Raw genomic sequence first — 144179 nt, 5'->3', positions numbered from 1 at the left:
CAGAAATAAACAATATAGAATCTAAAAAACTATAGAGCAGATCAACAAAACCAAGAGTTGGTTTTTTGAAAAAAATAAACAAAATTGATAAACCTCTAGCCAGTGTTCTCAAAAAGAAAAGGGAGATGACCCAAATAGATAAAATCATGAATGAAAATGGAATTATTACAACCAATCCCTCAGAGATACAAGCAATTATCAGGGAATACTATGAAAAATTATATGCCAACAAACTGGACAACCTGGAAGATATGGACAAATTCCTAAACACCCACATGCTTCCAGAACTCAATCAGGAGGAAATAGAAAGCTTGAACAGACCCATAACCAGAGAAGAAATTGAATCAGTTATCAAAAATCTCCCAACAAATAAGAGTCCAGGACCAAATGGCTTCCCAGGGGAGTTCTACCAGATGTTTAAAGCAGAGATAATACCTATCCTTCTCGAGCTATTCCAAAAAATAGAAAGGGAAGGAAAACTTCCAGACTCATTCTATGAAGCCAGTATTACTTTGATTCCTAAACCAGACAGAGACCCAGTAAAAAAAAGAGAACTACAGGCCAATATCCCTGATGAATATGGATGCAAAAATTCTCAATAAGATACTAGCAAATCAAATTCAACAGCATATAAAAAGAATTATTCACCATGATCAAGTGGGATTCATTCCTGGGATGCAGGGCTGGTTCAACATTCGCAAATCAATCAACGTGATACATCACGTTAATAAAAGAAAAGATAAGAACCATATGATCCTGTCAATCGATGCAGAAAAGGCCTTTGACAAAATTCAGCAACTTTCTTAATACAAACCCTTCAGAAAGTCAGGATAGAAGGAACATACTTAAACATCATAAAAGCCATTTATGAAAAGCCCACAGCTAACATCATCCTCAATGGGGAAAAACTGAGAGCTTTTTCCCTGAGATCAGGAACACGACAGGGATGTCCACTCTCACTGCTGTTGTTTAACATAGTGTTGGAAGTTCTAGCATCAGCAATCAGACAACAAAAGGAAATCAAAGGCATCAAAATTGGCAAAGATGAAGTCAAGCTTTCACTTTTTGCAGATGACATGATATTATACATGGAAAATCCGATAGACTCCACCAAAAGTCTGCTAGAACTGATACATGAATTCAGCAAAGTTGCAGGATACAAAATCAATGTACAGAAATCAGTTGCATTCTTATACACTAATAATGAAGCAACAGAAAGACAAATAAAGAAACTGATCCCATTCACAATTGCACCAAGAAGCATAAAATACCTAGGGATAAATCTAACCAAAGATGTAAAAGATCTGTATGCTGAAAACTATAGAAAGCTTATGAAGAAAATTGAAGAAGATATAAAGAAATGGAAAAACATTCCGTGCTCATGGATTGGAAGAATAAATATTGTCAAAATGTCAATACTACCCAAAGCTATCTACACATTCAATGCAATCCCAATCAAAATTGCACCAGCATTCTTCTCGAAACTATAACAAGCAATCCTAAAATTCATATGAAACCACAAAAGGCCCCAAATAGCCAAAATAATTTTGAAGAAGAAGACCAAAGCGGGAGGCATCACAATCCCAGACTTTAGCCTCTACTACAAAGCTGTAATCATCAAGACAGCATGGTATTGGCTCAAAAACAGACACATAGACCAATGGAATAGAATAGAAACCCCAGAACTAGACCCACAAACGTATGGCCAACTAATCTTTGACAAAGCAGGAAAGAATATCCAATGGAAAAAAGACAGCCTCTTTAACAAATGGTGCTGGGAGAACTGGACAGCAACATGCAGAAGATTGAAACTAGACCACTTTCTCACACCATTCACAAAAATAAACTCAAAATGGATAAAGGACCTGAATGTGAGACAGGAAACCATCAAAACTCTAGAGGAGAAAGCAGGAAAAGACCTCTCTGACCTCAGCTGTAGCAATTTCTTACTTGACACATCCCCAAAGGCAAGGGAATTAAAAGCAAAAATGAACTACTGGGACCTTATAAAGATAAAAAGCTTCTGCACAGCAAAGGAAACAACCAACAAAACTCAAAGGCAACCAACAGAATGGGAAAAGATATTTGCAAATGACATATTGGACAAAGGGCTAGTATCCAAAATCTATAAAGAGCTCACCAAACTCCACACCCGAAAAACAAATAACCCAGTGAAGAAATGGGCAGAAAACATGAATAGACACTTCTCTAAAGACATCCGGATGGCCAACAGGCACATGAAAAGATGCTCAACGTCGCTCCTCATCAGGGAAATACAAATCAAAACCATACTCAGATATCACCTCACACCAGTCAGAGTGGCCAAAATGAACAAATCAGGAGACTACAGATGCTGGAGAGGATATGGAGAAACGGGAACCCTCTTGCACTGTTGGTGGGAATGCAAATTGGTGTAGCCACTCTGGAAAACAGTGTAGAGGTTCCTCAAAAAATTAAAAATAGACCTACCCTATGACCCAGCAATAGCACTGCTAGGAATTTACCCAAGGGATACAGGAGTACTGATGCATAGGGGCACTTGTACCCCAATGTTTATAGCAGCACTCTCAACAATAGCCAAATTATGGAAAGAGCCTAAATGTCCATCAACGGATGAATGGATAAAGAAATTGTGGTTTATATACACAATGGAGTACTATGTGGCAATGAGAAAGAATGAAATATGGCCCTTTGTAGCAACGTGGATGGAACTGGAGAGTGTTAGGCTGAGTGAAATAAGCCATACAGAGAAAGACAGATACCATATGTTTTCACTCTTATGTGGATCCTGAGAAACTTAACAGAAACCCATGGGGGAGAGGTAGGAAAAAAAAAAAAAAAAAAGAGGTTAGAGTGGGAGAGAGCCAAAGCATAAGAGACTCTTAAAAACTGAGAACAGGGGCGCCTGGGTGGCTCAGTCGGTTGAGCGTCCGTCTTCGGCTCAGGTCATGATCTCACAGTCTGTGGGTTCGAGCCCCGCATCGGGCTCTGTGCTGACAGCTCAGAGCCTGGAGCCTGCTTCGGATTCTGTGTCCCCCTCTCTCTCTGACCCTCCCCCGTTCATTCTCTGTCTCTGTCTCAAAAATAAACATTAAAAAAATTAAAAAAAAAAAAAACCTGAGAACAAACTGAGGGTTGATGGGGGGTGGGAGGGAGGGGAGGTTGGGTGATGGGTATTGAGGAGGGCACCTTTTGGGATGAGCACTGGGTATTGTATGGAAACCAATTTTACAATAAATTTCATATATTGATAAAAATAAAACATATACAAAGTTGAAAAAAAAAACACAAAAAAACAACAACGAAAAAACCTTCCAGGAAATCTTCTAGGCCTGGCACCCAGCATGGCCGCATGTAGCCGTGTGGCCAAAAGACCCTTTCTTTTACTCATAAAACAAGTTGGGACAGGGAAAGCTGGCGTGTTTTGACACTTCAGGAGATCCTGGTTATCTTTGAGACTAAAGTTCTGAGGACAGGAAAATAGCGTGTGGTTAATACCCAGTATACGTCACCAACTTTTTATACATGTTCTCATTAAATCCTGACAATGACCTTGTGACATAGGGATCATTACCCTGATTTGCAAATGAAGACACTAGAACTCACAAGCTAATCTATCCTCCCTTGGGTCACATCGCCAGTGAATGTCAAAGCTGAGGTCAACCCAAAAACGCATCCTTCTTCCTTATCTACCCACTTGCACACGACTTGTTTCACAGGGTTCTTGTCCTAGCTGAGGAGGGACACTGGGCATCAGACCCCAGGAGGGAGGTGTGAGATGCCTTCTCTGCTCCTCTCTCTATTTCCCAGGCTGGGGAGTGAGTGGATGGAAGTTCACAGCAGTCTGATGGTCAAAGGGGGGGGGGCCTTGTTGAGAGGGGAGTCCGGGAAGGGAATCGGTGCACTATATTTCTTACAAATGGGGAACTCAATCACCTCGTGGTAACTCTGTTCCCCTCCGAATGCATCTCTCCTTTTTTCCCTGTTTCCAATATTTTAAATGCACTTAAATGAAGTGATTATTTAAGGATTTCTGCGGGTTTTCTGGTATTTGTTTGAGGGCTTTTTTCCTTTTTAATTTTGTTTTTGTTTGCCAGTGTTGAGTCATCAAAATATCGTGAAGCTCTTTTCTGGCTCACTAATTGATGCACTCCTGCCTAATTGCCTGATGTTTCATTTCTTCTTCATTAAAATGACACAAGGTTTTCGGCTTTGTTGCTTCACTACCCCTCCATCTGCACCTCCTCCAGGATGACAGCACACACCCCACAGATCATTGGTCCTGGGCAGGAGGTGGGAAGCAGGAGCGGGGAAGGGTCGGGGCAGGGGACAGTGGACTGCCAAGAAAGCTCCCCGCCTTCCCGAAGCTCCTTCCCCAGCACCCCTGCCTGACATCATCTAGCAGATCTTCTGACATCATTAGCAGACCTGGCTTGTCTATATGCCCTGAACACCAAAGGATTTTTAAAGCCTCCAGCCAGAAACTGCAGCCTTAAACCAATTGGCCTCATGCATGCCATAGTACTATGCTCTGCAGGCACCCAGCACAGATGAGAGACCCGCCTGATGCTAGAGGCATGGACCCTTCCCAACAATACGTTTCTGATCTCTAGCTTTCACCTCACTTCTGGTTCCATGAGCTTACCTTGGAATCACAGGACTGATTGTTCTTCCAGCCCCACACATGGCTTAGCGTGCATGCTGGCCACTGACTGTCTGCCTGGGGGTGCCCCAGGCCAACCTTGTCTGGCTGTGACCATGGGCTTGTCCAGGAGGCCCTGCCTCTTCCAGGTTCACCCAGGTCCCAGGATAGGAAAGCAAACCCCAGTAAGTACTTGGCGACATTAGAACTTCAAAGGGGTACATTTTTCTGAGCACACCTCGGCGGTTTCCATAGAATCTTGCCAAAACCAGAGGTTGATTGGGAGCTGATATGATGATCCCGAACTCCCGTACTATAGAAGAGAAAATACTGAGGCCCAGTGAGAGGAAAGTAGAGTCCAAGGCCACAGTGTGAGTCAGGGGCAGAGCTGGGACCAGACCAGGAGCCAGACTTCTAACCTGGTGCTGTGCTAAGTCCAGACCTGACTTCTCTCCACCCCACCCAGCATACCCATCTCCTAGCTCTCTGTCTGCGGGCCACTTTATTGCGTTCTCCAGAGTCTTACGCTCATGAGTTTACAGTTTATTCTGCAGTTTTCTCAAGTTTTCTTGAGCTTAAGAATTATCTGGGGTGCTTATCAAAGCAATGGATTGCTGGGGCCTAACCTAGGCATCCTGGTTTAGAATTTCTGGGGGACGGGTGCCTGGGTGCCTCAGTTGGTTAAGCATCTGACTCTCAGTTTTGGCTCAGGTCATTATCTCACAGTTTCATGAGTTCGAGCCCCCCATCGGGCTCTGCACTGACAGCTTAGGATTCTCTCTCTCTCCCTCTCTCTCTGCCCCTCCCCCACTCATGCTGTCTCTCTCTCTCTCAAAATAAATAAACTTAGAAAAAAAAAAAGAACTTCCAGGGGAGAGTCCTGATATTCCAATAATTATTTTTTTTTTCATGTTTATTTATTTTGAGAGACAGGGAGGCAGAGAGACAGGGAGAGAGGGAGAATCCCAAGCAGGTTCCATGCTGTCAGCACAGAGCCCAGCACAGGGCTCGATCTCACGTACTGCAAGATCATGGCCTGAACCAAAATCAAGAGTCTGACGCTTAACTTACCGAGTCACTCAGGGACCCCTCCAGTAATTCTTGTCATCGAGGAAGTTTGAAAAACGTTGCAGAGGCAATTGGGAGTCATTGAAGGTTTTGGAGCAGGGTCATAACATAAATAGTCATGCTTCTGCAAGATTAATTGGGTGGCTCTGTGGAAATCAGACTGTCCGCATCAAGCTGTAAAGAGCTCTGATAAGGGGTACCTGGGAAGGTATCTCTAAGATCTGACTGGAGGGGTGAGACGTGTAGGTCCTGCAGCCATTTCTGCCTCTCATGATGCCTCCTTCCTGTCCCCAGTTGAGAGGAACGGCATGCACATATGACACAGCAGGGGGACAACTGGGTTGTCCCTCTAGGGATTTAGCACTGGTGTCTGAAAGAGTCTCTGCCTCATCTCCCTGGTCTACCCTTGCCCAAATCAAAGCCCACCCCTACCCTGATGTCCTGAGCAGAGCACATCTCCTCCTCCTTTGAGTACTCGTGTCACCTGTCCTTGACCTCTCCTCCAACCCTAGTTACTTCCTTCCATCCTAAATCAGGGAGGTATGTGTCTACTTCACCACTAGACTATAAAGTCTGTTAGGAATTGAGACTCCAGCTCATTCATTTTTGTTTCTACCCAAGATTCCTTGGACATAGACTACAACACATTGGTCTGGGCATCCAATTGTATTTCTCTAACTACAACTCCACTTGTTCCATGGAAACTCTGAATCCTCTAAACTTTCTTCCAGCCAATTCTCTAAGTGGCCAGGAGGTTTCTTATATGAGCTTTGAGAATGAGACCTCTTAGCTACCATGGGACACCTGCAATTTACCTCTTGTCTTCTGTCTTCCAAGAGCTGTTACAATATCTCTTTCCTTTACCTACTCAAAGAGTGGGGCAAGGCCCAGTGCCCCACATGGCCCAGTTGCTGCTCGTTAGGCACTGAAGCTCAATGACAAGTACATGGGAAGTCAATGTCACTGCCACCCCCAGTTCTAAATCTATCCATGCCTTGTCTTTTCTGTGTCCCACAAAGACACAGTCAACACGTTTATTCATTCAGTATAGGTGACTGTGCATCTGCTTGGTGCCAGGGCCATTAAGATACAACCCATTCAGACTCACTTAAGACATCTGTCAGAAGTGCCTGGAGTGAAGGCCCGTCTTCCTTGGAATCCCACATCAACCCTCAAAAGGACCCTCTTGGCCTGAAGCCATACATATGCACGATGATGCTCTCTTCCTCCATCAAAATGTCAAGAGAGACCCAATATCTTCCTGTGAATTAACTGTAGGGTCAAATCCCACCTCCATACAGTCCTCCAGACCATGCTAACTCCCAGGATAAACATACCTTAGGCCCACACTAACAAATGTCTCTTGAATATTAAATGAATGTCTTTCCCACACAAATTCTAAACAAAGACATCCTCTCTGCTCTCTTCCTTGACCCTTCATACACATTCTCCTACAACACACTAACTAAGAAGGCTTCGTGGCTCTTGAAGGACTTTCAGCACTATGGTTGAGGGCCTCATAGCATCAGGGAGAAGTAATTAGAGAATACAATTATATTAATCCTCTTTTACAAATGAGGCAAGTGAGACTCAGAGAAGTTAAGAGCTTCTCAGAGCTGGGAGGATTGGATGTGGTATTTGAATCCAGGTTCTTTGCTCCTCGTTGCTGTGTTTTTTTCATTCCAGCTTCTCTAAGGGTGAGGAAAAGGCCCCTTGATCAAGCACCTACTCTGGTCCAGGTGTCTTATATGCTTCATCTCATCTAATCCTTGCAGTGGCCCCATGAGACAGATGTCATCACCCCCATTTTATAAATGGGGTGACTGAGATATAGGGTGGTCAAGTAACTTGCCAAAATCATCCAGCAAATAGGTGATGGGAGCAGGATTCCTATTTAGGTCACCTGGATCTGAAACCCATGACTTTGCCCCTCCCCACATTGCCTTGCCACGTAGAAAACTCTATATCCTATGACCTTCTCATTAGAAAACCAGCCCTCATGCTACTTCAATCCTCATAAATAAATTACCCCCCCCCCAATCAATTAAGACACGAGCAGAAAAGGATGCTGTAATTCCCAGACTGCTAACCAGCCGAGTAGAGTATGCTATGTAGCTGGTCTGTGCTGTCCCTGTGTGATATCATACAAATTCCCAGCAACCACCAATCTTAAAAGTTAACAAGTGCATTAGCCCAGAGATCTCACTGTAGGACTCAATGCCCTTCCACATCATAAAAGTACCTAAAAGGGGCACCTGGGTGGCTCAGTTGGTTGAGGGTCCAGCTCTTGGTTTAGGCTCAGGTCATGATCTCACCATTGTGAGATCAGGCCCCACCTCGGGCTCTGCACCGACAGCACAGAGCCTCCTTGGGATTCTCTCTCCCTCTCTCTCTGCCCCTCCTTCCCCTCCTTGCACTCTGTCTGTCTCTCTCTCTCTCTCTCAAAATAAACAAACATTAAAAAAAATTTTTAAGTGTCTAAAATCACCAAACTTCTAGGAGTTTAACTGGAAATTGAAAGGGTTATTGTAAAATCATATTTGTAGAAGCTTTATTATGATGTAAATTATATCCACTACAAACTCAGATTTTAGCTCACTTTTCAGACAGGCAGTGGTATAGACTTTCTTAGGTCTTCCCTCCTACAGTTTTACTTTCCACTGGGAAGTAGAAACAGAGAAAAGGAAGTGGTAGGTGAGGTGGACTTGAGATCACGGTGGGGGCAAAGCATCTGTGTCACAGGGCAGAATGCACCAGGACCTCATTTGGGGACCACAGGAACCCCTCCAGGGTGACTTCCAACAGACACTGCCTTGCCGTTCTCACGTTTCCACCTCTCATTCTTCCCACCCCTGTCATTGTCCTGTGCACCGAATGGGACGAGAGGGTGTTGAGGACACCAGCCCACCTGACTGCTATTCCAGAGAAATCCTCATGCTTCCAGGGCCGGCCTCCTCCAGGTGCTGAGCACAGGCCAGAGTACTTCCACTGTTTCACAATCCTCTGGATGAGGGACCATAAGGCAAGCTGAAGGCCAAGCACAAACTAGTACCCCACCCCCACCCCCACCCCTGCCACCTAGGGTAGGATATGTGTTATATTCCTCAGGCACTCCTGGCTGCCCAATGATAAAAGAAAGGGAAAGAAAACCGATGGTTAACTGATGAGTCTCCATCCGTTTACAAATATCTCATCAATAGCCTAATCTCTAGGAATTCCCTACTGTCTTAAAGATAATGCTTTGCTAGAAGGAAAAACCACTTTAGCTTGACAATTGCCAGGCCTCCAGTAATCTATGAGTCTTCTTTAGCATATGGAAATCCCTTCAAGAAACTTCCTCTTGTCTTTTCTCCCCCAATTCCACAGTATATAAGCAGTCACTCTTCACAACCCCAGTGCAGCTCTTTCTGCCCACAGGGCCATGCTTTACTAAAATCACTTTTTTGCACCAAAGACATCTTCAAGAATTCTGTCTTGGCCATCAGCTCCAACCCCCTTCGCCCCCAAACCCCCTCACTCTCGTGCATGGGTTTGCCCATGCTTCCTCCTCCATCCCTTCTAACATGCTTTCCATAATTCGGAGATTCTTCGTGTTTTGTCTCCTGCGAGTTCACTTACTTTTCCTGTAAGGCGTTCCCCTGGGATTTGAGCACAGACTCAAAACGCGCTACGTCTGCCTTCTTGAGCTCCTATGCCATTTCTCCAACACTGCCGACTCCAGCTTTCTCCCGGGTGTACCAAGTACTTTTCCTAAAACACCGCATGTTTGAAACCGAGCTACTGTTATGTGCCCACAATAGAGGCGGGTAAAAGACAGCTGGCTTCAAGAAGCACCCTATAAGAATCAGGACCAGAGTTGAGTGGCACGGAGAGGTTTCTGAAAAGGCAGCATCATCTCATCGTGCCGCACATTGGGCTTCCTTGTCTTCCTCCACTGCCTTCTCCTTACAGATGCTCTGTTCTGGTTAATGGACTCATCATTCGTTCAGTCACTCAGTCCAGAGAGTGGGGGGCAGCCCTGAACTCTTACAACCAATCAGCAGTCAAGTGGGGTCAATTTTGGCCCTTTGATATGTCTCAAACATGCCCTCTTCTTTCTATCCCTAGATGATATTACCTGATTCCAGCCCTTCTCCTCTCCCTTGTGGATGATTGCAGTGGCTTCCTCACTGGGCTGCCTGCTGTGGTTTTCCCCTGAATAATCCAATCCTCCCTCAACTCTGCTGCCTCAGGGGTCTTGAGGAAATGCAAACTCTAACCTCTAAAAGCATTGTATTTGCTAGCGCCCTCCTGCAGCTTTCTGTCCCTCCAGCCCCAGGACTGTGCAGACTCTAAGCATTTTCCTTCTTGCACCTGGCAATATACAGCCATTCCCAGGTGCAGAGACAGACCGTGCTAGTTGCTACCCATATCCCTCAGTGCGGTCTGGTCTCTTCATCTATATTTGCCCTGCCCAGGGCTCCCAAAACGTTGCCAATCACCTGCCAGGGAATTCCCTATTGTTCTTCAAAGTCCTCTTCAGGTATGGTCTGATGAACCAACACTTACCCTAACACATCTAATCTCCCCTTAGCACTAATTAGTCCTTCCTCTATATGCTCTATATACTTGAGCAAACGTGTTTACCTCCTGTCTGTCTCCCAGGACTACTCAAAAGCAGACGTCTTGCTTTCTTTGTCACAAATCCAGAGGTCCTGTCCCCCTGAATGAACAGAACTCAATTCAACCAACCAACTCATTGCAGAAAACCTGAAGTTCATCACTTTGTGAAAAGAGTCTGAGTATGTACTTCTCTATCATCCTTGAAAATGATATTTAAAAGTAAAAGATGATGACACATTTCAAGGTAAGGTAAAATTATTCACTCTCATCCTAGGTACTGGCAAATGGCACAAGGTGCCCCGAGATTAACAGGGAAAGAAGATCAAGCTACTGAGTGGGGCAGCGACCATAGGACAAGTCACTGGGTTCCAACATACAATGAGTTTTATGGGAAAGATTTGGGAATATTATTCTGTGGCACAGGATATGATTCCCCAACATGGAGAGTAAAGAGGACAATGACCCCAAAAATGCATCAAGAGGCTATTATAGGACTAGCATTTTGTTAAACATTTTATAAACATTGGATCCCTCAACAGTCATGTAAGATACATGTTAATAGTGATTTGCAAATAAAGAATTAGGTTAAATACAGAAAATAGTCCTAGTTTTATGCTAATAAATGAGAAAATAAGAATTTAAACTCAAATCTGACTAGTTCAAAGACCAACTTCCCAGACTAAATGTCAAATCAAAATAAAGAACATAAAAGTCATAATATAAAATGATAGGCAATAAGAAAGGAACACCCAAAAATGATAACTATAGTGGTTAGGATTAAGTTCAGCTTCAGTTAACAGTGACATAAAATGACAGTGGCTTAAAGCAGGTTTATGTTTGTCTTATTTCAAAGTCTGAAGGTGGGCAGGCCAGGGCCAGGTTAGTGTCTGCAGCATCATCAGTCACTACCATTCCCAGAGGACAGCCCTCCTGCTCATGTCCCATCATGAAGCTCCAGCCATCACATCCATATTCCAAGAAGTAAGGACAGAAGGAGAGGAAGAAGGGGCAAAGCACTCCAGAAGCTATTATACAACAATGCCATTTACCCTTATTGCCTGGAACCTAATTACGTGCCTTCATCTGAATGCAGAGGAGGATGGGAAATGTAGTCTTATTCAATGCAGCCATGTGCCCTGGTAAAAAATCAAAGCTTATGTGAAACGGAAAACGGAAATCAGGGTAAACAAGTAACTGCCTCTGCCACAGGCACTTAATACTAAATATATTATAAATATTGTTTCAAAATTATTGTATTAATATGCCACTGTTCCTACAGAAGAAAATGCATCCATTTGTATATTAATGTGGGCTCATTCAGAAAGACTCCAACCTTTATTTGCAAACCTGGCAAGTCAGAAAGTATGAAAGTAAATGATGATTACTTTCCTCATGCCTTGGGTTCAAGTGAGGAGGGGGAAAGTGAGTTTTATCATTAATTATGATAATAGAGAAAATGTGGTTACTCGGAGCACACATCACATTTAATGGGGGATTGCTGAAGGCATTTGCTCTACCGTTAGATACAAGGCAAGGATGCCATTTTCACAACTCTTAACACTACGAGAGATAATAGCCAATCAGTTAGATAAGAGGAGGAAATCACAGTAACAGCAAAATAGAACGTATGGCTTTCATATCAACAGAGAAAAACTCAACCTACCCAATGAAACACAGAAAAGAGGAAAAACACACAAAACAAATGGAAAATATGACCTAAGATGGCAAATAAGTTCTAATCTAATAATAGTAAACCCAAATGAGTTAAACTTACCAATTTAAAATGAGACTCTCGGGGCGCCTGGGTGGCGCAGTCGGTTAAGCGTCCGACTTCAGCCAGGTCACGATCTTGCGTTCTGTGAGTTCGAGCCCCGCGTCAGGCTCTGGGCTGATGGCTCAGAGCCTGGAGCCTGTTTCCGATTCTGTGTCTCCCTCTCTCTCTGCCCCTCCCCCGTTCATGCTCTGTCTCTCTCTGTCCCAAAAATAAATAAACGTTGAAAAAAAAAAAAATTAAAATGAGACTCTCCACATTGGATTAAAGAAAACAGTATCTACCAACATGTTGTCTTAGATACATTTCAAACCAAGAAATAGAGAAAAGCTAAAAAGTATTTAAATGAGGAGAGATATACCAGGCAAATATGAAACCAAAAAAGGCTGGGAGAACAGTTTCAATACCTGACAAAATGGAATTCAAAGACCAAAGAGTACTGTTACATATATATTGATCAAAAGAAATAGTAGGGTAAAAAAATATAATGATGAATATTTATATATCTTACAATATAATTGTAATAATAATTCAAAATATACAAAGCAATAACCTCCAGGATTATGGGAAGAGATTTATAAATCAACAATTACAGTTAAGAATTTAATATCCCCTTCTCAGAAACTGATAAATAAAGCCATAAAAATTGAGCAAAAGTAGAGACTATCTGGATAATGCAATTATTGAAGATAGAGGACTTCACACCCAATAAGTACAGAATATGCATTCTTTCTAATTACATATTTAACCTGCACCAAGAAATGACCATCTATAACACCATGGAAGTATCAATAAAGTCTAAAAGGTATATTCTACTATCACAAAGGTATGTATGTTCTCTACTCAGATTCCAATAGAGACTACTAACAAAAAATTAAGTTCAAAATTCTATGTATCAGGAAATAGGATTAGATATGACTAATAACTTTTGGTCTCACAAATCATAACTGAAATTAATAAATGCTCTAAGACTCAGTAACAATTAAGACACTCCATTTCAAAATCTGTGGGAATACAAGAACTTTCCAGATACTCATAAATTCATCTAAACAGTAAAAACAGAAATTGAAAAGCTCCAATTCAAGAAATTGCAAAAAGGCAAAAATAAATGAAATTGGTAACTAAAAAATAGACATTGTACAAAACCAAAAGCTAGTTCTTTGAAGAAATTAACAACATAGAACTTTGGCAACACTGATCAGAACAAAACGGGGAAAATTAAAAAGTGGAATGAAATAGGAAACACCTACAGGCACAATATAAATAAAATAATAAATAAAACAACTACACATGAATAAATCTTAAAAACTGAGATAAAGTAATAGATTTCTTGACAATACTTCTGGCAGGAGCAGAACGTGGGTCTGACCCAGTGAGAAGCAATAGCCCACAGCCCCAGATCCCTGCCCCACCGACTAAGGGTCTGAGCCCAGATGCCAGAAGTCCACCTGTCATTCTTCATACCCCAAGGCTCATCTCTGAGAAGACACCCACCTTCCATCACTCTAGTCTCAGAATTTTCTGAAACTCAGATGTGGCCAGATAGCACCCTTTGGTGGTTCTGAGACACTCACAGCTAAGGGAGGCTAAGGACACATGACACCTGAATATGACATGGTATCTCTGATGCAATCCTGAAACTGAAAGGCCCCTTAGGTAAAAACTCAAAAAGGCTGAATAAAGTATGGACTTCAGTTAAAAATAATATATCAATAGGGGCACCTGGGTAGCTTAGTTGACTGAGCGTCTGACTTTGGCTCAGGTCATGATCTCACAGTTCATGAGTTCAATCCCCACATTGGGCTCTGTGCTGACAGTTCAGAGCCTGGAGCCTGCTTCAGATTCTGTGCCTCCCACTCTCTCTCTGCCCCTCCCCTGCTCGTGCTCTGTCTATCTCTCTCTCTCAAATATAAATAAACAGCAAAAAAATTTTTTTTAATAATAATAATATATCAATATTGGTAATCAATGTATCCAGTTATTGTAAGATATTAATAATAGGGGAAACTGGATGTGGGATACATGGGAATTCTCTGTTCTCTCTTGGCAATTTTTCTGTAAATCTAAAAACTATTGTAAAATGAACAGTTATTAAATTAAAAAGAAACTAGTAGAGGGGAAAAAAACTTTCAATAATTTCCCAACACTTCTTTTCTTTTTTTAAATTTTTTAAAATGTTTTATTTATTTTTGAGACAGAGAGAGACAGGGCATGAGCAGGGGAGGGGCAGAGAGAGAGGGAGACACAGAATCCGAAGCAGGCTCCAGGCTCTGAGATGTCAGCACAGAGCCCGACGCAGGACTCGAACCACGAGATCATGGCCTGAGCCGAAGTCAGACGCTTAACCGACTAAGCCACCCAGGCACCCCCCTCCCCCAACACTTCTAAATTCCAGTGCCTTATCTTGGGAAATGTAGCCCTTTGTGTGATGACATTCCTAGGGGACAGAAATCAGTGATCAGGGCTGCAAGAGAGAGATGGAAAGAAATGGAAAGCCTGCTTCTTGTCACTTATCCAGGCTACAGGACAGAATGTGGGTGGAACACTTTAAAAAAAATTTTTTTAATGTTTATATATACTTGAGAGAGAGACAGAGACACAGCGTGAGTCAGGGAGGGGCAGACAGAGACAGAGTCTGAAGCAAGCTCCAGGCTCTGAGCTGTCAGCACAGAGCCTGATGTGGGGCTCGAACTCACAAGCCATGAGATCATGACCTGAGCCAAAGTCAGATGCTTAACTGACTGAGCCACGCAGGTGCCCCTGGGTAGAACACTCTAAAGACAGAGCCTGGGAAAGAAAGAAAAAAGAAATAGCTTAAGCTTGGGAAGTGTCCTAATTTTGATCAGCAAAACATTCCCCAATAGGAGCCCTGGCATGCCTTGAGAACATGTAGTCACAGCTGTAGGGACATCTGCTACTCTGCACCCTAAGCTTGAGACCTACAGAGTTGCAGCAGCCCAGGCTAGAACCCCAACAATGGCCCAGTAGGGGGTCCTTCCACCATCCAAAACATTAAGACATGATCAATCATGGTTCAGTCATCTCTAAAGAGCCTACCTGGCTCAGAGGCTGCTCTCCATGGCCGCAGCCCCAGATCATTTTCAGATCATCCTCAACCCTTGGCTGGCCATACCAAACACTAGACAACCGCCATGGGTCCTTGCCCAAGCTGGCCCCTTTCAGGTCAAGTTCCCAGGGCTCAGTCCAAACTCACTCACAGATTGCCACAATTTTATGAAAGAGTGCTAGAACAGAATAGATGAGTTCTATACTTCCAGCTCTAAAAAATTTTCTGAATTTCTCCATGAACTCTACAAAACTGGACTGTTAAATCTCCTTCTTCCTACTTCAGACTCCTCATCTTCAATTCCTCTATAGCTCTGCTGGAAATGAATGAAACCCCCTAAGAGCCTCCAGCTTTCTTTCTACCCAGACCCCATGAAAAGAGAATTCTGTGCTTGAAAATGGGTGGGCCGCAGGAGAAATGCCAGGTGGCCACACAGAGAAGCTACTTTGCAAGTTACATTTCCATCTACATCCCCCTCATTCATCTTTTGGCAAACAGCAGAGAGAGGATTAAGAATGAGGAGGATTCCATCAAGTCAGGCAAAATTAATTAGCTGCAATTTCACTGCTGAGCTGCCAGGTAAATTTCACAGTGTAAGCACTCCAAGTTCCTGCATTAACACGACAATAACACCTTATAAGCATTCAATATCCCATTTCCCTCCATGCATGCTCAAGCCTAAGAATTAGGTACTAGCCCAGCCGCCATGCTTGGTTTAGATCTGGGAAGAATCAAATTTTGTAGAATGGTTCTCGTAAAGAAACACAATAGCTGTTATCTCCATTTTCCCTCCTCTCCACTCACTTCTCCACTCTGGAAACAGATTGGACTCCTCTCTCTGGGCCTGTGAGCGAGGCTGGCTAGCAGTGTGGTAGAGTAGAAAGCAAGCGGGTGTTGGCCATTAACCCGCTATGTCACTTTGGGCATTGTGCTCAGACTCGCTGGATCTTAGTTTCCTCACCTGTAAAACAGGAACAATAGCATAGTCTTGTGTGCCTCCAGGCCCATTAGGAGAATCACACTAGATTATGGAATATTGTTTACACTTTGCTAATGGAACAGTCGTTCAGTCACTAAGAGGAAGGAAGGAAGGAAGGAAGGAAGGAAGGAAGGAAGGAAGGAAGGAAGGAAGGAAGGAAGGAAAGAGAAAGGAAGAAAGAAAGAAAGAAAGAAAGAATGAAAGAAAGAAAGAAAGAAAGAAAAGAAAAAGCATGAGGGGAAGACTCAGTTATTTAGAAATGAGCACTCACGCACCCACACTGCACATTCACCTCCCAGCCTAAGATCTGGCTAAGTGTCAAGGTCAGCATGAATACTGGTGGCTACAGATGTGGGCGGGGTGTCTATTCCCCACTTCCCAGAGCTGATGTTCAAGCAAAATCCACATTATTCCTCAGCTAATATTCCTTAGCTGTTATTCTTCTGAAAAAGCTGACATTTCTGCTGTTGGACCTTCCCCAAAACATCAATAGCTAGTTATTTATCTCTAATGGCTCAAGGGAAGAAACACAGCAATCCCATAATTAACCAATGAGGTTGACAAGACAGCTTGCACTGTAGCCTGGACGGCCACAAGGAACATCACCCAGGGTCTGGTCAATGATACACAGCCACGTGGACAAGCTTTGGGGCCAGGCCAGCTGGAGTTAGAATGCAGTCTCTGCAACTACACCTTTTTGAAGTTTCCTTACCTTTATGAGGGAATGATAGTACCTATGTTATTGGATTATTGAGATGCACCTAATACAGCACCTGACACAAAATTAGTGCTCAGTATAGCCCTCCATGGCAACAACCATGTGGCACCCACCCAATTGCAGCTTATTGACTGGCTGATTTCCATTTAAGGAAACTGAAGATACGGGAAGAAAAACTTGAGGGGATTGGAGGCTTGTGGTATTTGGATTACACTTACTGGCCCAGAAAGCATAGAGGGGAAGCAAAGCTTGGACCCCAGTAGCAGCTTCCCACATACGAGAAGAAGCAAAGTGAACTGGAAGAAGGACATCCATCCACCCTGACCATGACTCACCAGTCTGAACACCTTCTATACCACCTGCACCTGTCTCAGAGAACACTAGCCACTGGGAAGTTTTCTTTGTGTCAAATGAAATCTTGTCGGTAGACCAGTGTAGGCTCGAGGTCTGCCCTCTGCTGCTACATAGAGCAGTTCTACATCTGCTTCCAAATGGCGGCCCTACAAAAGCACCTCCTAATGTTTATTTATTTGAGAGAGAGAGAGAGAGAGAGAGAGAGAGCATGAAAGGGGAGGGACAGATAGAGAGGGAGACACAGAATCTAAAGTAGGCTCCAGGCTCCAAGCTGTCAGTACAGAGCCCCATGCGAGGCTTGAACCCACCAACCGTGAGATCATGACCTGAGCCAAAATTGAGAGCCAGACACTTAACTGAGTCACCCCGACACCCCTACGAAAGCACCTCTTGTCTCCACTAAGGACTCCCCAACCTTCCTCAGTCCCCAAAGACCAAACAGAAACTCTGTTGCCCATTACTTAATCACAAGGGCTCTGAAGTCGGATGGATGTGGAGTGAATCTAGTTGGGGCCCGGTCCGGCTATTTGACCTTCCTAAGACTTAACGCCTCTTCTGTAATACAGAGAATTTAATAGAGAAGACACCTGATAGAGTCTGGTGCACAATGTGAACACTGGTCTTAACTCATATTAAGCACTTAATACATGTTGGGAATTTTTATAAAATGGAGAATTTACAGGAGAAGATATAGCTCATAGAGTTTTATGCACAATGCCAGCATAAGTCTTAATGCATATTAAGTATTCCATTAAATACTAGTAATTATTCTTCCTTCAAATTCTTATATATTTATGATTCTGACACCTTTAACTGTTCAACTACATATATATATATATATATATATATATATATATATATATATATGGCTCCCTGTAAGTGTCTAGTTTCCTCCTACCTCACTGGCTAATACCACTCGGTGTCCTTTGTTAATTCAGGTTGTTTGGATGCCTCCAAATGGTAGGGTGCCTGGGCTTTGTCCTAGGCCCTCAAACCTCCTCTCTCTACCCCTGGCTTCTAATAACATCCTTATGTCTAGGACTGCCCCAACCGTGTTAACTCTAGCTCGTACCTTTCCATTGAGCTCTACACTTACATATCCAATTATTTACTAGACATTTCCATTTGGATATTGTGTAGTAAAAAAGTTAACCTTGCCCCCCCCCCAAAAATATCTAGTCTTTGCCATTCACTTATGGGAGCTTATCTGTAAGTCCTTGGAATATCCTGACTGATAGGAGTGTCTTTATTTTCCTGAGAGCCTTGGATGGCTCCAAATAGTCTAACAACATGATTTAGGTTACATAGTATCAGCATAACCAAAGAGACTGGAAATTAAGATCAGCCCCATGAGTACTCATTCATGCCTATGTGATGAGCCCTCTGAATGCCAAGGCCCAGGTGAGCCCCCTGGTTGGCAATACTCCATGCATATTGTCATACATTGATATTGGGAGAGAAATACTATCCTGACTTCACAGGGAAAGGACAACGGAAGTTCCATATTTGGTACTTCTGGACTCTGCTATGAGCTTCTTCCATTGATTAATTCTAATCTGTATCCTTGCCTTGTAATAGCCCATAAACATGAGTAAAACAGCTTTCCGTGAATTCCAAGAGTCCTTCTAGTGAATTATCAAATATGAAGGTGGTTTTAAAAGTCCCCAAGCTTGGGCGCCTGGGTGGCTCAGTCGGTAGAGCGTCCGACTTTGGCTCGGGTCATGATCTCACGGTTTGTGAGTTTGAGCCCTGCATCAGGCTCTGTGCTGACAGCTCAGAGCCTGGAGCCTGCTTCGGATTCTGTGTCTCCCTCTCTCTCTGCTCCTCCCCTGCTCATGCTCTGTCTCTTTCTCTCTCTCTGTCTCTCTCTCTCCTTCAAAAAAATAAATAAAAACATTTTTTAAAAATTAAAAAAAAGTCCCCAAGCTTGCAGCTGGTGTCAGACGTGTGGGTGATCTGACATGCACCCACTTCAGAGTGGGCAAACTCCTATGGGTTCTAACTAGCATCTCAAACCTAATGTAACCAAAACAAGAGCCTTGATCTTTCCTTCCAAAAAATAAACAATATTTTTTTGAATCTTCAAAACATGGCTCCTAATATCTTGCTCATCTCCAGCAGACCAGCAGAAGAAAATGGGACGTGGGAAATAGGGATTTGGGGCGCTTCTTACAGGCCAAGACTGGAAGCAGGACCTATCACCTACACGCACATGCCACAGGTTGAAACTTAATCAGAGTCATACCCAGCATCAAGGGTGGCTAGGAAATATACAAGACTTGGGTGCCTAGAAGAAGAAAGGGCTTAGTTAGCCATCCCTGCCATACATCCCATCAATTTAGGACTAGTGCTCAATTCCTTATCTCTGTTCTTCAAACACCTAGGTCTATTCCACCTCAGGCTGCCCACCACTGTTCTCTTTGCCTGGCTCTCTGCGTGGCTGGCTCCTTCTTATCATCTCGACCTTAGCTCAAATGTCAGATCCTCAAAGAGGGCTTTCCTGGCCACTCGATCTAAAGGAGCCTCCACTCACTGGGGACTTTCTGACATACCCCACTGTTTCAATTTTGTATTGCACTTATATCAGCATCTGAATCTGCCTTGTTATTTCCACACTTGTTTATTACCATGTCTACATTAGATTAAGAAATTCATGAGTGCCTGGCCCTGGCAGATGCTAATGACTATTTTTGAATAAAAGAATGAATGAATGAATGCTTTTCTTCCACTCTTCTCTCCAGTCCAGTGAATACCATTATGATCATTACTCTAAACTCTTTATCGGGCCTATTGCTTATCTCTGTTTCATTTAGTTCTTTTCCTGAGGTTTTGTCTTGTTCTTTTATTTGGACCATATTCCTCTGTCTCTTCATTTTGCTTGACTTTCTGTATTTCTTTCTATATTTAGGTGGAACAGCTACTTCTCCTCGACTTGAAAGAATGTTCTTGTGTATGATCATGCCTTGGATAGACTGTGTATGGCTGGTGACTTTGGCTGGCCTGGGCTGGGGGTCCTGTGCACTCTATCCTGGAGTCACCCAGGCAGGATGGCATGGGGGTAAAGTGGGCATGGGCCAGGGTGTCCCAAGTCTCTCTGCATAGAGGGCACCCTGCCAGGTGTCTGGAGTCAAGGTGAGGTGCAGGCTGAGGGGTCCCAGGGTGCCTTGTGCAAGAGGTGCTCTGACAGGGTGGCTGGGGAATCCCAAAATGCTCTGTGCAAGGAACAACTTGGCAGAACAGCTGTAGCTGAAGTGGGTGTAAGTTGAGGTGTCCCAGGGGACGCCCTGGCCAGGTGGTTGGAAGCAGGCATGAACCAGGAAGTCCCACAGTGCTCTGTGCCAGGGGTGCCCCAGAAAGCCATCTGGACCTTAAGTAGTATGGGCCTGGAGTATTCTGGGGTGTTTTGTACCTGTGTCGCCTTGGCACAATGGCCTGAGCTGTAATGAGTGCTGACCAGGGGTGTCCTAGGGGCCGCTTTGGTGGGATGACTGGGGCTGGTGGGCCTGGCAGCCCGGAGCTCACTGAGGCAGCAGGCAGGCTATGGTGCCTGGACCTTGCTCCTGTGTGTGCTATCAAGGCCAAGGGGGAATATAAACTGTGGTGCTTGCCAACTCCTCCAACCCATCACCTGGCGGGGTTCTAGAACTGGATCTTTAATACACTAGTTGTTCTTTTATTTTTTAGTTATTTTTTAAGTTTACTTATTTATTTTGAGAGAGAGGCAAGGAGGGGCGGAGGGGTGGAGGGGCGGAGGGAGAGGGAGGGAGGGAGACAGAGAATATCCCAATATCCCAAGCAGGCTCCACACTGTCAGTGCAGAGCCCAACGCAGGGCTTGAACTCACAAACTGTAAAGATCATGACTGGAACTGCAAAACCAAGAGTCAGATGCTTAACCCACTGAGATACCCAGGTGCCCCCTTGTTGTTCTTTTAAATCATGGCTTTTTTCCTGTGCCTCGGGGTAGATGAATGTGCTCCCTCCCTCTGTGCTGTCCCTCCCCACTGCAGTCCCCGGTGTCAGAGGTAGGGGTCCCTTCATGTCTCCTTCTCTCCTGCCGTTCTAGCTTTTGTTGTATAGAAGCTGTCCAGTCAGCCCTCAGTTCTTCTTGAGGAAGAATCACTTTATGAATAGATGTAGATTTGGTGCGTCCATGGAGGAGGTGAGTTCAAGGTCTTCCTACATTGCCATCTTGGACTAGAATCTGAATGAATGCTTTTCTGTGCATGCTTCAATTTCCCAAACATCATGTGAAGAGTGCAGCCCAGTCCACAGGATGAGATCTCTGTAGAGCAAGAACACCCATCTTTTCTCTGGTTCTGCTATCTCTCTCGTAGCAGAGCCCACGTTCCCGAAGCAGACCCTTCAGCCTTTTTTGGGGTGAGCCTAAATTCTGCCTCTTCTGACTGACCTGTACCTGACTAGTTGATGTTAAGGGCCGAAAGGTGAACTTGGGACGCATTCATGCTAAAATTTATTTTATTTTATCTAAATGATACAGTTTGTCTCTGAAGGTCTATTCAACGGCCCATTGTATTGGTTCTTCCATCCAAACTGGGTCAGTACATGAAGTGGTGCCCCCCCCCCCACAGAAAGAGAAAGCAAAATAGCATTCTTTCACTCCACCTATCAACCTTGCCCCCAAACAGCAGGCAGACCCTGTCCTTGTTCAGTTATCTCCAGACAGAATTAAATAGGACCTTGAGTGCACCTGCCCTTGGCATTCACTGTGAGTCTCAGATTCTCAAGGTTTTGTTCACCCTGACGCTGCCTGGGTGAACTCCTGTTCACCTGTGTCCCTCCTCCCACCTTTCCTATATGTACCCTCTGGAGTCTCAGGAATTTCTGCAGGGGTCTCTGCTGTCAGTCACTGGGCCATCAAACAGGCCGAGATTTTAAACACGACTCCTTCTAGCTGTATGGCTCTGGGTCTCTGTGTCCTCCTCTGTAAGATAGGGCAATCATGCTCATTTGGAGGGCTGTTGTAAGATCAAAGATGGTGAAATGTGGAGTGTCGGGCTGGCTCGTCAGTTGAGGGTCTGATTCTTGATTTCGGCTCAGGTCATGATCCCAGGGTCATGGGATCGAGCCCCATGTTCGGCTCCATGCTGAGCCCAGAGCCTGCTTAAGATTCTCTCTCTATCCCTGTCCCTCCCTCCAACTCGTGCTCTCTCTCTCTCTCTCTCTCTCTCTCTCAAATAAAATAAAAGCTTTTTTTTTAATTTAAAGAAGATGAAATGTATAAAGCATATAGAGCCTGACACAGAGCAGGACCCCAAAGGAAAGTTCACATCCTTGAAACAATACATGCTTTATGGGTTCACCGCTTCCTTTACAGTGCTAGCGTCCAGCGCTGCCTGGGATGAGGGAGGACAGCTGACTGCCCCTACTTAGAAAGGTTCAAAATGGCCAAACCTCAACCGTCACCTCAAACAGGGGCAGAGCACTGGCTCTCCTCCAAGGATGGGTTTCCAGTTCATGATGGTGCCTAACAGTTCATGATAGGGTTTGGTGGGCTCAAGCCCTGCCGAGGCAAGGGTCAGGGGTCAAAAGTGAGAGCTGATCAGGGTGTAGAACGCACCTGCTGACCCTGGGTTCTTACTGAATTCTTGGCCCTTCTGTAGGCTATAGGCCTATAGGTCTGGTCTATAGGCCCGACCGACGTCAGGTTCTGAGAGCTTCCGTAGGGCAAGCAAGAGAACCTGCAAGCCACCCGAGATACCGTTCTACAGACAGACCTGGGTCCCGTGTCCCCAGCAGAAGGCAGACTGTGCCGCAGGGACATGGGCTACTCTCTCCTTACTTAGAGACAGGTGAGAAGCCCACAGGACTGCACGCGGCTCGGGCACAGCCAGAATGAAGCCAGGTCGGCACAGGAGTCAACCACAGCCACCTCACACCCTCCCATCGCCACCCACCAGCTCAGAGGTGTCTCCGCCCCGAGGGACCCCCTCTGCACAGGTTGCAGAGAAGGCCTTCACAATGATGGTATAAAAGGCAGCCCAAAGGTATTTCCTTCAGGAAGAAAGGTAGCCAGGAAAGAAGGAAAGAAAGAAATCTTAGTCTTTTCACTGTAGCATTTTCTTTTTTCCTCTCGTATAAATCGTAGCTGAAAGGTCACTCTGAGATTGATGGCTTTCTTAGGAATGTGCTTTCTTTCCGCTCCTCAGTCGTGGGGTCTGCATGTCACAAGATAGACAGGCTAATGCGGTGGCTACTCTTACGAGAGCTTAAATTGCAACAACATAAATAGCTAAGATAAAACTTCCCAGGACTCGGAGGCTCTGGCCTTTCGAAAAATCGAATTTCTAGGCTGTTCCGCTTTCAGATGTCCTTCTAATTCTGACTTTTGAAAAGAACCCTAAACCCTGAGTGAGGGGCTGGTTTTCCCACAGCCTCTCAGGAGGCTGTGGTTCCAGTTCTTCCATCCACATAGCCATCATATACCCACCCACCCATCCGTCCGTCCATCCGTCCATCCACTCAGGCATTCATCTGTTCTCCCAACGACTTGCTGGTTACCAGGCTCTGTCCTATAAAGTAGGGACATAGCAGTAAACTCACAGATCTGGCCCCCAGTCTCGTGGAATCACCTCTCCAGACAAATACAGACAAGTCCACTAGCATAGCAGCATGATTCATTAGAAATATGCTATAACCAGGGCACCTGGGTGGCTCAGTCGGTTAAGTGTCCGACTTCAAGCTCAGGTCACGATCTCACAGTCCGTGAGTTCGAGCCCCACGTCGGGCTCTGTGCTGACAGCCTGGAGCCTGGAGCCTGCTTCGGATTCTGTGTCTCCCTCTCTCTCTGCCCCTCCCCTGCTCACTCTCTGTTTCTCTCTCTCTCTCTTTCAAAAAAATTATTTAAAAAAAAAAAAAGAAAGAAATATGCTATAAACCAGTTTAGAAATAGCTGTGTCTTATTGCCCCAAAGAGATAGCCAGGGCTTTCAGTCTGAAGGCTTGGGCCTCCTTTACCCGCCGGATGAGTGCATGAGTAAGCTTTTGTGTTCAAAAATCTGGGCAAGTGATCTCACACCGGTCACTGAGGGCCGCCCTATAGCCACTGTCTTCAGCCTGCACAAAACTTGAAAAGACATTGGACCTGGGTGGGTGGGAGACTTGGTGTGTGGTGTTGATGTTAACCACTCGCCCTCTGCAGCTGGGTTTGTGAACCTTCTCTATGCTCAATGAAGAGGCGTTGGGCTGGCGGTAGCTCTCAATCTTGACTACAGGGTAGAATCGCCTGGAAGTTTTAAGTCACTATGGCCAGAGTACATCTAAGCCAATTAAGTCAGAAAATCTGGAGGTGAGAGCCAATGATCAGTAGTGTCCCAAGTTCCCCAGGAGACTCCAGTGAGAACAGCTAGTCTAAGGGGGCCCTTTGGAACCACCAAGGGAACTGGCCCCTTTGGACATTAGGGATTGAATGCAGTGCTGTTCCAGCCCTTCAAGATCAGCTGCATAAGGGGAAGGGCTTGGGTTTCCACTCCTATTAAGACTAGAACATCTTCACAGCAGACTTCCCAGGGAAGCAGTGGCATCATTAGCGGATAAAGCAAAGAAAAGGAAACTGGCAACAACCATGGAGGTAAAAAGCCTCTGGTACTTTTCTAGGGAAAGCCCAGAAATGACTGGGCCTGTTTATGAGTGAATCTCAGAGCTGGATTTTATATGATTTAGAAAAAATAGGAAATGTGTCACTTTTTGTACCTCAAGTATCATGTAAGTCATTCATTTCTCTCTTTTTTTTAATGTTTATTTTAGAGAGAGAGAGAGAGTGTGTGTGAGGGAGGGGCAGAGAGAGAGGGAGACAGAATCTGAAGCAGGCTCCAGGCTCTGAGCTGTCAGCACACAGCCTGACGTGGGGCTCGAACTCATCAACCGTGAGATCATGACCTGATGCTTAACCCATTGAGCCACCCTGGCGCCCCAGTCATTCATTTCTTTTATCCACTCAGTGGTCATACAGGGTAGCAAGTGCTGAGAGGGAGGGAGACCCCTAACATGGCAGCACAGAAGGGGGTCACCAAGCTGGTTAGCACTTCCTTCCTTTACCAGCATCCTTCAGCCACCTGCATGTGCCCCGCTCAGCTCCCAGCCATGCCCCACCAGGTCACATCCATTTGGCAAGAACTGGCAATGGTATAGAGGGGTATCAGGGCCCTCAGAGAGCGGGATACTTTAACCCTCTCCCTGGACCTTGGGCTCGAGGCAGCTGAGTCCCCCTCGGATTGTTAGAGTTCTTCCTCTGAGGACAGATCCCAGGGTAGATGCTCTTCCTCACTCTCCCCTTCCTCCTGCCCTCTTGCCCACTGTCCTCACCCCATGCTCCAGCCTCCTTCCCAGGACAAGGAACTTTAAAACATCTGAAATGATTGCTCAGTCCCTTCTTTTCGGCAAAGAAACTTCCATCCCATTCTTCTGAATTTCTCCTCTTGGCAGCTAAGCCCAGACCCCAATTTTTTCCTGCAGCATAAGGCTTTAAGAACCCCCCCTTGTCTACTGTTGGGACTATTGGCTGTATTTTATAGAAATAAAAAACTATAAGCTTGTTCTCTCTGTTGGCACAGCCAACACGGAACAGCTGGCAGCTTTGTAAATGACTCCAGTAAATCCCAGCTCTGTAGTGGGGCAAAGATTCCCACAGCCCAGTGCTTCACAGCCTCAGCTGCAAATGGGATCACCTGGATGGGTTTTTTTTTTAAATAAGATGCCGGGGTCTCCACCCCACCCCCGGAGATTTTGTTTTAATTAGTCTGCAAGAGGTGAGGAGGGCCATGTGTAAGGATTGCCTTTCCCCCCATCCTATGTGATTCTAACATATGACCGGGGTTGAGAAGCACTGCCGTGAAACAGATCAACACCTTCTCTGCCAGGAGTCTTGCCTCGTCATTGAGGAGAGCACCTCTGAAGTGCCATGATCAGGGGTGAGACAGGATGAAATAAAGCCTCATTACTCACTATCCTCCGGGGTATGTGCAGGTCCCCACCTGGTGTTCTCGCTGCCTCCAAACCCACTGTGAGTTGGCAGAGGCACTGCCGGGGCCAACCCTATCTCAATGCAAGTGCATTTTCCAGGATAAATTATCTTTGCCTGGTGTGCTTCTCAGTCAGCAAACCTTTACTAAGCATGCACACTAGGAGAGATACACACACATCAGACCCAGCCCTTGCCTTTCCTCAAAAAACCCAATGTCCAGGGGCGCCTGGGTGGCGCAGTCGGTTAAGCGTCCGACTTCAGCCAGGTCACGATCTCGCGGTCCGGGAGTTCGAGCCCCGCGTCGGGCTCTGGGCTGATGGCTCAGAGCCTGGAGCCTGTTTCCGATTCTGTGTCTCCCTCTCTCTCTGTCCCTCACCCGTTCATGCTCTGTCTCTCTCTGTCCCAAAAATAAATAAACGTTGAAAAAAAAAATTTTTTTTTAAAAATTAAAAAAAAAAAAAAAAAAAAAACCAATGTCCAGCAGGGCCTGGGTGGCTCAGTCAGTTAAGCGTCTGACTCTTGATTTTGGCTCAGGGCATGGTCTCGCAATTCGTGGGTTCGAGCCCCGTGTTAGCCTCTACACTGGCGGTGTGGAGCCTGCTTGGGATTCTCTGTCTCTCTGTCTCTCTCTCTCTCTGCCCCTCCCTCCCTCTTTCATTCAAAATAAATAAATAAACTTAAAAAAAAACCCTTGTCCAACTGGGTAGACGAGCACATGACCAAGAGCTGATTTGTATGCCAATGCCCGTGAATTCAGTGGGCATACAGTGGGCTTTCAGAGAAGGGCCGATGGTGTGTGCTACAGTAGAGGATGCTCCCTGGCGGAGGCAGGCCGAAGGTAGGCTGGGTGGAAGGTAGAGAAATGAAGCTAAAGGAAAGGCTTCTAAGAAGGGGCAACCCAGTAAGCAAAGCCCAAGGACAAGAAAAGGCATGATAGTATGGGGAGGAGACAATGGGCGAAACGGAAAGAGAAAATGGTTCTGGGGTTTATTCCTTCCCACTACCCCTAGGGCCACCCCCTTGTCCGAGCCGCCACCATCTCCCCTCTGGATTTGTGCATCTGCCTCCTCCCTCCCTACACATCCTCTACTACTGGGGGGCGTGGGTAGTAGCGGGTGACCCTGCGCTGACCCATAATTTAAACTATCGGGGAGGGAGCCAAGATGGCAGAACAGCATGGAAGTTTTTTGTGTGTCTCACGTCCATGAAATACAGCCAGACCAACACTAAACCATCCTGCCCACCTAGAAAACTGATCTGAGGATTCACACAACAATCTGCACAACCTGAACCACAGAATTCAGCAGGTGCGCGGTGCAAGGAGGTGAACCGGGGGAGAGAGAGGCCACGGAGGTGCTTTTGCGTGTGGAGAGAGGACAGACTGGGGTCGGGGGGTGGAGAATATGGGAAAAGCAGCTGGAGGGAAAGTGGAAAATTGGAAACAGCTGCAGGGACTAAACTAAAAAGGCAGAAAGAAAGGAGAGGGTTTAAACTCCATTAAAACTGTAAACAGGGCGAGCACAGAGTCTGCAATTCCACAGCTCCATACCTGGCGGTGCTCTGGTGGGAAGGGCGAATCCCCAGGAGCAGAGTGGGGTCCGGGAGGTTCTCGGGCCACACGGGGAAAAGCGGTTCCACTGCTGGAAGGACATTTGGTAGAGGCTTGAGGCAACCTGGGCCCAGCAGACCCCAGAGAACAGCCGCATTCGCTGGTGCTGGAACAAGGTCGTTAAGGGTGAAGCTTGGTGCCAGTTGTGTGTTGTGATTTTCCATAACCCCTGAAACACTGCTGTTACACTGTCTCGCGAACTTTTTTATGGGGCCGGCTGGCACCTGGCCACGGTCTCTGGGCTTCGGCAGCAGCACGGTCCTGCGAACATTCCTGGGTGCGGCCGGCATTCGGCCATTGCTCCGTGAGACCCTCCACAGAGGGGCGGAACGGGTCAAAGCCAAAGTCCTTCAGAACTAAGGGGCCGGGGAAAACAGCTGCAGCTGAGACAAAACTCGGGAGAGAGGTACTGCCTGGGGCCTGCTCACAGACAGTGAAAAAGCGGGGAGTGGACAAAAGCTGAAGACAGAGGACGGGTGCGCGATTGCTGATCAGGAGAACAGAGTTCCGATACTAGAGACTGGGTAACTGGGTGACGCCATTTTCACTGCTCCCGCGCATGCACATACGCACCTATGAGCACCACAACAATCCATCCCAGTAGGCTAGCAGCGCCATCTAGTGGAGAATGGAGCCATTAGACTGAGCCCCGCCCAATTGAGCCAGCCTCACTCTTCAAGAATACAAGTCTCACCACCTGCTTAGTTTATGGACTATAAAGAGCTTCGTAGTCTGACTTCTAGCAGAAAACGAAGTAATTTCAGTCATATTTGAATCTGTTAGCAGGTCCATCTATTCCATTTTTTTCTCTTTTTCACTTTTTTCTTGAATACAGAAAGAGAAAAAATTCATTTTTATTTTCAATTTTTATTAAAAACGTTTTTCTTTAATTTTTATTACTATATTTTTTACTTTTGCACAAATATTTTCAAATTCTATTTTATTTCCATCATTTTATTTTAATCTACTTCAGTGTATTCACTTTTTCAAATTTTCAAACGATTTCCTTTCTTTGTCTTTTTCTTTTTTCTCTTTTTCATTTCTTTTCTTTTTCTTGAATACAGAAAGAGAAAAAATTCATTTTTATTTTCAATTTTTATTAAAAATATTTTATTTAATTTTTTCTACTATATTCTTTATTTTTGTGTAAATTTTTTCAAATTCTATCTTACTTCCATCATTTCACTTTAGTCTACTGCAGTGTATTCGTTTTTTTCAAATTTTCAAACTATTTCCTTTTTTGTTCTTCTTTTTCCTTTTTCCTCTGTTTTTTCTTTAGTCAATCAAGCCACTTTCAACACCCAGACCAAAACACACCTAGGATCTAGCATCATTTATTTGATTTTGTGTGTGTTTTTAGTTTTTTAACTTTAATATTATTTAATTTTAATTTTTTTAATTTTAATTTCTTCTACCTCATTAATTCCTTTTCTCCCTTCAAAATGATGAAGTGAAGGAATTCACCCCCAAAAGAAAGAGCAGGAAGAAACAATAGCCAGGGATTTAACCAACACAGATACAAGCAAGATGTCTGGATCAGAATTTAGAATCACAATAATAAGAAAACTAGCTGGAGTTGAAAATAGATTAGAATCCCTTTCTGAGGAGATAAAAGAAGTAAAAACTAGTCAGGATGAAATAAAAAATGCTATAACTGAGCTACAATCATGACGGTTGCTGCAGCGGCAGGGATGGACGAGGCAGAACAGAGAATCAGCGATATAGAGGACAAACTTATAGAAAATAATGAAGCAGAAAAAAAGAGGGAGATTAAGGCAAAAGAACATGATTTAAGAATTAGAGAAATCAGTGACTCATTAAAAAGGAACAACATCAGAATCATAGGGGTCCCAGAAGAGGAAGAGAGAGAATTAGGGGTAGAATGTTTATGTGAGCAAATAATAGCAGACAACGTTCCTAACCTGGGGAAAGACACAGACATCAAAATCCAGGAAGCACAGTGGACCCCCATTAGATTCAAGAAAAACCGACCATCAACAAGGCATATCATAGGCAAATTCACAAAATACTCAGGCAAGGAGAGAATCATGAAAGCAGCAAGGGAAAAAAAGTCCCTAACATACAAGGGAAGACAGACCAGGTTTGCAGCAGACCTATCCACAGAAACATTGCAGGCCCGAAAGGAGTGGTGGGATATATTCAGTGTGCTGAATCAGAAAAATATGCAGCCAAGAATTCCTTCCCCAGCAAAGCTGTCATTCAAAATAGGAGAGATAAAAAGTTTCCCAGACAAAAATTAAAGGAGTTTGGTGACCACTAAACCAGCCCTGTAAGAAATTTTAAGGGTGACTCTCTGAGGGGAGAAAAGATGAAAATACATAAATAAATAAATACATACATACATACATACATACATACATACATACCAAAAGCAACAAAGATTAGAAAGGACCAGAGAACGCCACCAGAAACTCCAACTATACAAGCAACATAATGGCAATAAATTCATATCTTTCAGTACTCACTCTAAACATCAATGGACTCAATGCTTCAATCAAAAGACATAGGGTGACAGAATGGATAAGAAAACAAGATCCATCTATATGCTGTTTACAAGAGACCCACTTTAGACCTAAACACACCTTCAGATTGAAAGTAACAGGATGGAGAACCATCTATCATGCTAATGGTCAACAAAAGAAAGCCAGAGTAGCTATACTTATATCAGACAATCTAGACTTTAAAATAAAGACTGTATCAAGAGATGCAGAAGGGCATTATATCATAATCAAGGGGTCCATCCACCAAGAAGACCTAACAATTGTAAACATTTGTGTGCCAAATGTAGAAGCACCCAAATATATAAATCAATTAATCACAAACATAAAGAAACTCATCAATAGTAATACCATAATAGTAGGAGACTTCAACACCCCACTCACAGCAATGGACAGATCATCTAATCAAAAAATCAACAAGGAAACAATGGCTTTGAATAACACATTGGACCAGATGGACTTAACAGATATATTCAGAACATTTCATCCTAAAGCAGCAGAATATACATTCTTCTCTGGTTAACATGGAACGTTCTCCAGAATAGACCATATACTGGGACACAAATCAGCCCTCAGCAAGTACAAAAAGATCGAGATCATACTGTGTATATTTTCAGACCACAACACTATGCAACTCGAAATCAACCACAAGAAAAAATTTGGAAAGGTAACAAATACTTGGAGACTGAGGAACATCCTACTAAAGAATGAGTGGGCTAACCAAGAAGTTAAAGAGGAAATTAAAAGGTATATGGAAGCCAATGAAAATGATAACACCACAACCCAAAACCTCTGGGATGCAGCAAAGCGGTCATAAGAGGAAAGTATATAGCAATCCAGGCCTTCCTAAAGAAGGAAGAAAGGTCTCAGATACACATCCTGACCTTATACCTTAAAGAACTGAAAAAAGAACAGCAAATAAAACCCAAAACAGCAGAAGACAGGAAAAAATAAAGATTAGAGCAGAAATTAATGCCATCAAAACCAAAAAAAAACAATAGAACAGATCAATGAAACCTGAAGCTGGTTCTTTGAAAGAATTAACAAAATTGATAAACCACTAGCCAGTTTGATCAAGAAGAAAAAGGAAAGGACCCAAATAAATAAAATCAAGAATGAAAGAGGAGAGATCACAACCAACACAGCAGAAATAAAAACAATAATAAGAGAATATTATGAGCAATTATATGCCAATAAAATGGGCAATCTGGAAGAAATGGACAAATTCCTAGAAACATATACACTACCAAAACTGAAACGGGAAGAAGGAAATCGAATTAGTAATCAAAAATCTCCCAAAAAACAAGAGTCCAGGGCCAGATGGCTTTCCAGGGGAATTCTACCAAACATTTAAGGAAGAGTTAACACCTATTCTCTTGAAGCTGTTCCAAAAAATGGAAATGGAAGGAAAACTTCCAAACTCATTCTATGAAGCCAGCATTACCTTGATTCCAAAATCAGACAGAGACCCCACTAAAAAGGAGAACTACAGACCAATTTCCCTGATGAACATGGATGCAAAAATTCTTAACAAGATATTAGCCAACTGGCTCCAACAATACATTAAAAAGAATTATTCACCACAACCAAGTGGGATTTATACCTGAGATGCAGGGCTCCAACCATACCTTAAATAAAATTATTCATCACACCCAAGTGGGATTTATACCTGGGATGCAGGGCTGATTCAATATCTGCAAAACAATTAATGTGATTCATCACATCAATAAAAGAAAGGACAAGAACCATATGATCCTCTCAATAGATGCAGAGAAAGCATTTGACAAGATACAGCATTCTTTCTTGATAAAAACCCTCAAGAAAGTAGGGATAGAAGGATCATACCTTGAGATCACAAAAGCCATATATGAATGACCCAACACTAATATCATCCTCAATGGGGAAAAACTGAGAGTTTTTCCCCTAAGGTCAGGAACAAGACAGGGATGTCCACTCTCACCACTGTTATTCAACATAGTACTGGAAGTCTTAGCCTCTGCAATCAGACAACACAAAGAAATAAAAGGCATCCAAATCGGCCAGGAGGAGGTCAAACTTTCACTCTTCGCAGATGACATGATACTCTATATGGAAAACCCTAAAGATTCCACCAAAAAACTGCTAGAACTGATTCATGAATTCAGCAAAGTTGCAGGATATAAAATCAACACACAGAAATCGGTTGCATTCCTATACACCAACAATGAAGCGACAGAAAGAGAAATCAAGGAAATCAATCCCATTTACAGTTGCACCAAAAACCATAAAATACCTAGGAATAAATCTAACCAAAGAGGTGAAAAATCTATACACTGAAAACTATAGAAAGCTTATGAAAGAAATTGAAGAAGACACAAAAAAATGGAAAAAGATTCCATGCTCCTGGATAGGAAGAACAAATATTGTTAAAATGTCGATACTACCCAAAGCAATCTACATATTCAATGCAATTGCTATCAAAATAACACCAGCATTCTTCACAGAGCTAGAACAAATAATCCTAAAATTCGTATGGAACCAGAAAAGACCCTGAATAGCCAAAGCGATCTTGAAAAAGAAAACCAAAGCAGGAGGCATCACAATCCCGGACTTCAAGCTATACTACGAAGCTGTAATCATCAAGACAGTATGGTACTGGCACAAGAACAGACATTCAGATCAATGGAACAGAATAGAGAACCCAGAAATGGACCCACAACTGTATGGCCAGCTAATCTTTGACAAAGCAGGAAAGAATATCCAATGAAATAAAGACAGTCTCTTCAGCAAGTGATGCTGGGAAAACTGGATGGCGACATGCAGAAGCATGAACCTGGACCACTTTCTTGCACCATACACAAAAATAAACTCAAAATGAATGAAAGACCTAAATTTAAGACAGGAAGCCATCAAAATTCTCAAGGAGAAAGCAGGCAAAAACCTCTTTGATCTTGGCCGCAGCAACTTCTTACTCAACATGTCTCCGGAGGCAAGGGAAACAAAAGCAAAAATGAACTACTGGGACCTCATCAAAATAAAAAGCTTCTGCACAGCAAAGGAAACAATCAGCAAAACTAAAAGGCAACCGACAGAATGGGAGAAGATATTTGCAAATGACATATCAGTATCCAAAATCTATAAAGAACTTATCAAACTCAACACCTAAAGAACAAATAATCCAGTGAAGAAATGGGCAAAAGACACGAATAGACACTTCTCCAAAGAAAACATCCAGATGGCCAAGCGACACATGAAAAAATGCTCAACATCATTCATCATCAGGGAAATACAAATCAAAACCACAATGAGATACCACCTCACACCTGTCAGAATGGCTAACATGAACAACTCAGGCAACAACAGATGCTGGCGAGGACGCAGAGAAAGAGGATCTCTTTTGCATTGGTGGGAATGCAAGCTGGTGCAGCCACTCTGGAGAACAGTATGGAGGTTCCTCAAAAAATTAAAAATAGATCTACCCTATGACCCAGTAATTGCACTACTGGGTATTTATCCAAGGGATACAGGTGTGCTGTTTCAAAGGGACACATGCACCCCCATGTTTATAGCAGCACTATCAACAATAGCCAAAGTATGGAAAGAGCCCAAATGTCCATCGATGGATGAATGGATAACGAAGAAGTGGTATATATATATACAATGGAGTATTACTTGGCAATCAAAAAGAATGAAATCTTGTCATTTGCAACTACATGGGTAGAACTGGAGGGTATTATGCTAAGTGAAATTAGTCAGAGAAAGACAAATATCGTATGACTTCACTCATATGAGGACTTTAAGAGACAAAACAGATGAACATAAGGGAAGGGAAACAAAAATAATATAAAAACAGGGAGGGGAACAAAGCATAATAGACTCACAAATATGGAGAACAAACAGAGGGTTACTAGAGGGGTGTGGGAAGGGGGATGGGCTAAATGGGTAAGGGGCATTAAGGAATCTACTCCTGAAATCATTGTTGCACTATTTGCTAACTAATTTGGATGTAAATTTAAAAAAAATAAAATTAATTCAAAAAAAAGAAACCAATAACAGGGGGAAAAATAAATAAATAAATAAATAAACAAACAAACTATCAGCACAGCACATCCGGCCAAATTAACAAAAATTTCTTAGCATCAGCTGATTTCTAGGCCATGTTTAAACATCCCACGTCTTTCACAGACATCCTTCTTATAGGCAATCTGTTCAGCTCGGGATTCAAACAGTGTCCACACATTACATTGGGTTGATCTGTCTCTTAAGTTTCTTCTCATCTACAACTTACTGCCCCGCCCCCACTTTTTTATGCCATTTCTTTTTTGAAGAAGTCAGGTCATTTGTCCTATAGGATTTCTCTCATTGTGAATTTGGCTTACTACATCCTCATATGAGGCTTAATTTAAAAAAAAAAAAAAAAAAGGCAAAGAATTACCAGCACAGGTGAGAAGCAGGAGACCTGGCTGTGAAATATTCTCTAAAGGCACAGAACATCCAAAACATTAGCTTCCTTTTATTTTTTTTTAAATTTTAATGTTTTTATTTATTTTTGGAAGAGAAAGAGACAGAGCGTGGGCAGGGGAGGGGCAGAGAGAGGGGGAGACACAGAGTCCACAGCAGGCTCCAGGCTCTGAGCTGCCAGCACAGAGCCCGACAATGGGCTTGAACCCATGAACCACAAGATCATGACCTGAGCCAAAGTCGGATCCCTAACTGACTGAGCCACCCAGGTGCCCCTTGCTTCCTTTTTTACTTACCCTTCAAGTTGTGGTTTGGAGCGAGAGGGAAAGTAGGGTGCAACTATTTCCATCCCAAGTCCACCCACAGTTTCAGGCTTTGGGCATATGGTGAGAAAAATAGTTAATGGAAAGAAAGGACACATCATATAGGAGGGAAATGGCATTGAGGGAAATTGCTCAGAGGAGGTGAAATTAAAGCATTAGAAGAAGCTTTTCCGGTGGCCCCATCTTCCACTGGCACCTTCCCTGAGGAAGATCAAAGCCCGGCTCAACCATAGCCAGTGGCCTACATTGCCGGGTGAACTTCCCTCAGCAGCAATGATGGAATCTCAGCCCAACTTCTGTCCAGATCTCTGAAGAAGGCAAGAGTGCAGGAATGGCTTCCAGAATACTCTACATGATGACATATCTACATCCTCTCATGAAGGTATAGGACCACCAGTTCCATTACCCGGTGAACACATCCTACTGCACCTGGCCCCAGAAATAAATGGAGAACAGAGAAGGAGAAACATGGTCTGACATGTACTGAGACAGAAGTCAACCTGTGAGAAAGTTCTCAAGCCATCATATGTGTACAATTGACAGTGGAAGCCAGAATTCTCACTGCCGTTTAGCCAAAATGGAAGTGCTCTCCTTTCAAAAACATACTCAAGGATGCAGTGTATAGAGTTATAAATGTACCCTATACCTTCTCGGTGTTGATGAAAATTGAGTGAAATACAATTTTTTTCAGATTTCCTATTTGAAAAGCACAATCCTGTAGCAAGGCTATAAACAAATGAGTATGTATGTGTGTGTTTGAAGTCACGTGGTACATATACGTCCCAAATCTCAAGAATACGCCTTAAATTTTGATCAACTTTGTTAGAAGAAACAGGAGATTATCCTTTTAATTCTTTGCGTGGAAAATGACAGTTCTGGGGCAAGATGATCAAAGAATATGAAGCCAAGAAAAAGGTAGGAAGATGTAAGTATTCTAGACGGGTGGTAGGCACTTGTTTAGCAAACATTATTCCACCTTGGATTTGAAGATGTTTGTGGTGTTTGGCAACTTATTCAAATTTGTGTTTTGTTGGGATTTCTTTTCACATTTTAAATATTCACTTTTGTACCGGAAAAAAAAAAAGGCAGGGAAAAAAAAAAAGGAAAGCTATAAAATAAATGAATTAAGGAGTGATAATTAGCTTTGCACAGTTTCATTTAACAAAAAAATCCTTTAAATAGACAATGTGTTCTCCCAGGGCATTTTAATTATGACTTCATAGACTGTTACAGCTTGAAAACACCTTCATCCTTAGTCCTGCACCTTAGTCCTCAGACAGCTGGGGAAACTAAGGTGGAGAAAAGAACCAGGAACCAAAATCACACTGTGAGGTCGCGGCAGAGGTAGAGTTAGAACCCAGGCCCCTTGCCCTTGACCACAAGCTCCCGCCTCCATGTGCTTGCTGGCTTGCAACTTGCAGAGAAGTGTGCAGGCTCTTCCAGGGGGGTTTGTAGCATGGCTTACTCGGAAACACACACACTGACAAAGCCCCCTGCATTTCTGTGCCACAGCACTGCGGAATCATGGGCCCCAGTCCAAGAAAGCAGACGGCAAGACTTTTTCACCTAGGCGTGGTCTGCTCCACGCACTACACTCACCATGTTGGGGGGTCTGCAGCTAGAGAGGTCGGCAGATGCAGCAGATGCCCCTGCTGGACAAACAGAGTATCACAGTCCTGCCTGCCCTCCCTATTACTGCCCGCCCATCGCCAAAGGTTGGAAACCTGTACGTAAGCTATGGGGCCAAAGTGAAACAACTGTCCACATAGAGGGGAAATGAAATATTCCATGAGACATTGTTCTGTTCATGTTCAATTGCAACTATGGCCATCAGAATTCCACCCACGAGATCCTGAAAGGATGAAACCCAGGTAGCCTAGTCCGGAGCAGTGCCTTGAAATTTAATGTGAACGTGGGGCACCTGGGTGGCTCAGTCGGTTAAGCATCTGTCTTTGGCTCAGGTGGTGATCCGGTGGCTCGTGGGTTTGAGCCCCGCATCGGGCTCTGTGCTGACAGCTCAGAGCCTGGAGCCTGCTTCAGATTCTGTGTCTCCTCCTCTCTCTGCCCCACCCCCACTCATGCTCTGTCTCTCTGTCTCTCTCATTAAACATTAAAAGAACCTTTTTAAGAAATTTAAGGTGAACAGACCTGTTCACCTGGGGATCTTGTGGAAATGCGAATTTTGATTAGCTGGGCTCCAGGTGGAGCCCGGGACCCTGCATCACTAACAAGGTCACCAGTGATACGATTGCTGGCTCAAGGACCACACTCTGAGTAGCAAGATTGTAGACGGAAGTGCATAAACTTTGGAGTCAGATGGAATGGTCTGAACCCCAATTTTCCCACTTACCAGCTGTGTGATCTCAGGCAAACGACTTAACCGTCTTGAACCTTGAAGTCCCTGTCTGTAAAATGGGCATGTCCATACCTTCTTCACTGCATTTTGCCTGGATTGTGTGGATACCATATATAAGTACCTAGGATGGTCTCCAGTGTGTTAATGGGCGTGCAGTGAAAGGTGAGTATTATCAGCACCACTATTCGAATTTTCTCCCAACAGGCTCATGTCCTCAGCAGCTCACTGCTCGTGGATACTAGTAAAAGGCTCTGATTTGCACAAACATGGAAATCATAGCATCTCACACTTACGGACGTCAGAGTCATTTATCAGCCCCCTCATTGCCAAGGCGAGATCCACCTATAACTGTGAACCCCGAGGCTTTCGTTCAGTTAGAGCTGAATTCTTAACCGGGGTCTTAGGCGTCCCTGATGAATGTACATCTTCTCTCACATCCAAACTGGAAAGACACAGAAGAAATAAGATCGATGCCTCATCGCCACACTGGAAGTGAGCCGTATTTCACCTGTGCTCCAGGCGGACACTGAAACGTGACCTGCAAATAAAATCTTCGGTGAGCCCAGAGGGAAAGACTCGATGCTATGGAGCTACAAGGTCTGGGTTCACATACCAGCATCAGTGTTCTGTCATTGGGTCACCTCAAACAGCCTTGAAGTCACATGAGCCTCAGTTTTCTTACCTGTAAGAAGCTGATAAACAGAACGCATAAGTTAGACAGAAAATGGGAACTGCTTTGAAAAGGACCATCCCCACTGCCTTGGCTCCTCTTGCGTCAGGGGGGTTGGAATTCCAGAAAAACCAGGACCCTTTCTTCGTGGTTAGTTCTGGGTCCCCGGTTCCAGGAAGTTAGAGGCAGGAGATGTTACAGAAACATTCATTTGAAAATAAAATAGACTACAATTTATCACATGGCCAAAGAGTGTCAGTCACTGAGCATCGAAGGCCCATCTCCCCATCTGGGTTACATCTGGAAGAAAAAGCAACAGAAACATGGGCCCATCTCCATCGCAGAACCCCTGAGATCCTTCTGCTCTGGCCTCTCCAGCTCATCCCTGACTCTGTGTCCAATAAATGTCAAACTTCCGTAGCTCCTGGTGCCCCTTCCACCTCCGTGGCTTTTCACATGCCCCCTCCCCTTGCCCTTTCCCTCCATCCTCCCCAGACTTTTGACCCAAGGCCAGTCAGGCCTCTTGGCTACAACAGAATCTGCCTCCAGGTGACTTCAGCACTAAAGCAGCCTGCCAGAGGAGCTCCCAGCATCACTGAGAAGCCTAGGCAGGTGGTCGGGAATGATGGAAAATCACAGTCAGAACCGCGGCCAAGACCACAGTGCAAAACAGTTCAGGGCCGACCCCTCCACTGCCAAGCACCAGAAGCCATAGGTGTGGGCCTCACCATCACCACCTGCCGTGGGCTGACTGCCCCCACACTGCCACCATCACCAGTCCAATAAGAAATGTGACTCAGAAGCTGCAATGCCAAGTTCAGACCGATCTGTCCAAATGGGCAAGTCTGGGGGACTTTGCCCTTCTTATAAGGAGGGGCAGAGAATGGGGAAAATTGGGCTTTTCAATTTCCGTGGTGGGCCACACAGCCTGCATTCCAGCCAGACTCACTCAGGTAAAGGGCTCAGATGCCAGGCAGCCAGAAATAGAATAGACACGGCGACTCTACACGAGCATCCCTGTGGCGCCAAAACTCCCCAGACACGCTTTTCTGTGTGTGTCACACGCACACATTCACTCACCCACAGTCCCTGACCTGTGTTCCCAAAACCCCTGAAGCTTAATCATATGGTTCTGTATTTTTCTGACTAGGTTGCTGTGACTTAGGATACACTCCCCCCAAAGCAGACCTTCAGAAGAGGAATCACATAGCAGGGATTTATGAAGGCAATTCCTGGGGGAAGATCGGTGTGGGGAGAAGGGAGGACAGGACAGGAAGCGGAGGAAGCTGAGCCAGGAGGAGATCTCAGACGGAAGTGAAGCAGAGGGTGGCTTCGGGCTGACCCCTCGGGAATTCACGAGGGTCATCTGCACCTCAGAAGTGTCCCACCCCCAGACAAGGGGCTGGGCTCCCACACTTCATGCCCAACAGGCATTGATTAGTGGCAGCCAGGGTGGGAGAGGGAAATTAATGTAAACCCCAAGGCACATCCTTGCAAAGTGGCTCCAGTCACCCTCGTAGAGTCCTTCGAGAAGAGCAGCAGACACAAGCTATTAAAAACATGATGTTGACAGCAGCGATGGTAAAGTGGAGTCCAAGGTGGTGGGAGAGAGCTCTGCCACTCTCCGCTCCAAGGGGCCCACTGGACTGGGAGCCCCCTTGAAAGCACTGCCTGTGGCTGATTTGTCCCTACGTTCCCAGCACCCCACATAGGGCAGGAGCTTAGCAGGCATCCTGGAAATGTCAAAAAGTGAATAAATGCTGGCTATAATCAGCACATTTGCTGCTGGGATGCAAAATGAAGCAACAGAGATGAGCACAAACCCGACCGGAGGCAAGCAAGTGCAGGTCAGGGATTCCAACCTGGATTTACACTCCCTTCATTCTCGTGCAAGTCCTGACCACACTGTCTCTGCCAAAGGAAAAAAAACTCTTGGAGTTTCCAAGGTGAAAGGACCCCTGCCATTAGAAAGGATCCAGTGTGGAGTGCACATTTGTCTGTAGAAGGTGAACAAGCATATGGAGTTCTCAGACACAGCCAGTCTACAACTATCCATCCTCTTCGGAGGAGGATAGAAGCTGGAGCTGATGCAGACGGCTTCCAGAAGTCACATCAAATACCCAAAGGACACGGGCGATTTGCTACAGCAGGTCACTTCTCTTCACATGCTAGCAAATGGAAGGCAGGACTGGACAGGCTCATAAGCCCCTGACAGATGTGCTTTCACGCGAGAGCCCCCCGAGGAATTCATCCAGGCTGACTCTGGAAAGAGGGCTATTTTTAATCCTATGCCTTTGAATTGGCAACCTCAGAGAAAGAGCAGAACCTGGGGGCAATCTCTCTCTCCCATTTTAGGCTGAAGAAGCAGCAGGGAGTGATTTAGCAAAGGCTTTGATCTGGGAGGCTAGAGAGAGCTGGGTCCTCCTAGTCTGAGGCATAGGTGGGGCAGAACACCAAGAGAGGGGACCACCAAGTAAGGCCCTCCTTAGGGACACCATGGCCCAAGTCTTGTCATCAGGAAGTCAATGCTTTTTAACATCGCCATTGGCTTCTAGAGTTAAGGGCCACTGTGATGGTTATTTTTATGTCATCTGGCTGAGCCACAGTGCCAGATATGTCACCAAAGACTACTCTGGATCTTTCTGTGAGGGTGTTTTTGCATGAGATTAATATTTAAATGAGTGGACTTTGAATAAAGCAGATTGCTTTCTGTATTGAGGGTGGGCCTCATCCAATCAGTTGAAGGCCTAAATAGAACAAAAGACTGACCTCCCCTGAGCAAGCGGAAAATCTGCAGTAGTCTTTGGACTGAACTGTAACTTCAGGTTCATTTCTCCAAAGACAAACCCTGCAGATAGATATACATCCGTGTGTGTGTGTGTGTGTGTGTGTGTGTGTGTGTGTGTGTGTGTGTGTATTTGTCTTGGGACTGTCTTATCTGTGGCCCTAACTTGTCAATAAAAGTGATGTTTCTATTTAAATATATATATGAATGTACCTAGAAGGATAGTCCCAGGAGGTTGCACAGTCTCCACACATCTGGATAGAGAGAGCTCAGAAAGCAGACAGATCTTTCCCTGTGTGCCTTTCACAGAGGGTAGACCTACTGGGGCTTTGAAGCCAGACCAGGACTATCAGTAGTGGCAGTGTGAATGTCATGGCTGGGAACAAGATGGGAACGTCCACCAACACGCAGCAGGAAAGCAGGACAGACCCCAACATCACATAGGGCTACATCCAGTGGACGTTGACTCGGAAGGAACAGTTCCTGAAAGGAAGACCCCTAGCCAGCCCCATCCCACCCAGGAGTAGTCACAAACCCCCCGCCCCCAGTGCTTCAAATCCACGCAGGGAAGAAGACAGGATTGTGAATTGACTGAGTTTAACCTGAAATAACCAAGTTTATTTCAGCAGAATGAGAATTTGACATAAATTAGTTTTAATTACAGAAAATTAAAGGTTCATTTCTTGCACAGTTACCTGAAGTTATGAAGGTTATAAATGTCATCATCCCCACAAACGCAGTATGTCCACACTATCCTGTGCCCTGCAGAGGGCAAATTTAGCCTCTGACACACAGAGTCCCCCATTTCCTTCAAATATATTGATACAGAGACCCCAGCTCAGACCAACAGTGTCCACATAACTAGGGCAGGCATTGCTTGCTCATTTGTTTGTTTGTTTTAAAATCCCTGGATTATTCTCATGTACCACTGGAAACTACTTTAGGTCTTCCTGTTCATGCCCGGTATGTGATCCTGTGTCTAGACAATTTACTGGCTGGACAGAGACAAACAGACAATTGCAGATCTTTCCCCTCATTGCTAGTGTGTTTTCTGTCCTCCTGTTGTGGCCAAATTTCAAATATGGCCATATCAGACTCAGCCAGAAATCTCAACTATAGTTGAATTTCACTTCTTCCTCCTAATTTGCTAGAAATCACACTAGTGGTTCATCCCATGCTCAGATGAACCAGTGAGGAAATGACAACAGCCATTTTGAATGGCCATCCCCTCATCCTGCCGACACTGTAGAACTACTTACTGCGTGGAGACCCTGGACTGAGCTTCCTGAGGGGCGGGACCCAGGCTTCATGTTCCTCCAGCAGTAGGGGCTTGAGGGACCTGCGCGGGAGCCCTGAGCCTCCAGAGATGCTCAGAGTGTACTGACTCCAGTTGTGTGTTTCTCTGATGACCCTCACAAATCTCCCATGGTTACTTTGTCTTTGGAGACCCACAAAAGGATCAAACGGTCACAGTCAGGACCGAAATATCCCAAGAATGGGTTCCTTGCTAAACATGAAACTAAATAGAAAATCCATCAAAATGGGCACATCAGAGTATAGAGGATGAGGCAGTCTGCCATCCCGGGGTCCAGTGACCACTGCCATGCTGTCTTTCTCCTCAGGTAAGGAGGGAAAGGTGAGCGTCACCTGGTGGTGGTGGCAGGCGACGAAACACTAGAGCCAAGTTGAAAAGCTGGAAGTTAGGTAATGAGATAATGGTGTCTGCCTTCAAAGCAAGATGAAGAGGCCCATTCACAGACTTTCCGAGGGGGACTGGAAAGGTGACGGGGGGGATGGAACAGGAAAGCAGGCAGAGATATAGCTCTGGATGTGTGAGAGGACTCAGGGTTGGCAAAGAATGCTGGGACACCATCAGACTAACTTTGCCCCCCAGATACACCTTTGGCCCCCTCTACCTTGGAGACTGACCTGGGTAGATTTCACCCAGAGTTTCAGACCCTCTGGCTTTAGGCGGTGCAGCCACTGGGGCACGCTGCAGAGATTAGAAGGAAGGAGGAGGGTGAGGTCAGGGTATTTATTTATTGCCCCAGGGACCTGCCTGCAAGGTCACCTGAGGCCAGCTCTGTCTCTGGTCACCTGCATGTGGATCTCCTTCCTCATATGGCACCTGCTTCCTCCCCTGTCATTGGGGGTGAGCTAGGGAGGGAGACAGCTGGGAAGCTACTAAGCCATAGGTCACTGCACTTTCCAGTTGGCTCCCCTACACCCCCACCTTTGGGGATGAAGCCTCATCAGATGGCCCTGTATTGGGCTCCCTCTTCTTTCCTATTAAGGGATCTGACTAATATAGACACCAACAGCCCCTAGGTCTGCTTCTGGCCACTCTCAGATGTCTGTGGCAAAAGACAGAATACATATTCAATGGTATTGAAAAATGATTCTATCTGAAGAAGTAACAGGGACACAAGAAAAAGCTTGTAAGAGCCCATGAAATGTATCTCTAACTTTTTCTCCTTTTTGAGCCACCATCGTACTTTTCAGTACAATTGGCTAAAAAATTAGTGCTCAGGGCTTTTTAAATTGCTGGGAGAAATGATACCTCCCTTAAACCAATAATTGAATTGCTTAATTGAGAACATAAATCTCTATTGTGAATACTGACAGTTTCTCTCTAAGGGCCATGTGTGGTACACCTACCAGCCCGGGCTCTATTGTTTTATAGATGTGTCAGGTAAGTGCTTTTCACACAAAGTATTCCTCCCTTGGTATGCACTAAGTAATAAAAGCTAAGTTGTTCCTAAAATGATTTTGTGTTTCTGTTTCAACTATGAGTTAGCGTCTGCTTTTTAAGGTTAAGAACGTGTCTAATGCAGAGCGTCATTAATTAGTTTCCCGATGGCCCATTTGTTCAGGGATTCCATGCCTCTTGAACAAATTGCTAAGCTGTTAATGGAAAATGATGTTTTGTTAGGCAGACTTGGGGAGGTGTCAGATTTGTTCCTGAAACAGTGTGCTAGAGTCAGACTTTGGGCTACTAGCTCACAGATGTTTTTTATGGATTTAGTTATTTATTAGAATACTAATTTCTGTGTTTCATTGTAATATTTTGGCTGTTTGTTTTATCGGCTTATACGTGTGTCATACTTTTCATAAATCCTTAGAAACCAGAAATGAGGGGGGAGGTTTGATTATCCCAAAGAAATTTCTATAGTTCTGTTCAACAACAAACAACCCAGTAGAAACATGACACTGCAAAGAATACCCAGGCCACATATAAGGGGGTGGGTTCCCTCCTCTCATCAAATTGCCTGGCAGCTTCCCAGGGCAGAAAGAACCATCAGAAAATGGTGAAATGAAAGGCAATAATGACAGCCAGTCAGAAAAAAACAAATGGAAAACCCACCAAAAATCCATGACGATGTGAGAATAAAAGAGAAATTGCCCAGAGACGTTCCAGCAGAGGACATAAAAGGTAGTCAGCAATACTGATTAAAGCAATATTGATTAAAGGATTCAGGAAAAGATGTATAAGGAACAAACCAAGTTATGGAAGGTTATGCTGAATTTTTGGTCAACACCCAAGTTATACGCACAAATTGCTGTTGCCCCATAGGCTTGCAGAAGTGTCCAAGGCACTTGGCCAACGGCTGAGAATCTGGGCAGAATGCGTCCCCAGTGATGAATTTGGTCATGCAAATGTTTAGTTGGTATGATAAGGGAGGAGTAGAGAATAGTATCCTAGAGAGTGGCCCTCAGGCCTTCGTTCTCACACACACACACACACACACACACACACACACACACACACGGCCCATGTTTGGGTCTGAATGACCCCTTTGGATCATATTTAAGGCTTTTGACCCTCAAACACACATGCACAGACACTTATGCACCTTCATGCCTCCGAACCTTTGCTTATGACACTTGTTTCCTCTTCCTGGCAGTCTCTCCTTCCCCTTCCCCGTCCCCTTCCCCTTCCCCTCCTTCTCCTCCACCTCCTCCTCCTCCTCCTCCTCCTCCTCCTCCTCCTCCTCCTCTTCTATTTATTTGAGAGAAAGAGCACATGCATGAACACGCACACATGACTGAGGAGGGGCAAAGGGAGAGAAAGAATCTTAAGTAGGCTCCACACCCATTGCAGGGCTCGATCTCACAACTATAGTGAAATCATGACCTGAGCCAAAATCAAGAGTCAGACGCTTAACCAACTGAGCCACCCAGGTGCCCCCTGGCAGCCTCTTCTATTCTTCTGCCATTTAAATTTAGGTTTATATTGATAGCCCCGAACAATTACTCTTCCCACTATCCTCTGCTGTCTCCTTCTGTCTGCAGAGGAGGCGAGGCGGGAGTATTATAGGTGTCCATGGAGGGTAGAAGCCCCTTAGCAAATGGGTTAAGGGTCCACCGTAAACAAGCTCCGCTGCCCCCCCCCCATTCTACAGGACACAGGTGTTCCTAAGGCCTCCTCCTTCAGCCTCCCTTGAGGAGGTCCCTCTGAACACTGGGCCTCTGACATTGGGTGCCCCGGGGATAAGAAATTTCCCTTCAGAAGAGCAGCTGGCGCACCATTTTTGAGTCTGCCTCTGGCTCTGCAAAGACCACTTTACACGGTCTTCTGGGGGATGAGCTCGTAGCCCAGCCAGTCCAGAAGCTCATTCTCTGAGACGAGGGTGTAAGTGCACACACTGTGACTCATGACACGGACTTGCACAGCTGCTCTTAGCGTGGTCAAGGGGGAGAAGACATGCAGCTCTTATTAAGTGCTTCTCATGGACCCCATGCTTCACAGATAACATCGTTTTAAAGCCCACCAGCTAAAGCCCACCTAGAGCATACGTGTAACCCAAGTTAGGTTTATTAGCTTATTGCGACAAGAAAGAGCACAGACCTGAGGAATCATGAACTTCTCGTAAGGCGGGAGTTAGGCAAGGTTTCTTATTGAGACTGGAAACGGCTTGGGCAGGGATTGGTCAGAATCTGTAAACCAGGGAGTTTTCCTAGCGGGATGATTTTCACAATGGCCAAAAGGCAGAAGCAGCCCAAACGTCCACGGATGGATGAATGGATAAGCACAACGTGGTACATACATACAAGGGGATACTACTCAGCCTTCAAAAGGAAGACAATACTTACACATGCTACAACACGGACGAACCTTGGAGAAATCATGCCAAGTGACAAAAAGCCAAATACAGAATGATTCCACTTATATAAGCTACCTAGAGTTATCCAATTAAAACAGACAGAAAGTAGAAGGCTGATTCCCAGGGGCCAGAGGGAGGGGAGAATGGGGAGTTATTGTTTAATGGGTACCGAGCGTCAGTTTTACAAGATGAAGTGTTCCGTGCACGGGCAGGGTGCCGAGTGCATTCAAATGGTAAATTTTATGTTACGTATATTTTACCATAATAAAAAAAAGTCACGCAGAGTGACCGCTAGATCAGCGCATCTGACGTCCTGTGAGAACACACAAGTCTGCACAAACAAGCTAAAAGAGTTTGGGCTCAGGCAGTTCTCTGGCCTGCTGTGGCTGAGTTCAGTCTACGTTTGGCAAGTCACAGAACAGCTTTGCCAAGATGCGATTTCTGTTTTAATTCTCAGTTCGCCCATCCCACCCTAGCTATTAGATGGGCTGTCTCTGACCTTTTCAGTCTCGTTGGTTGGTTGGTTCGTCCCTCTCGACAACTGAAAGTAGTGGGTTCGAGATTCCAACCCAAGGCAGCCATCATTTAGCTCAGCCTGTGATTTTCGACTATGGGGCTCCTGTCAAGGGTAAAGCAAGGCTTTGAGATCTGCATAGTCCATTTGTCCCGAATCTATAACAAACACATCCCAACAACATCCACTGTTGCACGCATGATAAAACACACCAGTAAATATGACATTGTCGGACCTCGGCGACCGCACAGACAGAAGGGCAAAACAGACATAGGCACAGTTAAGTGTAAGAAAGGATGATAAATTTAGAGGCAAATGATTCAATGTCCACGTGAAGCATCTATATAGCCATGATAGTTACTGGCTTACATTTGGTTAAAACCCTTTGTCAAAGAAATGAGCCTCCTTTCTGGTTACCAGAGAGGGGGTGAGATGTATTGTATTTAAAATAGGAACGCTAGGGGCGCCTGGGTGGCTCAGTCGGTTAAGCGGCCGACTTCGGCTCAGGTCACGATCTCACACTCCGTGAGTTCGAGCCCCGCGTCGGGCTCTGTGCTGACCGCTCAGAGCCTGGAGCCTGTTTCAGATTCCGTGTCTCCCTCTCTCTCTGACCCTCCCCCGTTCATGCTCTGTCTCTCTCTGTCTCAAAAATAAATAAACATTAAAAAAAAAATTTTTTTTACATAGGAACGCTATAGGGAAATGTAACACATTTTGTTCAGGGTATAAATATAGTGTGAGAATCGCTCCTAAGAGTAGATTTAGATAAAGCAGACCAAGAGAGCAAAATAATTCGTGACATATGCACATAATTTAAAGCCAGGGTCAGCACGCATTCTCTGTAAAGGGCCAGACGGTAACTATTTCAGGCTTTCCAGGCCCTACACAGCCAAAGACGCGATGTCAACAAATGAGCGTGGCTCTCTTCCAATAAAACTTTCTTTATGAGTGCTGAAATTTGAATGTAATAAAATTTTCACAGGTCATAAAATGTTATTCTTCTTTTTAACTTTTTTTCCAACCACTTGAAAATGTACAAACCACTCTTGGCTCTTACTTAGGCTGTAGAAACATAGGGCCTCAGGCCAAATTTGGCCTGTAGCAATGGTTTGCAAAGCCCTGCTTTCAAAGCTGGTTTCTCAAAGTGTGGCAGACAGTTCAGCAACATCAGCAGCACCCAAGGGCTCATTAGAAATACAGAACCTCAAGCCCCACCCCAGATGCACGCAAGGAGAATCTGCATTTTAAGAACATCCCTTTGTGTCTGATTTGCACACCTGAGTTTGAGAAGCACTGGTTTAAGGTCTACGCGGACTCTGAAGCCAGGTTGGCAAATCCCAGCTCTAAAATACGAATTCCCAGACAGGTAACGCTGGGGAGGTCCTAAACTCCTCTGTGCTTCAGTTTCCCCATGCGCAAGGTGGAGATGATAGCATTGTCTGCCTCAGCATGATTGTGAGTACATACACACACACACACACAGCTGAAACAGAATTTGTCATTACTATTACAAAATCTCACATCATGTGACAGTTGATGCTTGAACCACATGGGTTTGAACTACACAGGTACACTTATACGCGGTTTTCCCCCCAATAAATACAGTGCTCTAAATGTATTTTCTCTTCAGTATGATTTTCTTATTTTTCTATTTTTTTTATTATTATCTTTTTAATTTTAAAGATGGAGGGGGAGCATGAGCATGGGAAAGGGCCAAAGGGGGGGGGGGAGGAGAGAGAGAGAGAGAGAGAGAGAAAGAACCTCAAGCAGGTTCCATGCTCAGCACAGAGCCCGACATAGGACTCAATCCCACGACCCTAGGATCATGACCTGAGCCAAAATCAAGGGTCAGACACTCAACCAACTGAACCATCCAGGTGCCCCCAGTATGATTTTCTTAATAACATTTTCTTTTCTCTAGGTTCTTTATTGTAAAAATACAGTATATGATACATATAAAAAAGTAGGTGTTTCATTGGCCGTTTATGTTATTGGTAAGGCTTCTGTCAACAACAGGCTATTAGTAGTTAAGTTTGAGGTTACTCAAAAGTTCTATGTGGATTTTTGAGCGTGTGGGGGGCCGGTACCCCACACCCCCACATTATTCAAGGGTCGACTACATTTTCACAGGCCACCATCTGAGACAGTCATGGTTTACCCCATTTCACAGAGGAAACGATGGCCCAGAGAATTGGAAACACTTGTCTAGGGTCACCGAACAGAGGTCTTTCTGGCTCCAGATTTGGTCCTCAGGCTAACGAAGGGTTCAAGGGTATAAAAAAGGGCCACACTCCCCAGGCACCCGGGTCTTCATGTCCAGGGCTCCATTCCCACTCCCAGAAGCCACTTGCAGCCTATGCTCCCCAGACCCCTGCACCCCAGGTGTCCAGCTCCCCAGCTCAGCCACATAGGGCTCTCCCTGACCGGGACCCCAAGTCACCCTTCCATTCGTCGACGTTTATCTTCCAATAAGTTGCCTAGTGTTTTTTACAACTTCTCTTTCTAGTTCCAGACTGTAAATTTTCTCTCTGCGGAATCTTGTAGCTGACTGACTGTTTTTCATTATATTTGCAAGGCTCGGGGAGGGGAAAAAAAAAAAAAAGCCAATCCCTTTATTTGAGAATCCTGACATTTATTAGCATAATAAAACTCTCAAGATGAAATTGCAGTTTTCCAGACAGTAATTTCATTTGCAGGACAACTTACGAGGAATTTATTTTAAGGCCAGGTAAAACCTAAAATATATGAGATGTGCAGAAAGTGCAGGCCCCAAACTGAATGAAATAAATGTGTTAGGCATGGAAAACCCAGCTGTTGTCTCTCACATATTAATTAGGAGCGACAGAAACAACAGCTCAGGGGTTCAGGTTCTCAACCCTTGGTCTGCTTTCAGAGCTGCTGCTAGTTCTTGGAATAAGAAGCTTCCTCTAACACCTTGAAAATCAACACCATGTTCCCCTGACACATCGCTGCTGAGCCCAGAATAATTGTTGCTGTTAGTGGGGTTGTTATTAGCAATGCTTTCCATTTAGATGAAGCTTTTCTACTGCTCATGTAACTGACCCTCCAAAAAAACCAGTGACAGCCACACAAAAAGCTCTCTTCTCAGTATACTGAGAAGCTTTCATGGGGTTAACTGACTTGAACAAAGTCACATAGTTTGTAAGTAGCATGGCCAAAACTAAAATTCAGCTCGTCTGAGGCCACTCGACGTCTAATAGAAGAGAATCGAACCATAATCGGTACCAGTTTTAAAGCGCTTCCGTATTCAGGAAGCCGGCTTCCTGCCTTCCCTTGGTTTTATTCATTCAGGGGCCCTGTGAGACGGCAGAAGGGCGCCAGGTTGCAAAGCTGACATTATCGAACACATCTGTACGATGGGGCCTTCCCTGGCTTTCCCTAAGAGGCAGAGCCTGCGGCAAATGCCTCTGTGGTGTCATTCAGCTCAAGAGTGCCATCCTGGGGGGGGGGGGAGCAGGAGAGCGAGGCGGGGAAGGAGGGGGGCCACACAGGAGGGGGTGGGCCTCATCCGGCTGCTCCTTGGTTCCATCGGGACTAGTTGCTCCATCTTGCAGGACTGTTTTCCCAGAGGTCATAGGAAGAGCTGCCGGTCCAAACAGCCCCCCCGGAGGAGGAAGACAGAAGAACTAATCCTCAAGCTGCTGTCTCCCATTGATGCAAGCTTCACCGCATGGGGAGTTAACTGCCCTGCTCCTGCTGGTTTTCTGGTGTCTTCTGCGTCTGCAGCCATAGGGGATGAGAGGCCCAGAGCCCCACGTGGGGCCAGGTGGCGTTGGCTTATCTCAAATGAAGCTGATGGGCCCAGTGGTGAAAAACAGAGTCCATGCAGAACTGATTGCAGTGATGGTGACCAGGGCATAATAAGCAGCCAAGGATGTGAAGAGAAGAGGCAAGAGAGGAAATGGAGCGTAAGAGATAACGTGACGGAAGAGATGCATGATGTGAGAGGTGTGTGACGTAAGATATGTGTGACGTGACCATCAAGTAACGTATGCCTGTCCACCGACAAGGCACAAAGTCCATCCATCCTCCCACTCCCACCAAATACGGGGCTTCTAGCATTACAATACTAGTAAGGTCCAGGGTGGGGAGTTGAACGCAAGTCTGCTTGATGCCACTATAATATTCCCATCACAACATGCTGTCTCTACACATATGTCCATAAACGTGAAGGCAGAGTGTGGGCAAAGACACTGCCCCTGAGAGTTATTCAGGGTCACTGGAAGAATCCTGTTGATATGAAAAACATAGCCAGAGTAAGTGAACACAAGGATCAATGTCCAAAGGACCGTAAAGGCAGAAGTAATCATTTAAATAACCTGCATAAAGAGGGGTAAATCCTAGAGAGCAAAGGCTTTTTTGGATTTATAATTCACCCCAGGTTTTGGGCACATTTATTGGGACTGCATGAAACCACTGCCTCAATATTGTAAAACCAGGGTCAAGATATGCTTCCAAGACCAAGCAGGGGTGGCAAATAAGGAAGGCAGGGCAGCATCCGTCACCTATTCTGGAAGCGGGGTCTCAGAAGCCTTGGGTAATTCCAACGGTAAAATCAATGAGGGCAATAACATACACCATTAAAGACGCAGCGTCTCTATTTTCCATATAAATTCTTTGCAACGTTTCTTCCATCCTCTCCATGACTTTATAAACAGAACAGGTAGGAAATAACTTACTAGAAACGACTGCTGATTAGTGTTGGAAAACTTTCAGAAGAACTGCATTCATTCAAACAAATATTTATCGAATGCCTACCATATGTTAAAATCAGAGTTCGGCACTGGAATTATTTTCGATTATTAAAACATGGTCCGTGTGCTCTAGGAGCTCGATTTAGGGCAGATAGGCTTCTCTTCTGAAGTCATAACTAAACTCTTCGTGAAAGAGTTGCAGCAGCTATTTGCAATTTCTGTCCTGGGCATTGGGACAGGGACCGATAGCACATATGCCATATATTTCATATCCCTTGAGGCATACTAATCTACTTAATCCACTGGATGGTGGTGGATATTCCAGAAGGCCATAAGGAAGGATTTGAGCTGGGAAATTCTTAAGTTGAGTTCAAAAACTGGATGCCCAAAGAAGTCCAATTGGTAAGGGGGAAAAAAATCATTCAAACAACAGATGGTAGTCTGGCGGGCTGTCCCTCTGTCCACAGGGTTCCTGCAGCAGCTCTCCCCCTGAAACAGTGATAATTTCCTCCTAAAAGGGAAAACAAAAAGGAAAGAGCACTTATAATCAAGCAAGGGAAATAAACATCCGCCAGAGAGAGACCAGTTCAAGGTAGAAAGTCTATGAATATGTATCTGCCTTCTCCTCACTCAAATTTATAGAAATGACAGGGAAAAAAAAATCTGCTTTTAAAAAGAAGTAAATCCATATTGGGAAAATGGAAAGAAATCCAACACGGGAAAATAAGAAGGAAGGCCATCCACAAAGCTAAATGTTAAAGAGTACTGAAAAACCAAAAGACCTACAGGATGAGATTGTCGGAGGAGATAACGTAGGGCAGGGGCTGGGGAACCCCAGACAGCAAAGGTCTTTGCCTTGGGCAGATCAGAAGCGAGGAGAGACCACCAAAGCTCCTACACTCCCATGCCCAAAAGATGAGCTAGCTACTCACTATCAACTCCAACCCTTACAGCATGGAGAGAACAGATTTGGGAAATGGGGACTACATCCATTGATGGATAAACAGGAAATTTCAAGTTCAGACACCACCTCATAGCTCAAAATCTATAAATATTTAAGGAAAAATCACACCTATAAAAGAAAGATGCCAAACTCAACAACAGAATGGACATTGAAGAGAAGGTCAAGTTTATAAAACAAACGGAAGGAGCCTTTAAGGGATGGGTATTAATCGCCTCAGGAGAACATAAGAACATAAATCATCCATGAGATAAGAATGGGCTATATTTTTTTTCAAAATTAAAGAACCTGGAAATGAAAAGAATGCCCATTTAAATAAAAATTTCCATAGAAGACCTGAGGGGCAGGATGGACATAACTAAAGAGCGATTCTGTTGCTGAAGAATTGACACATCAGTAAGAAAGGAGATGTCTAAGTAGAAAATGGACAGAAGACAGGAACAGACAATCCCCAGCAGAAATCCAAGTGGCCAGTAAACATATGAAAAGATCTTCTGTGCCAGTAGGAATCAGAGAAATGCAAGCTAATCAACAAGGAGATACAGCATCTGCCCATCTAATGGGAAAAAATTAAAATGACTGATAATCCCCAGGGCTGGCAGCAGTGTGGGGAAACAGCCTCATCTCACTTTGGCAGAAGCATGAATTGGCGCTATGTTTTTGGAGGGCAATCTGGCAGATCTTTTCAAATTAAAATGTGCATAATCTTCTATCCAGCAATCCCAGTACGAGGGATCCATCCAGAGAAATCCTTGCACATGCGCCCTAAGTGACATAGACACAGACAAGCAAATCTCTGCAGCCCCGTTTGTGATCGTGGGAGCCTGGAAGCTGACTAAGTGGCCATTCCGGAACACCATGGGGCACGTACAAGGATGTGGTGTGTGGACTGAACAGAAACGTTTCAGTAACAGCCAACGTCCTGATCACTTACAAATGTCAGGTATACTGTTTCGGCAATTTACACAGTGCTCTCTCAGTGAAACCTGCCAGTGACCCTAAGGAGGCGAGTGCTATTTTGAAACCCATTTTACTGAGGAGGAAACTAAAGCATCAAATCATCAGTAGTTGCCTGCAATCACACACAGTAATGAAGTTGGGATTTAAAACTTAGCAGCCTGCTTCCAGGGACCATGCTTTCAAAAAATATACCATATGATATATTGTGTTAAACAAAACAATCATATTGCTGAGCTATTAAGTAAAGAATTGTCCAGTTTATGTGAAAATTAACACAACTATGTATTTCCTTATGTACATAAATTTCTATGTTAATACCCAGGAAATACTCGGATAGATACATGGCAAACTAATAATTCAAGGTGGAGGATGGAAGTGGGGATTTTAATATTTATTTTTGAGGGACAGAGACAAAGTGTGAGTGGGAGAGGGGCAGAGAGAGAGAAGCAGAATCCAAAGCAGGCTCCAAGCTCTGAACTGTCAGCACAGAGCCCCACGTGGGGGTTATTTTGTCAGTTTTTTTTTTAATTTTTTTTAACGTTTATTTATTTTTGAGACAGAGAGAGACACAGCATGAACAGGGGAGGGGCAGAGAGAGAGGGAGACACAGAATCTGAAACAGGCTCCAGGCTCTGAGCGGTCAGCACAGAGCCCGACGCGGGGCTCGAACTCATGGACTGTGAGATCATGACCTGAGCCAAAGTCGGACGCTTAACCGACCAAGCCACCCAGGGGAAGTGGGGATATTAAATGAACAAGGCACAGGGCGTCTGGGTGGCTCAGTCAGTTAAGTGTCAGACTTTAGGTTAGGTCATATCTCATGGTTTGTCAGTTTGAGCCCTGCATCAAGCTCTGTGCTGACGGTGCAGGGCCTTCTTTGGATTCTCGCTCTCTCCCTCTCTCCCTGCCCCTTCCCTGCTTGCGCTCTCTCTCTCTCAAAATAAATAAACTTAAAAAAATCTTTAAAGAACAAGGTTCTCACCTTGTACTGTATCTGATTTTTCTTAGAATGTAATCATAAATTAGTTGTGTAATTAAAATTTTAATTTACACACGCTGGCCATCAGATTGCCACATGGGCATAGATGAGCTCTCCCTTTTGTGAAAGAAACAAAATTGGATTGGCAGTCTCCAACCCCAGATTCGGAAGAGAATAAAGACCTTCAAAGATACTGTTCAAGCCTTCCTGTGCAGGAACCATAGCACAGCATCTCCGAGAGACGGACCTTTTCCCTTTGCCTAAACACTTCCAGGGGCAAGAAGTTCGTCGCTGCTCAAGGCACATTATATTTGATAGGGAAAACCAAGCAGTGTGGTAGAGAGGGAAAAGGCACAAGCTTTAGAGGCAGACAGCCTGAGGATTAACTGCTGGACCTAGTGGTACCAGCCACGAAAACTTAGGGAAGCTACCCAAGCTCCCTGGCTTTGGTTTCCTGATCTGTGAAATATGCCTCCCTCACAGAGCTGCCATGAAGATTACGTGAGACCATGATGTACAGCAACAGGCACAATGCCGGATACAGAGAAGGTGCCAACATCCACACATGCCCTCGCTCTCTCTTTCCTAGAATTGTTACAAGACTGTTCCCGACACAGGTAGAAATCTGCCTTCAACCTGGTGAGTCCAGTTTTCCAGCCGTACTCTCCAGCCAATGTCTAGGTATTTGTAAACGGGTGATTGTCTATGTGCTTGACTTACAAGGTCAAGTCAGGAGCTGTCCTCAGAGCCCTGGGAACATCCATGAAGAGAAAACAATGCAAATCCAAGAGTCCCTATTACAGCAAAAACCCAGTGAGATGGTCAAGTAACCCTGAGAACCTTTCCGCAGGTGCAAAGCTCAGGGAGATGGTGAGCTCCCACCACTCTGTCTCTCGGAATCCCTCCCCCACCCTTCTGGGCCATCGAGTTCCATCTTAGGCTTTCTCCCAGCTACCAGTTACCACCGTGCCAACAGCCACATCAACACAAAAGTTGCTCCTGTCTAAATATATTGTTCGGAAGGCAACATCTTTCCCAATGAGAGGTCTACAGCAGGGGACAAATAACAAGACAGGGTTCTGGAAAACAAGAACTTCCATACCGCTTCCCAGTTACAGAGCACTGTTATGTACACTGCCTCATCTAATGGTCACAGGATCTGAACTAAGTACTATTTACATCCATTTGCCTGGTTAGGAAACTCAGGTTCAGGGAGGGCTAAGGAACCTACCCAAGGTCATACACATACCAAGTGGTAAAGCTGTAGTTGGAACAAGAGACATGGTAACTCTACTAGAAAAGCTTCTCAAACCACGGGGCTGACAGCTAGGCTTCAGCTAACCCTACAGAGCTGCCAGAGACCTGCCTAGAATGTTCTCAAGCAGGACATCCTAGGGATGAGTTGTAGGTGAGATGCAGGTTTGGACTGAAGGTGAGTCAATCAGCTCCTAAGTGTTGACAGTAGGAAGCCCTCAGCTACTCGAGGTGAGAAGACGCTAGGGACCAGGTGCCTGTATCAGTCAGGGGGTAAGCCAGAGAGAAAAACAGAAGGTCCCAGAGCCTGTCTAGACAACTGTACTCTCTTCCACCCCAATGTTCCATGTTCCTGTGATCCTACAGACCTTCGGGGGCTGCGTGCTCCCTCTCCACCTCCTCTCTCAGAACACCTACAACCTGGCTCTCCTTCAGCTCAAGTTTCTACCAGTCCCATCTCTCAACCAGCACCCCTAGGAGGGATACCTTGTGGAAATCAATGAGATCAGTGAGCGTCGCATGGCGATTGGGGTCCACTCCCAGGAAGCTGTAAAAATCTCCAGAGGCATCCACAAGAAAGTGCTTGAACCCTTTCTGCAGGCGATAGGATAGGGTATAACCCCAGATTTTCTCACTGACCCGGACCAAAAATGCTCCCTCTGTCATGTTCTCAAGGAGATCTTCTGCATCTTCTCGGCTAATAATTCCTGGTTTAAAAGAGGGGGAAAAAAAGGCCATAGGTTCAGCAAACCTTCCCCTGCCACTCTCCTCCACTCATCCCTGCCCCTCATCCTCCTTCAAGGGTGTCAGGAAGGGAGGCTGCGGGGGGGGGGCTCAGGTACTTGCCTCATTCCACAGTGGGCTCATCTTGGCCCAGAACAAGCTGTCTGGGCAGAATTCCTACTAGGACCTGAGTTTAGCATTCTTTCCTCCAAATTATGCCACACTAACTTGGATTAACTGGGTAAGCAAAGAATTAGCAATGAGCCAGGATTATAGCATCTATCAATTACAAATAAGAGTCCTGCTTTGATAACAACACTGGAGGGACTTACGATTACTACCCCAGTTACCTTTCCTGTACCCGTGAATGAGCGCCTGAACACAGCACGTTCTCTGAAGAAGAAAGAGGGCTTCCTCCATCCACCTGCGGACACCAGGCAAACAGCTCAAAGGACAAAATTTTCTACAGTCCTTCACAATGTGCCTTCACCACAGTATGAAAGGCGGTCTGGCCCTGGAGTCGAGTATTCGCCAGTGGCTATCTCCAGCAGGGCTTTTAGGGAGCTGCGCTCATCTGGATAGAGCACAGGAAGCCATGCGTGCAGTGGGTCCGCCTCTGAGGGCAGGGCAGTGGGAAGAGGGCAGGAGCCAGAAAACCTAGATTACCTACTGACCCCTGCCTTCACCCGGGCTACGGGATGTTCAGCCAACCCCTCAACTTCTGCGGTGTCCTTCGACGTTTAAGTGATCATCTTAATCCATCCACTTCGAGGGCACCTCACAACTTTCAAGTCAGATAAAGTTCGTGAAAGCCTTTCATAAATTGAGAACAACTGGGGACATGTTGGCTGCTGTTGTCCTCTGTTATTTCGGGGGAGAGGAGGAGCACACTGTCTTGTTCACACGCCCACCTGTTCACCCGCTGCATACATTCAGTGGGATCATTTACGGCAGTGACATAGCCACGGGGTAGAAGGCAGCTGGGCTGTTCATCCCTGTGACCCAGGGACTTGTGACTTGTCCCACGCTGCACCCTGGTACCTCTTTCAATATTGCACTTTCCTGTAGTGTTCCCCTCCCCCCCCACACACACACCACCATGTGGTCATCTGGCCAGACTTTCCTTGCGCCCAAAGCAGAGGACATAGAGGCAATCACACTGTCACCTGTCCCCCTTTTAAAGACAGCCAACACAAATGGGGGCCACCTCTTTCCTCCTTGCCCAGGACTTATCAAGAGGCAATCAAGTGAGCCACCCTCTCCCCAACCAGGCTATAGAAGTAGGAAATTAGGAAGAGAGAGAGGAAGGGAAGGAAGTAGGGAGCCCTTCTGCCACAGGACACCTGAAGAATCGCACACAAACCCCTCGTAGGCAGGAGGGTGCACCCTGGGGCTGTCCCCTACCCCCAGGGAGGGCATTAGTGCCTTCGGCCAGGGAAGCAGTGACAGCCAAAAGAGGGCCAAAATGGCCCACCTGGAATCTGTCACAAGACTCAGCACAGTCCCTCACCCACCTCCCTGCCCCAACATCAGAGGACCTAGACCCTAAAGGTAGCTGGGGTGGGGAAGAAAGTGAGACAGTGTAGAGCCGGCTCAGGAGGAAGAGGGACCAGCAAATGTCACCCCCAACCCCATTCCCCACACCTCAAGCTAAAGCCCAGCCCAGACTGGAAACTGGGAGAGGAGAGAAGTGTTACATGGGGTAGGAGACTGAACAGTCAAACTTGAATAGGACTCGACTTTTTACCGCCCGAAAGTGACCAGTAAGACCAAAAGGACAATGTCATGTCTCTCTGCCATCTAAAACCTTTGAATAGCCCCCCTGAAATCCAGCAGAGTCCGGCTCAGCAATGACAGGCACTGGGCTCCGGGACCCCATCTCACCCACCTCTCTAGGCTCATTCGCTCACTCTCTCATGAGCCATTACTGGCTGCTGACCTCCAGCCCCCCTTGTGCAGAAGCCTCAGCCCCAGCCCAGCCCCCTTTGTCCCAGCGGACCCCAAATCCTCAATGAAGGATGTCTCTTCTCTCCTGGGAAGCACAGGCTGCTGATCACTTACACTCCGCCTTTGTGCAAGTTAGAAAAAGATGTCCCTCTGAGTGGTAGAATTTGAAAAGGGTGCCCGTCCGGACCCAAATGGCCAAGCTCTCGTTTCTGCATTTCAGTCCCTCCTGCCCACAACTAGCCCTCTTGGCAAGTTCGCTTTACTCGGTGCGCAATCTGCTCAACCCTGTCAGGAAATCACTTCTACACCAGGAGGCTGCACGGGATACCCACCTTCGAGCTTTCATAACGCCCTGCCCAGAGGCTACAGTACACTAGGAAACAGGCGGTGAACGGCTCAAGGATAGAGCCTGTGGCAACTGTGGGACCCTCAGGACGGACTCCGCTGCAAACAGCGTCTGGACTGACAGCCTCCAGCTGCTGCTCAGGACGCACCGCTGAAGCATATTCTCCCCAGGCTGCTTCTGGCACAGAGGGTACAAGACCGAGTGCCCTTGGGGCATCTGGGTGGCTCAGTCAGTTAAGCTTCCAACTCCTAGTTTGAGCCCAGGTCATGATCCCACAGTTCGTGAGTTCGAGCCCTGCACTGGGCTCTCTGCTGTCAGCGCAGAGCCTGCTTCAGGTCCTCTGTCCCTCTCTCTCTCTGCCCCTCCCCTGCTCTCTCTCTCTCTCTGTCAAAAGTAAAATAAACATCAAAAAAAAAAAAAAGACTGGGCACCCTTGCCTCAGAGCACAGAGGTTTCTATGACTGAGCACAAGGGTACTGGAGCCACCATGCCCACCCAGTGCAGGACTTCTGAGTGAGCAATCCTTGCTCTGGGGTTTCCCATCAGCCCCAGCAAGACTTGCCCTGAGCTGCGCTCCAGTAGCAGGCTCCTCCCCCAACCGCCCCTCCTTCCCTCGCTCCCTCCCTCCCTCCCTGCACCACTGTCTGAAGACTCCCCACCTTCTCCTGCTCCCTCTCCCCTTTATCCTTCATGGGCATTTCTTCCAGTAAATCCCTTGCACTTCTGCTTCCCAGAAGCCCCACACTGACACAGAAGCTGATGTCTGTGCCCCAAGGACCTGGAATGCTGGGGGGCTTGTCCGAAGCAGTAATCCAGAGCGTGGACTAAAACCACAGCTCAGGGACTTGTTCAACAGGTGGCCTTGGGCAGGTTACTTAAGCTTCTGAAACCCAGGGCGGCGTCCTCATCTATTAAGCAGTCGCACTAATACTATCTACGTCATAAGGTTGCTCGAGCCTACATTAAATTAATGTGTGAACGTGCTTACCACAGTACCTGAGAACACAATGGCCATCTAATTTTTTTTTTTTTTTATAAAAAAAGAATGCATGCAAGCAGGGGAGGGGCAGAGGGAGAGGCAGAGAAAATCCCAAGCAGGCTCCATGCTCCTTGTAGAGCACAACGTGGGGCTCGATCTCACACTGAACGGGCTGAGCCGAAATGAAGAGTCAGACACTCAACCACTTAACCGCCTGAGCCACCAGGCACCTCCGCAATGGCCATCCAATACATGTAACTAGTTTGTCCTGGCCACACCAAGGGTGCTGCTCGTGTGCCAAGACTGGATGTCACCTTGTGCTGGTAGCAGCCTTGGTCATCGTGCTGCCAGGCTGTGCTGCCCAAGCACCCAATCCCCCCAGACTGAGGCTGCTGAGGAGGACTTCTTCTGGTGGGGACTGCTCGGGTCCCTGGGCCCCAGCCTGCACTGCCATCACCACCTCCCTCCCTCCCCCCGCAGACTCTTCCGGGTGTCTGGAATAGTAAACATCTGTGAGACCTGCCCCGCTCTTGGATACTTAACCTAGAAATCAAAATTGTATCTGGGCCCAAGACCAAAAGGAGTACAGCTTCATCGTTTAGGATGGCACTGGCCATTTCACAGCAAACCTGACCCCCAAGAGAATTAGTGGCTGGGAGCCCCGAGGGACACTTACAAGGAGAAGCTGGCACATTTTCCTGCCCCGTTCACCCTGCCCTCCCCATCTCCCTCTCTCTCTCCCTGGATGGCCTCTAAGCCAAGTGTACTGATCCTAAGCACTAACCATACCCCAACCCATGCCACCTCTGCCCCTTCTAAACACTCCACGACCTCTTGGCTGAGGAAGAAGGGAGAGCTTCACCTCACCCCTTCTGACTGGGGAGCGAGCACAGTGCTCCCCAGGGATCACGGGAACTTTCTGCCTCAGCCAGTGACCAGGGCTGGCTGAGGGGCATGGCCGAGGCCCCACAGCACCTGTTCTGGAATGGTCACTGGAGACTGCAACTGTAGATCCCTTCTGAGCCAATTCTCACCCACCAACGATGGGAAATGTAGTGTTTCCTGTAATTTCTCTCCTTCCTCCCTTTAATAAGTATGTATTAAGCACTCTCTAGGAGCCAAGCCCCATGCTCAGCACCTGGGAGTCAGCACTGAATGAGAAACAGTTCCTGCCTCCCAGAAGTTTTGACTCTGGACAGAAGTAGAGATTGGCAGAATTTTTATTTAATTTAATTTAATTTAATTTTATTTTATTTTATTTTATTTTATTTTTTTTTTTTTTTTTTTTTTTAAGAAAAGGCTCACCGTAACCAGTGGTGATCAAGGCCACGGGTGCTATGGGAGCACCCAGGGGAAGCACCCCACCCAGCTCTGGTGCCAGGGGCAGAAGTGACACTTAGACTAAGACCAGAAGGGTTAAAACAGAGGGGTGAGGCAAGTATCTGTTTTGCAAAAGGGATTAGCACATAAGTCTTCATGGCAGGAGGGAAGGCCAAAGTGGCAGGAGGGGAGGCCAACGTAGGAGATGGGTGGTGACAACATACACAGAGGTCGGCAGGGGCCAAGCTCCCATGCACTCCCCAGACCATTAGAAGGATTTTGGACCTAATTCTGAGGGCAATGAGAAACAACTGGTGTTCCCTAAGCAGAAGAAGAATATGAGAATGTTCAAGGATAAAAAAATGGCCTCAGGGGGTATGAATTATAGGCACACAAGCTAGCGATCTCAATGCAATGAGGGCTCCTTCATCTAAGCATTTCTTCATAGCTACATTTCCATAGCTACAGCACTGGAATCTAGCTCCCAGACCACTAGTCTGCCAGAAATGGCTTCTATATTGAAGCAGGGGGGCAAAAGGACACATCGGGGGTTACATGAAAAGCCTCATGTCACAGCCAGCATGGGACACCATCTGGGGCCTCAGTGGGCCTCATCTCCTTCAGTCTTCCTACCATCCCAATTATCATCACTTCATAACTGAGGACACTGAGGGTCAGCAAGAAAAGGGACTTCCCCAAGGCCACAGAGCTATTAAATGGCGGAGTCAGAATTTGAACTCAGGTCCTCAGACTCCAAGTCTAGTACTCTTTGCTCTACACCATGTTATCTCATGCAGAGGACAGTAAGGGCTGTGAAAGGCGCAAGAAGGAGGAGACTAATGTGGCCTGTAGAAAAGTCAGGGCAGGCCTCAAAGAGGCAACGAAGGGGGATGAGAAGCAGGCCTTGGGGGCTGGGTAGATTCCGTGGCCGTAAGCCGAGGTGGTGAGGTAAAAGGGGAGAAGGAGGGATAAAATGAGTGAAGAGTCACAGCGAAGACTAAGAAGAACGAGTCCATGGCACATTTATAAAAATGCAACCTAAGAGAAGCCTAATTTAAGTCTCAGGACAGGAAGGGACACAGCAGATGGACGGAAAGATCTAGCACGTGTATGATCTGGATCCCAGAGAAGACCGGTGAGGAGAATGGAGAGGAGGCAATATTTAAGAGTGATTCATCACAGACACATCATAGGGAAACTGCACAAAGCCACTTAACGTCTCATTTTGTCAACCAGAGAAAAAGACTGATTGTCTACAAAGAATGAACAAATAGACTGTTGGTTAACTCCTCAGTTGCAACAGTAGAAGCCAGAGGACAATGGGATAATATTTTCAGTGCGCTGAGAAAAAAAATAACAGTGTTTAATGAAACTATCTTTCAAGGAGGACGAAATAAAGGCATCTTCAGAAAAAAAAAAAGTTGAGAAAATTGACAATTAGGGATATTCTAAAGGACGTACTTCAGGTAGAAGAAATTGGATCCTGGATAGACCATCTGAGAGGCTAGAAGGCATGATGAGCACAGATATCGCAGGTTAAGTTAAAAGTATATGTTGACTTACAAAATAATACTAATAATGGATAGTGGAGGGTTTAAAAAAAGATAGAACTGTAATGTTGACAACATCTGATCAGTTGAGAGTAGAAATGCTGGACTTCAAAAAAATCTATGTGTTTAGGGGGTACCTGGCTGGCTCAGTCGGAAGAGCACGCGACTCCTGATATTGGGGTCGTGAGTTCAAACTCCATGTTGAGTATTCAGATTACCTAAATAAATAAAACTTCAAAAAATAATAAAAAACAAAAATAGGGGCAGCTGGGTGGCTCAGTCAGTTAAGCTTCCAACTCTTGATTTCGGCTCAGGTCATGAGCGCACAGTTCATGATCGAGCCCCGAGTTGGGCTCTGCGCTGACAGCACGGAGCCGGCTTGGGATTCTCTGTCTCTCCCTCTCTCTCCGCTCCCCCCCCACTCACGCCCTCTCTCGTGTGCCCACTCTCTCTCAAAATAGATAAATAAACATTAAAAATAAATAAAAATTCTGTGTGTTTAGGAAGAGGGTAACGATATACATCAACTTTAGGATACGTGAAATATGAATGTTAAATCCTCTAAACCAACCACCGAAAGACGAGCACTGAGAGCGGTATAACCTCCAAACCACGGAGATGGAAAAATGCAATGAGAGAAAAGTTTTTTTCAATGAAGCGTGAAACAAGCTAATAACTAAAAAATAACACCACTCTAGTTCCGTTTATATTAAATGGAAAAAGCTCACAAAGCTAAACACTACAGTGTTTGGAGATTAACATAGAAATAAGAAATGAAGCAAAGAGCTGATGGAGAAAATATTCAGGCGACAGATCACATCTGGTGGAAGAAGCAGGGGCTGCCCTGGGGACGAGCACACAGGTGCTTCCAGGATTGGTCGTGTCCCCGCTGCTGAAGCTCCCTTCATGCCCTTCACATCTGTACGTGCACACACCACGTATATTCAACATTGAATATTTTAAGTATTTAAATATCATTGCTCTGTACCTCCCCACACATTATGCTATGACATTCATTCAAAGTCGGTCAATGTCCTTTGAGGGATGGGGAGGTTATCACCTAGGAAAAAAAGGATCGCTAATGAGCTTTAAATGTCAGTGTTGGCTGTTTTGAGTCTCTAGAGCATGGTTCTCAACCCTGGCCCACTCTGACTGAGTCTTGTGTCAGTCACTTTGGGAACAACAAGCATCAGTCATGTTTACAATCTTCTCAGGTAATTCCAACTGGCAACCAGGTTTGAGACTCGCCGAGCTAGAGTGTAAACAGTCTTGCAAGCCAGGATTGGCAAAAAGTTAAAAAGTGATTTTTACATTCTAGAAACTTCCTCTGTATTTAAAGTAATACTTGGAGGTCTGAACACAATTTAACTGACCTGCTCTAGAGAGGACATGGGATAGGTCCTATGAGAAGTCTCTGCCAGATGGGAAAGAGCTTTTCCTGGGCTGGGGTGGGACAGAAGGGATGAAGGACTAAAGGGAGGGGCCCCACTCATGTTCCTGCACCCCACAGATATTGAGAAAGTAGAATATCCCCCCGTACCCCAATTTTGCCCACATAATACAGCCACAATTAGGGCAGAATGATGTATTTGGAGACAGAAGAGCCTGATGATCATGTCTGCCAGCCTCCCCAAGTTCCTGTGAATCGTGGAGGGGACCAAGGACCTCTACCGCGTTCTGGTGTGGGATCTGGAACATGGGGCTAGAGCAACTCTCACATTTGGCTGCTGGCAATAGGGGCTGGATCAGCCTTCTGGAGAGCCACTGGTACCCCTAGTCAAATTAACTGCATGTATATACCCTCTGGCCCAACAATTCCATTACTGAGATATATTCTAAAGAAATCGTCACACAGGTCCATAAGCATCTGGCGCCAGAGACATAATTGGTTCTTAGACTGATCTGTGGTGCTGGTAAGTTGGGGGCAATCAGGGTGTCCATGACTCAGAGTGGATGAGCAAAACCAGGTAGATTCACCCTGAGGAATGCTGTGCAGCAATTAGAAATAATAGGCCAGAGACAGGAACAGCATGGCTCTCGTAACAGATGCTCGGTGAGACAGTGAGGAACAAGAATGATTTACCTCAGCTTTCAGGTAAATGTACTTAAGCACAGGGTAGGACAAGGTAGAATCTGTGATGGCAGCAACATCATTTTCCAATCTGTCCAAATCCCCAAATAAGAAGAAGCAGGACAAGTAAAGACGAAACCAAAAGGCCATGGGCTATGTTTACAACAGAACTAGGTAGCAAGGCGGTCCCATGAACCCCACATACAAACAGTGGTGGGAACAAATAGTCAACACAAGACCTTCACGATACCAGGTGTTTCCACAGGAAGAAGAAAGAAGCAAGAGTGACCAATGGACCCGAGAGCAGTCAACAGGAACTCACTGGAAAGCAGGAGGCTAACTTAAGAACAGCAGTCAAAACTTGGGAAGGATTTGCCTTCTGCAATCCTGGGGAAGTGCAAGAGGCCCATGGTGACACCCTCCAGAGCCACCTTCGACCACTGGGAGTGGCATAAAAATTGAGCCGAGTAGGACAAAAGAGAAGAAAGAAGGAGAAAGTCCAGACCCACGTCGGGGGAGGGGAACAGAGCCGAGCTACTCCGGAGAGGCAAGCTGCCCTGTTTGTGAGCACTTCACAAAAATAATAGAACAGGAGGCTCTGGAAAGTCCAAAACAACTCTCCAGGCTCTTGTTTCACTTGAAATGTTCAGGCAAACTAATTTCACATAAAAACTAGCCACAGAAAAGCACCAAGGTCAATGCTACCATGAGAAAAAAAGAAAATAAAGAGCAGAGTAACCCCCCTCGGGTGATATATATATATACAATATATATACAAGAATTTGAACAGATACACAGTATTATCAGAGAGGCTGCTTATTGAGGAGGAATGGGAATGTGAGTGAAAAATAAAGGAGAGTAAGAAAATAAAACAATAAGGGACAGCCTTGTTCCTTTCCATAATGATCATAAACTGTGAGGACAAGAGAGGGAAGAGGGAGCCAGTGAAATGAACCTTTAGGACTTAGGGTTTTTTGAAAAAATAATTGTCATTAAGAGTGTAGCCCAGGGGCGCCTGGGTGGCTCAGTCCATTAAGCATCAGACTTCAGCTCAGGTCATGATCTCCGGGTTGGTGAGCTCCAGCCCAGAGTCAGGCTGTGCACTGACAGTGCAGAGTCTGCTTGGGATTGCCTCTCTCTCCCTCTCTCTCTGCCCCTCCCCCATTTGCACACACATGCTCGCTCTCTGTCTCCGTCCCTCCCTCTCTCAAAATAAATCAACTTAAAAAAAAAAAGAGCAGAGCCCAGAAAAGAGGCAAGGTGACCCCCGAACTTAGGCTTTGGGGTGGATGGTCTTCACTAACAGCTAATTGATGTCAGTTGTTAAAATTCAGAAGCCCCAGCAAGAGTCAAGGTACAGCCAAGTCAAGTTTAGGGGATAATCAGCGCGGGGAAGGGGACCCCGAAAAGCAGAGAACAAAGTCCAGAGATGAGCAACCAACCACGGCCTTTCTTTGGCTTCCTCCCAAGCCACAAGCTGCCTTTACACTCAGACACTACTTGGGGGGAAGGAGTGATGTTGGAGAGACCCCGTGAGAAGGGAGAAGCAGAACTTTGAGTTTAAAATTAAGGTTGAATAGTTGCTAGAAAGTAACCGAGGTAAACTGAAAGAGACTCTTAAACCAGAGGAACCGGAAATTTTAAGGGTTTTTTTTCAGGCATTAGCAGAATGGAGGTCCTGATGAGGTAAGATCATTTCTAAAAAGAAGTAGGGGCACCTGGATGGCTCAGTCTGTTGGGCGTCAGACAGCGGCTCAGGTCATGATCTCACAGGTTGGTGAGTTTGAGCCCCGCATCCGGCTCTCTGCTGACAGCTCAGAGCCTGGAGCCTGCTTTGGATTCTGTGTCTCTCCCTCTCTCTGCCCCTCCCCTGCTTGCACTCTGCCTCTCTATCTCCCAAAAATAAATAAACATTAAAAAAAAATTTTTTGAAGAAGTAAACAAGAAGTTACACTTGTAGGTCTTTCCAGCAACAATTAAAAAGCTTGGTGGAGAGGTAGACATATATCTATAGGTAGACCAGGGTTTCTCAACCTGGCACTGTTGACATTTTGAGCCAGATAAGGGTCTGCAGAATGCATCGTAGGATGTATAACAGCATCCCTGACCTCTACCCGCTAGATGCCAACAGCACCTTGCAGTTGTGACAACCAAATATGCCTTTAGACACTATCAGCTCTTCCCTGGGGCACAATCACCCCTGGTAAGTTGAGAACCACTGACATGGAGATAGACCCGACAGATCTCTCATTGACAATAACAACAAAAGTTAGAGCAAAATAGTCCAGGGCTCCTCTGGGCTTTGGGCGTCAAAGGCAACTACAGCGCCCTCTGCTGGGCCTAGGCAGAAAAAGCCAGGGCCAAGTTCAGGGAACCTAAGCCTTCCAGAGCGGCTGCCCCCTGACGGTTGAGAAGCTAGGAACGCAGGAGGGGAGGATGGCCAGCCAAGAAGTCAAGGCTTAAGGCAAGGCTTGCTATCCCTGTCCCAATACCCATTAATATCGCAGGCAGGCGTCTGCACCCAGCACCCCCGCGAGGTGCAGCCAGCAGCTCCCGACTCCCTTCTTACTGCACAGAGCACGAATCCCCGTGCATCCCCGTGCCTTCTCCCGGACGCCTCACCTAATCATCTCCCTGCATCCCATGCAGATGCTCTCAAACCTGCCAACAACCTCAAGTTGCTATCAAAATACTTAGCCCACCGGTGCTAACTGTGGCAGCCCCAGCAAAGGGAAGGCACAGCTTCAAAAGACGCTCAGCTATAAGGGACCCAAAAATCCACATGTTAGCAAATTCTAAAGCCGGCCCGGGATTCAGTTCCCAGCCCCTCCTCCACCTCCATGCCCATTCCCTGAAATCATTAGCTCTGAATTGCACCTGGGTAACCAAATGAGCTCCTTTTATTTCTCTGTTAGGGTTTCTCTCTGGAAAGAAAGAAACGCAGGAGGGCCAGACACGACGGGTTTACTTTTTATGGGTCTCAATTTATCTGACGTGCATATTTCTTACAGCTTTCACTATAGCTACGCCTCACCGGCCGGCAACTCCTCCATGACGGGTTAGCTATTTCTCACTCATTTTTGTGACTTTCCTTTCTTATTGCCATACTTTCCGGACGGTATCATTAAAGAGGCTGGAATTGTTAAGCTCTTCATTCTCAACAGTTTCTTAAAGCATCCTAAAGCCACAGAGATTGTGATAAAGGAGCTCACATGCCTTCATTTCTTATACCTCCAAATGAAATTTAACCATAGCGAACTGCTGAGACAAGGGTTTCAGCGGATGAGCTTCTTGGTTCCAGATACAGCCATGCACAAGAGGCAGTATCCCACACCCATGACTGCCTGCTCCAAGCTGACACGCCAGGTTCAAATCACTAATGCCACTGTTGGTGACAGAGGGTTGCAACCACCCAGCAAAATGACCTCCCAACCTGGCTACCCAAGGATCCTGTGTAGCACTAACTTCAACTGGAAGCATAAATCTATTATTTGATTCATGCCGGTCTTGCTGACTGGACGGACAGTTTCACTAGGACAGAGGACAGGTTTTTTTTTCCTCTCTATGATAGACATCCATCAGTCTTGCCCACTCAGGACCTTGCCCACCCTTGCCCTTCTTCTGGCAAGGGATCGTGGACCTTCTTTTAGAAAGCCACACCCTCTCATTCATGTCTATGCAGTTGCAGTGGGATGGACTCCCTCCCGTGCCAGGTATGGTCATGTGACTCAAGCCTAGCCAATCAGAGGTCTCATGCCTCTGACCATAGGGACTGGAGTCAGGAATGAGCATGTGACCAAAGCAGACCCAACAAGGCAGGATATGGGGACTAGTATTCAGAGTATTGAGAGAAAACCATGCCCTGTGTCTCCTGGATTTCAAACTCAGCAAAAGCGGGCATGCAACCACAGGCTGATGCATTGCTTGGGAATGAAAACAACATGTAGAGCAACAGAGCTGAGAGATGGAGAAAGGCCAGGCCAACCTAAGCTCCCTGGATCAAGCAAAGCCTGAAGCTAGACATACCTTTGGATTTTTCAGTCATATAAGCAAATAAATCCTCTCTTTGATTCTATCAGTTTGATTTTTTCTGTTACTTGCAAATGAATGTAAGTTCTGTGAGGGCAGGGAAGTTGTCAGTTTCATTCACCACCACATGCTCTGTACTTAGCATGTGCCTAGCACACAACAGCAGCGTAATATTAACAATCAATAAATTAATTATGCAAATGCCTTACGCAGGGAGCCTGCCTCCTCATGCCCCTGCCCAGGTAATTGGGTAATTCCAAACACTGACAATTCCCAGTTTCGCTCTATTTATTGCGTGAGGACTTTGCAAACTGTAGGAGACTTGGAGGGCACCCTTCAGGAATTCTGTGGGAGGGAGGCCTAGGAAACAGCAGACACTTGCCTCGGCCAAGAATAAGGCATGGCAGCTGAAACAGCTCACCCCACGACCCAGAGACGCTGGTGTCTCCTAACGGAAGAGCCATCTCTCCCTGCTCAAGGAGACATTCTGGACTGGGCAGGAACTAGCTCCCTGAGTACTGCATGCCCCACGGCAGTTACTTAACTGTGAAATGGCAACAAGGCTGTTTTGCATCACAGATCCGAGCATGGACCACTGGGGTTTGAACCCCACTGCCCCCCCTTACAAACAGTGGGCCTCATGCACGTGGCCTCCGTTCTCTGTGCCTTAGCTTCCTCGTCTGCGAAATGAGGCTAACGCTAGCGGAAGCAGACATGCGATGTTATAAAGCTTAAATAAATTAACGAATGTGAGCGAGAAGCCAGCATACTTTAAACACTGTGCACCTGCCTCGCGGCCAGTTTTACTAGTTCTTCCAGAGAGTTGTGGGAGGACTAAATGAAACACCGGCTGTTCCATGCTTACCTGCCATAGCCCAGCACAAAGCAAAAACTTAATAAATGATCTGTTACAACATCAAAGCCAGCGTGACGCCACAGGGGAGGCTAACCAACCACACCCCTGTGGATAGCAACCAGTGCGCGCACACCTGAGGACAAGTACAAGGTGAAGTGCCCCCTCTCCAGGGGTGCCTGGGGGGCTCAGTCGGCTAAGCACTGACTCTTGGTTTCGGCTCAGGTCATGATCTCACGGTTCGTGAGTTCGAGCCCCGTGTCAGGCTCTGTGCTAACAGTGCAGAGCCTGCTTGGGATTCTCTCTCTCCCCCCAGCTCTCTCTCAAAATAAATAAACTTAAAAAAAAAAAAAAGTGCCTCCTTTCCGGGGGTGCCACCAATCCAAGCGGGACTTTGGTGTGCTCCAGATGGACACAGCCCCATATGGCATACAGGGCTCGGAAGCAGACACCCAGGTTTCTGCCCCTCTGGTCGCCTCAGCCACATACCCTCATGCAAGACGAAGTCTGAACATCTGCCCTGCAGCCCTGGCCCTGACCACCTCCTCACCCTGGAGAGAAGCCCCAAGCCCTGGCCCTGACCACCTCCTCACCCTGGAGAGAAGCCCCAAACACCCCAATGCCCCCTTGCAGAGAAGCAAGGGGGTAGGGAGAGAAAACCCCAAAGACCTCGTCTCCCCCAAAAGGCAGTTTAACTAAAAAAGACTACTCCACTGAGTAGGACAAAGTTAACCAAAAATGGACTAGAGTTTATTTTTTCCCTACTACCCAGAAAGGAAAAGGAGGTGATGAGAAGTTCAGGATATGGGAGGAAATGTAGAAAAGCAAGGGAACTGCATTTTCTCTGGACACTGACACCTATATCCCGACTGCACAAATGTTGGCAATGCCCCACTGTCTGCAGGGGCGGCACATTTGTGTCGATTACAGGAGAAACCATACATTGATTGCGTATGCAAGCCATGCTGTTCTCCTCCAGGAAGCATTTCCAGGCTGTCGCAGGGGTAGGGGCCACTGTCCTGCCCTGTGCACCCCTGGATGCTGGTGAGATGGAGTGTGAATCACAACACCCAAAAGCAGCATCCTGGTTTGAAATGAAACCTGCAAGCAAATGCTCGGGCATGTAAATCCATAAAGAACTTAATTACTAGACAGAAGGTAATTTGAGTCCGATAAACTTTTAAAAAATTTTTTTTTTCAACGTTTATTTATTTTTGGGATAGAGAGAGACAGAGCATGAACGGGGGAGGGGCAGAGAGAGAGGGAGACACAGAATTGGAAACAGGCTCCAGGCTCTGAGCCATCAGCCCAGAGCCCGACGCGGGGCTCGAACTCACGGACCGCGAGATCGTGACCTAGCTGAAGTCGGACGCTTAACCGACTGCGCCACCCAGGCGCCCCGAGTCCGATAAACTTTTCATAATTAAGCATAAATATTAATGAATCTTCATTTCCAGAAAGTCTTCTCAACTACTATTGTAGTTGAGACTAGACTTGATTCTCCAGCAAATGCCAAAGCCACCGTTATTTGTTTCTCCGGTAAGCGGAGACAGAATAACTAACAGTGGGCAGGTTAGGGGGGAAATGTCATGAGATCAGACCTAGTCCCCATCAGACTGGATAATCCACAGGCTCGCTGTTTTGACCAAAGGACCGTCTGGCCTCTGTTTACACACCCCAGCACTGGGTGCTCGCGACTCCCAGAGACAGCTTATTCCGTCTCCGGACAGCTAAGTGCTGCAAAGTTCACCAGACTGAATCAAAGTCAGCACCTTGTGCCTTTCACCATGTACTTCACATCCTGACCTTGAGGCCTTCAACAGGTTAGGGGACGTTAGTGGTTTCAAGACAGCAGCTGTGCCCCTCGCTCTAAATTTTCCTTCTCAACCCCACGCCTGCCCTCAGGAAAATGCACAGCTGATGCTCTGGGCTGAGCAGTGGCCGTGGGTGCCAGGGCTGGGATGAACTTGGGGCTGGAAACGGGTGAGAAACTAGATAGACTACAGAGCCTGGAGCAAAGAAAGTCCCAGAATAGCTTGCTGGAGTTGAAGAAGGGTCTCACCTATGACAGGCACTTCCCAGAGTTAGGAAGATAGGAGGGATCTTTTGGGACCACCAGAAATACGACGGGACTGTCAGAAGAATATTAAATCAATTACATCAACAGAAATCATGGTTTATTGTTACTCTGTGCTTTTTTTTAAATCCAGAAAGAAAACAAAAATTCAGTCCTCTCAAATCCAACTAGATCCCCTAGCCCTGTCCCTGCCCACACATTTTAGTCACCCCACCTGAGGATCAGAAAGTAAAGATGGCAGCAAAAGAGCCAAAATAGACGGGTGAGGTAGACAAGACACAAAAGGCCGAAATCAAAAACACAGAATGACAGACGGCCGAAAGGAAAGAGTTAAGACCTTGAAAATGCCATTTACAATCTACGCTTTCCCAAAGCGAAAATTAGCGTTGCTCTTCTTTGTAATTTTTTTTTTTTTCCTTTTTTGAGACTTTACAGCCAGCGCACAACCTTTTTTTGAAAGAAGGAAAAAGATGCCTTTATTTCTTAGTTGGAACAGCTTAAGCAAGAGCTTAAGAGGAAAGTAGGTCAACCAACCTACTTTTTTCCTCTTTGGAAATGTTTGCATTTGGGATCCGAGTTGGTGGAAAATTTCCATTCCACATTCTGCTGGGCAGAGGGGAGCTAGCAATCTAACTTTGACATGATGGATCTGTGACAAGCCAACCATCCTTCCAAATGACCCCGTGTGTTACCCTCACAGCTTTCAAAAAACATTGCAAGAGGGGGATCATGTCCATAACGTAAGAAAATCCAGACTTTCGCTTTTTGGGGGTGGGAAGGCTAAACAGGTATCGTCTTCCTTTTAAGCACAGTCATTTGATGTCATCTTTTTCTTCACTTCCTTGACAGCAGAAGCATCGCCTCAGGGTGTGAGGCCATCATTTACATATTCAAATCATGATATGCATCTCCAAAGGCTACCGTGTTTATTTATTCCAGGTGACAAATGGAAGCATTTCTTGTATGCCAGGAATGTTCTAAACACTTTATAAATATTATAACTTAATCCTCATAACACAACTACAAAGTGGATATTACTACTTTCTGCACCTGCCGGTGTCTTCGGCTATTCCAAGCTTAGCATGGATTTCGTGTCTGGGTCCACAGCTGCCCAAGTCCCTCATTCTGGCTGCAGGTTCCAAACCTCACCACGGTTCCCTGTCCTCCCACAGATCTTGGACAGCAAGGACGGGGCCTGAGCTGGTTCACTCTCTCCATCTCAGCCCCAGAAAAGCTAGCTTCTGAGAGTGATCCCATAGGCCAAACAGGGCATTGCCAGATTTCCCTCCAGCTGGGCCAGGAGACCAGTGGCATCTCCACTCCACAAGGTCACAGAACGAGCAGGCGTGAGATTTAAAAATAAAGAACCCGGGCAGCATCTAAAAGAGGTTCAAATGAATATACAGTAAGAATATACAGTGAATCCAGAGGGAATACTTCTAGGCCCCGATCTCCCTCCCTGGGTAACAGTATATTTAAGGGACCGCCAAAATGGAGTAGGAAAGGCCAGGATCCAGAAGCCCTACAGCTCCTGTGATTCCTGCTGGGTGACAGGGGTTGGTTTCTCAAGCTCTCTGGGCCTCAGTATGGTCACCTGTAAAAAGTGAACCATGACTGGGTCAAGAGCAGTTGAGAGCACCTGTGAGACGGTGCACATCCACCCACCCCCCCACCCCCATACATCTAAACAGCCACATGCAACCATCATGCTGGAGGGATCGACGATGATCGGCGCCGGTCAGCCAAACAAGTGCTTCCGGTTCCATGCAGCTCAGAGAAGAAGGGACCGCCCAGTGCATGCAGTTGGAGGAACTGAGTCTACACTCCATTCCCACTCGGCCTCTGCCTTCCAGGCACAATCATCCCCACCTCACAGAGGGCTGCCTCCCTGCAGGACGCCTGGTGGGTCCGCCTTTCAGCTGCAGGACTCCTGAAAACCATCCAGAAGGGGTCACCACTGCCTGTGCCTCGGCTCCTGGACCAGTAACGCCACCAGCAATAGAGAAATGAGGAAGGGGAAGAAGCCAACATCTTGGGAAGAACACCCTTCATCCTCAGCCCGCAGACTCCCAAGCGCCCACTAGTGGCCAGCCCCGTGCCCTGGCCATAGTTTCCAATGCTCCCAACCACCAGAGAAAGTTCTGGAGCCTCAGCAGGAGCAGAGCCCATGGTCCTCGCGTGACGCCAGCAAAACATGCGCTCAGAATCACATTGTATCCCAGACACAAAGGACAGAAAGCGTAAAGGTCCCCATTCTCCCATTCGGTGAGTCCACTAGCCATCCAGACTGCCCGGTGGTAAGCTGTAGCCACCAAAAAGTTCTTTCTTGTACAGAAGTGAAACGTATCTCTTCCAAACACTTAGCCCCCAGCTCCGGTCGTATCCCCTTTAATAATCTCCTCCTCTCAAGACAGAACTTGAGATCAAGAAGTGGCGCCTCTGTTCCCCCATCCATCCCACACCACAGGTTCTCTTTTCCAAGACCGACATTCCCCCAGGTAATCGCTACATGTGACAATGACTTCCATTTCCTTCCCTTCCTTCAAATACATTTGGAAGCGTTGTAATCAAGAGCAAGGTAGGGGCGCCTGGATGGCTCCGTTGGCTAAGCGTCCGACTTCAGCTCAGGTCATGATCTCACAGCTCATGAGTTCAAGCCACGAGTTGGGCTCTGCGCTGACAGCTCCGAGCCTGGAGCCTGCTTGGGATTCTGTGTCTTCCTCTCTCTCTGCCCCTCCCCCACTGCTAGCTCGCTCTCTCTCTCTCTCTCTCAAAAAATAAACATTAAAAAAAAAAAAGGGGCGCCTGGGTGGCGCAGTCGGTTAAGCGTCCGACTTCAGCCAGGTCACGATCTCGCGGTCCGTGAGTTCGAGCCCCGCGTCGGGCTCTGGGCTGACGGCTCAGAGCCTGGAGCCTGTTTCCGATTCTGTGTCTCCCTCTCTCTCTGCCCCTCCCCCGTTCATGCTCTGTCTCTCTCTGTCCCAAAAATAAATAAAAAACGTTGAAAAAAAAATTTAAAAAAAAAAAAAAAAGATCAAGGTGAACAAGGAGTCTAAGGTTTGGGCCCATCCTAGAACCCTGCAGCCCTGGGAGTCACCATGTGGAAAGGTAGGAAGCAGTACCCGTTCCACTGGGTAGCTCAAGCTTTGCGTGGAAAGCCACCCCCGACTGCTGGGCACCCTGCAGACTGCACCGTCTGTCCACGTGGATGGGGAATACCTCCTCCCCGGTGAAGGTCAGAAAAGCCATGATAGTAACACCCCACCCGCATGCAGGGGAGGCTGTGTTCAAGGTCCACCCCCAGGCCCTGAGAAGGGTCTTGTGGAAGTAGTTTACCAAACCAACTACATCAGCCACTGCCGATTCCCCACCAAGCCCTAAGGTCAACCTGCAAGACGGCCAGCGGGCGGCCGCCAAGACAATACACCGTGGCTCACGTTGTGACTGTTTTCCTACAAGTAAAGCACAGAAAGAGAAATGGGGTCTGACTGAGCCAATGTTCAGACAGAGGATGTTCTTAATCATTTTAGATACATGTTGAAGTCCAAAAATAGATTTTTCTCCTCCAAGCCAAGCTCATATGCAGTAGCTTTTCTCAGGAGTATTTTTGTATAACTACAAGGCTCTCTTACAACCCTGGAACATAACAATGAGCGAAGGAGAACCAAGGAATAACTTTACCGCTTTCTCTTTTTAACAGAGGAGACTATTGAGAACCCCTTGGTCCCAACAGGAAGCCAGTTCTCCTCCCCCCCCTTCTTGTTCTGAGTCCCCTCCCAACCCCCCACCTCCATATACACTCTGTTTCCCACAGGGGGTGGGGTCTCTGGTGGCCCACCTCAGACTCGGAGAGACCTCAGCACTCACACCGATAGGGCTCGTTATGGCAGACAAAGCACATTTGTTGGCTTCTCTTCCTAAGTCCCGTGAAATCGATGTGAAAATCCCAATTTCATAGATGGGCATTTAAAGGACACACCCAGGGGCTGTTGGGTGGCTCAGTCGGTTAAGCGTCCAACTTCAGCTCAGGTCGTGATGTCACGGTTCATGAGTTCCAGCCCCACGTCGGGCTCTGTGCTGACAGCTCAGAGCCTGGAGCCTGCTTCAGATTCTGTGTCTCCCTCTCTCTCTGCCCCTCTTCCTTTCGTGCTCTGTCTTTCTTTCTCAAAAATAAACATTTAAAAAATAATAAATAAATAAATAAATAAATAAATAAATAAATAAATAAAGGACACGCCCAAGGTCACAGAGCTGCTAGGTTCTAGAGTGGGCCCCCTGGCTTCAGACTCCTTGTCCACATTGCTCTTTGGACTGTATACCCCACAACACAACCGGATGGGTTTGAGGGAAGGGAAGGAACTAGAAATCACGGTGGTCATCTTTAACCTGCATCTAAAATCCAGCTAAATTAACTAGGACTGTTTTACCCAGAAAAGAAAAGACTTATATTGGGATTGTAACAGATGACATTATTGACTCAAATTCTCCTCCCCTCCTTGTCTTCCTCACAGGAAAGAAGTAGAATATATTTCTCCACCCCTGAACCCTGGGACATAATGTGGCCAATGGTGTGAGATGAGGGCAATAGCGTCCTGCTTCAAAGACTAGATTCACAAGCCAAGAATGCCACTTGGTCTCTGGTCCCTGAGAAGAGCGTGCATGGGCCAGCCTGCCGGTCCCCAGGAGGAGCATGGGAGATACAGGGAGCGGAGCCGCCCCCGCTAAGATGTCTGCCAAGACCAGTTGAAGGCAGGGCCCCCAGCCAACCTGGGGCAAAGTCTCCCTAACAATTAAATGGGTGCCGGCTGTCTGGGCACACTATGGTCAGTAGCTCCATCTCTGGAAGGTTTGGTACGGGGGAGGCTCTCAGAGATGCTGTCAGGAAATGCCTACGTTGGGGCAGAAGTTGGACCATACCAGTCGTTCCAGGCTTTGGGATTTTAGGTATGAGCAAAGTTACTCTCAAGAGTTTGGAAACCAGCATGGGCTGCTACATTTTTTACTCTTCTGAGCAAAGGCAATATATAAAAATAACTACTGCTTACTTGTCACCACCAATTCATAAAAGATGATGGAACATTTGAACACTGAAACTGAGGAAAGGCTATCATCTTAGAACACGACTCAGTCCTCTCCAAGCAAAGGCGGTCGGCCACCCTCCATACATGAGCCTTTTTCTTCCATTCTGTCACAGATCAAATAGAAACTCTGTCACTAAATAGCTCCGGTCTGTGTATTAGCAACTTTCTCACATACTTTATGATAGAACTGTCAAAAAAACATGAAATCAGTTACATAAATTACGAGACCTAAATCATGGCTCTGTTTGTCCTGTTACAATATAAAAATTACGTTTTTTCCATCAGGAGAGAAAATAAAGCTAGAGATCAATTGGAGTCCCTGTGTCATGCCTTCTCTGCTGGCTGCCACCAGCACGCAGGGCCCCTGCAAAGCCCCATCTCCACAGAACTCCTGAGCTGCACCACACAGGTGCCTGAGACGCTACCGTTGTGTTTCCATGATCCCAATGGATAAATGAAAAGGAAAACAATGATTCAAGCTCTCTTAGGGCTACAGGGACACAAAACTGGGAGTGACAGGCAGGGCATCCCCCAGGACCGGCTTCGAGGACGTGTCGCTCAGTCACCTGTGAATGTTGACTCCCTTCTTTCTGGGCCATAAAGAGCCTCTCCATCCTTCTGTTGGATAAGTGGAGGCCTGGAGAAGGAAGGCGTCTACAAGCAGATGGCTCTAGCTTAACCTCACTCATCAGACCCTGAGGGGCCCCACACACCCACCAGGGCCCAGTGCACAGAAGCAATGGCTGTTCATGGGGACCAGAAAGACTGGGATCTAAACCGACACTTCACTTCCACCGTCTTCTATTCTTTCTATGGACACTTACCATGGCAGGCATCCAGGGAAAATGAATAAGGTCCTTAGTTTCACAGGCTTTTGTTAAGGGAGGAGAATACACAAAAGCAAACAACAAGATAAATATCAATTGGGTGAGCACTCTTTTTTTTTTTTTAATGTTTATTTATTTTTCTGAGAGAGAGACAGAGAGGGGGAGAGGGAGACCGAGAATCTGTGCCAACAAAGCAGAGCCCGACATGGGGCTCAAACTCACAAATAGTGAGATCATGACCTAAGCTGAAATCAAGAGTCAGACACTTAACTGACTGAGCCACCCAGGAGTCCTGAGGGAGCACTCTTAAAGAGATAAGTGTAGTAAAGTGAGAGAAATTGACAAAGGCTGCTCTAGGTAAGGATTCAGGAAAGGGCCTTTTGGGAAAAGGGGATATTTGAGATGAGAAATAAGAATGCATCATCCATGCAAAAAAAGCTAGGAAATGAGCAATACCAAATAGATTAAAAGCAAGTGCAAAGGGCCTGGGGTAGAAAATGGCTTGTCTGAAGAAGAAAAATGCCAGAGCTGTGGAAGCAAGGTGGACAAGGGGAGAATTGTGGTATAAGGCTGAGGCAGGAAGCAAGACCCATCATCTGGGGACCTGCAGGCCCCAGCATGAAGTTTGAAGTTCATTGCAAGTATAAAGGGAAGTAAGCAATGGGTATTAAGCAGGGGAGTGACAGGATCTGACTTATATTTAAAATATTCTCAGGATGCTGTGTGAATGATAAATTGTAGAGGGGTCAGAGTGAAACAGGCAGACCACTGAAGATACTCTTGCATGAACTGGATGGTGCCTCTGTGACCTTTATGACCTGCGACAGTCCCTGAAAAATGCTACAGTTCACCCCATCTGTAATGTTGTGACTGCCTATACTTAGGAGTTCACAAGCTCTTTAGGCTCTTGAAGATGGGGATGAAGGCGTACGTGGCCTTGCTCGCCCCTGCATGATGTCTGCATGATTTCACTCCAGCTGCCTTTCCTGGAGCTGGAGCCATGCCCACAGCTTGCCTGTGAGGGCCTCCCTAGTAGCCCTTGAGATCCCACGGTCTCTAGTGCCCATCATGACACTGGGGTCATCTCTACATCCGGATGGAATTGAGAACACATGGAAGCTGGCCAGGAAGCAGGTTGGCAATTCACACCGCAAGAGGGCACACAGGCCAAGGGGAGGTTGGCCAAGCTCCCAGGAAGCAGGCAGAAGTGCAACAAAGGCAGGTAAGGGTCTGATGGATGCTAACTGTGGCAGGTGAGATCAATTCTGACCAGAGGCGCCCTCAGGCAAACCTCAGCTCAGTGCTGACAAGGGAGGGAAGACTCGGGGAGCAAGGCCAGGAGACAACTCATCCAGAGAAACCTGACAGTCTGGCCAGGCTGCTGGAGAATATGAGACCACATGGAGCAGAGAGGAGATGTCTCGGTCAAGTCTATCCCGGATAAACCAGCACCCAGGAGACCAGCCTGCTGTCTGGGGACACACAAGCAAGCTCAACTCAGATCATCTGAGCCTGGCCCATTCCAGAAGAACTGCCTAGTTGATTCAGAAACTTATGAATAAATTGGGGTGCCTGGGTGGCTCATTCGGTTAAGCATCCGACTTCGGCTCAGGTCACGATCTCATGGCTTACGGGTTCCAGCCCAGCATCGGGCTCTGTGCTGACAGTTCAGAGGCTGGAGCCTGCTTCAGATTCTGTCTCCCGATCTCTCTCTGTCCCTCCACTACTCATGCACTCTCTCTCTCAAAAATAAACAAACATTTGGGGCGCCTGGGTGGCTCAGTTGGCTAAGCGTCCGACTTCGGCTCAGGTCACGATCTCACAGCCCGTGAGTTCGAGCCCCGCGTCAGGCTCTGGGCTGATGGCTCAGAGCCTGGAGCCTGCTTCTGATTCTGTGTCTCCCTCTCTCTCTGCCCCTCCCCCGTTCATGCTCTGTCTCTCTCTGTCTCAAAAATAAATAAACGTTGAAAAAAAAATTAAAAAATAAATAAATAAATAAATAAACAAACATTTAAAAAAAAGTATGAATAAATAATAAATGCTTATTTGTTTTCAACTACTGAGTTTTGGGGTGATTTGTTATGTAGCAACAGCTAACTGATACAGAAGAGTCTGATGGCCAGTAGCCACTCTTATTTCACTGTAGCAAGTCTCTGCTGAAATCACAATCCTGTTTCCCTGAGGCCTCTACAGGTTCAGATCACTGGACGGGGTCATGAGCTTGAGATGTGTTCTTGAACCTTACCAGTCTGTTGGTGACATTATGAAAATGTCCTCCCTGACCTGGACCTGTCTCCTCATCTGTAAAATGAGGAATGAGACACTTCCAGGGAGGCTTCCAGCTCTCATGTTCTATGCTTGGGTGACCCTGACCTCTTCATTCAGCCATTCTGTCATCTCAGGAACAAGTACTTGTTCAGAGCCTGCTGTGTGCCAGCCTATGGCCGGGATCTGGGATGCAGGCTTAGACAACGAGATGTGGGCCCTGCCTACCAGGAGCTCACGGTGCAGTGAGAGCTCACGGAGAGCTCACGCTTGGATGTATAGAGAAGACACCTCTGAGGAGGCCCCGATGGTCAAGGAGTCTGTGAGTAAAAGCAGTGAGCAAGATCGTGATCATCCCTCCCCAGCAGAGAGAGAGGAACGCACATTAGAAATCCCTGGTGCCTTCCGTGTCCTGGACCCCTGCTCGTACATGTCTGCCTTGGTCCCTGAGGGCCTTGATGAAGGCCACTCAGTAATTCAGCTCAGGCCCTGGGGAAATCACAACCTGTGGCTTGAACGCAGCACATTCAATGAGCAAACAGAGGACAGCCACGGGACCTCTCTCCACTCCACTCTCACCCAGGCGACGCAGGACAGCCAATCCTTAACCCTGGGAGACCGGCCAGTCTTTGTGGGGGTAGCATGAAAGTAGCAGAGTCCAAAGTCCTCCACTAGCCCTGATGACCGCAGTCCTTCAGGACCTCCTGCCAACCCCAGAGAGAGGTGGACACGTGGAAATTATCCACCCCAGGGGCCCGGAAAGCCATCCTACCATGGAACCAGGGGGCGATGGATTTGGTGTTCCTCTCAAAGCCGGCTCGGCGAGGCAGCTGCTCCTCCTTAAACCAGCGGACTATGACTTCCCTGGAGACAGGTCTCCGTGGGCGCTCCCAAGTCCTGCTGAGAAGACAGCAGGGATGTGGAAAGTCAGGGAGGGAGGGGGAGGGGACCAGAAGAGCGGGGAGAAGGAGGAGGAGGGGAGAGGAAGGGAGAGGAGGGGAGAGGAGGGGGGGCTGCTATGAGATGAATAAGCACGATGCCCACACTCACGCCTGTGGAGACAATTAAATGAGTCCAGGTGCTTAAAGGCACTTTGCAGATTATAACGTACCAACTGTTATTACTTTTCCCCAAAGAGAACTGTTGTCACTTGGTTCGAAAAAAAAGCCACACAGGTGGGAATGAAAAAGAGGACAGGAGGAGATGTCTGAGAGAAAGAAAAGGCATTTTCCCGGCCGCTCATAGGCCTCCCGCCTGTGGCCGCCGTGTGTCAGATGAGTGTCTACAAGGCTATTCTTTAAGGGCACTGTTGGTAATAACCAAAGATTTCAAACAACTCTAATGTCCACCAGTAGTTTTTGATAATTAACTTCTAGCACATCTATGGAGTAGAATACGACATAACTATAAAAAAGGAAACTAGGAGCACCTGGGTGGCTGAGTGGGTTAAGGGTCTGACTCTCGCTTCTGGCTCAGATCATGATCCCAGGGTCACGGGATCAAGCCCTACATCGGATCTGCACTGACAGAATGGAGCCTACTTGGGATTCTCTCCCTCCCTCTGTGTCCCTCCCTCATCATGCTCTCTCTCTCTCTCTCTCTCTCTCTCTCTCTCACTGAAAGGAAGGAAGGAAGGAAGGAAGGAAGAAAGAAAGAAAGAAAGAAAGAAAGAAAGAAAGAAAGAAAGAAAGAAAGAAAGAAAGAAAGAATACTAAATAGGGGCACTGGATGGCTCAGTCGGGGGAGCATGTGACTCTTCATCTCCAGGTTGTGAGTTTGAGCCCCATGTTGGGTGTAGAGATTACTTAAAAATATTTTTAAAAAAGAAAACTAAATAAAAATAAATGAATAGCTAAGAATTGATGTGAAAAGCAGAGCCATGTATACAGCATGCAGCCTTTTCTTATAAAAAAAAAAAGAGAGAGAGAGACTGGGCTAGGACTTTTTACGACTTTTCACGTCAGCAACTACATGACAGAAGTGGGCAGGCACACATAAACTAAGAACAGTGCTCCCACCCACGGGGCACGGGAAAACCAAGTAGGTGGAGGCAGGAATGGAAGTCTGTCTTTTTCCATATTTCTTTTTAAACTTCCTGGTTTGTGAATCATAAATGACAAGGGAGGGAGGGAGGAAGGAAAGGAGAAATGCAGACGTGGTCAGATCTCCCTAGATGGCGGGGAGAGGGAGAAGGGGGTTATGAATAATCCTAAATCCCAATTAAAGCAAAACTCAGACAAGCCACTGTCATTTGGGAGTGAATGGACTGTCCTGCAAGTTAATTGTGGTTCGGGGAAGCAGCAAACACTCACTGTCCACCCTCACCGGGGCAGGAGCTGCTCACCAGTGATGGACGTGCGGGGACCAACCTTGGGGCTGGTCTAAGGAGACGCTCCAGGCAACCTCTTGACCGTGGGTCTGGCGAGCATGGGCAGTCACTTAAGTGTCCTTGCCAAAGCACTCCTGAGATGACCCCCCTGCACTCAAGCACACTCGCCTGCAAACCCGGTATCAGAACCCAGGATGCACCAGCGCCACCTGCGGTTAGAAACAGCAGCCAACACTGGTTTCCAAGCTGCTGGACCATATTTAACCCATTTGAGGTCTTATATTACAAGTTCTTAACCCGGTATCTGTAGACCCTGAAGAGCTTGAAATTATATGCAGACATTTTGGGGTATGTTCATACGCACATTTTGGAAGCAAGACTGTACACAGCTTTCTTTAGATTCTCAAAGGAATCCTAGACCCAAAGTGTTAAGACTCCCAGAACTCCGGGGCTACTAGAAATCTCCGACCAGACTCCTCACTGTGCCCTCCTGCCCCATTGTGCACACTGAGACACTGAGTCCCATAGCGGGGAAATGACTAGCTCCAAATTTCACAGCAGTTGGAGCAGAGACAGGACTGGATCCTCCAGCCACACTGCATTTGCAGAGTCCCCCAGACCCACCTGACAGGTACGGCAAGGGGTGGCGGTGGCCCTGGGCCGGGAAGGTGGTGGTCAAGTCTGGCCTCCTGCTCGTGGCTCTGGCCAAGCTCTTGGAACATGGAGCTGAGGCCAGCGACGGTGCCCTTCTGGATGGCCCGGAGTGAGTGGCGCCGGTACTCGTCCCTGGCGCGCTGGGCTCTGCGACTCCTCTCCTCATCAGCAGCCTTGGACCGGCGCACTGCAAAGGGGTAGAGAGTATGTTTACCCAGACCTGCAGCCCAGGCTGTACACTGAGCAAGTCAGGACTGGGCCCAGAGCCCTGGGAGTCACCCAGAGTCCCACGATTCACCTGGATTCACCCACATGGGCTGCATGGAGGTTCAGAGCTTGGAAACGGCAGGGCAGGCCCAGCCCTGGCCAGCAGCCCGGGCTTGCCTGTCCCTGTGGAGGTAGAAACACTCGCGACACTTCAGGGTCATCTGCCTGTTCCTATGGCTCTGTTCCAGAACGAGCAAGCAAACTTTGGATGGAAATATACATCTCTCTACGTATTTCCTTCCGGGAGTACCCTGCTTAGAGCAGCTTCTCAAACCATGTGCCCACCTGCCCAGCCTCAAGGGCACCTGTCAAGGTGGGCAGCATCTCCAAATAGCACTACCATCACCCACATTGATTGTAGCTTTCTCTGTGCCAAGCCCTGGGTTCTCTGCTTTGCCTGCGATATCTCATTATAGACACTTCCCCCAACCACCCAGGGAAGGGGGCCCATCACAATTTCTACACCAGAAACCCAGCCTCCACGGCACCTGGGTGGCTCAGCCAGTGAAGCAGCCGACTTCAGCTCAGGTCGGGATCTCACGGTTCATGAGCTCAAGCCCCACGTCGGGCTCTGTGCTGACAGCTCGGAGCCTGGAGCCTGCTTAGGATTCTGTGTCTCCCTCTCTCTCTGCCCCTCCCCCGCTCATGCTAGGACAGTAACCTGCCGGGCTGGGTCAATGGCCAAGCCAGGAACCATCCTTTCTGCTACCACAGGGTGAGTTGTTAGAAACACTGGCATCCCGGTCCTGGTGCCCCTTCTCTGGTTTGCAGTGGCCTTGACAGCTGACGAGTGTGTTGGCGAGAAGATCCTCTGGGAGCTCTGTCACTCCCAGAGGCCCCTCTCTCCAGCCTTCCAGGCTTTTGTGTTCCTCCAGGCAGGGCCCTGTCTCAGCCAAGTGGCCTTGGAAAGACATCTGTGTGTTGCTGCTTCTAACACTCACAAGGGAGTCCTAGAGCTGGGAAAATGCCAAGAGAGGGAACAAAACCAGTTGGAGGCAAGGTGTGGAATTCAAGCTAATTCTTTTGTAGTCTGAATGCATCCTGTCAGGTCCCTATCTGCCTCTAACATCTAGTTCTTTCTGCAGAGAACTCTTAGGGCTGGCCGTGTCCTAATTGTGCATGACTGGTAATTGAGTGGGCCTGAGAAGGTCACCTTCCCCTCCTAGAGTAAAATCTTACCCATAATCTACTTCTATTCCAATCATTCCACGCATGTGTAGCCAACACCTACAACCTGCCAACGTCAGAGAACTGTGTTCTGTTAGTGCCTGGAGGACACAAGACAAATAAGCCCTTGTCCTGAAAGGCAGCACTGCTAAATTTGTCTCTCAACTTGTCAAAGACCCTTTCTTCAAATAAAACGTTACCCCAGGGGCGCCTGGGTGGCTCAGTCTGTTGAGCGTCCGACTTCAGCTCAGGTCACGATCTCGCGGTTTGTGAGTTCGAACCCCACGTCGGGCTCTGTGCTGACGGCTCGGAGCCTGGAGCCTGCTTCGGATTCTGTGTCTCCCCCTCTCTCTGCCCCTCCCCAGCTCGCGCTCTGTCTCTCACTGTCTATCAAAAATAAATAAATGTCAAAAAAAAAAAAAAAAACACAAAAAACAACCTTGCCCCAGATCCGAAGAAGGGCACTTCAAGTCTGTCTGTCCCTCAGAAGGTATTTATGGAAGTGGAGATCACATGCAGAGGATCCAGTAGGCCAAGTCCCATAAGGTCAGGTGGGGAATTTCTTCTGCTCTACTCATGGCTATCGTCCAGTGCCTACAATACATACGTGCCAGCCACAGACAATGCCTATTCTTGGCCGACTGTCTCCAGTTAAGGATTTAACTCTGAGCTGGGCGCAGACATAACACAGACCGGACCCTCAAGGTGCTACCTGGGAAAACAAGATAAATATCTCTAACACAATGAAGTCTGGGACAAATAAAGCATTGTCAGGGTTTAGGGACAGCAGCGCTCATATTCTGCGAGAAAGCCAACAGCCATCACAGGAGAGGAAGCATCTGGGAAGATCAACAGGAGTTTTCCAGAGAAAGAAGCCATCCCAGGGAGAATCCTAGGTTTGGTGCCCAGCTGGCTCATCTGTAAGTTCCGGATACCAGGAACACCATGATGCCTGCCTTGCATTGCCGTGGGAGGGTCAAACAAGGCCAGGGTGCCCAGGCGTGGGCTTTGCAGCCACTAGCCAGCAAAAGAAACACAGACAGTGGTGCCCTCCAAAAGCCAGCGACCTTTGAGAGCTTACAGCCCCACACAGACAGCGACACTCAGTGACAGACAAGTTGCAGAAGGAAGTCATAGGCAACCTAGGAAGATGGGCTTTTGGGACTCAGCCAGGTGAGGCCCAGAGCCATTCGACACACAGAGACTAAAGTCAGCCTCCTAAGGGCCAGCTCAAGCCTGCCATTGTCTTCCTCAAAGCCTTCAGGGGCTCCCACTGGACACAGGATAAAGGACAAATTCCCCTCCCCAGCCCTTAAGAAGTGTCCCGCCTGCCCCACTTTCTTTCCCAGCCTGATGGTTTCTGAGCTCCTCCCCATTCTTCACTGGGCTGCACTGGGCTTCCCATGCTCTGCAGACACTGTCCTGCTCGGCTGTGCTCAGCCAGCTCAGACCAACTGTGATGAACACACAGCCAGGGCAGCACAGAAAGGCCGAGGCACTGACAGCTCTCAGGGGTGAAGACGTGGCCAAAGCCACAAGCAGGAAGCAAGTGGGAGCTCTGCCTTGGCCTTGGCAAAGCCAACCCCGGGCAGCAAGAAAAGGGATTATGGAAAAGGGACCGGAATGGAGTCACACAGGGTCAAGGGCAGCTCCAAAACAACTTTCTTGGTTTGTTTTATTTTTTCTCTCCTTACGTTCCTGTTTTGTCTTTGAGATATAATTGACCTATAACAATGCGTGTGTTTAAGGCATACAACATGCTGATTTGACACATTTATATATTGTAATTGTAATGATGGCCACGATACCGTTAGCTAACCCTTCTAACACCTCTCATAATCATTTCTTTCTTGTGGTCAGAACATTCCAGATCTAGTCTCTTAGCAGCTCTCACGTGTATAACACAGCACTGTTCATTGGAGCTGCTGTGCTGTGCACTAGATCTCCAGAACTTACTCATCTTCTAGGTGCCAGTTTGTGCCCTTTCACCATCATCTCCCCCAGTCCTTGCCCCCTCCCAGCCAGCCCCTGGTAACCATCATTCTAGTTGTTTCTAGGAGTTTCGCTTTTTTTGATTCAACACATAAGCGATATCATCATGTAGTATTTGTCTTTCTCTGTCTGACTAATCTCTCTTAGCATATTATCCTCAAGGTCCAACCATGTTGTTGCAAATGGCAAGATTTCCTTCTTTCTTATGGATAGTATTGATAGTATTTCTGTGTGTGTGTGTGTGTGTGTGTGTGTGTGTGTACACACAGAGAGTGTGTGTATACATATTGTGTCTACACACACACACACACACACACACACACACGTTCTTTATCCACTCTTCCACTGACAGACACTTGGGTTGTTTCCATATCTTGGCTATTGTGAGTAATGATGCAATAAACATGGGAGTGCAGGTATCTCTTCAACAGCTTGTTTTCATTTCCTTTGGATGTACACCCAGAAGTGGGATTGCTGGATCATGGGGTATTTCTATTTTTAAGTGTCTGAGGAAGTTCACTGTTCTCCACAGTGGGTGCACCAATTTACGTTCCCACCAACGGCATACACCAGTTCCCTTTTCTGCACATCCTTGGCACGCTCCACCTGGCTTCCCTAAGAAAATTCCAGAACGGCCCTGGGCCTCAGTTTCCACCTCTGTCAAAATGAGAACGACACGAACGTCTGCCTCACGGAGTTGTCATGGAGAGTTAATGAAACATATAAAAACACTATAAACTATGAAGTGTCCTGGAAAAGCGATGTCTGACTAAATCAGGCCCCTGGCTTTGATCCTTTCTTCAAATCTCTCAAAGCCTGAGTCTGGAGCCAGGGTGCCTAGATTCAGATCCCAGCTTCACTTACCAGCTGTGTGACATGGGACCAGTTACTTAATCGCCCTGGTCCTGCATTCCGTCATAAGTTAAACGGAGATAATAACAGTCCCTACCTCATAACGTTGTCATGAGGATCCAGAGAGCTCATAAGGTAAGCCACTTAAAACCATGTCAGGTACATATTAAACACTATGGTTAAGTATTAGCTAAAATGTTTCTTTTCATCAGCCCCGGAATTGCCAGGTCCAAAACCGAGTTCCTGGCCAGTCCAGGAGGGGGCACCCTTGCTGGCCGATCATGGGGAGTCCTCTCTGGGTCAAGCAGCTTACCCTAAATTCCACTTTGAACTCCTGGGGGATTGCTTCAGTTCCTTCTCAGAATCAGGAATGAATTCAGACTGTATCCCAGGAATCTGCCACAGAAAACCCTCAGCCAGAACCCACGGGGTATTTTTCTTCTAACCCAGTGAAAATAACTCAAACTCACCTGAGGAGCCACAGGCATTTTCTGCCCTGAGACAGCAAGTATCAGACTCTCCCCGTGGCCTGGCAGACCCACTGCAGAGGTGAGGACCCACACCAAGATACCTGCTTCTTCCTCCCACAGCCCATGTCCCAGCCCAAGGTGACGCCCCATGGGCCTGGCCAACAGGCACTGCGAGGCCTGCACTGCACACAGAACAAAGGGTGACCATGGCCATTCTTACTTCCAAGGTAAGATCCATGGTCTCCTTTCTCCTTCTGCTAATGGGAAACTGAAACTCATGTCACAGTAACACTGTATGGATGGCTGGAACAGTGTGAAAACACTGAGGACTTCAGGAGAAAGGCTGAATTGAGATATCAAACAATAGACTAACCACAATAAGACACCACTTCACACGCATCAGGGTAGCTCTTTTGTTTTTAATTTTTTAGTTAGAAAAAAACAGTAAACAAGTGTTGGCAAGGATATGGAGAGAGTGGAACCTTTGTGCATTGTTGGTGGAAATGAAAAATGGTGCAGCTGCTGTGGAAAATGGTATAGCAGGTCCAGAAAAATTAAACGTACAATTGCCATACAATCTTCCGGATATATACCCAAAAGAATTGAAAGTAGGGGTTGAAACAAATTTTTGTACAGCAATATTCATAGAAGCATGATTCACAATAGCCAGAAGGTGGAAACAACCCAAATGTTCATCAAAGGACAAAGAGATAACCGAAGTATGGTATGTGTGTGTTTGTGTGTATATACATATATGCATATATATATATATATATATATATATATATATATATATATATGCAGTGGAATATTATTCAGCCTTTAAAAAGAAGCGAATTCCTTGGGACGCCTGAGGGTCCGACTTTGGCTCAGGTAATGATCTCATGGTTTGTGAGTTTGAGCCCCACATCAGGCTCTGTGCTGACAGCTCAGAGCCTGGAGCCTGCTTCTAGTTCTGTGTCTCCTTCTCTCTCTGCCCCTCCCCTGCTCACACTCTGTCTCTCTCTCTCTCTCTCTCTCTCTCTCTCTCTCTCTCTCTCTAAAATAAATAATAAAATATTTTTTAAAAAAATTTTTTAAAAGAAGGGAATTCCAATACCTGCTACAATGTGGACGAATCTTTAAGACATTATGCTAAGTGAATAAGCCAGACACAAAAGGACATCATATGATTCCACTGATATTCCACGCACGGTACTTACAATAGTTAAATACACAGCAAAAAGGAGAATGTTGGTATCCAGGGGTTGGGGGCAAAGAAAGTGAGGCTCACCCCCAGCTAAACGTGGCCAAGGGAAGAAGACCTCTCTCCACCCTGACTCAAGTCTTCTGAGGTCACCACCCACCATGTCCTGCTGACGATTCTTGATGGCTGCCAACAGTGACCCCCTGTGGCCACCAGAAGTAATTTCAGGGGTTCCTTAAGGCCAGGGTAAACCTGGGGATGACTCTGCTTTGGGACAAAAGAAAGCCCCCAGGGATTCTTGAGCAATTCAAGAGAAGAGAGAACCCCAAGCAGGATATGAATCAGGCATGTGGAGACTCAGGCTGGCACTATTCTAAGTTGTAAAACCAAAAACATTTGGCACTCAGAGCATGAAGAACAGCTCTAACTGGTTACATCCAAAGAGACATTGCATAATTTCCCATCCCATGAGTAGATAGGACAGACCCTTCTTCTGTGTTATCCTTTCCTTCCAGCCCCACCCCATCTCCAGACCGCACTGCGTCTCCTCAAACCCCTGCGGGTTCTGCCTGTCTCAAGCACACAGCAGTTTAGAATCACCCACATGAAACCCAGACTCCAGAGCAGTCTCCTTTCTATGGGCAAAGAGAAGGGAACCAACGTAATTGGACTCCATACTGGGCCTGAGCACACAGTTTCTCCCTCAGTTCTGACCACACCCTGGCAAGGGGGGAGCCAAGCAGAGCACAGATTGTGTGTTAAGGGTCACACCAGAATCACACGGTTCAAGGAGGGAGGAGAGGGGTAAAGAAGAACACAGCTCCAATTTTTGGAAAGTGTATCATTCACCAAGTCATGCTGGCTTGTCTCCAAATCTCTGGGCAGCTAGACATCACCTAACTCCACATGCCTGCAAGTTCACAGTTGAGACATAATTAAATGAATTTCTGCCTGGAATATTCAGAGCTTCTCAGAAGCCAGAGCCTGCTCTGCTATTTGAACTGAACAACTAACTTCGTATTCTGGTGATACTAAAGGAAACAATGCCCTTTTTCCTCTAACTTGGAGAATTTAATTTAGGTGTTTTATCAAAAACTGCTGCTCCCAGGAGATTAATGGCCCACTATAATCTCTCATATTAAATTAATTGAGTGCAGAACGGCTTTGCTGGTTTTGAATGACAGGCTCCAGAGTTTAGCGCATCATTCTTCAAGAAAGCATAAAACAGGGAACCAAAATCAGGGGACCTGAATTATCACCTTTCCTCTGTCTTTTGGAGGGTTTTCCATTTTCCGCTGCCTCGCTGTACATTAATTAGCAATCAGGCAGCACTTGAGCCAGAGAATCTCCTGTCTCCGTCCCCAAGGAAACACCAGCCCAGCCCATAACGGTCCACCTCATCGTGTCACTACCAGAAGAAAAACGCTCCTGAGTGACACATCCTCCCTCTCCCTTTACCCTCCCAACAAGCCTCAACTCAACACGGATGCCCCCACTGTACAAAACAGAAACTGAGCAACTGAGCACGAACTTGGTCCACAGTCACCCTAGCCAGTGGCAGAGCTGGGGTGGGGCTCCCAGTCCAGGGCTCCTCCCCCTCCCACACTAGAGTAGCCTCATGTGACTTCACCCTGTAACTGTTGACCGTATTTTCAGTATAAACCTTTGTCCCGCCTTCTTGTTTCTCCCCTCTCTTCTTCCGTTCTGAATCTAAATGAATTGTTCTTTAGCTCTTGCCTATCTTCCCTTTCTAGCCTCATTCTCGTCATTGTTCACCAGGAACCCCAGGCTGCAGCCAATTCGGAACATGTGCCATGCCCTATGAACACGATGATGACCTTGCTTTTGCTCAGTGCTGCTCCCTCTGCTGTGATGCCCTTCCCTGCCTTCTTTACCTCTCCGTTTTTCCCAAACCAAATGCCATTTCCTCCATGGAAGCCTTTCCAAATGCTCTATGCACCGCGATCAAGTGGGATGTATTCTGGGATGCAAGGATGGCTCAATAGCGGCAAATCAATAACTCTGACACACCACAGTAACAAAAAGAAGAATAAAAATCACATGATCATCTCAGTAGATGCAGAAAATGCATTTCACAAAACTCAGCATCTTTTCATGATAAACACTCTCAAGAAATTGGGGATAGAAAGAATGTACCTCATAATAAAAGCCATATATGACAAGCCCATAACTAACCTCATAAGCCCCAGTGTATGGTTGAAAGCTTTTGCTCTAAGATCAGAAGCAAGACAAGAATGCCCACTGTCACCACTTTTATTCACCATAATGCTGGAAGTTCTAGCCAGAATAATTAGGCAAGAAAAAAATAATAAAAGGCATCCAAATCAGAAAGGAAGAAGTACAACTATCTCTGTTTGCAGGCGGCATGACCTTGCACATAGAAAACCCTAATAATTTTACCCAAAAATTGTTAGAACTAATAAACAAATTAAAATGGTGGGATACAAAATCAACATACAAATGTCAGTTGTGTTTCTATGCACTAACAGTGAATCAGCAAAAAAATAATAATAAAACAACCCCATTTACAATAGCATCAGGGTGCAGGAAACAGGCAATGGGGATTAAGGAGGGCACTTGTTGGGGTGAGCACTGGGTGTTGTATGTAAGTGATGAATCACTAAATTCTACACCTGAAACTAATATTACACTATATGTTAACTAACTGGAATTTAAATACAAGCTTGGAAAGAAAAAAAAAAAAAAAAGAACAAAATACTAGAAATAAATTTAACCAAGGGGGCAAAAGACCTGTACACTAAAAACTATACGACATTGAGGAAAGAAATTGAAGAAGACACAAACAAATGGAAAGATTTATCCTGTGTTCATAGACTGGAAGAATTAATATTGTTAAAATAAATATACTACTCAGAGCAATGTACAGATTCAAAACAATCCCTATTAAAATTCCAATGGCATTTTTCACAGAAATAGAAAAAAATAATCCTAAAATTCGTATGGAACCACAAAAGATTTCAATAGCTAAAGCAATCTTCAGCAAGAAGAACAAAGCCAGAAGTATCTCACTTCATGATTTCAAATTATATTACAAAGCTATAGTAATCAAAACAGTATAGTACTGACATAAAAAGACACACAGGCCAATGGAAAAGAATGTAGAGTTCACAAATAAACTTATGCATATATACTCAACTAATTTTCAACAAAGGCACTAAGAATCCATAATGGGCAAGGATAGTCTCTTTAATAAAAGGTGCAGGGAAAAGTGGACAGCTACTAGAAAAGAATGAAATTGAACCTTTATCTCACAGGATACACAAAAATCACCCCAAAATGGATTAAAAGCTTAAATGTAAGACCTGAAACTGTAAAACACCTGGGACAGCTACTAGAAAAGAATGAAATTGAACCTTTATCTCACAGGATACACAAAAATCACCCCAAAATGGATTAAAAGCTTAAATGTAAGACCTGAAACTGTAAAACACCTGAAAGAAAACCTAGGAAAAAAGTTCCTTGACATTGGTCTTGGCGATGATATTTTGGATATGACACCAAAAGCAAAATTAAACAGGTGGGATTACATCCATTCGAAAAGCTTCTGCACGGCAAAGGAAGCCATCAACAAAATTAAAAGGCGGCCTGTGGAATAGGCAAAAATCTTTGTAAACCACACACCTAATAAGGGGTTAATATCCAAGATATATAGGAACCCATGCAACTCGATTAGCCAAAACAAATAACCCAATTTAAAAATAGGCAAAGGACCTGAACAGATATTTTTTTCAAAAGGATATTCAGATGGCCAACAGGTACGTGAAAAAGTGCTCAACATCATTAATCACCAGGGAAATGCAAATCAAATGACACAATGAGGTGTCACCTCACACCTGTTAGAATGTCTATTATCAAAAAGACCAGGGGTGCCTAGGTGGCTCAGTTAAGCAGGCGACTTCATCTCAGGTCATGATCTCATGGTTTGTGAGTTCGAGCCCCGCGTCAGGCTCTGCATTGACAGCTCAGAGCCTGGAGCCTGCTTCAGATTCAGTATCTCCCTCTCTCTCCGCCCCCCACCCTGCCCCATTCATGCTCTGTCTCTCAAAAAATAAATAAACGGGGACATCTGGCTGGCTCACTCGGTTAAGCGTCCGACTTTGGCTCAGGTCATAATCTCGTACTTTGTGAGTTCAAGTCCCACAACAGGCTCTGGGCTGACAGCTTGGAGCCTGGACCCTGCTTTGGACTCTGTGTCTCCCTCTCTCTATGCCCTTCCCCAGCACTCACTCTCTCTCAAAAATAAATAAACATTAAAAATTAAAAAAAAAATGAATAAACGTTTAAAAAATTAAAGAAAAAAGACAAAAGATACCAAGCATTGGCAAAGATGGGAAGAAACTAGCACCCTCATATACTGCTTGTGGAAATGTAAAACGGTACAGTCACTTTGGAAAAACAGTATGGCAGTTACTCTAAATGCTAAACATAGTTACCATATGACCTAGAAATTCCACTCCCAAGAGAACGGAAAAATATGTGCACACAAAAACCCACCAATGTTCACAGCAACATTATTCATAATAGCCAAAAAGTAGAAACAACCCAAAGGTCCATCAGCTAACAAATGGATAAACAACATGGTGGCACATGCCTACATTCCAATTTTATTCCACCACAAAAAGGAATGAAGTACTGACCCAAACTACAACATGGCTGGACTTGAAAGCATGCTGAATGAAAGAGGTCGGACACAGAAGGCCACGTAACGCATGATTCAATTTATATGAAATATCTGTAATAGGCGAAGGCATAAGGACAGAAATTACATCAGTGGTTTCCAGAGGCATGGCAAGAGAAGGAATAACCAATGTGTACAGAGTTTCTCTTTGCAGTGACGAAATATTCTGGAACTAATAGTGGTGAAGGCTGCACAACGTAGCGAGTATACTAAAAGCCACTGAATTGTACACCTTAGGACGGTGAATTTTATGTCATGTGAATTGTATTTCAATTTTTTTAAGGTCTGTTTGAGGACTCTGGCTTGTGGTTGAGAAAAGCTGGAGGACCAGAGGGCTGGCGAGTAGGAGTCACCCCACATCTCTGCTCTCCCTGCTGCGGCCCTGGTTCCAATCATCTCCAACGTGTACCCCGGCAACAGCCTCCTCCCTCCTCCCTCTCACTCCCAAGCCCACTTCTGGATGCTTCCCACTGTCCACCTGCATGAACCATGCCTTTTTATTTTCCATAGTTTTTGAAGTTTTCACACCTGAGCCCAGAGAGACTGCCCCTCCCAGAGTTAGCCAAGTCCCAAAGATACTAAAGGGCTCACGTGCAAGTGTGCCTTTGTAAACCAGCCAATCAAATCACAATCACAATCAGTGATTTGTAAACCAGCCAATCAAAAACCTACATCCCAACCATTTCCTTTATCTAGTTCTTATACTCTGGGTCACTATCCACATGCCCCCATCACCCCGGGGCCAGGTGTCAGGCAACCAGAGACAGCCCCTATGCCCCAGAGACTGCAGAAATTATTCAAGCCCGCCAATCCTAAACCTGCTTACCCTGCCTGGCCCTCCCTTTCCCAAGCAAACCACAGCAAGGGCTCTGGCCCATACTGTCCCCTGGCTCCCACCGCCTCCTGACTGGCCCCAGGCCTTCCCCACGTAGCCCCGCCCCCTCAAGTAAAAACTTCCTCCTGCAAGATCCACATCTCCACATCTGCATGTGACACCCGACCTGATTCAAACGAACCCCGAGCACATACTGAAACACCACCTTGCAAATCTGGTCCCGCCTTCCTCTCCCACCTAACTTCTCGCCACCGACAGCATCCAAGCCTTTTCGCCACCCCCGTACATCTCCACCCTCCTGAGCACCCCACACTCCGGTCATCATGCCTTTACACCTGCTGGGGTCTCCATCTCCTGCGCCCTCTCCCTCCTCCACTTGTTTGCCTCAGTTGTTCCTGTGCCCCCCATCAAGCTCCACTCCGTAATGCTGCATCTGGAAGCCCGCCAGGATCCCCACTCTCTGTTCCAGCAGTACGTGCTACTTTCCCCGTCCAAGCCCGTCGCCTGTGAGTCTGGCCCATGAGTCCCTCCAAGATAAGCACCATGAACCCTCATTTCTGGATGCCCAGGGCTTGGCCAGTGAAGTACTGGTGGCTCAGTAAATGTAGGGTTTTGTTTTTTAGTGTAAGAAATCTCCCCCCTAGGCAGAGAGCCCTTACCCTCTGGGTCCTCGGCAGGGCCGCGCGCGTGGGTGGGCCCGGCTAAAGTCGTGTGGGCCGCGCGCCCGAGCGAACCGGAAGGAGGACGCAGCACAGACACAAGTGGGAGGAGGGTGGGCGGGGAGGCAGGCCTGAGTACTCACGCTGCTCCTCCCACTCGCGCTCCTCCTTCTCGCTGGCGTGGCTCTGCAGCTGGGCCTGCTTCAGGGTCCAGTAGAGTTCCTTCGCCCTCTGCTCTTCCTGGAGGCGAATCTGCTCCTCTCCCCGCTTCCGCTCCTCTTCCTCTTTCCTCTAAAATATCATGGGGACAGAGGGGCGTGAGGTCACGAGAGAGAAGCGCCCCTGTGCGGCTGAGCGGGGCTGAGCCCTCGCGCGGCGGGGCGGGGTGGGTCGGCCCGGCAGGTGGTGTGGCGGCTCAGTTTCCGGCTCTGACGCATGAAATGGCAACAGTTCATTCGGCCTAATCCAGGCAGCGGGAAGGATCAAATGGGTAAAAACACATGGAACAATGTGTAGACTCTAAAGCTTTCTGCAAAGAAAAGGGGACGCTGGGCCATCTTGCATTGTGGGGGGAAAGGCGAGTAAGTACCCGTCTTCCTGGGGGCCAGTGAAGCAGGATAGGACCATGTCCTAACCTTATGTCCGAATAAGGTATTTCAGAGACAAGCAGGGTTGCCCCACTTCTGCAATTGTTGTCCCTCTTTTAATCTCCAAAAGGGCTGTGTGTGTGTGTGTGTGTGTGTGTGTGTGTGTGTGTATTTTCCTCTACCTTTGGTCAAACGTGCATTATATGCCAAAGGCTCATTTAAAAAACCAGCCAGCCTATGGGGCGCCTGGGTGGCGCAGTCGGTTAAGCGTCCGACTTCAGCCAGGTCACGAACTCGCGGTCCGTGAGTTCGAGCCCCGCGTCGGGCTCTGGGCTGATGGCTCGGAGCCTGGAGCCTGCTTCCGATTCTGTGTCTCCCTCTCTCTCTGCCCCTCCCCCGTTCATGCTCTGTCTCTCTCTGTCCCAAAAATAAATAAACGTTGAAAAAAAAAATTTATAAAAAAATAAAATAAAATAAAATAAAAAACCAGCCAGCCTATGGGGTGCCTGGGTGGCTCAGTCGGTTAAGCATCTGACTTCCACTAGGGTCATGATGTCACGGTTTCTGAGTTCAATCCCCACCTTAGTCTCTGTGCTGACAGCTCAGAGCCTGGAGCCTGCTTCGAAGTCTGTGTCTCCCTCTTTCTCTCTCTCTCCCCTCCTCTGCTCACGCTCTGTCTCTCTCTGTCTTTCAAAAATAAACATACATACATACATAAATGGAATAAAACCACCAAGTCTCAGGGCGCCTGGGGGTGGCTCAGTTGGTTAAGCATACGACTTCGGCTCAGGTCATGATCCCATTGCTTGTGGGTTCGAGTCCTGCATCCGGCTCTGTGCTGATATCTCACAGCTACGAGCCTGGAGCCTGCCCCGGATTCTGTCTCGGTCTTTTTGCCCCTCCCCCTCTCAAGCTGTCTTTGTCCTCTCTCTCTCTCTCTCTCAAATATACATTAAAAAATTTTTTTTAATACAATAAAAACCGGCAAGTCTCCAAACCACTTCACCCCAACCTACCCCACCCTTCCCCAGTGCCCAGAGGCCACCATTCTCCCTTATTTTGCCTGCTCCTTCGTGTGGTTACATCTCCGTCTGCCTAATGCGGCTAATATTTTGATGTATCAATTCTAGGCATTAAACTACTGCCTTTCATTTTTGCTTCATGACTATTTAGCACTAATGTTTCTCACACAGGTACACACCCGCACTTTCCCTCTCTTCATCCTCACAATGTCGACATCGCTCTCTGTGGTGAAATCAATGGGTCAGACTAAATATGGCTCACCGCAAAGCCAGACTGGGGCGCTGTGATGTTCTTTAGCCTTCTAACACAATCTGTGAAACGTGGGTATATGTCTCACAACCTACAATCTGCCTTTTTCATGGGCAACGGTTTTTTCTTTCTTCTTAACATGATGATTGACAAGTCGTTACGTAACTAATAATGGCATCTTATATTTAGTAAAACATGGTAGTATGATGGCTGTTTCTTTCCTGAGTTTATAATTGTTTTATCCTGAAGTTGAATATTGAGTTTTCCCAAACTTCTCTAAGACCTGTGGTAGATCTTTCTCTGTGTTTATTATTTTTTAAAGATTTTTTAAAATGTTTATTTATTTGAGACAAAGAGAGAGAGAGAGCACTAGTTAGGGAGGGGCAGAGAGAGAGAGAGACAGGGACAGAGGATCTGAAGCAGGCTCTTTGCTGACAGCAGAGGGCCCGATGCGGGGCTTGAACTCACGAACCGTGAGATCATGACCTGAGCCGAAGCCAGACGCTTATCCGACTGAGCCACCCAGGTGCCCCACTGTGTTTATTATTATAACAGATAAACAGCAGTTATTATTTTTCCAGGATCATCACTGCCCCCAGATGCCAGCCTCCCTTTTTCTCCCAACTCAACTGGTTGTTACCGGAGTCTCCTGTCTGTCCACCCACCAGGGACTCATTTCTCAGCCCTCCCTGAGTTGAAGCTCTTGTTTCTTTGTTCCTTGTTCTTTTTCTAGCCACTTCGTCATTTGGCAGCAACAGGACTTCTCAGCTATGGACGCACAGAGAGACACTCACTGAGTCTTAGCTGAAAACATCTATATGCTGCCCTCCGATATAACAGCTCATTTGGCTGAGCATAGAATTTAATTAAAAATCATTTTCCTAAAGCAGAATTTAGAAGACTTTACCTCCTAGCATCCAGGACTGCCACTCGGATTCTCAATCTTCAGCATGAGATATTAATTTTTCTCTTTATCGCTGACATTCTGAACGTAGTTACATGATGTGCCTTGGTGGCGATTTTCTTTCATTGACTGTGCCAGGCACTCAGGTAACTTTCTGCCTGAAGTCTCAGATCTTTCCAGTCTAATACACCTTGGCTTAGAATTTCTTGGATAATTTCTTCTCCTCTCACTGTTTTTCTTTCTAGAACTCCTGTTTGTCAAATGCTGGACTCCTTGACTTTATCCTCTTGGTGCCTTATCATTTCTCTCTTATTTTCCGGCTCCTGTCTTTGCTGTTCTACTTCCTGGTTGATGTCACTGACTTTCTTGTCTAAATCTGCTACTACATTTTTTATTTCAAGCACTGCATTTGTAATCCCCAAGCCCTCCTTCTTATTCTTTGGTCGTTCTTTTTGGCTTCATTGCACCCTGTTCTTGTTTCATCCCTGTTATGAGTGTAATGTTTCATCTCTGAGGATGTTAGAGCTTTTTCTCCCCTATATTCTGATTTAGATCTATTTCCTCTGTTTTTTTTTATTTTCTTTAAAGTGTGTTTTATGTGATGCTTGTCATTCGTGTTGGAGGCTTTCCTCAGATGTCTGATGTTTCCTGGCTGCCTATTCATATTCAAGAGAGAAAATAACTACACAGAGACTCAGAGTATATAGACAGGACTTCTTTGAGAGGTGGGCTCCACTCTAGGATGAATGGACAAGGAATCAGCCATTTCTCTGGGGAACACTCAAGTATCTAGAAGTCCTCTCTCAGAGATTATCCTACCTGAGTGATGTCTGACCACCAGCATACCAGAAGTCTGTGGGGGAGGCAGGCTGCAAGCAGGACAGCCCTTAGACCCTAACAAGCAGAACCCATGGCCCACACCTCACATTTCATAGGAACACCATGCTTTGAAATGTCTTCTTTGCAAACATCCCTCTCAGGTCCCCCCCCCAGGAATGGCCACAGAGTCCTCCCAGGATTGGCAGGGGCAGCAGTGGAATCCAGGTAAGGTACTCCAAGTCCAGACCGGCTCCTGCATGAGCCCTAGTCTCCGTTTCTCCCCCTCGGTGCTCTCTGACCCTTCCTTCGTGAAAGGTGTTAACCATATGCCCCATAGGGGCTCCAGGATTCATTTATGGAGGCATCCTGGAGCCTGATGGCCAGGCCATGGTTCCAGGAGGGTGACCTGGCAAGCAGATGAAACCTGCCAGCTAGCATGGTATTTTCTTTTTTTTTTTTTTTTAATGTTTATTTATTTATTTATTTATTTATTTATTTATTTATTTTTGAGAGAGAGAGAGTAAGAGAGAAGGAGGGGCAGAGAGAGAGGAGAATTCCAAGCAGGCTCTGCACTGTCAGTACAGAGCCGGATGTGGGGCTTGATCCCACGAACTGTGAGATCATGACTTTAGCCAAAATCAAGAGTTGGACACTTAATTGACTGAGCCACCCAGGTGCCCGCAGCACCATACTTTCATCACAGGATCGCATGCGATTAGGTCACCAGAACAGAGCTAACAGGCTGATTTTATGTGGCTCAAGTTAATAGTTTATTATAAACAAAGACACCATGCAGAAATACCTGCGGCCCTGTGCATCCTAGGGGAACCCTGGCTGCAGGTCCCACTGCACATGTTCAGACCTTTACCGTTTCCCATCTGCCCCGGGCCTGCTCTCTCCACTCTGCCTGACACACTGAGCTCTGGACCCCTGCCAGCGCCCCATCTCCTTCCGCTTGGAGGGAGGGATGTAGCAGCCTGGAAGAAATGGATGAAAATGGGGACACGGGGGTCCAGCCACACCACAGAGAAACTGAGCCAGTCTAGGCTCCCCTCGCCATAGTCCCTGGTGCCTCCGGGTCCTGAGCCCATGTGGATCCAGACCAATACAGCTCACCTACTCACGCTCTTCCTGCTGGCGCCCCAGTGAACCCCTCCCCACTCCCCCTCCCGCAACCAAACTCTGGTGAATTTTTTCTCATCTGTTCTCTCTTCTCGTCTTCTATCTCCTTGTGCTTTAGAACTTCCTCGGTCCTTTGCTACTATTTTAATGGATCAACAAGAGAAAAAAAAAAAAAGATAACTGAATTTTAATCCCTCATTAATAAAGACAAAGTTTTTTGTTTCTTCTGAAATGGTATAGATTAAGGTTTTTCCACTAATTCAAATCCATGTTTTAATCCTAAAGAATAAAATTTCCACTTCCAAATGAGCCACTCTCAAGAGTTGGGAATTAGGGCTAAAGAAGGCAAGTGGCTTCATGTAGTCACTCACCAAACACAAAGCACCTAGAGACTCAGGCCGGCATCGGGCTGTGGGCTCTGGGGACACAGCCATGGGCATGACGCACACAGGCCCCACCCTCAGAGCTCACCTTCCAGTGCGTGAAACACACCAGACAAATAAAAATCAGAAGGGGCGCCTGGGTGGCACAGTCGGTTAAGCGTCCGACTTCAGCCAGGTCACGATCTCGCGGTCCGTGAGTTCGAGCCCCGCGTCAGGCTCTGGGCTGATGGCTCAGAGCCTGGAGCCTGTTTCCGATTCTGTGTCTCCCTCTCTCTCTGCCCCTCCCCCATTCATGCTCTGTCTCTCTCTGTCCCAAAAATAAATAAACGTTTGAAAAAAAATCAGGAAATGCCAGAGAATAATAAACAGTGTGCAAAGAATTAAAACAGGGTAAGTGACAGAATTTAGGAAGCTACTTTAGGCTGTGTGACCAGAAGCCCTCCTAGGAGGGACAGTGTGATCTGATAACCGAACAATAAGGAAGAATATAAGTAAGTACTGGGGAAAAGAAATTTCCGGGCAGAGAAAAACCACACACACAATAGGGCCAGCATTGCAAATGGGTTTGCCATGTTTGAGTACAGAATCATCTACCGTGTTTGAAAGAAGAAAAGTGAAAATGCTATCTTTGATGAGTTCCCTGCCGTTAGCAGCAGGATGCGTGTGCCTGGGCTTCAGGGCAAGTTCAGCTGAAGATATTGGCTGAGAAGCCATCTGCAGAGGGATGAAGTGTCTCAGCCACAGGACCTAATGCTATCCCTGAGAGAAAGAATGCAGATCAAAAGAAAACAACCAGAGATAAATCACAGAGATGAAAGTACAGCGTAGGGAATATAGTCAATAAAACCGTAATAATGTTGCATGGTGACGGATGGTGACCGCGCTTATCGAGGTGAGCGTTGCGTAATGCATAGAATGGTCAAATCAGTATGTTGCACACCTGAAACTAACACTGTACATCAATTACACCTCAATAATAACAGTCAAAAAGAGCGAGAGGGAGAGAGAACAACCAGAGTGTCTTGGCCCACTCCACCATTTAAAACTTGAGAGAAAGAGCTGGAGCCAGGAAAGGAGGCTGAGAAGGAAGGCCAACATTTAAGCTAAAAACCCAGAAGGGGCGATGTCTGTTGGAGAAGCCAATAGAAGAGAACATTTCAAGTAAAAGGGAGTGGTAAACTGAGCTGCAGGCCCAGAGACATCGAGACAGCGCAGAAGATAAGGACAGAGAAGCGACAAGGGAAGGCGGGTGGTGGCCACAGGATGTGATGGGAGAGTGAAAGCGGCCAAGGTAAGGGGAGGGGAAGGCAGCCATCCAGGCGACTGAGGGGAGGGAGTGGAATGACCGCAGGCAGCCCTTTAAGGACATCTGCAGACAAGCAGAGACAGGGATCAACAGGTGGAGGGGAGTGTGGGGTCAGGAGGGAAATAGCCTCAGGTGAGAAATGCTAGAGTCAAGAGTTGGTGATGGATACAAAACTGGAACCAAAGTCCGCCTGGCTCCAAAGCAGAACAAGCAGGGTTTTAGCTCAAAGCCGTGAAAAAAACTCACCTTCGGCAATCACCAGCATGTCAGCAGAGCAAAAATCAGCCCCACCTGGGCACAGCATTACAGTGTACACAGCAGGTTTCCTGTGCCCCCACAGGGCCCCCCCATCTCTGACCAAGGAGGTCACATCACCCAACACACAGAGTGCCAGCTAAAATGGCACCCACCCAGACACTTCAGATCCAGCACCTGCCCACGTCAGGTCTTCCAGGCGGGAGCAGGTCTTAGGGAAAATACAGTCAGCCAAGACCTGTCAGAGTCAGAGGGGCTTCAGCCTCCTGGTCCTACTTTCTGATACAGACAAGGAGTGTATTGGCTTGCTTGGGCTCCCATAGCGAAGTACTACAAACCAGGAGGCTTAAACAACAGACACTTATGAGCTATAGAGGCCATAACTCATCAATTAGAGCACCCATTCGTCCAAGATCAAGGCGTGGGCAGGGCTGGTTTCTTCTGAGGCTTCTCTCCTTGCCTTCTAGATAGACCATTTTCTCCCTGTGTCTCACATGCCCTGTCTTCTGTGGGCACACATGTCTGTGTCCAAATTTCCTCTTCTTATAAGGGCACCAGTCATACTGGATTAGGGCCCACCCTGAAGACCTCACTTAACTAATGACCTTTCTAAAGACCTTACCTCTACATACACTTACATTCTGTGATGGTGGAAGTTAGGCCGTCAACATATGAGGCCCATAACAAAGAGACTGCACCCTAGAGAAGGGTCATGACTGATGCTTGGCCTGACGTCCTCCAAGTTCATCCATGTTGTCACAAATGGCAGGGTTTCCTTCTTTATTAAGACTGAATAATATTCCATCATAATATATATATATATATATATACATATATATATATATATACACACATTACATACACATATATGTGTACACATATACATTATGTATATATATCACATTTTATCCATTAATTGGTCAACAGACACTAGATTGTGTTTGGTGAAAAGCTACAAAGTTTCAGTGATGCAGGATGAATAAATTCTGGAAATACAATGTACAGCATGGTACCTATAGTTAATACTACACTGTATACTTGAAATCTGCTAAGAGAGCAGATGTTAAGTGTTCTCACCACACACGAAAACGGTAACCAGGTAAGGTGAGAGATGCGTTCATTATCTTGATTATGGTAATCATTTCACAATGTATGCATACACCAAAACATTGCACATCTCAAATATATACAATTTTTCTTTGTACATTGTAGCTCAGTAAAGGGGGGGGTGATAATTACCAGCAAATAAATAAATACATAAATAAACAGCAGTGCCACTGTTCACTCAATCCTCTGCACCCACGTATGAACAACAGACTGGGAGTCGGAAAACAGCCTCCATCTCCAAGGAAAATAACTGGCCACTTACTGTGACAAAGACAAGCTTCTCACAGGGATGGGGACAACAAAAGGAAACATTTTGCACCTACAGATAAAGAGCACTGCATCCTTCCCTCCAGGGTCTTGCTGAAATGACTCACCCCTCACAGCTGAAATCGTCTGAAAATCTCTCCCTGTTTGGGGCTGCTCTCAGAATCCTTCGGCTCCTCCATGAGCCCCAGTGAAAGTCTATCTTTAAATTTAGCAGCCACAGGCCAAGGCAGCCAAAAGGCGACTATGAAAACACTCCCTTCCACATTAGGAATGGATGCCTTTTTCTGGCAGGCCCAAAGCCCTCTGAGCCGTCCGGCTTATTCAATCCCCCTTCTCCTGATAACCCATCAGTAACAGCACACCACAGGAGCCCCCAGAGGCCCGGGTCTGCCCCACCCCGATGGAAAATGTCACCGAGACAGATGCTTTTCTGGAAGGCATAGTCGCTTTTGTTGTGTTGGGGAGCAAGCAGTCCTGTCCCCTTCAAGGATCCTTCCTGCGGCACTAAGAATCAGACTGACGTGAGACAGATTAACAGGAGACAATCAGATTTAATAACAGATATACAAGGAAAGCACACGGATATGGAAATTCCAAAGACCATCAGGCAAAATGAGGGATCTGTGTCATCCTGAGCTTAGGAGAGGCGATAGGGGTCTGGGACTTCAAAAGAAAGGAATGCACCTCACAGGGTGATAAAGAGATGAGCAGCTGTTTGGTAATTAGATGTCTGCCCTGCCATACAGATGGGTCACTCAGATAAAATTTATCACTGTTAATAACCCTCATTCTGGAAAACAGCCCCCACTGAGATTCTTCTATGTGGTTGGAGGGAGGGGCGATAGTTTCTCCTGAGACCTCAGGGTCTCAATTGCCTTCAGCTCAAAACAATCCACATGCCAAAGTGGCACATTCCAGGGGCGGGAGGGCCGCCCCAAACCCTTTAGTTGTTCATCTGGCCCAAATAATACCATCATGCTTTTCGAGATGAGATACACCAAAAGGGCAGGGCCAGGCCTGTATCATTTATTCCCCCATCGACAGCCCCCAGCACAGAGCCTGGCAGATAGCAGGTGCTCCATAAACACTGACTGGAGGAGCAAGTGAACAAGTGAAGGTAAGACAGGGCTTGTGATGATTGTCGAAAGGCGAAGCGTAAACTATATCATGTTGTCCTGTTGATGCCAGCCTTGTCCAAGAGAAACTCAGATAAAGTCTACAATTTTCTAGAGAAAATTGAAAAGTGGAAAGTGTCCCCACCATTTATATAATCCTTTTGGAAATAAGGTGGGGATAGTTTCTGTAGTCATACAAGATGTCACGAAGGGCCAAAATGAACTACAACCTTAAAGGAGAAAGAAAAAACAAAGAGCGTGAGTGGCCTTGAATAGAAAATGGAAAAAAAATTAAAGGGCAGCCTAACTCTATCAACCCGTGCCTGTTCCTTATCAGGAACCCTGGCAGGAGGCGGGAGGGGAGGGAGACTAAGAGTGAGAGAGAAGGAGCCTTATTGTCCGTGTTCTGCGGTCTTAAGCAGAGACAGAAGCAGCCAAAAGCAGTTTTATGAGTTAAGAAAGCAGAGAAAATATGCAAATTATATCTGGCCTCCTGATCCCCTTTTTTACTAAAGGAACATTTTCATATGCATTGTAAATTGCATTCCAATGGTGCCAGCCACAACAGAATGGTTTTTAAAAACAGGTTTCCAGCTGTCTGTATCTTCTATTTTGAAGTTCCCTCTTTAACCTGACACAAGATTCTGGGATTTTTTTCCTCCCCATTTTCTCAAAGGAATGTTCACTATTATCTGTCCTATAAGCAGGAGGATTTCAAGAACCTGCCTGCATCCTCCACACCGGTAGCCGGAAGTGAGCCCAGCCAGCCCCCCTCCACCAGCAGGCTTCCCATCCAGCGTCTCCCCTCTCCTCCAGCCCCCACCCCAAATTCCCCTTCTAGAGAACCACATTGGCCCAGCCAGCCCAAGCACATTCTCTTCCCCCCAAGCCTACTCTGCCTTCCCAGATCTCCATAGCAACAGGGTGGCACCCTGTCCCTACTCCTCAGCCTGGGGCTCTGATGTCTTTGCTCTTTGGGTTCCCCCCATCCCGGCATCTAACTGATGCCAAGCCTTGCCGATTTCACCTCCATTTCTCTGTGTCCATCCCCCTGAATCTCACCATAGTCACACTCAGCAGTTCCCACTTTCACCACTGGCCTCTCCCTCTCGCCATGCCTTCAGCACTTGAATCATAACCATCACCACCAGTTACTCTCACTGAACTTGATCTGGCCATGTCCCTCTGCTTCAAGATCCTCACAGCTCTGCTCTGCCCACAGGGAACTGTCTGCCTCTTTATGGTAGCACCCAAGGGCTCCACAGCCTACCTTGCCAGATCCCTGTCTGGCTTCCCCCATCACTTTTTCCTCTCCCACCAGCAGACCATTCACGATTCCACATATCTCCTGTCCATTTCCCGTCTCTGCTCACACCCGGACGCGTACAGGTGCTCCATTGAGCTCCATCATAGTCCCCCAGGCATGGTGGGGGCTGAAGGTTACTCCCAGAGTTATCTCTCTCTCTCCCCTGGCACCCTCTACACTTGAAGAGAGGAGGGAGTTTATAACTACCACCATCACTTCCCCCAAACAACCTGCACTCAGGTTCTCAGGGAAAGGGGGAAAAATGTATGAAATTAAACAAACGTTGTTGGCGTATGCCTGCATGCGAGCCTCACGTCAGGTTAGAGTCTTGGTTGTTGAAAGACACAACAAAAATTATCTAAGCCAATCTCTAATCCAGTGCGGAAATCCCTTTGGCGAAACTGATCCGGTTGTCTATTACCAAGTAGCAAACTACCAGAAAACGTAATGGCTTAAAACAACAACAATCTTATTTGCCTGTGGTTCCATAGGTTAATCCGAGGCATCCGAGGCCAATTATTTGGTTGGGGTCATTCACTGGAAGAACCAAGAAGATTCCACTCACGTGTCTGGTGCCTCAGTGCTCCCCCACACAGCCCCTTTCTCTCTGCCTGGCTTGCCTGGGTTTCCTTACAGAGTGATGGGCTAAGGTCATAGGGCTTCTCATGGGGGCAGCTTCCAAAAGTGAGCATCGCAAGAGGGGCCAAAGCTACAAATCTCCTGTATCCTGTCCTCAACTGTTACACAGAGTCATTTCTACTGCACTCTACCGATCAAAGCTAGTCACAAGGCCAGGGCAGACTCAAGGGAAGAGCAGTCTCAAAGAGAGACATGGCAAAGAACGTGCCACCGGCCATATTTAATCCACCACAGAAACTTTTCAGATACCATTTCAGCCCATGGTAAGCAGTTCCTGCAATGAAGATCTCATCACAATACAAGGGTAGCTCACTTACAGACAGCTCTGACAGGAAATATCCTAGTTCATAAACCTGGCCCTTCCCACTCCAGAGTCCATGTGCTGGTGTTCCTGTCAGACATTGCCCTGGTGAGCCCCACCAGGGCCTCACAGATACAACCTGCAAGTCTGAGGCTTTTCAAAATGCAGATACGCCAAATCAGAATCAGAATGTGAGTACTGACGTGTAAACATTCACATTCAGCAAGTTAATTCTTAAAACAAAAACAAACATATAATTACCATGGCCTTCTTTGGAAATAACACCAAAAGTCTGCGTTTGGGTTCCTTAGTGAACCTCATGGCTTTACCGAGCCCTCCATGAATGTCCACACAGAGCGCCCCACAACGTATCATCTCTCTCTCTCTCTCACTAAAGTTCTCAAGGAGAAGTTCAACCCGAAAATCTCTGAGAACTCATTCCCTCTGGAATCTCCTTGTGAAATAAATGAACCCCAGGACCCCAGCTCCAAGGAGCCACCCTCCCAGTATCTGAGACTCAGCTCACCTCTGGGAAGGAGGGGGGCCAGAGACTAGAACATGTGATTCTTGCTGTTAGAGATACACAGAAAGTATTGGTTCTCTTCCCCAGCAGACTTGAACAACCAAAAGCAAAATCCAACGATACGAACTGAACATCTCTCCACTATGGATTGACTGGATTATGGATACTATCATGGAATTATTGTTCATTTCAACAGGCGCGATCAGGATTGTCCTGGCTACCCAGGGGCAAAGGTACTCAGTCATGGGAGAGGCACGCTGAAGTACATAGTGTGTGATCAGGAGTCAGCAGACTAAGGCTCCCAGATCTGCCCCCTGTTATTTAAAATAAAGTCTTGTTAAAGGACAGTCACCCCCATTTTTTTACATATTGTCTGTAGCCGTGTTTGTGCTACAATGGCCTGGTTGAGGAGTTGTGACAGAGACGGTGCGGCCGACAAAGCCTAAAATATTAGCTATCTGCACCTTTACCGAAAATAGTTTGCTAACCCCTGGGCTGGAGGATATGATGTCTACAGCTTCCATTCAAATTGTTTAGCGAAACAATTTAGCAGTAGCACCAAAAATGTACATACGTAGATATGTGTGTGTATATATACGTCTGCATATAGATAGATGCAGATATAGAGGAAGAGGAGGAAGGAGAATGAAAATTGGACAAGGCATCAATAACTGGTGAATTTCAGGGGAGAACACACGAACATTTGTTTTTTTCTCTCATTGTTGCTGCAAGTCTGAAATTGCTTTTAAATCGTATGTTTTGAGAGTAAATGAATCTCCTAAAAATGTATATATAACGCAAGGGAAAATTAAATAAGATCAATAGCAATGTAAATATATAAGCAGCAATTGCAATAGGTTTTAAAGTAATGAGAACAATCTTCATGATAGCAACAAAAAATATTCAACCTAAGGTTTACATAGAAAAGAAACGTGGAGCATTTAAATAAAACAATAAACTTCGCTCAGTTCCAAAAGACGGAGGCACCATGCGTATATATAAGTTATTGTGCATGTTTGGGATTGGGTGGACGATGCATAGAGAGGTGTTTCAAAAATTTTTATCAAGGACAGAAAGAAGCTTTGAGTAACAGGAAGAAGACACCACACCCTGAAAAAGAAGACTGAACGAGAAAAAAAATCTCTAATGCGGATGTAATTCCAATGAAAATCACCGTGTGTTTTTTTGTTGTTTCGGGGAGGAGGACGGCGACATGATGATTCAGATGTATCTCTAGTGGGCCAAGAATGACTAAAATTAGCCAAGGACATTTTGAAAATGAAGAGCAAGGATAGGTTCTTCCCTGATAGCAGATGTTAAACTTCATTTTAAAAGCGACAATAGGGGCGCCTGGGTGGCGCAGTCGGTTAAGCGTCCGACTTCAGCCAGGTCACGATCTCGCGGTCCGTGAGTTCGAGCCCCGCGTCAGGCTCTGGGCGGATGGATGGCTCAGAGCCTGGAGACTGTTTCTGATTCTGTGTCTCCCTCTCTCTCTGCCCCTCCCCCGTTCATGCTCTGTCTCTCTCTATCCCAAAAATAAATAAACGTTGAAAAAAAAATTTAAAAAAAAAAATAAATAAAAGCGACAATAATTAAATAAGTGAATCTGGTTCAGGAATGATCAATGAAGAAGAACCCATGAAGAGATCCAAAGGTAGGTAAGAAGAATCAAGGCAGCGAGTGCACTAAGAGAAGGGAGATGATATAATAAATGATGATGAGACAATTTGCTAACTATTTGGAAGAAAAACAAAGTTATAGCCCTATATCATACCACACTCTAAGGTGGAGGGAAATTGGGGTGCGTGGGTGGCTCAGCAGGTTAAGCGTCTGACTTTGGCTCAGCTCATGATCTCGCGGTTTGTGGGTTCATGATCTCGCGGTTTGTGGGTTCAAAAAGCTCCGTGTCGGGCTCTGTGCTGACAGCTCAGAGCCTGGAGCCTGCTTCTGATTCTGTGTCTCCCTCTCTCTCTCTGCCCCTCCCCCGCTCACGTTCTGTCTCTTTCTCTGAGAAATGAACAAACCTTAAAAGAAAAATTAAACTGGAGGGAAATTAAGTGCAAAAAAATAAAACCATGAAAGACATAGAAAACAACGTAGATTAGTGTTTTATAAGCTTGTAGTGGCACAGATCTTTCTTAGCATGTAACAATAATTTTTAAAAGATTGATATAGGGGTGCCTGGGTGGCTCAGTCAGTTGAGCGTCTGGCTTCGGCTCAGGTCACGATCTCGCGGTTTGTGAGTTCAAGCCCCACATCAGACTCTGTGCTGACGGCTCAGAGCCTGGAGCCTGCTTCAGATTCTGTGTCTCCCTCTCTCTGTACTCCTTCCCCACTCGTGCTCTCTCTCTCTCTGTCTCAAAAATAAATAAACATTAAAAGAAAAGATTGATATAGTTGGCTAATAAAACTTGAAATCTTCTGTACGTCCAAAAGCACTATAACCACAATTAAGAAAAAATAACACTGAGAAGAATATTTGCAACATAAATGATCTTAAGGGGCCATTTTTCTATCTAATCATTATAGGAAAAAATACTTTTAAAATGTTTAAATGTGCACATTACATGAATATACAATTTATAAAATAATATCATTTTTTTAATTTTTTTTTAAGATTTTATTTATTTTTGGGACAGAGAGAGACAGAGCATGAACGGGGGAGGGGCAGAGAGAGAGGGAGACACAGAATCGGAAGCAGGCTCCAGGCTCCGAGCCATCAGCCCAGAGCCCGATGCGGGGCTCGAACTCACAGACCGCGAGATCGTGACCCAAGCTGAAGTCGGACGCTTAACCGACTGAGCCACCCAGGTGCCCCTAAAATAATATCATTAATAGGATTCAGCAGATTATTATTTTCTTCTTTTCATTTATATGTATTTTTGAGTTTTCTACCCTCACCCCCAAAATATATTATTCCTGTAGGGGGAAAAAATGCAAAATAGGGACCAGGAAAAAAATTTTTTTTCAGGCAATCTTAACTTCTAACTAGAGCAGTGTAAATCTCCTTTACTGGCACTGAACTTTCCTAGCATGAATAGGTATGCAAGGTTCCCAACAACTTTCTGTCTGGGGCCAGAAAATGTGCATTTTTCATCTCCTTACATCCTCCAAAAATCTCAAGTTGGGTGTTGTTATTACCCTAATATTATAAACAAGAAAGTGAAGGCTCAGAGAAGTTCAGCCAGCTTCCCAAGGTCACGCAGCACTAACCAGTAGAACTGGAACTGGATGCCAGGCTGGTCTGACCACAACCTCGACAATTTCTAGGTCCCTTTGCAGGACCCTTCATTTGGGAGGCAGAAGGTCTGAGTTCTGATCCTGGCTCGGTCCCCAGCTACTTGTCCTTGGCAAATCTCTTCCTCTGTCTAACCCTCAGTTTCCTCATCTGTCCAGTGAGAAGTGACTTGGCCCAACTGGTGTGTCAAATTCCTTCCTGCTCAGACATGTGAGATTTCTGTTCAGTGCCAACCAATGCTCAAACCAGAGGTGGGCGCCAGTTGCCTGGGAGCCCGCATAGGTGGCCACACACACGTTCCACGCACGGCCTCACCTTGAATTCCTCGTGGATGCGCTCCTCCAGGACTTTGGCAGCCTTACGGTCTTCCGTCTCCACTTTCCACTTCTCCGCCAGGATCCGGGCTTTCTCATTGGCCAGCGCATCCCGAAACTTCTTGGTGATTTCTGCCTCCTTCTGTCTCCTTCCAATAAAACACCAGCAGATATAAGCTCATGCAGGAGACTGAAGGACCACGTAACCACAGAGCTTCAAATAAAAACTATGGGCAATATTTCTGGGTCCATCAGAATGACAACGATCTAAGGTCAGCAAAACTCAATGTTGCCAAGTTGGAGAGAAACAGTCACCCTCCTGGAAGGGAGTGTCAATCAACAGAATTGTCAGGAAGCCAGGGATTAAAAAAAAAAAAAAAAAGACTCAGAAATCCTATATCTCACTCAAGTTTACAAAGATGTAGGTAGAAGATGTTCATCAGAGAATTTTTATAACATAACAAACGGCAAACAACCTAAATGTCCATCAACAGGGCCAATAAATTGGGTTTCTCATGTAATAGGATACTATATAGTAGTCTTAAATAACACTGTGAATCTAATCAATTTATCAAGGTGTGAATAAAGCAGTTTATAAAGCACGTGCTGCCTAAATGCTCACCGTGATTATCTCAGGCGGTGGGCGTTGAGTTGTTGCTACAATTTTACAACTAAAATATTGTTATTAAGGGGAGCCTGGGTGACTCAGTTGGTTAAGCGTCTGCTTTCGGCTCCGGGCACGATCTCACGGTTCGTGAGTTCGAGCCCCACCCCGGGCTCTCTGCTGTGTGCGCAGAGCCCGCTTCAGATCCTCTGACCCTCTCTCTCTGCCCTCCCCCGCTTGTGCTTGTGCTCTCTCTCTCTCTCTCTCTCAAAAATAAATACATACATATATTAAGTAAATGAATGAATGAATAAATAAATAAATACTTAAAAATAAAATAAAATATTGTCACTTATTTTATAGGGGGGGTAGGGGAATGTTGAAGTCAACTTCATATGGATTTCCGAAAAAATAAGTTAAAAGTTGTTTATGAAAGAAGTCTGACTCCAAATCTCACTGGGGGCTCAACTATGCACCTTGTGTGAGAAAGGCAGGTACGGTGAAGAGCAACAAGCAGCCACAAACGTGAACCCAAACTCCTCTGCTGTCCCAGGGACAGCTCCGCAAGGAATAGAGGAAAAGCATGCCATCTGTATCATCGCAGTGAATCCAATCTATGTCCAGATGGAAAGGGTGTTGTTATGCCCGCACCACAGATGTGAAAACTGAGACCCCAGATCAGCTTACAAGTAACTGGTGGAGCCGGGATTTGAACCCACCAGACCTACCTGATGGAAGACTGGTGCTTTGGTCCCCTAATCTTAGCTGAGCTAAGAAAACGGCCAGCCAGCTGCCTGGCACCTCCCCCCTCCCACCCACAACCTAGTGTCCTGCGGCTTGGACCCACCGTAGGCTCTGTGTTCAGACCCGACCCGGTACCCGTCTGCACCTCTCACCAGAGCTCCTCGGCCTCCCTCTGTGCCTGCAGCCGCGCCCTCTCCGCAATCAGCTCCTCAGAGATCTCTTCATAGGGCTTGTCGCCAGGGCCTTCTCCCATGATCCAGACCCAGACTTCACCATCTGCCCCCAGGAGCCACTGGATGTGCTTGTCACTCGCTGCCTCACAGCAGAAGGAGGCACCAGGAAGGAAGAAGAAACAGGTCTGAGTCCCAATTAGTACGGGATGAGCTAGGTTGGCCGACGGAGCACAACCTTCACACCTCTCTACAGAGCAGTGTCATCGACAAAGGCATTCCAGAGAGATATCGGCCGGCCCGAGTGCAATGCCACCTCCCTCTCTCCCTCCCGCCCCTTCTGGGGAGCATCACAGCTGCCAAAGCCGGTGCCCAAGGCTGGAACTGGTGTTGGAGGCCGAGCCCCTCTGAGATCTTCAGCAGACAGCGCACCAGTCCTTCCTCTCTCTCCCTCCAGTCCACTGGCTGGAAACGGGGAACGGAGATAGTGTTGCAAGATGAAGACGCTAGGCCCCTGACCCACATCAGCCTGTAACGTGAGGAAGAAATAAACCCGTGTTGTTTTAAGCCACTGAGATTTCTTGGTTTGCCGGCGGCAACAGACCCCATCGATTCCCGTGACTAAAATGCAAATCTGTCCCCAAAGCGGGGTAGTGCTGACACAGAAATGTAAACTATGTAATGCCATTGCCTTAGCAGGTTGCTGGCATTCAGCAGCAGGCTGAATGGATGGCCAGAGATCCATGCTATGCAAGGGCAAAACACTTGATCAAATTGTCAGATGCTGCAACTGGAAAGGCAGACCCTCGTACCTTCTGACTTTGCCACTCTAAGGAAGACGCTAGAAACCAGAACATTGAGAGCGGGTGTTGGTTGCTAGCAGCTGTGTTCAGCAAGGTGTTAAGAGAAAGAAAGGAGTTCAAGAAAGGATTGAGTGCTTAGCAAATCAAAATGAAAGAGAATAGAGAGAATATAGAAATTTGGGACTTTGTAGGATTGGAAAAGCCACCTCTTTCTAGGGCCCAAATTACAAGAGATGGGATTTTTTTTTTTTTTTTTAAGTTTTGCATGACAGAGCCTCATAAAACTTCTAAGGTGAATAAAGTGACCTAAGGTACAGGTGGCCATGAGAATGTGCTCCGCAGACATCCAACTACAGACAGCATAACTGAGCAAACAGTACAGTCCCTGTGCTCCTGTGTTTGCCCATGGCCGTGCTTCCCAGAGGTGGCCCCAGTCTTTGACTCAGCATGGTGGGCCCATTTCTAGGGGACACCAGACCCTCCGGATGGGCAGCTTCCATGCGGCCTGGACAAGCTTCCCTTGGGCTGCATGGCTGCCTAGAACACCTCGTCCCCTCATCTGCCTTCCCTGCCTCCTTCACTCAAGGTCAGACTTGTGCTGCAGGGTGATGGCTCTCCCACACTCCTCCAGCACTCTTCCCCTTTCCCCCCCAGACGTTTCCTGAATAAAACCCTTGTGTGTGTAACCCCATCCCTGTCTCTAACTCCTCGGAGGAGCCAGGCTAACACAAGCGCATGAAGAATGCAATCCTTCCCACTTACTTTTCAAAGAGCCTAAGATAGATGCCCTTCGGTTGCAAGTAGAGGTATAGGGAAAAAGAGGCAGAGAATCACAGTCAGCTTGCAAAATATGTCTAGAAAAGAATTTTAGATGTTGTTCCTGGGACATGGAAGCAAACAGGTCAGAAGCCTACTAAGTTTTTGAGTCTGAACTAAAACAAAAAAGCCTTCGATTATTCAAGACTTCAGCAACCTTTGGGTACCAACCTCCATGAATGAATGGGAGGCAGATTTCAAAGGGTATCCTGATCCAAGGAGGGCGTGGTCCTCAACACTCAGTCAGATAAAGCCAAGGGGGACAATGAACAAGGAGGAGCCTCCTCTAGGGCACAGTCCTACCCTCACTCAAGGCTGTCCCCTCACTGCCAGGACAGGAGAACTTCACAGTGCCTGACTAGCAGGACTTCAGGAATGCTATCAACTAGTGACTGAGTGAGGCTCACATTCTCCTCATTTCCATAGTGGACCTGCTCTACTGCTGTGCACTGTGTCGTACGGGGTGGGGGTGGGGGTGGGGTTGTTTAGGTAACATGTCTTTTCAGCCACATCCAGACATTCTAGAGATTAATGCAGAATCCATGCAGACTGTGGACTTTGGGCTGGATGCAGTGACTGCCTGCGACTTGAGGGTGTCCCCATTAAGGAGATGGTGAGTGTATTTACATGGAAGAGGAGAACACAATGTGTGAGGGACCAGAATGACAATCTATGACAACGGCCGTGCTGTCTGGCACCCTATTTCCCTTCCCTGAACCCACCAGATGACTACTTTTCTCAGCTCCCCTTCAGCTCCATGTGGCCATGTGAAGGAATTCTAGTCTATGAATGTCAGGGGATCTGATTTGTACGCTCTCAGGCTGTGGCTTTTGCAACTGGTATGTCTTTTCCTCGTTGTCTCTCATCCACCCATTTCATCCAAGATGGTGGCATCGTGAGAAAAAAGCAGCCTGATCCACGAGTCCATGTTTGAAAGCCAATGACACAGAAGAGTTACCTCATCCACATCAAGAAATAAAGCTTCCTCACTTAATTCGCTGAAATTTCAGCGTGTATCTATTACCGAGGGCAGCATTAATTCCCTGATACAGGAGGGCACTGTCATTTTTCTGCACATTGAAAGAAATATTGTAATAGAGAAACACAGGCTTAATTATGACTGGTAGAAACAGGGAGGCAACCGCTATTAAAATTATAAATCTTCTTAAATTTTTTTTAATGTTTATTTATTTTGGGGAGAGAGAGAGAGAGAGAGAGAGCATGAGCATGGGCAGGGCAGAGAGAGAAGGAGACACAGAATCCGAAGCAGGCTCCAGGCTCTGAGCTGTCGGCACAGAGCCCGATGCGGGGCTCAAACTCACAAACTGTGAGATCATGACCTGAGCTGAAGTCCGACGCCTAACCAACTGCGCCCCCCAGGCGCCCCATACATCTTCTAAATTAATAGTGGGGGGAAATAAGTGATAAGAGGCCTACCGATCTTATGAAAATATGTAAAGGGACAAGAGAAAACAACAAAAACTATGCAGCTGTTACAGCAGTCAGTTCCTGACCACTGCCCACCCCACCCCCACCTTCCTCCCTGCATCAGAAAACCCCGATCTGCTCAGGGTGTTACAAACATCTCTCAGCTTTGGGAGAGGCATGTTTCTACGCCGGCCTCAAAGGACAAGTAAAACTGGTGAGCGATCGATCTAGAAGAGAGCAAATGTCCCTGTTTCTGGCAACGTGGACGTAAGTGGAAGTCTGAGCAAAGGGCTTTCCCCCTCGGAACGAAAGGGGAAGACTCCTTGGAAGAAACCCCTTCACCCTTTCCTCCTTCCTCCTCCCTGGAATGAAGAGGTGAGGCCAGGGACAGCAGGAAGACTTTTGTCTCTAGGAGGAAGAAAGCCACAAGCTAAGGGCAAGCAAGGAGAAAGAGAGGATTCGGGGCCTTCATGATTCTGTTGAGCAGATACACCAATACTAACCCGTGCAGTACATCTCCAGCCTGGCCATTGCAGGCAAGTAAGGAACTTCAAAGAATACAGTTCTATCATTATCAAATGAAACGTGATCATATAAACAAGAAATAGTTATTTAATGAAGCAACTATTTGCTAGGTGCTCCATTAGGTAAAGTCAAGCACATCATTAACTGATATAGGTAACAAACACAAAATAACACCGAAACCCTAAACCCTAAGTATGTTCGTTAACACAAAAAACACAAACAGAATTCCCCTGTTGAAAATCTGAGGCTTCCAGACGTGGTCAAAAAATAAAATCTAGGGGCAGCTGGATGGCTTAGTCGGTTTAGCATCTGACTCTTGATCTCAGCTCAGGTCTGGATCTCAGGGTCATGAGTTCAAGCCCCACGTTGAGCTGCACGCTGGGCATGAAGTCTACTTAAAAAAATAATAACAATATAAAAAGAATAAAAGAATAAAATCTAACTGTGGATTATTTAAATAAAACATACATTTTTTTTTACAAGAAAAAGGTTAAAAATAAAGAGCTAGCTCACAATAGACTGTGAAAAGGTGAGCAAAAAGAAAGCAAGAGTGGCAATGTCAAACAAAGCAAATTCAAGGACAAATGTGTTCAACAAGACAAAGAAGAATACTGTGTGGTAATAAAAGATGCACTCCACAAAGAAGATGTAACAGTCATAAAACTTGACACAATATGTGATACAGAAGACAACTTGCATCAAACAAAATTCCAAACTTTTTAAATTTCTTAAAAAAATTTTTTAATCTTTATTTTTGAGAAAGAGACAGAGTGTGAGCAGGAGGAGGAACAGAGAGGGAGACACAGAATCCAAAGCAGGGTCCAGGCTCCGAGGTGTCGGCACAGAGCCCGACACGGGGCTCGAACCCATAAACTATAAGATCATGACCTGAGCCGAAGTTGGATGCCCAACGAACTGAGCCACCCAGGCACCCCCTAACTTTTTAAAGTTTTAAAAAATATGTATTTATTTTGAAAGACAGAGATAGAGAGCAAGTAGGGGAGGGGCAGAGAGAGAGGGAAACAGAGAATCCCCAGCAGGATCTCCACCATCATTGCAGAGCCTGTCGCAGGGCTCAAACTCACAAACCTCGAGTTCATGACCTGAGCCAAAATCAAGAGTTGGACACTCAACCCACTGGCCCATCCCGGTGCCCTCAGAAAACGCCTAACATGGGGCGCCTGGGTGGCGCAGTCGGTTAAGCGTCCGACTTCAGCCAGGTCACGATCTCGCGGTCCGTGGGTTCGAGCCCCGCGTCGGGCTCTGGGCTGATGGCTCAGAGCCTGGAGCCTATTTCCGATTCTGTGTCTCCCTCTCTCTGCCCCTCCCCCATTCATCTGTGTCTCTCTCTGTCCCAAAAATAAATAAACGTTGAAAAAAAAAAATTAAAAAAAAAAAAAGAAAAAAAAAAAAAAAAAAGAAAACGCCTAACAAGGCAAGAAGAATTTGAGAATGTATATATATGATGCAAGTTTTACTACATTTATTTCAGAAGTTGATGGATCACATAGATTTTTTTAATTATTTAAATATTTAAAAATTTTTAATTATTTAAAAATAATATAGAGGATTTGAATAATGTGTCAACAGAATTTTAGTTACTAATTACAGAACTTTATTCCTTAGCTTTTGACATTATATTTTTTCCTTTTGAGCTTGCAAATATGAGAACTTTATAGGCCATAATCTCTAATAATAATACAAAAACTAGAAATTGATGGGAAAAATAGCCATTTTTAAAAGTCATTAATAAATTTGGGTCACCTGGTGGCTCAGTCTGTTAAGCATCCAACTCTTGATTTTGGCTCAAGTTATGATCCCAGGCTCTTGGGATTGAGCCCCGCCTCAGGCTCCACGTTGGGTGTGGAACCTGTTTAAGATCCTCTCTCTCTCCCTCTGCCCCTATCCCTGCTCGCACTCTCTTTCTCTAAAAAAATAAAAATTAAAAAATTAAAATAAAAGCCATTAATAAATTCATAATTAACAAGATATCTCCTAGGTCTTCTATGAAATCTTAGAAAAAAATCAAAATTGAAATTATGCATTACGTAAAAGGAAAATGTAGCCCAAAACTATCGGCACATAAAAGAAAAATTATAGACTTAAAGGCTTTCCTTTTTCACGTCCCCATGAAGATGCACCTCTCTTCTCCAAGCACGTAACAATAATAAATACAAAATAATAGGGGAAAAAATGCATAGGAATATAAGAAACACCTCCATGGAATCTATTCCAAACAGGAATGTGGAAACAGTGAACGGTGTGGAAGCCTTGGATTCCACATGGGTCCCCTGGCAAATCGTGGTCACCAGGAATGTAACTCTTACAGAGAAAAGGGGAACAAAAGTTCTCCAGGCAAAGCAGGGGCCTGAAAGGATCGTTATTGAAGCCAAGTGCTTGGCAAGTGCAAGAAACAGCAAGGAGGCCATTGTGGCTGCAGTAGAGTGGACAAGAAGGAGAGTGGGCGAGAAGGTGGAGAGGCAGCAGCAGCCCCAGCCCTGATGGACACGGATGGCACAGGTAAGGACTCTGGATTTCATCCTGAGTGAGATGGAAGCCACAAGAAGCAGAGGGCGGGGAAAGTGACATATCTCATTTACATTTCACAATGCACTCTACCTGTTGTGGGGAAAACCGTGGGTCCATTAGCATTTGTGAACGGTCCCTGTGAAAGGAAATCATTTCTTGAGATTTAGGATATATTCTGAAGAAAAAAAGCAATATTTGCTTAAATTCCGGATACAAATTGTGAAAGAAAGGGAACAAGAGAACTCCAATGTTTCAAGCTCAAATGATAGAACGAATGGTCACGTGACTGAAACTGGTAACATGAAAGAAACAACTTGGCGAAATCAATGATTCCATCTGGGCCAAATTAAGTTTGACATGCTTATTCGGTGTCCAATAGGCAGTTGAATAAAATAGGGGTGAGAGGAGAGGCTAGAAAGAAGACAAAAAGTTTGGCAGTCATCAGTGTGTAGATATCTAAAGCCACAAAACTGGATGACAACAGGGACAGAGTATAGCACAGAGGCCCAGGACACTTCAACAGTTAGACAGCAGGAGGACCCCCAAAGGAGACAAGGACAAAGAACCCTGTGAGGCAGGGGAACAACCCTAAAAGAGCGATATCCCAGAAGCCAAGGGGAGAAAGAATTTCTGGAATTAAGGAGGCATCAACTGCAGTCAAGAGGATGAAGACAGAGAACTGACCACTGAATTTGGCAACATGGAGGTCATGGTTATCTTAATAAGAGTGGTTTCATGAGTTGATGGAAAGGAATACTTGGAAACTTCTAGAGGGAAGTATAAAAGCACATCATGATAACTTTGGGGAAGGGAAGAATTTCTGCTACAAGACATAAAAAGAATAAACTGTAAGAGACAATGTGGATGAATTTGAATACAGATTAAAGCTTAAAATTTCTACACAAAAACACACACCATAAAGGCAATTAAAAACCAAGCCACCAACTGAGAGAAGATATTTGAATACACATAACTGTCAAATGATTGCAACAATTAATTAAAGCAATAATAACAGCTAACTTCTACAGAGGGCTTATCTGCTAATCATGGTTCAACATATTTTACATCTATTAAACTTATTAATGTCTAGAACAATCTTGCCCTACTGGGGTCTTGTGAGAAAAATAAGCCCTATAAAACGTAATTTGAATGATGATTTTCCTCAGTTCTCCCAAAGATGGTATATAGATAGTACTTGCCTGATGCACTGTAGAAAAGTTAACTCATTACATACAATGAATCCTTTAGGGAACCGTTCTCAAATAACTTGCTCTCAGGATGCCTTTACATTCTTTAAAGATACGGAGTATCTCAAACGCTTTAATTTATTTGAGTTATATCTACCAATATTTACCATATTCAAAACTAAAATCGGAAAAAAAATTAATGTTTATTTAAAATAATGGCAAATCCATGACACGCTAACACAGCTAGCATTTTTATGAAAAGTGGCTGCATATTCTAGAACAAAACTATCTAATTGGAAGAGTGGCCTTGTTTCGCATTTTTGCAAACCTATCTGATGTCCACCTTCATAGAAAACATCTGGATTCTCATATCTGCTTCTACGTTCATTCTGTTGCAATATGTAATTTTAGTTGAAGTTTATGAAAAATTTTTGACTTCACACAGATACATAGTTAGAAAGGAGAAGAAAATAGAAAAATTGATAGTTTTTTCAGATATGTATTGATAATCTTTGATACCACAATGAAACTTAAACAAATCGTAGTTTCTTAAAGGTATATTGTGATGTGAAACCTGAAAAAATATCAATGAATTTATTGTACTTTGTTATGTTAGAACTCATTGCATGTTAATTTCTTACTTTTGATCAATATACCATGATAATATAAAACGTTTCCATTTGGGGAAGCTGGGTGAAAGCTATATGGGAATTCTCTGGGTCACCTTGCAACTCTGAAGTCTCTAAAGCTATTTCAAAATAAAAAGCTTAAAATTCTAAAAAGCAAAACAAATATCAATTGGTTTATTTTGTGCTTCGAATGGGTCTTTCACTAATGCATGATCTTGCAACGTTATTCATTGGTCCTTTGGAAAATACTGGTTCACTAGGTCAAGTAGATAGTCCCAATGTGGACACATTTTATTTTACAATATTAGAAAAGTGTTTGTTAACATCACCATGAGTCTCATGATTCTGGTGACAGAGTTTTCCGAAAATTCTAAATTTTGCTTGTAAGCTGGGATTTTATCTTTGGCATATATTGTATCAGTTGTTTTTCAAGTGACAGGTTCACTTTATTCATTTTCAAATACCCGAGTCTTTGTTTTTGTCTTTTTTTTTTTTTTTTTTGAGAGAGAGAATGAGAGCACGCGGCGGGAGGGGTAGAGGGAGAGAGAGAATCTTAAGCAGCTTCCACACTCAGTGCAGAGCCCAACGCCAGGCTCGATGTCACAACCCCCAGATCATGACCTGAGCTGAAATCCAGAGTCGGACGCTTAACCAATTCAGCCACCCAGGTGCCTCTCAAATCCCCAAGTCTTAACAAAGCCATAATCTTTCAGTCTTCCTTCAAGTAAAAACTTGAAGCATTCTATGAATACTTCAGAATAGAAGGTATTCTATGAATCAAGAGGTGCACCATATGACTCCAGAAATTCCACAGTGCTTTTCCTCAATGCTTTATGCATACTTCTCATTTATCATACAATATAATAAATAAGGTTTACTGTCTCATCAAGGAGTGAAACCATCATAAACTTGACTGTAACGACACGATGGTGGAAAAAGACAATGGCTACTGATACTAAGACACCAGCCCATTTACCCACTCTTAGTTTCGCATCGTTAGCACAAGCGCAAATGTGGCAAAAAGGTCAGATAGCACCTTAGTATTATTGTGAAAATAGTTTTAACCTTGTGGACATGCAGAGTCACAGACCTCCAGGAACCCATGGACCACACTGCAAGAATCACTGCTAAAATATCAGGGCTTAACTTTTTCACAGAATCTTGATTAGGGGGAAAAAAAATTATCTGAAATATACAAAGAACACTTACAAACAAATAAGAAAATGATCAGCAGCCCCACAGAAGAAAAGGCAACAGATAATTGTCCCAAATGCCACTAGTTGCCTACCAATTACCCCTCCATCCTCCTTCCACCGTTTCCTTGCTTTTAGTACGCAGAATTTAATCAAACAGCAACATGCTTGCGTAAAATTCTCATTTTCTGTCTCCCTTCCATGTGACAAAGTTCTGGCCAATTATATTATAAGTAAAAGGTAATGAAAGAGCTGTGTCAAGTGTTTGCTATCCTGACACAAATATCACCCAGGCTTTCTCTCTTTTTTTTTTTTTTTAAGTTTATTTATTTATTTTGAGAGAGACAGTGTGAACAGGGAGGGGCAGAGAGAGAGGGAGAGAGAGAATCCCAAGCAGGCTCCACGCTGTCAGCGCAGAGCCCCACATAGGGCTCGAACTCACGAAACTGTGAGATAGTGACCTGAGCTGAAACCAAGAGCCAGACGCTTGACTGACTGAGCCCCCCACGGAACCCTAACACCCAGTCTTCCTTCCCCCTATTCTTCGTGACTGGAACACAGATGTGGTGTTAAAAAGCACAATAACCATCTGAAGACCCAAATTACTAAGCCACCATCTGAAGATCAAGAAAGAAGTGCCAGCAACATTAATAACATCACAGAGCAAATAGCCCGCTTCAGGTCTGCCTACTTCTAGATTTTTTGGTTAGGTGGAAAAGCAACCCTACTTACAGAAGTCCCTGGTGATTAGGTTTTCTGTTGCTTCCAGCTTAACACATTCCTGTCACATTATTGATACAAACAGACATTTCACGGAAGAGGAAACGCAAACAGTAAACTGACAAAGATACTTAACTTTATCACTAATTAGACACAAGCATATAAAAACAAGAATGAACTATCATTTCACTCCTACACGATTGGAAAGAATTTTGTAAAAAGTCTGATGAAGCGGGGCACCTGGGTGGCTCAGTCAGTTAAGCATCTGACTTCAGCTCAGGCCAGGATCTCACAGTTTGTGGGTTCAGGCCCCGTGTCAAAGCTCAGAGCCTGGAGCCTGCTTCTGATTCTATGTCTCCTTTCTGCCCCTCCCCCGCTCACACTTGTCTCTCTCTCTCAGAAATAAATAAACATTAAAAAAAAAATTTTTTTTTAAAGCCTGATGATGCAAGTGTTGGAAAGGATATGGAGCAACATTAATTGTTACAAATTGCTGATGGTAGAAGGTACCGATACAACCACTTTGAAGATCTTTGATAATGTTAAGTTGAAAATGCTGTACATTAATACTAAGGAATAGCACTTCAGGTGCATAACTTACAGAATCTCTTTCACATGTGCTCAAAGAAAACTGAACCAGAAAATATGGTTCCAATTTAACACTGTTCAGAATATGAAAAATTGGAAATAACATAAATACCCAATAAAGGAAACCAGACAAATAAATCTTGATATGTTTTAAAATGTAATACTCTATAGCAAGAAAAATATATTTGAACAACACAGATATGTGTCTTTTAAAAATACAGAACCACAAAATTAAATTTACTTCAGGTTACATACAGTATAATGTCATTCATATAATGATTAAGCAACATAGTGCCTACAAAATATATATTGCAGTATGGAAAAGATATAAGCAAGATACACCTTGAATTTAATAAGAGTTGCATATTGGGAGAGAGACGGGGAGTAAAATTTTAGGAAGTCATTAACATAGGTCTCTGCTGTATATAAAGTGTTTAAATAAAAACAAAGAAGGCACTAATATCAACATTTAATAAAGACATTATGGGTCCAAACACAAGAAACAGCAAGTGTTGGAGAAAACATGGAGAACTAGGAAATCTCATGCCCTGTTGGTGGGAATGCAAACTGGTGCAGCCACTGCGGAAAACAGTATGGAGGTTCCGCAAAAAGTTAAAAACAGAACTACCCTGGGGCTCCTGGGTGGCTCAGTTGGTTAAGCCTCCAACTTCAGCTCAGGTCATGATCTCACGGTTCATGTGTTCAAGCCCCACATCAGGCTCCATGCTGACAGTGAAAACCCTGCTTGGGATTCTCTCTCTCTCTCTCTCTCTCTCTCTCTCTCTCTCTCTCTCAAAAATAAATAAATAAATAAACTTGAAAAAAAATGAAAGAAAGAAAAGAAAAAGAAAAATGGAACTAACCCTAAAATTCAGGAGCACCTGGGCGGCTCAATCAGTTAAGCACTGGACTTATGCTCAAGTCATGATGTCACAGATCATTAGTTTGAGCCCCACATCAGACCCTCTGCTGTCAGCACAGAGCCCACTTCAGATCTCTCTCTCCCTCTCTCTCCCTCTCTCTCTCTCTCTCTGGCCTTTTCCTGCTCATGCATGCATGCACATGCTCTCTCTCTCTCTCTCTCTCTCTCTCTCTCTCTCTCTCTCTCTGTGTGTGTCTCTCTGTCTCAAAAATAAACATTTAAAAAAGTGGGGGGTACCTGGGTGGCTCAATCAGTTAAGCGTCAGACTTAGGCTCAGGTTATGATACCATGGTTCATGGGATCGAACCCCACATCGGGTCCACACTGAGCCTGCAGAACTTGCTTGGGATTCTCTCTCTCTCTCCCCAACTTGTGCTCTCTCTCTCCCTCTCTCTCAAAATGAATAAAGTTTAAAAAATAAATAAAAAATAAAAAGTTTAAAAAGTTTAAAAGAAGGAAAACTACCCTGTGATCCAGTAATTCCACTACTGGGTATTTACATAAAAAGTACAAAAACATGTACCCTTAAGTTTCTAGCAATATTTACAATAGCCAAATTATGGAAGTAGCCCAGTTGTCCATCTATAGATGGACACAATGGAATATTATTCAACCATTAAAAAAAAAAGAATGAAATCTTGCCGTTTGCAGCAATGTGGATGGAGCTACAATGTATTATGCTAAGTGAAATAGGTCAGGCAGAGAAAGACAAATATCATATGATTTCACTCATATGTGGAATTTAAGAAACAAAACAAACAAGCAAAGGAAAAAAAAAAAAAAAAGGAGAGACAGACATACCAAGAAACAGACTCGTAATTATAGAGAACAAACTGATGGTTACCAGAGGGGAGGAGGGTGGGGGGATTGGTGAAAAGATGATTGAGGATTAAAACACTTATTGGGTCACCAGGGTGGCTCAGTAGGGTTGAGCATCGGACTCTGGATTTCGGCTCAGGTCATGATCTCACGATTCTCGGGATGGAGCCCCGTGACCGGCTCTGCACTGAGTACACGGAGCCTGCTTGGGATTCTCTCTCTCCCTCTCTCTCTGCCCCTCCCCCTGCTCATGTGTGCACTCTCTCTCTCTCTCTCTCTCAAAATAAATAAACAAACTTATAAAAAAAAGAGTACACTTATCACGATCATGATGAGCACTGAGTAATGTATAGAGTTGTTGAATCACTATATTGTACACCTGAAACTAATATAACACTGTATATTAACTATACTGGAATTGAAATTTTAAAAAACAACTTTAAAACCAGGGGGTACCTGGATGGCTCAGTCAGTTGGGCATCCAACTCTTGGTTTCTGGTCAGGTCATGATCTCATGGGTCATGAGTTCAAGCCCCACCTCAGGCTCCACACTATCAGTATGGAGCCTGCTTGGGATTCTCTCTCTTCCCCTCTCTCTCTGCCCCTCCCTCACTCTCTCTCTCTCTTTCAAAATAAATAAATAGGGGCGCCTGGGTGGCGCAGTCGGTTAAGCGTCCGACTTCAGCCAGGTCACGATCTCGCGGTCCGTGAGTTCGAGCCCCGCGTCAGGCTCTGGGCTGATGGCTCAGAGCCTGGAGCCTGTTTCCGATTCTGTGTCTCCCTCTCTCTCTGCCCCTCCCCCGTTCATGCTCTGTCTCTGTCTGTCCCATAAATAGATTAAAAAAGTTGAAAAAAAAATTAAAATTAAATAAATAAACTTAAAAAAAATTTTTTTTTAAGTTTTTAAAAAGGCATTGTGGGTCCATGAGTATTCATGATATTATTTTCCATTTTGCCTAGATGTTCAAATATTTTATGAGATTTTTTAAAGCTTTATTTTTAAAAGATGCACATGAATTAACTACGTTTTAATCTAAAATATTTAAAAAATAAAATAAGATAAAGAGAAAAGAACTAATGAAGAAAAAAGCCAATATTAATGAAATGCAAAGCGTATATGAGTCTGAACATTTGTTCTTTGAAAAATGTAGTAAAATAAGAAATCACCTGGCATGACTAATTAAGTAAAAAAGAAATAAGGTTAAAAAAAAAAGAAAACATTAGGAATTATAAAGACAACGTAAAACAAGGAGTGATTACAAGAGAATTTCATATGCTATTCCGTGTTAATAAATTTGAAAACACAGATGCAGATATAGGCCTAAATGTTCATGACCTTACTTTTTTTTGAGAGAGAGAGAGAGAGAGCATGTGCACAAGTAGGGGAAGGGCAAAGGGAGCAGGAGTAAGAGAATCATAAGCAGCCTCCATGCTTTACGAAGAGGAACCTAGAAATAGCAGATCAGAGGGAGAAGAAGGGAGAGACAGGAGAGCCCTGAGAAGGTAGAATATATCTAGAATACTCAGCATGGGGCCAAGATGCAGAATGGGAGAGAAAAGGCAATGGGAGGCCTGTGTCAATGAAGAGAATGGATTCTGCTGCAAACTTTTTTTCTTTTTCTTTTTTTTCTTTTTGAGAGAGAGGGCACAAGCAGCGGAGGGGCAGAGAGAGAGAGAGAGAGAGAACACTGAGAGCCTGACATGGGGCTCAATCTCACAATCGTGAGATCAGGACCTGAGCCAAGATCAAGAGTCAGATGCTCAACCGACTGAGCCACCCAGGCACCCCTTCATGACCTTAAATTAGACAATGGTTTCTTAGATATGGTACCAAAAACACAAACAGCAATAACAAGAACTAGATATATATAAATAAAATTAGACTTCATTGAAATTTAAAGCATTCATGTTGCAAAAGGCACCATCAAGAAAGTAAAAAGGCAGGGGCGCCTGGGTGGAGCAGTCGGTTAAGCGTCCGACTTCAGCCAGGTCACGATCTCACGGTCTGTGAGTTCGAGCCCCGCATCAAGCTCTGGGCTGATGGCTCAGAGCCTGGAGCCTGTTTCCGATTCTGTGTCTCCCTCTCTCTCTGCCCCTCCCCTGTTCATGCTCTGTCTCTCTCTGTCTCAAAAATAAATAAACGTTGAAAAAAAAAATTTTTTTTTTAAAAAGTAAAAAGGCAACCCAGGAGTGGGAAGAAGTATTTTAAATCTGATAAGAAGCTTGTACCTAGAGTGTATAAAAATTCTTGCAACTCGATAGTAAAAGCCAACCCAGTCAAAAAATGGGCAAAGTATCTAAACAGACATTCCTTCAAAGAAGATATTGTGGTCAATAAGCACAAGAAAAAATGCTCAACATTGTTACTCATAAAAGAAATCAAAATCACAATGACCTATCATTTCATACCCACCAGGACAGCTTTAATAAAAAGACATAGCTAATAGCAAGGGTCGTTGAGGATGTGGCGAAATTGGAATTCTCATACGGCTGGTGGGAATGTAAAATGGTGCAACTCTTTTGGAAAACAGGCTGGTAGTTCTTCAGATGGTTAAACATAAGGTCTAACCAGCAATTCCAATCCTAGGTGCGCACCTAAGAGAAATGAAAACATATGTGCGCACAAAAACTTGTGCATGAATGTTTATAGAAGTATGATTCATAATATCAAAAAGGTGAAAACAGCCCAAATGTCCATGAAGAGATGGACAGATTGTTTTTTTAAATGCACATTTGGGCAATGGAATATTATTCAGCCACAAAAAGGAATGCTACAGTATTGATGGACCTTGAAAACATCATGCTAAGTGCAAGAAGCCAGCCGCAAAAGTCCACATATTACATGATTCCATTCGTATCAAAATCCAGAACAGAGAAATTATAGAGGCATAAAGTAGATTAGTGATTGCCAAGGACTGGGGAAGGAAGAAAAGGACTTAGGGGAGTAATAGTTAAAGTGTACGGGGCTTTCTTAAGGTAATGAAAATATTCTAAAATTGACAGTGGTCATGGTTGCACATATTGGTGAATTTACTAAAAGTGATTTAATCGGGGGCACCTGGGTGGCTCAGTCGGTTGGGCATCCGACTTCGCCTCAGGTCATGATCTCGCGGTCCGTGAGTTCGAGCCTCACGTCAGGCTCTGTGCTGACAGCTCGGAGCCTGGAGCCTGTTTCAGATTCTGTGTCTCCCTCTCTCTCTGACCTTCCCCCATTCATGCTCTGTCTCTCTCTGTCTCAAAAATGAATAAACGTTAAAAAAATTTTTTTAAGTGATTTAATCATACACTTTACATAACTGAGTTGCATGGTGCATGAATTATATCTCAATAAAGTTTTTTAAGAAAAATTCTCTCCTGGTAATTTATAAGATAAATAGCGGGGGGCGGGGGGGGGAATCAGGGTAAAGAAGGTCCAAACAACACTATCAACCAACTTTTAACCTAATTGACATTTATAGAATACTCCACACTACAGCAGAGCTCTTTCTTTTTCAAGTGCCCGTAGAACACTCACTAAAGACAGATCATATTCTCACCCATTAAAAAAAAAAAAAAAAACAACTCAACAAATTTAAAATGTTTGAAATCATGTATGGTATATACTCTGACCACAGTGGAATCAATCTAGAAATTGATGACAGAAAGATGTCTGGAAAAAAATCCCTTCAAATATTCAGAAATAAAACAATATAGTTCTAGGGGTGCCCAGGTAGCTCAGTCAGTTGAGCATCTGACTCCTGGTTTCAGCTCAGGTCATGATCCCAGGGTCATGGGATCCAGCCCTGTGTCAGGCTCCATGCGCATCTAAGCTCCATGCGCTTAAGATTCTCTCTCCCTCCCTCTGACCCTCTCCCCTGCCTGCATGCTCTCCCTGTCTCCAAAATATTTTTTTTAAATAATAATGAAACAATATAATTCTAAACAACTCATGGATAAAAGAGGAAATCACAAGGTGAATTAGAAAATATTTTAATTGAAGAAAATGAAAATATATGTAAAACTCATGGGACATAGCTAAAGCAGTACATTGAGAGAAATCTATAGCACTGAATGTTTATATTTTTTAAAAAAGAAGCATCTTAAAACAATGGTCTAAGCTTCCATATTAATAAACTAGAAAATAAAGAACATGCTAAATCCAAAAATAAAAGAAAGAAATAATAAAGATAATAGAAATCAATAAAACAGAAAACAATGAATGAACTAGAAATTGGTTCTTTGAAACCATTAGTAAAATTAATAAATTTTTCACTAGACTGATCAAAATAGCAAGAAAATACACAATTTGCCAATATCAGGCATGAAGGAGGGGTCATCACTGCAGATCCTGCAGACAAAAGAATTTATAAAGAACTTAATGCCGATAGTCTGGTAACTTAGATTAAATACACAAATTCTTTAAGAGACATAAAATACCAAAGTTCACTCAAGAAATATTGTGTCTATTAAAGCATTTGAATTTGTACTTTAAAATCTGCCCACAACAAAAACGTGGGCCCAGAAGAAATTACTAGAGAATTCTACCAAACATTTAAGGAAGAAATAATACCAATTCTACACAAACTCTTCCAGAAAATGGAAGAGAGAATATTTTTCAACTCATTTTTATGGGGTCAACATTATCCTGATAATAAACTAAAGATACTTCAAGAAAACTATAGAGCAGGGTCACTTGGGTGGTTCAGTCGGTTATGCATCCAACTTCAGCTCAGGTCATGATCTCTCAGTTCATGAGTTCAAGCTCTGCATCAGGCTCTGTGCTGACAGCTCAGAACCTGGACCCTGTTTTGGATTCTGTGTCTCCCTCTCTCTCTGCCCCTCCCCCACTCATTCTCTGTCTCTCTCTCTCTCTCTCTCTCTCTCTCTCTCTTTCTCTCAAAAATAAATAAACATTAAAAAAATTTTAAAGAAAAAGAAAACTATGGACCAATATCCCTTACAGAAACAGTTTTTAGATTTTTAACAAAGTATTAGCCAATTGCATCCAGAAATATATAAAAAGGATAATGTATCATGACCATACAGGGTTTATCCCGGAATTCAAGGTCAATTCAACATTCAAAAGTCAATCAAAGTAATTTGTCATATGAGCAGACTAAAAAAGAAACAGCTATAATTATCTCAACAGATTCACAAAAAACTTTTGATATAACCAATGTCCATTCTTAATAAAAATTCTGAGCAAAATAGTAATAATGGAAAAGTTCTTGACCTTAATAAAGTATATCTAGGAAAAATCTTTGGTTAACATTATATGTAAGGATCAAAGATTGAAATTCCTCCCCTAAGACTGGGAACAAGGCAAGGTTGTCTGCACTCACTACATTTATTCAACATTGTACTAAGAGCCTAACCAATGTAATAAGGCAAGAAAAAGAAAATTTAAATGTACACATATTGGAAAGGAAGAAATAAAATTGTTTCTATTTGCATATGATATGATCATCTACATATAAAATCTTAAAGAATCTACAAAAGAAAAAACTATGTGAACTAATAGGTGATTTTAGCAAAGTCACAGAAAATAAGGTAATCAATACACCAAAATGAATTATATTTCTATATGTTATCAACAAGTAAAAATTAAATTTTAAAATACCATGTACCATAGCATCAAAAAACATGAAATAGAGATAAATTTAACAAAATGTGTTCTCCAATCTACAAAACATTGCTGAGAGAAATAGAAGACCTAAATAAATGGAGCACCATACCTTTTTCATGAATTGGAAGACAACTGTATCAATAGGTCAACTCACCCCAAATTGGTCTACATGTCCAATACAATATAAAATTCTTAGTAAGCTTTTTATAGAAATTGACAAGCTGATTCTAAAATTTATGTGGAGAAGCAAAAGTCCTGGCATAACCAAAACAATGTTGAGAAAGAAGAAAGTGTGACTCAAAACAATTTAGTCTCAAGATTTACTGCAAAATTATAGTTTCAAGATTTACTATGAAACTATAGATAGTGTGATATTTGTGTAAGGGTAGGTGTGTGCATCAGTGAAACAGAACAGAGTCCAGAAATAGACCCACACATACATGGTCAAATACTTTTCAACAAGAGGGCCAAAGTAACTCAATGGAGAAAGAATTTTCTTCTCAGAAAATAGAACGTGGAACCTTACTTTACCCTCTATATATGCCCATGTTCTACCTGTCAAGGAGTGGGAAAGGTAATATCATATCCCCCTGCCCCTCCAAATAGAAAAGATGTACCAGAGATAGGATGGCCAACAGTCCCAGTTTGCCTGGAACAAAGGAGATTCCCAAGATGCAGAAGTTTCACTTTTAAAACCAATAAAGGCTGGGTCAACCAAGACAAGAAGGTTTACCCTAAGCAGAGATATTACCAGTTTACCCATAATATCCAACTTCCCTTCTAGCTCTGCCTTCCATAGCTCACCACTCTGAAAATCAGCAGCCTTACCTTCTCCATGACCCCAGCTTCTTAGCTCACAGATGTGAACCAGAGCTGGGCCAATCAGACGCCCACTGAAAGGAATCTAAACTAAGACAAAAAGGGAGGGGTCATTTGATGATAACAGATCTTGGAAGTGGAAGGCCACCTAGAATTCAGACCTGGGATAGCATTAGAAGGGTTGCGTCCACAGATGAGTACACTGGGAGGTGGTCTGTAGGAGCAAGTGTGCAGAAAAAACACCAAGAACCCAGGAGAAAAACAACTCTGGCTACAGACAGCTTTCTGATTCCAGATCGTACTTGCAATTCTTGGATCCTGAGGGGTAGCTTGCAAGGATCCCCCTTTACCCAGCACGTCCTTACCAAAGTGTCTGGCCACCCCAGCCACATGGAGGACTTCTAGCATCTCTCACAGTAGATGCACACAGTAGGTGTTTACAACATGTGGGTAGAATCAATTATAAGCTGTGATGGTTAATTTTATATGACGACATGGATAGGCCATGTGCCCAACTGTTTGGTCAAGTACTAGCCTAGGCGTTTCTTTTTTTTTTTTTTTTTTAATTTTTTTTTTCAACGTTTATTTATTTTTGGGACAGAGAGAGACAGAGCATGAACGGGGGAGGGGCAGAGAGAGAGGGAGACACAGAATCGGAAACAGGCTCCAGGCTCCGAGCCATCAGCCCAGAGCCTGACGCGGGGCTCGAACTCACGGACCGCGAGATCGTGACCTGGCTGAAGTCGGACGCTTAACCGACTGCGCCACCCAGGCGCCCCTAGCCTAGGTGTTTCTGTGAAGTTTTTTTTTGTAGATGTGATTACCATTTACAATTGGTTGACTTAAGTAAAGCAGATTACTCTCCGTATATAATGTGGGTAGACCTCACCCAATCAGTTTAAAGCCTTAAGAGCAAAAAACAGAATTCCCCAAGAATTCTGCCTCAAGACTGGAACATAGAAATCCTGCCTGAGTTTCCAGCCTGCCCGTGTGCCCTACAGATAGGTCAGGCCTGCCAGTCCCCACAGTCAGTAGTCAATTCCTTAAAATAAATCTAAATAGATAGATAGGCAGACTGATAGATATACAGATATCTCCGAAGGGTAGGGCCACTTCTGATGAAACGGTGCCTTTCAATGAATCCTACACGGAGGTGGCTGCCCCAATAGCTGGTGCGTTCTCTTTATAATGGTGCTTTTTATCCTAAGCTGTGAACTTTAATCTTCTGGGAAAAACATACAAACAAACAGAAAAGAGCTCCACGAGGTGAGAAATGTGCTTTTGCTAATGTTTATCAGGTACTGGGAGCAGCTCGTTTCATCTTGCCCACAGACCTCTGATACAGGTCCTATTGCCATCACCCCCAACGTACGTAAAAAGAAACCGAGGCGGGGCGCCTGGGTGGCGCAGTTGGTTAAGCTTCCGACTTCAGCCAGGTCACGATCTCGCGGTCCGTGAGTTCGAGCCCCGCGTCGGGCTCTGGGCTGATGGCTCAGAGCCTGGAGCCTGTTTCCGATTCTGTGTCTCCCTCTCTCTCTGCCCCTCCCCCATTCATGCTCTGTCTCTCTCTGTCCCAAAAATAAATAAATGTTAAAAAAAAAAAATTAAAAAAAAAAAGAAACCGAGGCTCAGGAAGGCTTGAATAACTTGCTAAGGTGAAATTAATAAGTGGAAGACACCTGCCGTTAGACATTGGTCAGAGCTGCTGAACTCAGGCCCTGTGGCCGCCGTACCACTTCCGGCACAAGTGACGTGAAAGAAGGTCGGCATGGTGCCGGCATAAGGTACGTCGTCCATAGTCAGGCTGCTTTGTGCCGTATTCAGAACTGGGTCAGCGACACACTTGGAGTCAGATCACACTAAACCCACACACACAAACTCGCTTTCAGCTTGTGAGTGTAAAATGGCTCCTGAAGTCGACCCCCCCCCCCCCACCCCCGGCCCCAGGCTCCAGGCCACATGCTTTCAGAAGGCTTGCCCCCTGCTGTGAGAAGAATAAGGGGCAAATCCAAGAACTTCCACCAAGACCATAATGCCCCATGTATGTTAGGACTTGGTGTCATCGTCACTGGGAAATCCTTAATGCCCCACCTTCAACCCCACCTCCCCTCAGTACTGACACAGCCCAGCCAATGTGCTAGAGAGGTCTCTGGACCCCAGTCTTACTTCTGTTCCTTGTCAGCCATGAATTTTTATCTAGAACAACATCTGAGGCACAAAATAACTTGATTTGTAAAAGGAAGGGGGTGCACAAGTACCGGGGGCACGGACCCGACGTCCAAAATGTTTAGCATCTCACAGAGCCCAGCTGCAAGAACCCAACCCTGGTGGCCAGAAAATAAACACATCTGTGAAATGATAGGGTAAAAATAACTAAGGCCTAACTAAGGTCAGGTAATTTTACAAGAACATGGGAGAAATAGGTATGAAAATGCCCTCAAGGAATTTAGGCCCCAAAGTCGAATGCAAAATCCGGTTCCAAGTGGGAAAACCCTAAGAAGCTTTGTTAATTTTTATGTGAGAAAAACCTGGAAAGCAGTAATGCTAGCCGCCCGGAGAGATTAGTTGAGGGACAGGCAGCCGTCCGCAACCTGTTACTCTGAGCTGGAGCTGAGACCTGGGGTCGGGTTACAGGGAGTTGGGAGATAAGCAGCTGGTGGCCTTTCTCAGAAAGTGTCCCTGCTGACCTCCAACCCGGAAGGGGAAGCAGGGAGGGGGCAAGCATGGCCGCCCCTGATGCAAGGGGAGAGAAATTAAACCTGAGCAGCTCGCCAGGCATCCCCCTTTCAACAGGCAGGACAGGGGCTTCCCTCCATCCAGAGCGGAGCCAAACTCCGTCTGCTCAAAGCCCCTGAGTTTTGGCAGCAGCCAGGAAAGGGCAGGGAGCTACCCAGAAAGTCAAGTTCTCTGCTGGGCCACTGACTGCTGGCCGGCTGCATGGCTCCAGGCATTGGTCTTTGTTATCTGCCCCATCCCAGTGGGCCCAAGCTCCTCGGGAACCAACAGAAATAATGGAAAAGGACAAGCACTCTGTCCCTCTTTATACGTCCCTTCAGCCATGTAAGAGAGAATATCTCTTTTCCTGGATCCTCATCAACATTACCACTGTCAAACTTCTTTGACATTTGCCCATCTCATTGTTTCAATTTGCACTGGCGTGATTTACTCGTGATGTTGGGCTTTTCCCTTTCTAAAAGTGCTACCGCTAGAGACGGGAGGGCCATGGACCCCGGCGCCATTTGCCAGATGGAGCTGCCTCAGTCAGCACCGTATCTCCAGGCTTGGGGAAAGGCAGGAAGGAAAGGGGCCAAGGCGGGGAGCTGCAAAGGAACCAGAGGCCCCCAGCCAGTGCTGTGCAAGCAGAGTTGGCTCGAAACTTTGCCCGGTGGCTCCCGCATCCTCACGGCCACTCGGAAACCCCTCCCCCATTGCAGATGAGGAACTGGGCTGCGGGGAGGCAGTGTGGCATCTCCACTAGGAGCTCACTCACCAGCACAGCTGTCCCACCTTTCTGTCTGCCGCGTGCCAGCAGGACATGGGGCTAGAAAGCCAGAAAGTGGGGCCCTGTTAGTCAAGTCCACAAGCCTGAATAGAGCACCTACCGGTGGAAGGTCCGTGCTGGGTGTCACCGTTCAGGCAGGTGGAACAGAAAAGCCTGGCCCCAGCGCTCCCCCACCCCAAAGTACCAGCAACATGAATACCATTCCCACACCCACACACATGCACACACGGCTCTCAGAGACCCCTAGCTTTTTTTCCCACTGCCTTGCCCAGGACAAGGCCCCATGCCCAGCCACACAGTCACAGCCGGGATGGTCCCAGGCCACACAATGCTGTGCCTCCAGCTATCAGCAGACAACAGCGATTCCCCGCAGACTAGTCCCGCATGCACTATAATACGACGTCTGAGGTCTTTGCCTGATCCGTAGGAAAGGTGTTTATCGGCATCCCAAGAACCAAGAATAAAATAACTGCATTTCCTCTCATTTATCCTGCAAAATAAAACCACACAAGGGGTGATGATTTGACAGGCACGGCCAAGGCAGCACCTCCCTATGGCTGAGACTCCAGAAAAACTGAGGTTGGCCGGGCCGTGAGGCAGCTGGTCCCTACCCTCGGTCTAGTGGTGGAGCACCAGGAAAAGGCTGAGCCAGTTCCAAGAGGAGCTGCCATCGGAGCCGGGGGGCGGGGGGGGGGGGGTAAGGGGAGGAAAAGAAGGCGAGGAGTATAATTAGGTGCCCGACACGGCGGCAGAAGCTTTTCTCATTTGTCGAAGAAGCTTTGTGAATCCTCCCAACGACTGTTGAGAAAGGGTTGTTATTCCCCTGGAGCAGGTGACTTTCAAAGGTCAAAAGAGAACCAAGATGAAAACCCAGTTGACCCGGTTCCATTCTACCATGCTAGAAAATAACGTCAACCCAACCAAAGTGTGAAGAACTGACTGGTGACTGTTGTTCCCACCCCACCCCCCACCCCGGGCACCGCAGAAAATGAGCTAATGGAGTGTCCCTTCAAGGGTGAAAATCTAGAAGAATGAACATGGTCCGCCTGCCCCCAAATATACCCCGAGGGCTGCAGGTGCCAACCTTACAGGTCATGGATGCTAGGACGCCTTTCCGGGCTCAGGTGGACAGCTCTGGGTCACCATACACACGCTTCTCATGACGTTCCTCTTGCCTGACTTCAGGGCTCCCTAAGAGGCTTGTAGCACCCCCACTGCTCATCTGCTACCTGAACTGACCCCTCAGACTCACACTCAGCCCCAATTTACCAATTATCTTTGCACAAGAGACTTTCTGCCTCTTGTTTACACAGCACTAACTAGTGTCCCCCGCAGGCTGGACACCCTGCCCCACCCCCAGACACCTCTTCTCTCCTCATCACATATATTCTACCAAAAAAAACCATCAAACATTCCCCTCCCCAGAATTGTTCCTTGAAAATTTACATATCGACGGGAAACATTTTCTTAACAAAAGGAATGGGCACAAATGGCAGGTAATCTGGTGCTGTGACATCCAAAGGGGAGAGTCTGTCAATGGTCTCCCCAATGCCCTCTTCCCACAGTGCTGCCCTAGACGCTCTGTCCCTGGTACCCAGGAAAGAGGCCATGAGCAACAGCTCCGACTACAGTTCAGAAACCCGGGGCACCCTCTCTCCAGTGATCCTATGTGGTCATCGCCTCCCATGTCAACTGAAAAACTGTTGGACCTAACAGAAAAATTCAAGAAGGAAGTTGAAGGAAGTCAGCATGCCAAGATCAATGGGGTCCCACCACATTATGTGAGCAAGAACAGGATGCAGCAGAAATCAGTGTCAAGCGTGGGTTTCCCTTGATATTGAGTGACTTCTTTTTTTTTTTAATATGAAATTTATTGTCAAATTGGTTTCCATACAACACCCAGTGCTCATCCCAACAGGTGTCCTCCTCAATGCCCATCACCCACTTTCCCCTCCCTCCCACCCCCTATCAACCCACAGTTTATTCTCAGTTTTTAAGAGTCTCTTATGCTTTGGCTCTCTCCCTCTCTAACCTCTTTTTTATTTTCTTCCCCTCCCCCATGGACTTCTGTGAAGTTTCTCAGGATCCACATAAGAGTGAAAACATATGGTATCTGTCTTTCTCTGTATGGCTTATTTCACTTAGCATCACACTCTCCAGTTCCACCCACGTTGCTACAAAAGGCCATGTTTCATTCTTTCTCATTGCCACGTAGTATTCCGTTGTGTATATAAACCACAATTTCTTTATCCATTCATCAGTTGATGGATGTTTAGTGACTTCTGTGTGACGTGCTGAGAATCCCCATGGTTGGGGTGTGCTGCTGGCTTGCTCAAATCACTTGTGCCATGGGGCAAAGGGGGAATAAAACATTGATCGCTTTCCCCTCAGAGGGAAAAAACATGTAGGGAGTAATGACACAGCTACCGAGTGGACGTAATGTCCAAATAATTAGTTATTATGATTCGATTAAGAAACTCCTATTGTAAGCCTAAAATGTAAATCGTGAAATAATAAATAAGGCAAATAAAATCCATCTCAAATTCTTGATTAGAGGAGCCTGGGTGGCTCAGTCCATTGAGCATCCCACTCTTGGTTTCAGCTCAGGTCATGGGTCATGATCCCAGGATCGTAGGACCAAGCCCCACGTTGGGCTCTGCACTGAGTATGGAGCCTGCTTGGGATTCTCTCTCTCTTCCTCATTACCACTCTTCCCCGACCTCTCTCTAAAAACTTTTTCCAAAAATAATAAATAAATAAATAAATAAATAAATAAATAAATAAATAAAATTTTTGATTATACCAAGAAAATCATGAAGAAAAGTATTTTAAAGTCCTTATATTTCTCATCTTCAGGACAAAATGCTTTAGCCCTGATAAAGATAGATAAAATGGGTTCAAGTACATTTTTTTTAAATAAGTTTTTTTATATTTATTTATTTAAAATAAATAAATATTTATTTTATATAATATAATATAATATAATATAATATAATAAATATTTATTTATTTATTTTAGTAATCTCTATGCCAAATGTGAGGCTCGAACTTACAACCTTGAGATCAAGAGTCACACGCTCCACTGACTGAGCCAGCCAGGCACTCTCCAAAAATAAGTTTTGAAATGGCATATGCTATTTCATATACATTTACCAATAGGCTCTCTTAAAACAAAATGGTACCAAAAGGCTGGAGGGGAAAAAAAACAACAGATGGAGGCAAATACACACTAAGAAGATGCAAAGACAGAAAAGGTCATATTGGTCAAACTAAAATCTAAGTCAAAAACCTAAAACAAGGAACGAAACTGAAGTGAGTTCTAAGTCTGAGAAAAGGTGACAGAATTGCCATTACTTCTATGTTATTATAGATCATATTTCAGCTCCTATCACCTATCCTCAAACACAAGTATATTGTGACTTTCATACTTGCACTGAAGATTCTCGACTTCTAGAGGAGAGGTCACACCGCAGAGCGCACAGGTTTCCATTCAAAAAAGAGACCCTTTAGCACCCGTCCGTCTGGTCCAGCTCTTGTGACACAGCACATGTGCAAGCTATGCGCCCATGTCCCCAGCCACGTCCAGATGCCGGCACCAAAGCCAGCAACGTCCGTGGCCTCACGGCGCTTTCAGGCTAATGGAGGAGACAGACCATGAACAAGCAAACAGAAACGTAAGGAAAAAAAAGAAGGCAGCAAATCCATAGAGAGAGAAAGCCGACCAGGGGGTGCCAAGGGCTAAGGGGAGGAGGGGATGGGGGGGTGAGTGCTTCATCCATCGATAAAGGGTTTCCGTTCTGGGATGAAAATGTTCTGGAGCTCGATGAAGGCGGTGGTTGCACAACATTTTGAATGTACTGTCACTGAAACGGACACGTTAAAATGGTACATTTTATGTTGTGTGTAATTCACCACAATTTAAAAAAAAAAAAAAAAAACGATATCTGTAGATGCGGCAGGTTCTGTAGAGAAAATTAGGCAGGGTGTCGTAAGAGAGAGAGATGGGGATGGGACTCGTGGAGAGTGGGTGATCGGGGAAGCACTCAGCCTCGTGAGGATCTGGGGAGAGAGCATTCCCCGAAGAGGGACACAGATGCGTGGAGATTAGGCTGGAGAGGGGGCAGAGGCCAGCAAGAAGCGTTCTATTTTCTTTGTATTGGAAGCCACTGCGGCGGGAAGATGAATGAGCTAATCAGGTATTGCAAAATTTCTTTGGCTGCTGTGCGGAGAAAGGGTGGCCGGGAGTGAGCGTGAAGCAAGGGGACCACCCGGAACATGGCCATGCGGGGAACGTCTGCAGGAAAGTACAGGGTTCCAGGCAGGGCTGGTTTGCAAGGTCGACATTTCCATGGGGGTCAGGGGGGAGGGAACTCACTGAGGCTAGGAGGGCCCAGGCCTAGCAGGCGAGGTTGCCATGGTTACCAGACGGTTCCCAGGAAACAGGGAGAAGGCAGATGTCCCATGAAAAGGAGCGTGTCACACAGCTGTCATCGGGGCCTGGACCAGGCCCACGTGGGCCACCGAGGCCGGGGCAGATGTGCAGCAGGAGAGGCTTAATTCTGAGACGCAGGGAGGATGCTGAGGAGGGTGTTCTAGAGCTGCTCCTGGTTGCTGCCCAGGCTAAGCCAACAGAGAGAGTTGGGCCTAGGACGATCCCAGTGGCGGGGGATGAGGCAGAGGGGGCTGGAGCAGACCAGTGAGCCGACACAGGAAGATGTGGGGCTCTCTGGCACGGAGCTGGCCACGTGGTGAGAACTGCCCCTTCCATGAGCACACAGGCTCAGTTCCCAGGGTGGCCAGGGTCGGCCACATTCAAGAAGCAGGCAGAAAGGAGGTGGGGGGGGGGGGGGGGAAGACATCTGGCTCCCAGACAAAGGACGTCCAGATGGATATAGAGGAAGCACTTGAACACCGACACAAACTGTCGGTCACGGCAGAACAGACAGGTCCAGGTGGGGAAGCTTCCTGGATCATGGCGGCAGTGCGACCACGTGTCTCCTGAGTCCTCGTCCCAGGCAACACCCAGCTTCAAGCCTAAAAAACAGGGTGACCGAGCAAGCACGGAAGGGGCCGGAGGTTGTGAGGCTCTACAACCCCTGACGTGTGGCATGGGTTTTTGTGGAGAAAGGGCCCCTTAACAGGGGAAGACAGGGTGAAGGTCATGGTAACATCGGAAGGGCTTGGTTTAAATCTAACAGGCACCTAGTGTTACAGCATGCCTTGCCAGAGTCCTGTCAGACTTCGGATTTTCTCAGAAATGGGACAAAACAGCAAATATGATGGTATAAAGGATCGAAGCTGAGGGTCTGTATCTTCCACAACGGGGCAGAACATCGGAAGATTCTCACCAAAGTATGAAGTGAAAACCAACAAACAAAAAAACGTGCCTGCGTGGTCAGGGGAGTGATGTGTGCACAGCCATGACCGTCACTGTTACCCCAGCTCATTTCCGTGTGGTCCCCAAAGGTGTGTTCAAGGATCACACCCCCCGAGGGTGTGTTCAAGGATAAAACCCCCCCCCGAGGTTCTGTAAACTAGAATGATCCGTATCACCAGTGTTTACTACCCCCCTCTCCAGGCACAACCGGATAGTGGAAAAGTTCTCAGGGACAGGGAGCACCACGCCCGGCCCCGCCCTACAGGGCCTGAGCCCTACAAACAGCAAGGTCAGGTCTGCTAGGAGCTGGGAAGTATCCCCAGAAAAGAGATGGTGGGAGGGAGGCCTTAGGGGACAAGACAGGACTGGGGCAATGGGCAGGAGCAGGCAAGGCATCATCTAGACTCATCAGGTACCGGGTAAGTTGTGCTCAGGGATCCCCAAGGGGCACGCACCTCGATGCAGCATAGCAGATGCTTCCCTCAGGACACGTGGGGGCGGGGAGTGGAGGTAAGGAAAAGATCCAGCCAGTGGAACATGTCCCCACTTACTCCTGCCCTGAGCCACCATGCAGCTGCTGTGCCCCAGGCCTCACTCTTGGCACACCAGTCTGCTGTGTTCCCTGTGATCTGTCCACCCCCAGTCTCAAGGGCCAAAGCTCTATGCGGTTCGCCAAAGTCAGCACTTAGTTGCGTTGCACAAGTGAATGAATAAGTATTCACTTATTCACTTACATGAATGAACAAATGAATGCATGCACAGATCATTTGTTGAATTAAAGTCTGAGTTCAGAAGCAAATGAATGGAGGGGGCACCTGGGTGGCTCAGTCCGTTGATCATCCGACGTCAGCCCAGGTCATGATCTCAAGGTTCGTGAGTTCAAGCCCCACGTCCAGGTCTGTGCTGACAGCTCAGAGCTTGGAGCCTGCTTCAGATTCTGTGTCCGCCCCCCCCCCCCCCGCCCCTCCCCCATGCTCGCTCGCTCTGTCTTTCTCAATAAATAAACATTTTTAAAAAATTAAAATTAAAAAAACAAAAAGGAAGTGAATGAATGGACATCAGTCCCCAGACCCAAGGCCAAAGTCAAGGGATGTTCTTCTCAACTCCACTTCTTAGCATTTCGGTGACTATGGATGGATTGAGTCACTTCTGTGAGCCGTGGCTTTCCCATCTGAAATGGGGTCACAGGGCTAGGGGAGCATTCAGTGCGGGCAGGCATCTGATAAATGTATGATACTCACAGATCAGATGCGGGTTTGTTGAACCCTTCATCATGATCCCAGAACAGGAAGCGGACACCGTGTGTCCCAGTCCCTGCAGCAAAAGCTCTGCGACCTTCCAAGGCAAAGCCAGCCCCCCAGAGCCTCGACACGGTCCACCCAGGCCCTTCCGCAGGCAGGACTGAAGCAAAGAGCTGAGATTTGAACGAGATCCTGACCTGGAATACACACAGTCCTCAGTGTGTTTCCTCCTCTTCTCCATTCTTTATAAATCAGAAAATTAATTACCCGGAAAAGAGTCTTCTGCACCAGAAACCCAAATGAGTTTAATGTATAATTTACACACGAAAATGTAGATGTCAGTGTGTGACAAATTGCCATAAAAATGTTTTTGCAGTTAAATTTTTGGGCATCTGTCTTCCTCCCAGAAGAGCCAGCCTGCAGACGGTGTGAGGCCCCAGGGCTCAGGCCGGGTGGGGCTGGAAAGGCAGCCTGTCCTCGTCACCAGCTAGCGACGGCAGCTGCCAGCACAGCCCGGTCCGGAAGGCCCGGGCCTGGGTACCAGCCAGGCGCAGCCAACTCAGAGCTCTCCCTCTTGGGGTCCAAAACAGGGATTTAACTGCGTGCCAGCTCTCTGTTAGACCCAAGGATGGAAGACAGAATGCAGCCTGCTCTCATGCTCCAGTGGCTTTGGGACCCCTGGGAGAGCCAGGCAAGCAGATGATAAAGGATAGACAGTGTGTCGAGTTCTCGGGCAGGGGCGGGCGCTACACTCCTGCAGAGGAACAAGTTCTTCCCTGCACAAGGAGCATCCCCTAAAGACTCCAGTGGGTGGGGACTCGTCCTGGAGGAGTTTGTCCGGAGGCTGAAGGTAGGGGGGCGTTTCTAACAGGAAGAACTCCTTGTGCTAAGACAGAGGCTCGGGAGAGCAAGCGTGTCCCCATGGGTAGGAGCGTGGCCTGTGGCACGTGGCAAGGACTGTCCAGCAGGGAGCCCGGAGTGCAGAGAAGGAGCCAGGCCACCAAGGGGCCTGCATGCCCAGTCCAGATGCTGGACTCGGTCCTGGATTGAAAACTTTAAACAGATCAAGTCTACGCTTCACTCTGCTGAACAGTATGGAGGTCAAGGGGAGGGTTTGGGGGTGGGGAGCGAATGAGAGAGGAGATGAAGGGGCTTGGCAAACCACAAAGTGTGGCGTCCACAGAGAGTACCATCCCCAGCAGGACCCCCGAGTTCTGTCCCGAGCCTCAGCAGCCCGACAACCTCACGTGTATCTTCATCACAGGGGCACCGGTCCACGGGCGCATGACCACATAGAAGCCACGCGAAAGGCAGGTTGGGCTCCTATTTCTTCTCTGCCGCTGCTACTGCCATTTGGGGCTGGTCATTCTGTGTGCGGGACATTCCCTGACACCCTCTCTCCAGATGCCGAGCAAGGCTCGAGGCACAACCCAAGCATCCTCTCACGCGAAAATGGGGAGGACAGGCAGGGTGCGCTGTGCCGGCCCCAGCTGAGGGAGGGAGGAACTGTGTGGCCCTCCACCCTAGAACCACTGGGAAGGTCAAGAATATGCCCTCTCCCTCACCAGGCAATTACGGAGCGACATCTGAGCCCAAACCCAGATCCCAACGGTGTCTTCCCAGAACTTAGGCCTCCCACAACAAGACAGAGCAAGTCCCCACTCCCCAACCTCATCAGGGGCTCCAGGGAGCCCCCTCTGCAGCCTTGGAGCCTCGCAGACCTGGTCAAAACACAGAGGCCGGGTGAATAGGGCCAGACACTCACAGGACAAGGATTTCAAGTCCCCAGCCCTCAGCACACTAATGCTCGTTTTAAAGAACGCAGCCTGGCATCAGGAGCTTTTCCACCTCCTGGGAGGCCAGGGGGTGACCCCTCGGTGACTCCCAGCCACATACCTCGCTTGACTTTCGGGGGCCTGAGGTCCTCTGCCTCAGCCAGGGCCTCCCAAGCCTCACGCTCCCTCCAGCGCCTCAGCTGCTCCTCTCGCATTTTGTAGAAGAGGATGTGCTTCTGCACATCGCTGAGCTCGGCGAGGAGTTCGGGGTCGATGTACATGTCATGTAGGATCTGCTGCAGCATGGTGTCACCTGGGGTGCACACACCAGAAGGGCGGCCAGCCAGGGAAGCCCTGCCAGGAGGGGTACCCCAGGCTACTCCTCACCCCTGGCTCCTCACTCTGGGGCCACTCGGGGGGCCCCCTTCTCTGTGCAGCATCGTCACTCTGCCTCAGCTCCCAGCCAGTGCCAAACTCATCGCCTCTGCCCAGGACAGCAACAGGGGCCAGGCAGCAGGAAGCCAAGAGGCAGCAGGGACCCTGAAGGGGGGGTGGGGCAGGCACCCAGAGCAACCTAGTCCTTCTGACAGGTCACCAACTGCCACATCCCAGCAGCGCTTGTGTCTTGGGCTCCCCTGGGGTTCAGGGACAATGGGGAGGGTCAAAGCCTCCGGCTCTGCAGGGCATCGCCTGGACCGGCCCTGCCTGGGCTGACAGGTGTCGAGTGATCTGTTAGTGGAAGGTAACGATGACACCAGCTGTATCGATGACACTGCCCCGGGCCAGCCAGGAACTGATCTCTCCTCCGCGGGTAAGAGGAGGAGGGGGCAGCTCTGCCTACTAATTCCATGTCTTTTGAGCCAACTTCAAACAGGCCAGAGGAGCCAGCCAGGAGTTTCTAGGCTCCTCAGCCTCTCCCTCTGCCTGCTCCACCTTGCCAACCTTCTTTTCCAGGACATGTGGCATCCTGAGGTAATGCGTTTAAAACTCTGCCTTCTAACTGTGTTAGAGCCCAGCAAGACAAAAAAAAAAAAAAAAAAAAAAAAAAAAAATCGACAGGGACAAGGAAGGGGCTTTCCCATGGAATTCAAGGACACAAAGGAGGCCAACTTCCTCTCTGCTTCCCTAGGATGAGGTCCTAAAGCCATGCGTGTGCCTCCAGGGGTCAGTTTGGGTTGCTGTCATTGATCTTTTTGTTTGTCGCAGGTGTCTGGAGATCACTGAACAGAATGGTACCGTGTTTTCTCGGAGCCCTGAATCGGAAGCACCCTGGACAGAGTGGGTATCCTACCAGGGGGTAGGACTGGGCCCCCAGACCCTGTATTCCCACAAGTTAGCTGGGCTTCAGAAGGTAAGTAACCTGCCTATGGCTACCCAATCCACGAGTTGCCACCTTGGGACTCTACCCAGTTTTCAAATTTGACATCCACCGGCAACTGTGACTCTTTCGATGGCTTAAAAATGTTACCCCACCAGGAGAATACAACAGAACAGGGTCTGGCACCGGGGGCTGGTAGGACTGGTGACCTTCATGTCCCCTTTCCTCCCCCCAGAGGACCAAAGGTGGATCAGACACCCAAGGGTGATGGAACGCAGGTGTGAGCGGGTCCTCTTCTCCCTCTGCTAGGTTAACACACAACAGAATAATTAAGCTGTTGGGATGAGCTTCAAGCCACAGGGTCAAAAGCAAGTGCGAAGGGCCAGGCTGCCCCGCCCTCAGGTCTAGCCGGCTTGCTGCAGTGTGACCCCGACCTGGCGGCCTCCACACAGAGGCTCTGGCCACGCAGAGCCCTGGGCTCCCACCCCGCCCTCTTCTCGGCGGGGTCCTCCCGGCGCAGACATTCCGGCCACTCCCCCACCTGTGTCCTGGTTCCCTCGGTTTCTTACACCGACAGCCTTCCCTTGCCTGGGGCACAGCTCTCCCCGCCCTAGCCGGGGCTGGGTGGGAGCGCGGAGTCCAGAGCAGGGACAAGGGGGACAGGGGCACGAAGAGAGTCCAGCCTCCTGCTGGCAGCCTCCTTCTTTCTTCGGGCAGGGGGGAGGGCAGGCGCCTACACGAGAGCGGGGGGCGGGGGGAGGGGGAAGTACGCAGAGCAGGAAAGGGCTGGCTGCGAATGCGCCTCCGGCGGGGTGGATCTGATGGCGTCCTCGAGG

The 144179-nt window shown here is 46.1% G+C and overlaps 1 protein-coding gene across 2 annotated transcripts; it reads right to left on the bottom strand.

The window, feature by feature from the left end:
• Positions 1 to 48399: 48399 nt before the first annotated feature.
• On the bottom strand, positions 48400 to 111891 carry SH2D4B (SH2 domain containing 4B). 2 transcript variants are annotated; one of them, XM_086680144.1, is made up of 7 exons: positions 111530 to 111891; positions 110031 to 110178; positions 94715 to 94862; positions 82394 to 82610; positions 80213 to 80337; positions 55859 to 56079; positions 48400 to 51729 (listed from the first exon to the last, which is right to left on the bottom strand). In XM_086680144.1, the coding sequence occupies exons 1-7, from the start codon at positions 111628 to 111630 to the stop codon at positions 51637 to 51639; spliced, it is 1053 nt and encodes a 350-aa protein (XP_086536270.1). In that variant the 5' UTR covers positions 111631 to 111891; the 3' UTR covers positions 48400 to 51636. The 2 variants fall into 2 exon arrangements, with proteins under 2 accessions (XP_086536270.1, XP_025774025.2); XM_025918240.2 differs by lacking the exon at positions 55859 to 56079.
• Positions 111892 to 144179: the final 32288 nt, after the last annotated feature.

Source organism: Puma concolor, chromosome D2 (assembly GCF_028749965.1).
Source record: "Puma concolor isolate L17-30 chromosome D2, mPumCon1.1.hap2, whole genome shotgun sequence".
Lineage (NCBI taxonomy): Eukaryota > Metazoa > Chordata > Mammalia > Carnivora > Felidae > Puma > Puma concolor.
Note: the sequence above shows the minus strand (reverse complement) of the source record. Positions and strands in the feature narration are given on the sequence as shown.

Bases quoted from the DNA above. Each gene is read 5' to 3' on its own strand.
- SH2D4B (XM_086680144.1), bottom strand. From the start codon at position 111,630: ATGGGAGAAGGCCCTGGCGACAAGCCCTATGAAGAGATCTCTGAGGAG. The intron at 94,863-110,030 runs GTGAGGCCGTGC...ATGATATTTTAG, and splicing joins GCATCCACGAGGAATTCAAG to AGGAAAGAGGAAGAGGAGCG. The intron at 80,338-82,393 runs GTGGGTCTGGGG...TCTTCTCAGCAG, and splicing joins CCCCTTGCCGTACCTGTCAG to GACTTGGGAGCGCCCACGGA.